Source organism: Dipteris shenzhenensis, chromosome 15 (genome assembly GCF_047967505.1).
Source record: "Dipteris shenzhenensis isolate YYH24624 ecotype China chromosome 15, Dip_SZ_1.0, whole genome shotgun sequence".
Lineage (NCBI taxonomy): Eukaryota > Viridiplantae > Streptophyta > Polypodiopsida > Gleicheniales > Dipteridaceae > Dipteris > Dipteris shenzhenensis.
The window spans coordinates 1,868,822-2,013,000 of NC_141610.1; the positions used below are offsets into that span (position 1 = coordinate 1,868,822).

The 144,179-nt window shown below is 42.8% G+C and overlaps 1 protein-coding gene and 1 pseudogene across 1 annotated transcript; one reads left to right on the forward strand and one right to left on the reverse strand.

Annotated features, from left to right (window-relative positions):
* The first annotated feature begins 19,473 nt into the window (after nt 1-19,473).
* On the forward strand, nt 19,474-103,739 carry LOC147893199 (Transducin family protein / WD-40 repeat family protein). The gene is made up of 20 exons (XM_087385535.1): nt 19,474-21,022; nt 46,318-46,849; nt 47,148-47,235; nt 47,323-47,504; nt 54,645-54,781; nt 55,183-55,249; nt 57,639-57,828; nt 58,101-58,218; nt 61,341-61,416; nt 61,596-61,778; nt 62,537-62,697; nt 74,241-74,370; nt 74,791-74,986; nt 75,143-75,501; nt 75,647-75,768; nt 88,919-89,063; nt 89,151-89,243; nt 89,532-89,605; nt 102,627-102,680; nt 102,775-103,739. The coding sequence occupies exons 1-20, from the start codon at nt 20,001-20,003 to the stop codon at nt 103,091-103,093; spliced, it is 4,248 nt and encodes a 1,415-aa protein (XP_087241661.1). The 5' UTR covers nt 19,474-20,000; the 3' UTR covers nt 103,094-103,739.
* LOC147893200 (caffeoyl-CoA O-methyltransferase pseudogene) lies at nt 71,375-72,032 on the reverse strand (annotated as a pseudogene).
* Nucleotides 103,740-144,179: the final 40,440 nt, after the last annotated feature.

The following is a 144,179-nucleotide window of genomic DNA, read 5'->3' on the forward strand; positions in this document are numbered from 1 at the left end:
GTGAGTACTTTGTATCTCATCTTGTCCTTGAAACGAGTAATTTTCTACAAAGTCTATGATAGTGACAATAGTGTCATGGGTAAAATTGGCAAGGCAATTTTTCAACTACTTATCTTGCTAGTTGGTCATGAAATCATGAAGCACATATTTTGGGATGGATTGAACCAAGTGCTCTACAAGCTCCCTTAGATGAGTGCCCTTGTACAATAGTAGCCATCTCTTTTTCTCAATCCTTCGACATTAACATGTTCTAATCTCCTCCATTTGCAATAGGTTTGTCTTCTCTCTTTCATTTGGACAGACATCAAATTGCTACGTCTCTCATAAGGAGAGAACATGCATGTCTTAGGATCAATGGAGCACTCTAAGGTGGATGGAACCTATGTGGAGACATGATGAAGAGAGTGCTCATGACACGTACCTCAAGTCAATTAGGTTCCAAGATAGATTAGCTTGGACTCATAAATAGAATCTTGAGTGAATGTGCATTTCTCTATTCTCAACAATACATGTTAGGCCTCTTATATAGAGAGTGCCCTTTGAATAGTCAACACTTGTGGGATCCTGTAATCCACATCTCTCCTTGTGGATGTCCTCAATCCACATCTCCACATCATGTAGTCCACATCCTACGGTGGCTACTTTAATTCTTTCCTATACCATACCTTAGCCTTTAATCTATGTGCTCATGGCACCATATCTCAACACCTCCCCTTGGTGCCATGATCCTTTGGCTACCGCAAGGTGGTCAGATGTGAGTTTACATTCCATCACCTCCGCTTAGTGCATACATTGCTACATAAGGTGGTCAAGTGTGGCTTTTACATGTCAATACCTCCCCTGGGTGCTTTCATAGCTACTCTCAGGTGGTCAAGCTTGATTTACAAATGTGTGGGCTAAAAGTGGCAAGGTTGTTGCTTCTCAGTGCTTGATGTCGATGGCATTCTCTTCTTTGCTTGATGTAGCTTGATGCATGATGCTTTGTTATTCCATGTGCCTTAATGCTTTACGTGTGGATGCCATGTTATGTGCTAGGATCATCTCATACACTTGTGTTTTTGGTATGTTTTTTGCATTCATGCATTGCTTTAGCATTTGTTGCAAAGGTCTTACCATGAGCTTTGTTTTACTTTAATGACAGTGCTTGATTGCTAATAATGATTTTGATCTAATAGACGCATAGAGCTTGAAAATATGATCACTTTTCCTTTTTGGAGCATGTGCAAATTCCTCCTGGATTGCAAGTTACACCTTGTCGAAGTTTTTGTGAAGGAGAGGAGCCTTTGATGATGTGGCTTGGCTGTTCACATGCTGCACTCACACTGTGCTTAGCAAGAGGTTACTGTGCTTGGGTGGCACTGCTGACTGTGCATGCTTATGTGGCAATTTAACCAATCCTAACTTAAACGTAACCATGGTTTAGTGTGGGTTCACTTAACCATTGACCAAGGTAAGGCTAAACTTAGCCATAGTTTAATCTTATCCTACCACGTGTCCTTGACATCTATTACCATGTGATCAAATGGAGAGGCAGGCTCGTCGTCTAGAGCTCGGTTGGCACTCACATTAGAGGAAGCTACCCGTCAGTGGAGGGCATCGTTGGTGAGGCTAAACTTAGCCATAGTTTAATCTTATCCTACCACGTGTCTTTGACATCTATTACCATGTGATCAAACGGAGAGGTAGGCTCGTCGTCTAGAGCTCGGTTGGCACTCACATTGGAGGAAGCTACCCGTCAGTGGAGGGCATCGTTGGTGAGGCATCGTGAGGCTAAGGCTTTGGTCTGTGCGGGTTATGGAGTCACGCAACCTTGTGTCCTCTTGGAAGAGGAGAGGTGCTACAGAGGCTATTCTTGGATGGCTCTAGGAGACAAAAATCAGATAGCTACCTCCTTTGACTAGGCCCTCTCAAAAAACAAGCATCTAATGATGGAAATTTACTGTCGTGCAGATTTTCCATCCATCTTGATGTCTTCTATCCTCTGTCTTTCATTGCTTTCATCCCCCCTTATGAGAAAGCCTCTCTGCCATGATTCTTCGTCGCTTCTAGCATCACTCCAAGCTTCAAGACTTTTGCTATCATGACCCTCTCTAGTTCCATAAGGCTAGTCCAAGCTGCTTGTTCATGATTGTCAACAACTGCTGGTCCCCCCATGCTTGCTTCAGTGGCCTGCAGTGCCCCTCTACCATCTGCAACCTTATCGAGTCCCAGAAGAGTGAAGTCAAACTCAGAGAAGTCACCAAACTTTGCTGCCATGAACATAAACTTCTCCATGGGACCTCCAATCTCTACATAGCGCATACATCTTGCCCATGAGGGCGGCTCTTGTTTAGGCTACCCAACTCTGACAACTAGCGATTGTAACTTTTAAAACCCCTTCACCATGGAGTAGATCTTTTGCAGCTTTTCATCATAAGATGAGAAACTGCTAGGACAAACAATCGAGAGTGAAGAAACTCGAACTGACCGGATGGAAGGTGGTTATTGTGTGGGTACAGTTGTTCATGTGCGATGGTGGAGTCTCTTATGGTAGCTAAGTGCACAATCGAATATCAAATGGCAAGAAGACTAAGATAGGACTCTTTGTTTGCCTTTTTTTTTTTCATTCTCTTGTGGCTTGGAAGATGAAGAGCAGTCTGTTGTAGGAGGAGAGCACTTGTTGGAGCAATCCATGGAGTCACCATGCGATGGTCAAGGTCCTTGAAGCTTTGGAGATCGGTTGGATCATTGTTGCCCTTCACAAGTGCTTTGTGTTGCTCAGTCGGCTTTGTTTCCCATCTCTCCTCTCGGAATAGGAGGAGAGCAGATCTCTGTCTCACAAGGGATCTCTCTGTAGAAATGAAAGAATGGATGAATAGAAATCTTCATAATTTCTTGTCTTAATGGAAACACCTCTCTCTCATGGACGGAATGAATGGATGGAAATTCCTCTCACAAAGAACACTAAAAAACAACACTCTCTATCTAAAACTAAAAAACTAAAACTAACCTAGAAGAACCCATGAACTCCTAAGGTAAGCCTATAACTAATCTAGGAGGCTAGACCCAAGATCTGATACCATGAGAAAACATGCATCTCAGGATCGATGGAGCGCCCTAAGGTGGATGGAACCTATGTGGAGACATGATGAAGAGAGTGCTCATGACATGTACCTCAAGTCAATTAGGTTCCAAGATAGATTAGCTTGGACTAATAAACAAAATCTTGAGTGAATGTGCATTTCTTTATTCTCAACAATACATGACAGGCCTCTTATATAGAGAGTGCCCTTTGAATAGTCAACACTTGTGGGATCCTCTGATCCACATCTCTTCTTATGGATATCCTCAATCCACATCTCCACATCATGTAGTCCACATCCTATGGTGGCTACTTTAATTCTTTCCTATACCATACCTTAGCCTTTAATCTATGTGCTCATGGCACCATAGCCTCCCTACTTGAGTCACAGCACCTCTCTATGTTCTTTTGTCTCCCTCCCTCCCCCTCTGAGTTGCCTTAGCTCTCATCTATCCAGTAGTCCCCTATGGCTACATCGCCATGCATTCATGCCCTTGGCATCCCTTAACTTCCTGCTCCTCTGCCTACCTTCGATGGTTAGTATTATGTAAAGAGGCAAGGTGGAGGGAAATAGTGAGGGTTCAACAGAGCAAGGGAGAGAAGTGAGCGGGGGTGAAGTACTAAAAGGATAGAAAAGGGAGAGAGTGGTGAATGAAAGGGGAGAGGGGAGGAAGAGGGAGGAAAGGGGTAGGGAGGCAAGGGAGTGGAGAGGGGGCGGAGTCAGGGAGGGCTAAAAGGAGGATGGGGGAGTGGAGGAGGGGTTGAAAGGAGGGAGAGCTGAGCAAAGGAGCATGAGAGGAGAGAGAGAGAGAGAGAGAGAGAGAGAGAGAGAGAGAGAGAGAGAGAGAGAGAGGAGAGCAAGGGACAGAGGCGAGGAGAGGGGGGCAATGATTGAGGGGAGGTGAGGGTGGCTAAGGGCAGAGGGGAGGGAGAGCAAAGGCTTAAGTTAATTTTTGCTTTAGCTTAGGGTTAATAAGGAAGGGGGGCATTGAGAGGTAATTAATTTGGATGTTATTTTTTGAGAGCGAGTATGTCCCCCCATACACTTTTAGCATGATATCCAAATGATATCTTATTTATATGATACTTTGCACAAGCTTTAAAATAAGAAAGTTCTAAAAGGATTTTGCAAAGTACCATACTCATAAGAAATAAGCACATAGGTTAAAATCATATTGATGCATTATTTTGAACACCAAGCTTACAAATCCATAGTTTATGATTTTACACATAAATTTCCTCAGTTTATGATTCTCTAATATTCTTCATTGTTTACAAAAGATTTATTGATCCCTAATTTTTTTAAACAATTTTTAAATTGTATTTGTAAATAATATATTTATATTTTTTACTAAATTAATTAAGTATATTTATATTACTTATTTTTATTCATATTTTTTTCCTTTATATTATTCAAATATGCTCAATATATCATATAAAGGTCCATGGACTATGGTTCTTACTTTATATAAATAATTATAATTATATAATTTCAATGAATATAATAATTATTTTATTTACTTTATATGAATAATTATATAATTTGTAACATAATTATATCTTTATATTTGTATTATATTTGTTCATTATATAAATTGATAATTTGTTAAGAAACATATAATTTAAGTTTATAAGTTATACTATAAATACCGAATGGCCTACAAGGTTACTATGAACTACACACCCTTTAGCCTAGTGTTTGGGGTAGAGGCAATTATGCCAATGGAATTTATTGTGCCCAGCCTTAGAGTCACAGTTAGGGATCAGATATCCAATGAGGCAATCCCTGTAAACAAGTTTGATAGTGGCCTATGGCATAAAAGTGGAGAAGCTACGCCACAAGAAATGATTTGACCGCAACCTATGAAGTAAGGACCTAAAGGAAGATGATCTCAAGCTTTTATATAGCATTAACACCAAGCTTAACTTGAAATATCACGGTATGGATCCATATCGAGTTGTAGAGAACACACCTCATGGGTCATGCAGAATTGCGACCCTTGACAGTACCGAGATGGACGGTTACATTAATGGTAGTAAGCTTAAGCACTACTACGGCCCATTAACATTGTAGACATTACAAGCCATCTGTCGAGAAAAGGAACTTAAAAAGGAAGTTGCTTGAATGAAGCAGCAAGCTGTAGAAGAAGCTGGAACACATCAAGCCAAAGCAAAAAATGTAGGGCTTATAACAAATTATAAAGCACCAGTGGAAGGGCTAAACCCCATGGAAGACCTTACCATTTCCCCCGCAAGGGTATAACAAGCCAATTTTCAGTTGTGCAGGGAAACAATATGCTCAGTCAACGTTCATCAATCCTAGTACTAGCCACAACTTGATCTCTCCTTGATCTCATATGAGATGTGTACCCGACTCCTAACATTCAAGGTAACTCTTGAACCCATGCCTATTATGGTACATGGAGTAAATGGCAAAATCTCACCTGCTATAGGTTGAACCAAAATTTCTCTATGAGTCAATAATCATTGTGTGGCAAGTAGGTTTTATGTTATGCCAATAGGTGCTATGGATGTACAAGTCATTCTTGTGAGGACATGGTGCTAGGCAATTAACTACCAAATTGATTGGCGAGAATGTACAGCAACTCTAACTAATGATGGTGGCACCTCGGTTGTCACAATCGATGAGGTGGGTTCCATTCCAACATCCCCTGTAACAATGAAGGCCAACAAATAGTCCATGATCCCAATGGCCCCAACAATGGCTTCCTTATCTACTGCAGTCACCACTTCAAACCTAACTGCAGCAACTATACTGACCAAAACGAATGGGCCTACCACAATTGCATCGAGCACAAAGAATGGCAAGAATTTCTACTAGCTTCCAAAGGATATAGTCTCAGCTTCTACCTCTCAAACCATGCTGAGATAGAGTCAGAGTGTAGTTTCACCTCTCCACTCCCATTCTGCGTCCACAAAGGTTAAAGCTGTACGACAGTGAAAACCAGCTCATGCAAATGCCAACCGATAAAAGATCAGGAAAAGCACCACTACAAGTGGGTACCAAAGAAGTGGTTATTGGAGGCTCAAGGATTTTACTAGGGCCACAACCTCATATGTGTGCCTTGATCATGCAAGTCCCCTATTGATAGCACTCAACACCCTACATCATCTACAGAAAAGACCAAAGTAGTACCACAAGAACCTGCCTCTAAAAATGAGGTAGATACACAAGAACCTACTATTGGGACCTCGCAGGCAAATACAGCCAAAATATGACCATGAGGCTCTCCCTTGTACCTTCGCGTGATCATGCTATAGGAATCAGCAACACAAGTAGTTATGGCAGTTACACAAGAACCTATCACTAGAAAGGGGACATCAACACAAGAAGCTGTTGCGCTCAAAGGGAAGAGTGAGGCAACTGGGTTCCAAAGTGCGAGCGAAGTGCACCACCTCAAACTCATACTTGACTTCTACTTCGACAACAACAATGAGCATGACAAATTGATAAGAACCTGACCCTAAAAAACGTTTAGACCCACAAGCACTTGCCGTCAACTCTACACCATAACCACTGGCAAAAAACTCCAATTACTTCGTAAGAACCTCAAGGACTCGATGGATTTTGCAAGTTTATACTGAGCTTCACGAAGTTCTATAGTTGGCTAAAGAGGGTGCATGATTAAAGCAATTCGATTCCAACAAACTCATGACACCATTTGTGCATGTTTCAAGGACACTCTTCACAGGTGCGCTAAGCAAGTATGCTGCCTGGAGGGATGCCAGGTACTCTGATTCTTAAGGTTTTTAGTCTATCAGCCATGCATTGGGTCTAGCTGAGAATAGAAATTTGACATCATAGTGATAATAGGGCATGGTCCAAGCCACATCATCTTTCGGTAAAAATGAGTCCTTGCCATTCATTGACAAGTTTTTCACTCCGTTAGGATTTAGTCCATCTCCACTAGGTGACTAGGCTCGATGTGTTCAACTTGCACTCCATTCACCAAGACGCAGCCACAGTCACATCGTAATACTTTTAATTTTCACTACTGCATCATCTGCACCACTTACATGCACTTGCACATACTTAGGTGAAGTCCCAAGCATTTAGTCATAGTCAACCAGATTTCTCAATCGGGCCCACAAGATTGAGTCACTACTATAAGGATAATGCAGGACTAATAACGCGATGATGACTGACTAAGTCGCCGTTGCCATGGCTATCGCAAATGACTCCACCCACTATGCTAAAAATAATGCCAGTCATTACTATATTAATGTCGTGCATCGCTACTTTGATGCTAGTGCCCCCATCTCTAAAGTAGCAATAAGCTATCCAACTAACGGTAACCACAGCCTTAACAATGCAAACCGTTGCTATAATGATGCTTACCCACCGCTTTATTAACACCAAGTCGGTACTTTATTCCACTACTAATGCCAGTCTCACTGCTTTATTAATGCTAGCCGCTATGCAAATGCTAAAGCTATCCCACTGCTTTAATAGGTCCCCTATATAAATAGCCAGCCTCATTCTACAAGACCTCCACACTTTGTTGAAATTTCTACCAAATTTCAATAGCCCACAAGCGTTCTCAGATCACTCCAGTTCCCAATCACTCTACATGTCCCACCACCTCCTCGCACTCCCTCAGCACCCACAATCTCTTTTCCATTGAAGAAATCAAAACTGACACATCACCCTTCTTTCCCCTCTCTACCATGCCATCTTCCTCATGCACCATCTCCATTCCACTCCTTGACTAAATGGAGCCGGAACAACCTGCTCAACAGGCCACCCACAAACCAGAATCTTCAGCTCAGCAAAATTGAACACTCGCAATCTACGCAAACAACACAATTCCATTTTGGATACTGCAGATGTTCAGAACTTCTCGATGCATGCAATCTAGTAACCAGGCCAATATTAGCTCAAGCAACTCTTGGGTGTGGTCGTCCATTCCCAATTCTGGTGTAATGCACCGATTGTACCACTACCACAATGCCATGTCCTACCATGCACTCCAGGACCCAAACACAATATCCAAATTCTGGTGTAATGCACCGATTGTACCACTACCACAATGCCATGTCCTACCATGCGCTCCAGGACCCAAACACAATATCGTACCTCCAAGATATTGGTTTGCAATCGGTTGCTCTTATAGATTTTTCTACCACCTTAATCTCCACTAGATAATGGAGTTCATTGACCAATAGAATCAGGCTACGAGCACAACCAGCTAGATCCATGCAGACAGGAATTATCATTACCACCACTTCATGGTAGATATGATTCGGAGAGCATTCAATCTCCTCACCATCTCCCAACCCTTTGCTAAGCTACAAACCATGGAGAAGAGGTTGGCCATAGTGGTTGACTACAACATGAATGTGCATAGGGATGGATTCCCTATAAACCTCATCAAGAACGCGACATTGGCCAGAGCAACTCACGCAAATACAGCTCACGAAGCATCATAGTGTGGTGCTACCCAGCTTCCTGGCCTGCCTCCACAAGCCTAAAGACACAAACTGGATAGATGTATTCTATCAGGAGATCATCAACATCTACACACATGGTGAAAAAACTTAGCAACCGGATGTTATTAATGCCCATCATCCATCACCTATCCGATGACCCCATTCCAAAAGGTTATGGTGATGTGGAAAGGAAAGTCAATTTACTCGCATCCTCTTCCACCAAATCCATGCCGATGGAGCCCTCGCATAAAAGGAGGAGAAAAGAGCAGAGCCAACAAGCCCAAGAAGAAGCAACTGCTAAAAGGCAGCAAGACAAAGAAGCCGCACAAAGACTCTAGGAAGAAGAGGAAGCCCAAAGACAAAGGGGAAAGGAAGCAGCAAAGAAACAACACCAGGACCTCCTCTTACAGTAGCAAGAACTAGAACGGCTCACGGTAGAGGAAGCACAAAAGAAAGTGGCCAATAATGCTGAGTGCCTCCACCATAAGCACCGGTTGAAGCGGCCCTTTGGCCAAAGGGAAGAAGTCATTGACATGACACAGGAGCCAGAAGATCCCAACAGCCCACAGCCAGCTTAGGCTAGCAGCCTCTCCAACCCCCCGTTTTGCCCCAATCTCTACTTATTAAGTCATTAGCCTTAGAATACCAATTGTGCACTCTAGATATCCTCCGCAAAAGTCTAGAATGGATGCAAGTGTATGGTTGGAGTGATGCCGAATATATTTTCCACCACCTGTTCCAGGCTAGTAGTGAAAGGTATCCTTCTATGGGCATTATAGTACTGTATAATAATATCCTCCAAGCCCTTCAGAATATGATTCAAATTGGCATTAGTCAATTTGATGATTCCCGTGTGACATACACAATAGATGTACAACCCTATGACATGGACGCAGCTTGGAACCATTTTAACTGTACCCCATAACTAGTAGCACCCTCATAGTACAACATAGCTCCTGGCACAGGCTCTAGATCAACCATCACATGCACACACACACAAGCATAGGCCCCATGTCATAGCCCTCCACATCATAGCGCAATGACACAGGAGCCACAAGATCCCAACAGCCCACAACCAGCTTAGGCTAGTAGCCTCTCCGACCCCCCATTTTGCCTCAGTCTCTACTTATTAAGCCATTAGCCTTAGAATACCAATTGTGCACTCTAGATATCCTCCGCAAAAGTCTAGAATGGATGTAAGTGTATGGTTGGAGTGATGCCGAATATATTTTCCACCGCTTGTTCCAGGCTAGTAGTGAAAGGTATCCTTCCATGGGCATTATAGTACTGTATAATAATATCCTCCAAGCCCTTCAGAATATGATTCAAATTGGCATTAGTCGATTTGGTGATTCCTGTGTGACATACACAATAGATGTACAACCCTATGACATGGACGCAGCTTGGAACCTTTTTAACTCTACCCCATAATCACTAGCGCCCTCATAGTACAACATAGCTCCTGGCATAGGCTCCAGATCAACCATCACAAGCTCTAGATCAACCATCACAGGCACACACACAAAAGCATAGGCCCCATCTCATAGCCCTCCACATCATAGCGCATGACACATTAGACATGTTCTAGTAGCTTCTCAAATAGGAGGGACCAAAAGACATGGGTAAGGCAGTATTCAACTTTAGAATTTTTGTTTTATGCAATGGGGCACACGAATTCTTGCTTTGAGTATAAGATAAAATAGTGGTGGTTGATTTACTTCTTTGCACCAAAATAGCTATAAAAGAAGCTCTTGAGACCATCACGTTGGTATATCATAAGATAAAATAGTGGTGGTTGATTTACTTCTTTGCACCAAAATAGCTATAAAAGAAGCTCTTGAGACCATCGCGTTGGTTTTGAATAGGCTTAAATGCTAAAGTAGTGCTCTTGTTGAGAACAAGCACAATGGTTGTAGAATTGTAAGCCAATGCGATGGTGGTGCACAAGAACCAATGTGGCGGTCCCATGATTTTACGGACTGCCACGTGTCATAGACTGTATTACTGTCCAATAAAGGCATGCATTCATGTGTTCCTATCCACCAAATAAAGGCATGGAGTGGTGCATGCCAAGCTCTACACCATGTTCATAATGTTTATATGCCCATAGAATAAAGGCTGGAGTGGCACGTGTCGAGCTTTTCACCGTGTTTAGCCCTGCACCATGTTTAAAATGGTTTTATGCCCATGCAGTAAAGGCCTAGAGTGCCACGTGCTGAGCTCTACATGGTGTTTAGAATAATTACACCAACAAGTTTTGATAGGTTGTGTTGAGCGTTGCATGGTATTCAAAATGATTATGCCAACAAGTTTTGATAGGTTGTGTTTGATGATTTCACCACTATGGCAATCAATATGCCCGATGAGAGTACCAGCTTGCCTCGAATTTGAAATCCCATCCACCAGTGCATCACAGCATGGCCCAAAAAATGCCCATCCACAACTACACTTGATAGTGCATCGGCCCTTTCTCTCTTTCATCCCTTTTCCTCCATCTTCTTCTTTCATTATTTCATGAAAAGAAGAGGAGAGAAGCAAGACTAGAGAAAGGAGAGGAGTTGTTTGTTTGCATGAAAGAGAAAATGATAAGAGATAAGAGAGGTAGGGGGCATGAAAAAATTGGTAATTTACCTCCTCTACAAGAATTACATTCACTTTTGCGAATAAAATAATAGAAATCCTTCACTAAACTTATAAAGACACAACCAAATCCAAAAACCTCTTGAATAGAAAGTAGAAACTAATTAGGAAAAAAGATAGGATGATGATTTAATATAAATGGAATGAAAAGGAGAAGGGGACTTTGAGTTTGAAACTCATTGCTATACAAGCTTATTTCTCCTTCAAAGGAACATGGAAAAGGTGGGAATGAGTGATGGGTGTGAGAGGGGGCCGGGGGGGGGATTAAAGGGTACAAACAGATAGAGAAAGCAAGGGAGCAAGGAGAGCTGTCCAACGATAGAAATTCATATTTTTTTATATATTTACATTGGAAATTCATAGTAATCTATTGGAATTTGTGTCAATAGAACAATTATAAAAACTAGTATATTGATAGTTATATCAACAAGATAGAGTATTCGCTCCATTTTTGTATTTTGCGGTGCAACTTCAAATGTTGACATATTTTTGGAATTGTGGTGGATTGTGTGTAGGTGGATAGACAAGGTTCATCATCATTAGAGGAGCAACTACTACCCATGACATCAAATTGGATTCATGAGAGCATTGTATGCTTATGCACACAATGTCCATCATAGATTTAACTTAGCATTGTTTTGTCAAGGAGAAAATCCAAGATCATAGAAAGGTTTTGAGGGATGATTGTGAAATTTCCAATGATACTTTGGTGGTGAATAAATTCTATCTACAAGTGTATCTATTTCCATCCTATCTTTGATATGATATATCATGTATGTTCCTCATGATGTGGGTTAAGAGAGCTTGAGAGAACTTGATATTGCAATTTGATATAGTTGTATAATTATTACTTAGATTTATGTGAGCTACAAGGGATGGAGGACAGAGGGGGATCATGCTTGGAGCTAAAGGAGGGAGATGACATCATTGATGACACACATGAGGATAGTATTTTTTATGTCAGACATGAGGGGGATGGGGGACATGCTAGATGCAATCTTTAGAGGCACATGTGAGAAGCTGATGCATAGAATACACTATACAGAAAGCGTACAAAATGGAAGAGAAGGAGAAACACCAATATACATGGTTCACCCAGTCTGGGCTACGTCCACGGAGAAACAACCAGTCCTTCGGTTTTCTTATCCAACAAGTGAGAAGATACAAGATACAAGTAGTATACCCACTGCTCTCCTACTATGTGAGCCACACCCTTATCATACAATTTTGACCAAACAACTCATGTAGTAGTTTTTATGTATGTTGGGCTTCAATGGTGCTGCCCCCAAACCCCCGCCAAGGGGGGTTTGATGCATGCCCTCGTCCTCCCATGGAAATCCTCGGCGATAGTCCTAATGGGGGGCATTAGCACCCCCTTCATAGAATGGGTATAAACACGCTTGGGCTCAAAGCATGTCCAAAAACCACCTCTAAAAGAAAAGATTAGGCTCCACATACAACAATCTCCCACTTGAAGATTGATTATAGTAACTCCATCGCTACTACACTCGCTAGAAATCTTTGGACCTGGCTATCTCTCATATTATTCCTCATTCTTGAAGGCCAATTGAAGTTGAGCAAGAACTCAATTTCTCCACTTTTACCACCTTAGTCAACATGTCTGTAGGATTGTGGCTATTGTGTACCTTTTCTAGCTTCAACTGACCATCTTCCAAAACACATCAGATGAAATGATATCTAAGTGGTATATGTTTGGTTCCTGAATGGAACGATGATATCTTTGCGAGATGAATAACACTCTAGCTATCATTATACAAGCTATGATTTTTTTCCTTCTTTTCCAATTTCCTCCATGAACTTTTGCAACCAAATCATCTCTTTACTAGCCTCTATAACTACAGCATATTCTGCTTCTATATTGTAGAAACTGCAACAACCTTTTGCAACTTTGAAACCTAGCTTGCTGGTATCCCACATATAGTGAAAACATACCCGGTGGTGGTCCTTCTTCGACCTTTACCATCTACCATATCTGAATCAACAAATCCATGTAGAGATTTTTTGAACCTTTAAAACATAATGCATTAGAAGTCGTACCTCTCAAATATCTAAGAATCCACTTTACAACCATCCAATGTTCTTTACCTAGATTATTCATAAATTTGCTCACAACTCCCACTACATGTGCAATATCTAGCCTTGTGTATACCATTGCATACATCAAGCTACCAATTGTTGATGCATATGGAACCCTCGACATATAGTCAATCTCATCTTGTATCTTGGGACACAAATTCTTGCATAATCTGAATTCATTAGCCAAAGATGTACAAACAAGTTGTGCATTTTGCATTTGAAACCTTTCCAATACCTTTTCAATGTACTCACTCTGAGACAATGTCAATTTGCAATTTTTCCTATCTTTTTTTATTCTCATGCCAAGGATTTGCTTTGTGTTGGAACTTGGGGAGAGAGGAGAGCTTCATGATCGAGGGGAGTGAGAACACATGAGATATTCAAATGGGTGTTCTATTCATTGTGAGAGGGAAGTCCCTCTTTTATAGACATGGAGAGAGGGTGGCCTAAATCAATGGCACCTCTCCTACATCAATGGAGGTAACTCCTAAATCATAGGAACTCCACAATCATAGGCACCATCCCATGTGGGAGTCTTTGCATTACATCATCACCTGTGTCATGGTCTGTGGCACTAAGTGTGCCTCTACTACACACACACACAACCATATGACTGCTAGTGGATGCACACATGCACCTAGCAAGCCCTTGATCACAAATATCCCAACATACCCCCCCTCAAGGGTTTGTCTCTTCCTATGTCAAGGATACACATAGTTTCTCATGCCATCTCATGGTGGTCAAGGATAAATCTATGGCTAGGATCTCATGCTAGCAAAGGTGCCCAAGGGTCAAGGTTTACAAAAATGGGATAGACCCCCCAAATGGTTATCTCCCTTGCATATACAAGGATGAATCTTAGGCCTTTGTGTGGATGGGGGTTTCCATTTTTCGAGTAAAAACCCCCGAGCGACGAGCGGACAAAAGGTAGGAGGGGTCAAAATATATAGGCTCAAGTCATTTTTGGGGAGCAAAAAAATCCAAATTATTTCAAGGAATATGTAAGTAAATATGAAATACTGATAAATAGATATAGATATAAATATACCTTTATATAATATACATATATAATGTCCAAGTAGTGACTTATTTTATCACTTTCAAAAATCCTTTCTTTTCCTTTCACCATTGGTTGGATCATGAAATTTTGAGCAAATATCCTCTTTACAGTTCCTCAGGACGACCTAAGAAAATAATATAATACTTTTTTAATAGACCCTCTAAGTGTATTTTTCCAGAGGAATATGGTTTGAAGAGCTTGCCCCAACCCTATTCCGCCGGTGGAATACCCTTGGAGAGCCTACGCAGAAGGGGTCATAACTTTTGCTCCTTATCTCAGATTGAGGAGCTATAAAAAGGAAAAATGTTCAAAATTTCATGATCTATGCAAAGGTAGGCTTAAAATTATACTTTTTACAGTTATAAAAGAGAAAAAGTGAAATTTTCAAGATGTATATGAGAGTTACAACTTCTCCCTAATTCATATTATGGTAGGAAGGAGTTCAGTAGAGACCACATTTCCTTAAAGTACTTAGGTTTGGAGAATTGGGAATATTTTGAAAATCCATTCCTTGCCTTCCCATATTTGATAACGTATTAGAGATTAATTTATGATCGATTATAATGGCCTCAAGTATGAGGTTTCCAATATCTTTTTCCTACTCATCCAAGGAATATGGTATACATTGTTATATGAGAGCTTCAAATATGGGATTGCTAAAGATTAGGGAGGTATTTATAGGAGTTTCTAAAGTGTTCACTATTTGTTCATATATAGATGATGTTCTCTAAAAGAAGGGTTATAATGAAAAATAAGTAAGTACATGCTTCCATAAATGAGAAATTAAGAAAGAATTGTATATTCCTTTGAGAAATATACAAGCACGGTTGGTGTCAAAAATTATTGCTCGGACTTTTTTGCTCATAGGTTTTTGCTCGGAAAGTGTGCACATCCGTGGTGGACCTAGTTTCTCGTCTACAAGAGGTACCATGGGAGCAAACACATATCACATGGCCTACATCATATGGTGACCAAAGGTGATTTACAAAGACTATATGGACTAAAGCAAAACCATAACATTCTTTTTGGAGTACTAATCCAGGCAAAGAACCTCAAAATTGATTACATGATGATAAATAAAGTTTCAAAAGACAAAGTGCTCAAAAGGCATAGTCTTTATCTTCTACCACAAAGTTTGATTCTTCATTTGTTGATGGAGTTCTCTCTTCAACCAAATTTTCTTTGATGTTGATGTAGCTCTTTTTCACAAGATATGCTTCATTCTCTTTGGAGTTGTTGTTCATCATGGAATAACACACTCCCTTTTTCAATTGTAGCCAAAGGAACTTAATAAGCAAGGTATATTTGAAGCATTTCCCTTGTGCACCAAATACTATGTGAAGATGATCCCACGCTTCATGTGAAGTTTCAAAGCCATCAATATGGTGACTGTATGAGTCACTTAATCCTAAAGCAATGATAGCAAGAGCCTTCTTGTCTTTGATCAACCAATCAACTTCTTCTTTTGTAGGCTTCTTTTCCTTTCCATTAACAACATTCCATATCCCCTTTTTCATAAGCACAAACTTAGCTTTTGTTTGCCAAGTATGGAAACTAGTTCCATCAAACTTCTCTACTTGCTCGGGCTTAGTCATGTTTACAATTCAAGTACTCATTAATCATGGTCAAAGAGATTCACATAGTCATCATCCTAAATGCAAAGTATAATGACACTCATGAGCTCCATGACTGAGTTCTACTACTCATACAAGTGATCTTTATACATAACAGTCTCATTAAATACAACATCTCTACTCCTAATGATTTTGTTACTTTCATAATCCCATTGAAGATGACCAAACTCACTACCTCCACATCCAATAAAGATGCAATTCTTGGATTTTGCCTCAAGATTTGTGCTCAATTCCTTCTTAACATGGACAAATGCTTCACAACCAAAAACCTTCAGAAAAGAATAGTTAACCTTTTTACAAGTTCATGCCTCTTATGAAATGCCAAAAACCTTCATAAAAGAATAGTTAACCTTTTTACAAGTCCATGCCTCTTATGAAATGCCACCATACAAGGAACTTGAAGGCAATCTATTTATCAAATAAAGAATTGTATTCACTACTTTAGCCCAAAGTTGTAAGGGCAACCCTGCGTGTAGTGTCATGCTGCTTGCATGCTCCATGTTTGTTCTATTAATACACAAGATTTTATTGTGGTGTTCTTGGAGTAGTCTTCTCTCTACAAATTCCGTTGTATGGACAATAACTATCAAATTTTTTGTTGTAGTATTTGCATCCATTATCTGACCTATAGCCATTCAACTTCTTTCCTACCTCATTCTCACCCAAAGCTTTCCATTTCTTAAAAAAATCAAACAAATCAGATTTTCTTGGAATGCAATAAACCCAAGTTTCTCTAGTTGCATCAACATAATAGTGAGAACCACCAAGAGATGATACATCAGAAGGACCCCATATATATGTATGCACAAGCTCTAACTTTCCTCTCTTCTTTTGTTTTCCAGCTCTAAGAATTTGACTTTCTTTTGTTTTCCATAAACACAGTTCTCACAAAACTCAAAATCAACCTGCTTCAAACCTGGCAATAGCTTTCTTGAGTGAAAAATCTGCATCCCCTTCTCACACATGTATCCAAGCCTATGACTTCCACACTCTCTAGCCTTTTCTTTGTAACAAAGCCTTCTCTCATGCAAACCCTACCACCACCGCTAGCATCTCACATGCGAACCTCATTTCGTTTGGCAAGTAAGGGTTTTGTCTCACGTGAACCTTCCTTTTAGTAGATAAGTATTTTCTCTCACATGAACCTTCCTTTTAGTAGGTAAGTATTTTCTCTCACATGGACCTTCCCTTTTTTAATACACAAGTCCTCTCTAAACTTTGCCTTGTTTGTCTCCACAGTTCTTCACCATTATTGTGCTTTTTCTAGGTAAGTTGTCTCTACACTTCTATGTCCACCCCTTTTGTGTCATACATTTATCTTGCTAGTAAGCATGCTAATGTAGAATCTTCTTTATTTATTTGTGCATGTGTAGCTATTTCATCGTGTAGATCTAGTGCAATGGAGTCTATGCAATGTCTTGTCGGCCACAAATGCAAAACTCCAATAATAGCCATGAGTATGTAACCAATAAAAAAATTTCCATAAGATCCTTAACGTGGTAGAACTAACACTACACATGTTAGGAGAAGGCCATGATTCCTCAACCTTTGAGAATATTATTGGTGTAGAGAGCATTAGGATATATTGTGAGATCATGTCTCATTGCTCAAAAGATGATCAAGTGGACTATCACAATGGTCGGCTATGAGCCTAAGGTGGGAGTAAGTGTATGTGAGGGAAAGCGAGGTCCATAAGATTATGGAGAGCATTTGCGAATCCACCATAGATGGGGGCTATGACTTGTATTTCAAGACTATCTTACAAACAAGCACTCACCCCATTCAAGGCACCATCATTGTGGCACCTTGGCATCAGGGTACCTTACGTTGCCCATTGGTACATTGGACAGAGAGGAGCAGAGGATGTTAGTAATAGATCTTAGACATGTTTCAGAGTTGCCGTGACTCTAGATGGGATCCTGGTCAAGCCCACACACAACTCAGGTCACTCATGCTCGGGACATGATATTAGGACACATGACAAGATATGCTAGAAACTCCGCGACACTAGAGTTTGTTTCGTGCAATTAATTTATAGTTTTATGGTAGTTCTTCTTAGATGTGTGATAAACACCTCTAATTTTCCCTTGTAGGAGGTGTACTCTCATGATTCCATGGTCTCATAGGCTATTTTGGCTTTCTCAAGACATCACTACCCCCCCCCCCGCTCTCTCTCTCTCTCTCTCTCATAAGTGCCACTGTCACTCTCATTCGCCATGCCCTTGATTTGGTAAGCATGGAGGGAAGGTCCCCTAATTTGATTTGTGCCTCAACCCACTGTAGAAGCTACTTGAATGAAAATTTGGAACATTGCAACAAAGTGTATTGGGTCTAGAACACAAGCTAGCCCAACAAGTACTCCATACATGATAAGTTTGTAAATTGGATGTAAGGGATCACCATTAGTTGATAGTGATCGCTAGTCCCATACTCCTGAAGGCTGCAAACGAAAACTTCCAACTGGCTGCCTATAAATGGAATCTTCCTGTGCTACCATCGAGTCTCTAGCTTTGGTCCTTGGATTTGGTGTCTCCCTGAGCCCTCCTACTCAGTGCTATCTGTCTAGAAAAACTTAGTGATCATGTTATGAGTGGAGTTTGGCTATACACCCTATTCTCGCCTATGTGTTTGGATTAGGGGCATGACCAACGGGAGTGATAGTGGCACTTGTTTGTTGTAGGGCCATAGCTAGGAGACCACGCAGGGCCCCACAGAATGATAGCTACCTGCAATGCTCTATCATAGGTTTAAGCCACTACAACCTCTTACATCGTCGACCCCGTCGTAGGCTCGACGTCTCCATTGTCAGCTTCCAAACGACCATCAAAGTGTCGCTAGCCCCCATCTCTAAGGGATCCCTTTTATGTATTGATACTGTCTCTTTTTGTATTCGTAACGAGTGTTGATGCGTACGTAGAGGCTCCACCCGTTGTATCAGGTTCTTTGACTCTCATAGGCCCTTGAGTCTGTGGAAGACTTTTAATAAACTTTATTTCTTCTTTCTTTCTCATTTTGATCCATGATGAGGTGTGGTAAGCTAAGAGCCAGTTCATGCGGGAGGAGTGGTTGCGAGCCATGATGTCTCTGAGATGAAGTTGACTAGGAACCAGGTGTTTTTTGTTAGAAAACGGCGACGCATGAACCCAATTCGAAAGGTCTCGTTTGGAGACTATCCTTGAAGTCAAGTTAAAAAAAAAATTAAAAATTTTTAGGTGAACACACCCACACGACACTCACACAACCGTGGTCCTATCGAGAGGCACCCCGTCGTGGACCGATGGGCAATGGGTCCAGAGCTGTGGCACTCACACACACCACACACACACACACACACACACACACACACAAAACCGCAGAAGCCACGACTCCATGCGAGACCCTCCAAGGCTTGAACCCATGACCTGAAACCACGAGGCCAAAGCCTTGGAGAGTGTACCTAAAGTCAAGTTAAAAGTGTTGCAAGTCCATAAAGATGAAGACGTGAGAGTTGTATGTAAATGTGAATTATGGAAGCTGTGCTTGTGAAATGGTGCCGTGGTATTCATTTCGTTTGACAAGCAGGGCGGCCTCCGTTGAAACCACAATCCCTGCATCTTGCATTCAGATTACGTTTCCTCTCCATTTCGATCTTCATCCTCACCTGCATTGCTCACAATCCCAACAATTTCTCCCCCAACTCCTCGCACATTGAATCAGGTAGCAATTTGCTTATGTATTTTTGCTTTTCCTCCTCCCAACATCCCGCAAGTTTTGTCACGATCATCCCCGCTCGTCATTCACGCTGTACGCGAGACGAAGAGCGCGATCGAGCTTCAGAAAGTGTGGACTTTCGTCTCCTTCAAAGCTTGGAGGCCCCGAATTCTACGGGGTAAACTTCTGCACGAAAGGAGCTATGATCTTCGCGTTGTCAGGGAGACTTGGCGGAGTTATGACAGTGGTCGTAGAGCAATGGAGACCATTGATTGACAGAGGCTGCAATTTTCTTAAGGAATGCGCACTGGAACATTGCTAAGGACTATGGTGACGTAAACTCTCGAAGTCAGCCTTCGGAAGAGCGATGGCAGTGCTTGGGCTCCCCGGATGTGCGGGGATGCTGGTCGGTCCGGCGGGTAAGGAAAACGGTGGATCGGCTCATTGTAGTTCGCAGGGGCTTCTTGCTTATGGAGCCGGCAGTAGCATTGTTATTGTGGATGTGCGTTCCATGCAGCTTGTAACTGTTATTCCTATGCCGACTCCTGGGAGTACCCCCTTTCTCCCTGCTCCTTTTGTTACAGCTCTCCAGTGGACACCTGAAGGGATGCAGCGTGACCTCACGCAAGAGTTTTCTACAGCCCATTTGCGTCTTGCCGTGGGTGACAGACAAGGGCGGATCGCCATCTGGAACTTTGGTGCTGGTGAAGTAACAACGTGGTTGACTTTAGAGGCAGACAGAGGGAGACTCGGAATTCAAGACGTTTGCTGGGTTTATGGGCAACCGTGGCTGCTGATTGCAATTCACGGTGCTTCCTTAGTCGTACTTTGGGATACCAATTCAGGACGGTCCATTTGGAGGCTCGACGCAACCCCAGAACTTCTTGGCTGCATCAGTTGTGATCCATTTGATGCTCGGCAAGTGTGTATTATAGGATTGAAAGGTCTCGTACTCTCAATTTACGTCGGAGGTTTATCAGAGGTGGACATTACGGTGAAACGGAACCAGCTTAGTGTTGTAGAGGAGCGTGGCAACAGCACAATGGCAGGCAGTGGAAAAGGAGTTGGAACGTCGGCAGACAGGGATTCAGGAGGAAAGGACCTCCCCGGCGGATCCCATTCAGGGTCTTCAGCAGCTCAAAATCCAGCTCTAGCCCTTTTCCCGGGCAACAATAGTAGATGCTTGTTCTCCTCCACAAGCAGAGGGATCGTGTATATCATGTTTCCAAGAGATATATTTGTGTTTGACCTGCAGTTTGAAACTTCTCTCTCAAGCATTAGCGTACCCAGAGGCTATGGCAAGCTTTTGGACCTCGTGGCTGTTGTGGATGGAGATATTCTATACTGTGCACATGTTGATGGAAAACTTACGGCCTGGAAAAAACAAGAGTGCGCCTTTACCTTAAAATCACAAGATCTGTCTACTTAGTTTTCTTGCTTTCTTAAAACTTGTTCCTTTGCCTTCTTTCATGTGAAACTTTTTATTATCGTATCTAGGAACTCAATGAATGAGTAGAGACCTAACAGAGCTTCTATCACAACTTTCAAGAAGCTGGCCATTGGGAAGGAACGCTGCTAGTTACTCTGCTTAGCAGAGACCACACTTTCAGTGTTGGAGACAAGGACCTTGTAGGGGTTGCCAACCTGTTTCGAAATGAAATAGTCTGGAAGAACAAGCAGTAAAAACAGGCCAACCAGACAGGAGTGTCTAGAAAGAGGCTGACTAGGAAATTCTCTCTAGTAATAGAAATGCAAAAGAAACACAACTAATCTTTCACTCTACTCTAAATGTGAAAGAACCATTGAGAGTATCTGATGTACTTGAAAACTTCTCCCTAGTGCTTCTCTAAATGTGTATAGAAACCTGTGTTTTCTATACATTTTCACTACAAACGATGCATTGAAATGTGTTGATTCTTAATGTACATAGTTACTTATACGCAATGATCTGCATGGTGGATGGGCATTTAGGGATTTGAGATGACACATGTGCTCCATGCAGTGGTCAGAAGGGTATATGTTCAACCAATTCATAAAATTCATTTTTCATATGTCCCAAAGTGTCTTCATGAATATTAAATTGACTCTCAACTTTGAAAATCATCATATCAGTGCTAAGGAGACCTGTTGATTTTGTGTATAATCTTAAAGGGAATGTTGCTCAAGCCAATTGGACAGGATAATGATGAATTAATTGATATAAAGACAATTTTTGTCTTTTCATTCAAACCTTTTCCTGCTTGGAAAAGGTCTATGTCTGTGTCTCTGCCAGCCCTAATCTGAGCCTTGGCCTCTGGCTTGACATCTTCCAAATTTTCATGGACCCAGGGGCGATAGATACATCTGTGAGTAACTAGCCAAGCGCGCTGCAACCTGTGTTAATGATAGGTTACCTCCACGCTCACATTTCTTTTGTTCATTTTCAAAGACTTCCGTTACCATGCTCTCCTCTGGAGCCCCTGCAGTGATCCACTCCTATTCACTTTACTTGGATCTAGTTGTGCGCAAGAAAGGCCCCCTTCTTACTGAAGATCAGTGTTACAAGGATGAACAATAACTTGAAGATAAAAGCAATCAGACGTTTTCTGAATTGAGTACAGTTGATTGTGATCTCAAAATTAATTGAAATTTAGCAAACATGAGAAAGGATGTTGTTTGTTCATTGTGCTCATTATGCAGAAAAGGATTTCGGATCTTAACGGAATGTTTCTGGAATATTTGCAAACTATTGACAATACCTTCCTCAGGAACCTACACATTTTAGATTTCCGATAAGTCTATCTTCCTTAATCCAAAATCTTCTTGGTTAATGGTCACAATATGCACATGGGAAGGACAGATGTATCTATTCTTAATGGCCCTGCAGATGTGCATTGTCTATATATCCGTGCATTGTCACACCCTGGTCTATATATCCAATGCTAGGGCTACTGGGGAGGGGCAGCCTGACAGGTGGAGGGAGTCGACAGTAAGCAAAGAGGGCAGTACAGAGTACTGCAGCCTCCTCGAAGTTTGTGACACCAAGCTTCACAACCATCCTGCAATTAGTGCTGAATGCCTCGGCATTGAAGCCTCCCCTCTGACTGCTTGGCTGGTCTTAATTTCTAAACCTGCCTGGCTGCGAACTCCAGGACAACTAAAGAACCACAAGCATTCGACTACTGAAATCATCAATAATTCATAATGATAATACGTGTCCTGGGATACCTACTCTCGTTGTTGCTTGCCATTGTAGCAAGCCAGGTGCCTCCTTGAAACATCCACTAGATCAACATCCATCTGTAGTTCTGTGCGAATGCTGCAGTTGTTGTCTCCAATCTCTTCATTCTCCACCTCTGAGTGGCCTACCTCATCCTCTTCCCTCCTAGTGCAGACAGCCTTGTACTCACCCTCACAATCTGTGCAACCCATGCTGTCCTTCACCTCTACAAGCAAGTAGCAGATCCATGTATAATTGCTTAATGTCTGTAATGAGCATTGTCACACCTTGGTCTACACATCCAGTCTCAGGTTTATTGAGTGTAACCACTAAGAGTAACTTCTCTTTTATCAAGCTTTAGAACAACAAAATATTCTAAATTTGTATGATTGGATATATTCTAGTCTTACAAAGGTATATCTCTTTTATCAAGCTAGCTGTTTGTGGTTGTGACTCTTCTTTCTGGGACTAATCATCCTCCTCCTTTTCATCAGCCTTCCTTAGTCTGCAATCATGTGCAAGATGTCCAGGTTTATCAGAATAGAAGCACTTTTTCTTCGTCTCCTGGTTTCCCCCATTAGAAGAGTATCCATCCTGTAACGAATCCTTTTTTTGGGATTACCATGATAGTGCTGGCCCATATGATTCGCCTTTCCTTGGCCCATAGCAAGATATGCTTTCTCATCACTAGCTTCCCCTCTGCTATACACCTTCTCCCTGGCTTCCTCTCAGCCCTAGCTTCTCAAGCAAGAGTGGCTTGGATCATTGTCACGAAGTGACGAACCCTAAGAAGCTCTTGGGAAGCATGTTAAGCACTAACAGGGCTAGCTGATTTGAGTCCACCTTCTGGGCAACTGCTGCCAATTGATCCCTAATTACCATCACTTTTGTGAGGTAATTGTGCACAGACTCCCCTTTCTTCATCTTGATGGTGAACGTCTAATTTTGAGCAATAGGATCTTCACCGAATGGTTTGTCTCGCACAGCTTTTTCAAGATAGTCCATGCTTCCAACACAGTGGCTGCTAACTGAATGAGAGGGATCATTGCATCTGAAATCATCCCTATTATCATTGACAATGCCTTGGAATTCTTATCCTGTGTTACTGGCTTCCCTGTTGCATCCAAGGTGTCTTGAGGCTTCTGCTCCACTCTTGTGGCCACCTTCCATAACTTTCTTGCCAGTTTGTGGCTCTTGCTCTTATCCTTTTACAATGGGTAATTGCTGCTGCTGAAGTTGCCCTCTTCCTCAAACTTGGGTGTGGGCATGAGTGGAGCCATTAGGAAATTTTTAAGGCTTTTGTACCTTTAAGCTTTCCATTGGTCATTCAAAAATTGGTAAGCTAGTTTAGGGAGGAGAAAGAGCTTGTACGGCTGATAGGGAAAAAGGAAAAGGAGATTGCATCCGGCATTAAGAGGAGTTTCTCATTATATAAGCTATTTGGCACATGCATGATTGCCAGCCAGCGGGCTATAACAAATGATTTTTCAATGTTGCAAAGGCCCAATTATGTCTCGACCTGACCTACTTTCTTGGGCCAGCCCAGATGAATTGGCCAATCCCACCTGCTGTCCGCCTAGGTCCACCACTTGGCTGACCTGATCAGGTCAACCGGGCCTGGTTTGGGTGTCTGTAAAACGCCACTCCACCCAGTCATTGCTGGGTTTCTCCAGCCAGCCCAATATTCCTAGCTTCAAGCCCAGGGACAACCCCAAAGGTGGCATACATTATGACCGTCTGGTTGGTCCTCATTGGGGTCACTAAGATGTATATGCTGTTTGCTGACCATGTGGCAGTCTACAGCCCAGGCTCCCACGTGCTTTTGTAGGTGTCACCCTCTCATGTCCTCATCATATGGGGCTCACAGGCGGAGAGTTGACCCATGTATCCAAAGATGCTTATCCTTTGAGATGACAATGTATGTGTGTGGAAGCAAGATGTATTCTTAGAAAGTCCAAGATCTCTGTGTGTATCTCCCTCATCCTGGCATTAATGTCCTTTAGTAGGACGGTTCATTGCCGAGCATATCTTTGGATGTCCTCATAGAGTTCCACTTTCGGCATTAGGAGGAGTATCTCATCATACAAGCTCGTTGGCACATGCATGACTGCCAGCCAGGCGCTAAAGCGGGCTATAGCAAAGGATTCTTCAATGTTGCAAGAGCCAAAAAAAAGAAGGGTTGAAAAGGCCAATTCTGTCTCGAGTTCCAACTCTCCCATACATACAAGTCACCCTGTTCACTTCTACACCACCTATGCCAATCTCTAACATTAAATCAAACTTTGGTTTAGTGTTAGAGATTTGGCATTATTGGCACATGTATGCACATAGGTGGTCGACCTAGGTAATATCTAGTTCCCTCTTATCTCTCATTAAGAATCTCAACAGACAAAGCCTTTGACCACTTTGCTCACTTGCAAATCTCTAACTCTAAACGAACTCTGGTTCACGTGTGCTATATTCATTTATGTATATTAAAACATTTCTCGGTCTCTCTAAAGACTTTTAATTCATCCAAGGTCATGTCACATTCCAGAGCACTACCATCACCATTATTTCTACTTCTTTCTCATTGGCATTGGCTATAACATTTTCCCAATTGATTGTTTACAGGGCAGCATGACCCTATGGGCTGTAACAAGCACCAGAACCGCCTCTGAAGGCTGGAATGGAAGGCTGAGTCTGGCGTGATGCTGCCCTATGTCTTCCTTATACAGGCACTTCTCAAGGCTGCACTGCAGCCTGCAAAGGACTTCCTAGGATGATTGGCTGGTCTGTTGCCCAACCAACACAGATGTGGACTGGCTGACTGGGTCTGCTGGCTGGCCAACCCAGTCTGTGGACTGGCCCACCAGACCAGCAATTTGGGGCCTATAAAACGCTTACTGGCTGGGTCTTTGCTCACTCTTGCAACTGGCACATCGGGCTGTTTGCTGAGCCTTGTCTCAGCCTGTGTGCTCTCCCTCCAGGCCCAGAGCAGCCTCAATGTAGGGCAGCTCTATGGCAGTCCCACGTGCACTTCCTAGAATGTGTGTGCCCCCCCAATGGGGGGCCTATATAGGGGATGGTAGCCCCCTGATCTTGCCAACTGATCTGTTGCCTGGCCTGCCCAGTCTGTGGTCTGGCCGACCCGACCAGCCCTTGGGGGCCTATAGAACCCAGGACTCCCCCATACTCTCCTCATTTGGGGGCTCACAAATGGGGACTTGACCCTAAGTCTCTTACACCCCCTCATAATGAGCCGTTGTGAGCTGCAGCCCACTCCTTGAAGTATGCACTCCATCTGCTCTCCAGGAAGAGCATCGAGGAACACATTGAAGGTGCCTTCTATGTCTAGTCCAAACACCTGTAGATCAAAGATCATCATCTGTTATCTGATGGCATGGTCCATATCATCTGAAGCCACTCTGCATCCTCTGAGTTGTACTTGGTAGCCTGTCCATAATGTCAGCCTTAGAGTGGTAGCGACCATCTGACAAATTTCTTCATGGAAATCTACGTCCAGAAACTCTTCCCATGTCCAGATCAATGTTCCCTTTGAGCAATCCTCAGATTCGGGCCTTAAGTCTTCCATCCATACTCTCCTTGTGTTTCCCATGTTGACAAGAAGTCTTTGACCGAGTCTGCTTTGTAAATCTGGAGTATTGTGCAACTCAAAGTCTCTGGGAAGGCATCTTTGACAACTGTCCTTGTCAGCTCCGTGTTCTCCAAGAAGTCAAGGTCACCCAATCTCTCAGTCATGATGCAGAAGGCATTCCATGCCTCTACTTTGAAGCTGCCCCCTCCTCTGACTGTCTGGGGGTCTCTTCCTTTTGAGGACTCCAGGCTAACATCTTGCTGAATTCATAAAAGAATAATGAGAACGCATACCCTTGGTGAATATCATGATGTTGTTGCCTTCGTAATCACATCAGTTTTTCGCCTATGGCGACCTTCCAAGCCCTTCTAGCCACCATGTGGCTCCTTATTTTCACTTCCAGATCTGGTTTGATTATGCACGCACACTTTATGACATCCCAAATCAGCCAGTCCCTAGCCTCTCACACATGCCTCGTCCCACATCCTGCACCCTCTTCACTAGAGGAGGGGTAAAGGATGCTGTAATGAAACTTCATAATGGTTGAGCGAAGGATCATGAGGGACTATGCACTGAGTTCATTGCATATGGGATTAACGTCCTAGCTCCGATCTTAGCAAAGCTTTTTAATGAAGCGGTTTGTTTGGGATTTCCACACACTTGGACCATTAACACTATCTCACCCATAAACAAGGCAGGGGATCCCATGAGCCTGGAGAACTACAGGACCATTATGATTGGACATGTCATGTCCAAGATTTATGCATCAGTACTTGACTCCGAGGTTAGCAGACTCGTAGAGTGTCGAGGACTCAGAGCAGCAGGACAGGCCGGATTCCGGCGTGATCATGGAACCATGGACCACATTCTGACGCTCAGATGTATCATCGAGGAGGTGAGGTCATGGAAGCAGAGGGTTTATTGTTGCTTTGTGGATTTTCGCAAGGCATTTGACACGGTCCCGAGAGCCCGCCTCATACGGCGCCTATAGGACTTGGGTTATGACCAGGAGATCATTTGGGCTGTCATGGCACTTTACGAGAGAGTTTCTGGCAGGTTCGGGTAGGATCCGGGTGGACAGACGAGATCATGAGTATCATCGGGATCAAACAAGGGTGTCCTTTGTCGCCTACCTTGTTTGGCCTCTACATTGACGAGCTTGAGACAGTGATGCAGACATAGGGGGGTGTAGGTTGCTCTCTTGCGAGCACGCTGATCCAGATTTTGCTCTATGCAGATGACGTGGCTCTCTTGTCTTCCTCAGCAGAGGGGCTTTAGAGACACCTAGACGCACTACAGTCCTTTTGTGAGTCTCATGATTTGAAGGTCAACCTGGGTAAAACCAAGGTCATGATCTTCAATACATCTCGAGCCATCATGCGTCTAGAGCAGTTCACATTTGCGGGGTCATCTGTTGAGATAGTTTCATCATACACTTATCTTGGGGTTTATCTTCTCCGGACTGAGCTTCACTATGAGACCTGCAATGCAGGCACACTTGAGTAGAGGGTATGCCTCATTGGCTAGGCTAGAGAGGCAGTGCTTCCGCTCACACTTTCAGGATCCACGCACCAAGGGGTTGCTTTTTGACTCCTTGGCTTGCCCAGCGGGGATGTACGACAGTCCTTGTTGGGAGCCAGACTTGTCGGATACAGAGTGGGTCCGTGTGGAGCGGCTACAGGTTCTCATGCTATCACAGATGATTCGTGGTAAGTCATCTGTTCCTCACCAGATCATTCAGGCTGAGTTTGGGTCACCCCCTTTACAGCTAGATGCTGCATTTTAGGTGATCTCTGTACCGAGTTAGGGAATATGGGGATTATACCTCGAGGTGTAGCAGGCTACCATGGATAGCTCTATCCTCTTCTATGGCACTTGTAGCAGGAGGAGATCAGAGGTGCTGGTATGCACGTACAGAGAGATGGTTTGAGCGATTGGGGCTCCACATGGATAGACTACCTCCCTTTCAGTATAGCATGGATGCTCCGTTCTCTCCCCTCTTATCACACGAGGTCAACCAGGTTATCCGTGAGGATCTACTACAGCTACACACTTTTCGGACCTGGTTGGAACCGAGTGAACTCCCAGTGAAGCTTAGCTTCTACAGAGATCACTTCTTACATATCATAGCGGAGGGTTTCATTGACCCACCAGGATACACACAGATTCACCTACCCCACTCGATGAGGATCTCTCTTGGGCGGTGCGGGTCTCTTCACATAGACTTCGCATCGAGAGCGGCAGAGCAGAGCGACTACCTAGGGAGCGGCGCATATGCACACTATGTGACATACAGGAGGTTGAGACAGAGGAGCATTTCATCTTCAGGTGTCTTGTGTACTATGAGATCCGAGGACGTTTCCACTGCCTCTTCAGAGATAGTTATGGGATTTTAGCCCATTTCCTCTCCTATCCAGACTAGCGGTGTTTGGCAGGTTTCATTCATGAGGCACTAAGACGCTAGAGGATACTCCGAGCACGGAGATAGGAGCAGACTTCTTCCTCGGTTGATCCCTCTCAGAGCTCTATCACGGAGTTCTTTCAGCTAGATCACATGGACCCCAATGAGACGAGGCCTCGACATGACCGTGACCCGGAGCCCGTGACCTGACAGCTCAGACAGAGGGTCGACACACAGATCACACTTGGAGACATCCCCTCCTTGTTTAGAGTTGGAGCCCGACCGACGGGGGTCACAGTAGCCCTGGTTAGACGCAGAGCTACGACCAGGAGACGTGCCAGGACCGCACCTCTGAGTGGCCGACAACACTCTATTGCCGACTTCATGCCTCCACTGCCTCATCCATCCTGATATCTTGCTGTTGCTGGGGATGATGATGATATTGATGATGATGCTGAGATTGATATATAGTCGACCATCGACATGACTATGTTGTACTTAGGACTTAGTACTGCCATTCTGCATTTTTTGCATTTTTTACATTTTGCATTTTGCATTGGTATGGACGCTCGTTTAGTAGCTCCACTACCACAGCTCGTTGTATGAGGATTTTCACAGTCTCATAGACCCATCGGTCTTCCGAAGACTTTAATAAACTTTCTTTCTTTTCTTTCTTTCTCATCCAGCTTGCAATTATCCCCAAAGTTGGGTAACGACATCTTTGAAGCTATTGATCAACAAAGAAACTGGAACATAAACTGATAGATAGCAAACTTTGCTCACCTTTCCCATTTCTTGAAAGACAACCTCTGAGTTGACCTTCTGATCCACTCCTGTGTCGATCTAAGAGTCCTTAGAGCTCATTTGCCTTTTTTGGCTGGATCTGAGGCCACAGTGTTGTCCTAATCTGCTGTTCTCTCCTTCTGCTGCGTGCCTCTGTTGTGGCTGTGGGAGGAGCTCAAAATTCTGACTGACAGTTCCCTTTCTACGTCTGTATGTTCCGCTTACTGAATGAGGCCTGCGCACATGCTAAGGTCTACTGCTGCTGGTGGTGCCTCTGCCACACCCTGCAAGTACCTTTATCCACCTTCTCTAGTGTCTGGGAACCATTTCTGAAGGCTGGGGTGGAAGGCTGATTCTCTGCCTTGCTGCTGCCCTATGTCTCCCTCCTCTATTGCATATATGGGCACTTCTCAAGGCTTGACTGCAGCCTGCAAAGGACTTCCTAGAATGATTGTGTGCCCCCCCCAATGGGGGCCTTATATAGGGGCTGTAGCCCCCTGTTCTTACCGACTGGTCTGTTGCCCAACCGACCGAGTCTGTGAAGTGGCCGACTCGGTCTGCTGGCTGGCTGATCCAGTCTGTGGACTGACAGACCAGACCAGCCCTTGGTGTACTCTCCGTCCAGTTTCCGTGGGTAGGAGTCCCAATGAAGGGCAGCTCCTTGGCAGTTCCACATGGACTGTTCAGCCTGTTGTGGAGGGTACAATCAAACCTAAGAAGGATGTCTTCATGCTGTCCATGTGGAAGCCTGGTGTGCTGCCCACATGGCAACCTCTTTCCCACCATGTTCCCCCTTCCTATCATGCTACAGGTGTCACTCCCCAATGCTCTCCTCATTTGGGGGCTTACAAACAGGGAGTTGACCCTAATTCCTTGACAACCCATAGTATATGGGTACACGTGGATGTCTAAACACATGACAAAGCCCCTCACAGACAGGGTGTGCAAGGATCAGGGGATTGGCAGTGTTATTCCGTCCAAATCTACAGCTATATGTCACTGTGATAGGCAAGGATAAGCATGCACAGCACATTTGGGTCTGGCTTCAGGAGAGCCTGGACTATGGATGTATACATCACAGCATGGGAATTTCTCCTGCAAACATTGGATTCTGCTAGGATTTCCTTGGGGAGAGTGTATATAGCATCGTGAGACGTAGATAGTAGTGGAGAGAGAACTTAAAAAGGGAAGCAATAGTTTTCGTCAGTAACATATTTTTCTGATGATCTTACTGAGATCAGGAAAGGGAGCAAAAAAACTAGTTCTTAGAAGGCATTGATTATCTTATCCCACAGGGTTTGCCACCTCTATTTAGTGTGAGAATTGGACCTTTGGATCTAATTGTTGACTCTCCCAGCCATTTGCCCTTAGCTATGGCTTCCATGTCCTTCTTGAGACCTCCTTCAAGACCCGCTTGAGATCTTCCTTTTGCTGCCCTATCTGCATATGCATACGATCGCAATTGACAAAGATAGGACTCCCTTTCAAGGAAGAGGTCTTTGCAGAGACAGCCAATCTTGTCTTTGCTTCTTTGAATTTGAATATCAAGGGCTGCTCCCGTGAATCATCTTTCCCCACTATGCAAGCATTTTCAATCTAGGCCTGCGGCCCAAACTTCTCATACATAAACTTCTTGTCTATGTTCAGGGGGACTAGTAAAATACTCCTTAATCTCAAGCACTTTGAGGTTGAGAGCCTTGTTCTGTCTTCGATCTCTTCCCTAAATGTCTCTTGAATGACCTTGTTAGGCTTATTCCTGGCTTAACTACCTGGGGCAAGGACTCTGTCTCCTTAGAATGTGCCTCCATCTTTGCCTCCAACTTCTTTGACTGTTCCGTTAATTTTGGAAGACACTAGCGCTCATAGAGTCTAGAACACTTTAGTTGAACACTTTAGTTGGGAGCCCCTGTAACTCTTTGCTCGACTTCCTAAACTTCTAGCTGAGTGCTTTAATACTAGAAGCTTGCTCTTCCATTTTTCCTGAGTGCATCATTCTCCCTTTTCATGGCATCCTAGCTTCAATGTGCTGTCTAGTCTCTCCATGCATATTATGAGGCGTTCCTAATTGCGAGGAGGAGTCATTTGGTGTGGGTAATTCTTGAAGGCCTCTTCCATGGTCTTTGTCATTCCAACTAGCTTGGCGCTTCTGGTCATTTTGCAAGCTGAAGGTTCCCTCAAGCGTACGAGACAAAATGACGCTAAAACACAGAGAGAGAGAGAGAGAGAGAGAGAGAGAGAGAGAGAGAGAGAGAGAGAGAGATTAACGTCCACGGGAGGCCTCACGGGCCTATGGGACAAAGTACACAGAAAAATGAACTCATACAAGCCTCAGTGGGCTGAAGCAAAGGGCACGCTAGGACCCTTGTTGAGTACTAATCTATACTAACAAAGTCATAATCATGAATAGAAATAGTCAACTGCAACTGCATAGTGGGCCAGATCCATTTATCCACCAGTATCAGGAACAAACTGAAAAACAAGTCAGTCTTGGCCCTGGGACTCTGAACAGAATCAGAAACCGAAGCCTGGTACAGTGATGACTCTCTGGTGGGCTGCGAAGATGTATCATATCTGTGTCTGTTGAGCTGTCTCGCACTCCCGTGGGGGACGCAGTCTCCTCACTCTTTGGACTCTCTGAGCTGTGTCCAGAGTGACCCATCGTCTCTGTCGGTCCCCTATGAGGAAAGCTATGATAGGTCAGACCTCAATAGAGTCTACTTTGGGGACTCTCTGTTGCGCATGTGGTCTCTGCACCCCTCTCGGTATTGTGCCGGCTGCTCATCCAGAGTGCTCTCATGTCAGCTAGCTCTTCCTCCTCCACGCCATTGTGTCCTAGGGCTCACTCAAACGTATAGAAGTCTGTGACGCGTCGCTGTGCCCGGTGATCCTCTATGTCCTGTGGTGGTCTGGCCATTCCCTGCTACTCTCTAATCTGTCGCATAAGTGTCCCCTATGCCGACACATCTTCATCAAATAAGCTCGATATAGACCTGGTCATGGAAATGGATCAATCGTGACAAAGGGCTGAAGCCACTTCCTTCTAGGTAGAGATAGTCGTATCGCCCCTGGATTGGTAGCGCCCCCGGATCTCGTAGTAGGTTGGGCAAACACAAAGAAAATGCTCCTCTGTCTCAACCGCCCCCAGCGTACATAGCGTGCAGACCCGCTGCTGTCTGGGTATACCTGCTGCTCTCCCTACCTCGATCCTACGTTGATGGGACGAAACCTGCATTTGACCAATGGCAATCCTGAGTGCATGGAAATGGATCAATCGTGACAAAGGGCCGAAGCCACTTCCCTCTAGGTAGAGACAGCCATATCGCCCTCGGATCCGTAGCGGCCCCGGATCTCGTAGTAGGCTGGGCAAACACAAAGAAAATGCTCCTCTGTCTCAACTGCCCCCAGCGTACATAGCGTGCAGACCTGTTGCTGTCTGGGTATACATGCTGCCATCCCTGCCTCGATCCTAAGTTGATGGGACGAAACCCGCATTTGACCAATGGCAATCCTCAGTGCATGGGAGACTCCTCTGTCCCAACATAGAGACAGACATATGTATGTATGCATGCATGCATGTATATATATATATATATATATATATGTAAAGTTTTCTATCTTTACATATGTATATTTTTTCATTATTGTATCTTTATACATGTATATAGACACGCAAAAACTGAGACTCAGCATAGAGAGAGAGAGATGGGGATGAAGGTAGTAGAGAGACCCAACATAGAGGGGCGTTCGTTGATGCTTTGGCAAAGGCCCAATAGGTGTGTAGGATGGTGACTGAGAATGGGGAGGGGTAGGATATCTTGATTGGCTGGGTTGATGCCTTGGACTGGGCCGTGGGACATCATGCTTTCAATATACAAGGGTTTCCACAATTACGCAGTCCAGAGAGGAGAGACAATGATGTGGCTATGGCTACTGGGCGAAATTGGCACAGGAGGCAAGGGTTGACCTAGGGGGGTGACAATCAAACATTCATGAAGGTGGAGCAAGCCAAGGGACTTGTCCATAGCCTAGGCTAGACAATATCACAAGTAGAGATGAGGATCCAATTTGTAATGAGCTTGCTCTTTCACTATTGTATACATCTATGCTTCAAAACTTGTCATAAAAACACCTAGCCAATCGACTTCTTGTTTCTATTCTACTACTACAGATAAAGCGACATAATTTTGTGGGACATTTCCTTGGTGGGGAGCTCTTGGTCCTCCTCCCAAGATTGGGATGTATGAAGCTGGAGGAGGTCTAACTGTATGATACGGTTGATCTCATCTTGCGGGATTGACTCAGGAGGTGCATCCATGCTGTACTGAAAGGGGGGAAGCCTGTCCATCTGGATACCGTGCCTGGCAAACCAAGTGGATATGCGTGCATACCATGTGTCTGCCCCCCTCTCTGCTAGTCGTCTGGATGACTCTAGGGCAACCTCGGAAGTCTCCAGTGGGGTAAGTCCCAAACTCTGTGGATGAAAGTCACTGTCTGAAACATGGCATCAACTTGGAGAGGTGTCATGGCGAACTTTGCCTGTACTATCTCATGTGGGACTGAGGGCTTACATCGGATCATCCTGGACCCCATCATCACCTGTAGCCGCTCGAAGCTCCTTCGGTCTCGGAAGATCGCATCCCCAAAACAGTGCTTCATACATGGCAATCGGTCGCACCAGTGTGTCAAAAAGCCAGCCCTTCGTCGGTGGATCCTAGAAGTGCGCTTGGAAGCACTGTCCCTCCAGTCTAGCCCAAGCACTACGCCCTCGTGTGAGCCGTGCCTGGGTTGCATGGGTCATCGTGAAGATGGGTCCTGTGAAGACTGCTCCCAAATATGTGTACGACTGCACTATCTCCACTGGCTCGCCACAATAGGTGAAACTAAGTCGGCGAATCATTGCTCGTGAGGTTTTGAAGATCATAACCTTAGTTTTCCCAAGGTTGACTGTTAGGTCTCTCTCTCTGCAAAACACCTCTAATGCCTCCAGATCTCTCTGTAGCCCCTCTGTCGAAGAAGACATAAGGACTATATCATCAGCGTATAACAATATCTATATGAGGAGATCACCTAGTAATGAACCCTTGCCCCCTAGGCGATGTATGAGAGATGTGATCTCATTGATGTAGAGTCCAAAGAGAGTCGGTGAGAGAGGGCAGCATTGCTTCACCCCAATGGTGCTCTCGACCCAATGCGATAGACCGCCTGGAGCACAGACCCTATCTCTGACTGACTCATATAGACTCATCACACCCCAGATCAACGTCTCTGGAATTGCATCTCCTATAGTCTCCCGATCATGCGGGATCGTGGGACAGTGTCGAAAGCCTTTTGAAAGTCTACAACACATGTGTAGACTTTCTGATGTCTGAACCTCGCCTCCTCTATGACAGCCCTTAGAGTGAAAATGTAGTCTAGAGTACAGTGCTGCCTCTTGAATCCTGCTTGCCCTAGTGCTCGTTGCCCCCGTGCCTCTGTATGATTGCTGATCTCCCTCTCTAGTATCGATCCATAGATCTTGGCCAATGTGTGACCAATCATGAGGGTGCGATAGTTCCCGGTGTCCATGAGGTCTCCGGCTTTGTGTATCGGTATGATAGCGGTGGTGCTTCATGCTGGTGGGAAGCCGTGACAAACTTCAAGGTTAAACATATGTGCAAGAATCGGGGGGTTTCCATTTTCCGAGCAAAAACCCTCGAGGAACGAGCGGACAAAAGGTGAGTACGTTCAAGTCATTTTTGGGAGCAAAAAATTCCAAATTAATTCAAAGGAATATGTAAGTAAATATGAAATATTGATAAATAGATATAGATATAAATATACCTTTATATAGTATACATATAAAATGTCCAAGTGATGACTTATTTCACGACTTTCAAAAATCCTTTCTTTTCCTTTCACCATTGGTTGGATCATGAAATTTTGAGCAAATATCCTCTTTACAGTTCCTTAGAATGATCTAAGAAAAATATGTAATACCTTTTTAATAGACCCTCTAAGTGTATTTTGCCAGAGGAATATGGTTTGAAGAGCTTGCCCCAACCCTATTCCGCCGGTGGAATACCCTTGGAGAGCCTACGTAGAAGGGGTCATAACTTTTGCTCCTTAGCTTAGATTGAGGAGCTGTAAAAATGAAAAATGTTCAAGATTTCATGATCTATGCAATGGTAGGCTTAAAATTATACTTTTTATAGTTATAAAAGAGAAAAATTAAAAATTTCAAGATGTATATGAGAGTTACAACTTCTCCCTAATTCATATTATGGTAGGAAGGAGTTTAGTAGAGACCACATTTCCTTAAAAGTACTTACGTTTGGAGAATTGGGAATATTTTGAAAATCCCTCCCTTCCCTTCCCATATTTGATAATGTATTAGAGATTAATCTATGATCGATTATAATGGCTTCAAGTATGAGGTTTCCAATATCTTTTTCCTACTCATCCAAGGAATATGGTATATATTGTTATATGAGAGCTTCAAATATGGGATTGCTAAAGATTAGGGAAACTACTTTAAATTGATTGAATTACCATAATCCTCAAAAGAGACTATGGTAGGGAGGTATTTATAGGAGTTTCTAACGTGTTCACTATTTGTTCATATATAGATGATGTTCTCTAAAATGAGGGTTATAATGAAAAATAAGTAAGTATATGGTTCCATAAATGAGAAATTAAGAAAGAATTGTATATTCCTTTGAGAAATATACAAGCATGGTTGGTGTCAAAAATTATCGCTTGGACTTTTTTGCTCGTAGGTTTTTGCTCGGAAACTGTGCACATCCCAAGAATCGGTGCTAAAACCTCCTACCCATGTGCGAAGTGCTCTGTCTGAAGGCACTCATGTTCCTCAGAGAGAGAAAGAAAGAAAGAAAGAAAGTTTATTAAAGTCTTCGGAAGACCGATGGGTCTATGAGACTGTGAAAAACCTGGTACAAACGAGCTGTGGTTGTGGAGCTACTAAACGAGCATCCACACCAATGCAAATGCAAAATATGCAGAATGTCAGTTTTAAATCCTAAATACAACATAGTCATGTCATGTCGGCAGTCGACTATCTCATTATCATCATCATCATCATCACCATCAAGACATCAAGGTGGAGAGAGAGAGAGAGAGAGAGAGAGAGAGAGAGAGATGTATTACTGTCTTTGGGAGGCCTCGCGGGCCTATGAGACAAAGTACAATCACAAAGATAACTCATACAAGCCATTGTGGGCTGAAGCAAAGTGCTTGCTAAGGCCCGTAGCTGAGTACTAAGCTAAATCAAACTCAAAATACAAGAAAACAAAACTAGGACTCAAACTAAGAGTCAAAATACATAGCCCGGTGCTAGGGTGGCTCTTTTATGAGCTACGAAAATGTATCGTATCTGTCTGCCAAGTCATCTCTCTTGGCTGCGAGGATCTGATGGGGGACTGAGGGCTTGCTTCAAATCATCCTGGATTCCATAGTCACTGCAACCTCTCGAAGTACCACCAGTCAATCGCTAATAGATCGCCTCCCCAGAAGGGTGCTGCGTACATGGACGTCGGTCTCACTAATGTGTCGAATAGCCATCCCTTCGTTGGGGGTTTCTGGAAATGTGCCTAAAAGCATAGTCTCTCTAGTCGAGCCAGAGCTCCCTGCCCTCGTGTAAGTCGCACCCTGGCTACATGAGTCATCGTGAAGACTGGACTTGCAAAGATTGCCCCTAGGTAAGTGTACGATTGTACAATCTCCATTGGTCCCCCTCGGTACATGAAGCTGTGTCTCAAGATTTCCCATTGGCTAGCTTTTTCAGGCCGTTTTCCATGGCTTCCTCTATCATGTTTCCATTTGTTGCTCTGATAGTACAATTGTGGTTGATCTTTTCTTCCCCATCTCTTTCATAGAGGCTTTTAACAAATCGTATCATGTCTTCCCATTGTGCCCTCCTCTCTTGGGGTTTGTTGCCGTGTAGTTTCTGGAAAAACTTTCTGGGGTTCTCAAGCTGCTTGCTTTTGAGATATATCCATTTTTTTGCCTTACTACCTGTCTATATGTTTGAGCTTTGTCCTCCTTTGTTGGATTTACTGTTTTCCAGGATCTATTTTCATCCTTGCAATCTTGGTTGTACCAATGATTACATGGCATCCCCAAACTTCTTCCCTTGCTTTTAGTGAAACATTTTTGAGCTGTTGACAGTAGGGTATTTGGTATGTATTTGCTCATTTCTTGCCATGTTGAAGGCATTTTCCCTTGTGCCATTGCCGCCTCTATCTCATTTTCATAAATATGCGCTTTTTTGTAATCCATTCTTAGCCTGGGATGTGCAGTCTTTTTTTATTATTTTGCCTTCCCGCCAAACCCTCGTCTCTCTTCATGTGTTTTTGCATTCCAGATTGATGTTTTAATGAATCGTTGAATTTTTTGGGATGTGTTCCCCCATGCTCCCATGTCTCCAAAATTACAAATATGTCTGTCTCAGCTATTTCCTCTTCTAGTGCGATGAATTTGTCCGCGTTCCAACCTCCTAAGCTCTATACTTTGATCCTGAGGGTCAAGTCCCTATGCTTGTTTCCCTCCCCCCTTGGCTTTTTTTGTAATGACAGCCTTTCCATCTTTCATGTATGCATGCTTACCTTCCTGTTTTGCTTTTCCGATTTTTTCCAACTCCTTGAGCTTTTGGGCATATTGACTTTGTGTAAGGTCCTCATTAATCCAGGTGGAGTGTCCCTTCAAGTGATGCTTGTGGGTAAGCACTTTGAGGCAGGATTGTGTGTCTTAAAACCTGATGAGTATTTGCCTTGGCTTTGCTCATTTCTTGCCCACCTTGCCATTTAGTGGATGATATGTGCATTGTTTTTTGGAAAACATGGGTGAGAACTGTCTCTATGTCCTCATCCTCATTCTCCTCTATCCCCGCAATCCAAATATTGAGAGCTTTTTCCTTTTGTTCTTGTTGCTTTTTCATTGTAAAGGCTATTTCATCCAATTTGTTCTTGACCAGATCATCAATAGTATCAGTGATGTCCTAATTGTTGACTTTGGTGGAGTTTGCATTTGACCTTTCCTCTTCCGCACAATTTGTCCAGGCATATGATGTTCCATGCTATTGAGTTTGGCATATCTTGTCTCTATTTTATTTTCCATTTCCATTGTTTTCTAATGCATCTCATGTGCACAGCCTATCTCCATATTTTTTTCCATATCCATCATTTTCTGATGCATCTCATTCATTTTGTCGTGCATGTGTTTGGCTTCTTGCATTAGTGCTGTGTTTTCATTCTATAAGAGAGAGAGAGAGAGATCTATTAACGTCTTTGGGAGGCCTCACAGGCCTATGAGACAAAGTACACAGCAAGAGAGAAAAACAACTGCATCTCTGAATCTTAGAAAGAAAGAAGGAAAGAAAGAAAGAAAGAAAGATATATAAACGTCCGTAGGAGGCCTCGTGGGCTATGGGACAAAGTACGAAATCAAGTAACTCATACAAACCACTGTGGGCCGGGGCAAAGGGCTCACTACGGCCCTTGCTGAGTACTAAAATGCTATACTAGTGCAAAATAGCAAAAAAAGTAGCAAAATAGCATGAGAGTGGCATGAAGATATCAAGTGCTCAGAGCTAGAATCCCAAGTGCATGAACCGGCTCTACGTATCCAGGCTCCATGATGGCTCTCTGATGAGATGCAAAGAGCTCACATATCTTCAGGATGTCTCTCGTGGTGGTGGACGTGGTCTCCTTGATCTCTGGATCCGATGGGCTATGTCAAGGGTGATGCCTCGCCTCGGTCGATCTCTCCTTAGGAGAGCTGAAATAGGTCGGACCTCGATCGTGTGTGCTGTGGTCGCCTGTCGCGCCGTGTACGGTCTCTGTGCCCCTCGTCTGGCAGTGTTGTGTCGGTTCCCTCCACTGATCCATATATCTCTCATGTTGGCTAGCTCCTCCTCCTCTATCCCAGAGTGCCCTGGGGCTGAGTCAAATGCATAGAAATCCGTGACTTGTCTCTGCGCTCGGTCTACCTTGGTAGCCTGTGGTACGGTGGTCCCATCCTAACTCTTATGCATTCCAGCTCCTCATGTTTAACAAGAATGCAAACAATAATGAAATCACATTATCTTTAGTTTCAAAGTAAGCAAAGCACCAAAAATAAATGCAGCTCTCTGATATGTCGTAGTAGTTTCTCTCTGTGTCATCGCATCTCCATTAGGTAAAGCCCAATATAGAGCTGGTCTTGGAAGTGGATCAGTCGTGAGAGTGGGCCAAAGCCGTACCCCTCTTGGAAAAGGCAGTGGTAGTGCCCTCGGATCTCATAGTAGGCTAGGCAAACACATAGAAAGTGCTCCTCTTTCTCGATCGCCCCCATCGTGCACAACTTGCAAGTCCGCTGCTCTCTGGGTATGCATGTAGCTCTCCCTGTCTCAATCCTCAGCTGATGGGACGAGACTCGTATCTCTTCGATGGCAATCCTTAGTGCATGTGAGACTCCTCTGTCTTCGAGATACTGAGGTTTGATGATGAGCCCATCTTCCGATACTCTCAAAAAGTGGTCATAATAGAGCTGGGTCTTGGTGGGGAACTCCTTGTCCCCCCCCCCCCCCAAGTGCGAGATGTGTGGAGCTGGAGGAGATCTAACCGTATGATGCGGTTAATCTCATCTCGTGGGATCGACTCGGGTGGTGCATCCATGCTATATTGAAACGGGGGAAGCTGATCCATCTGAATGCCGTGACTGACAAACCATGCGGTGACGCGTCCAAACCATGCTGTACCTGCCCCTCTCTCAGATAGTCGTACGTATGGAGGACTCTAGTGCCAGTCTCGGAAGTCTCTCGCGAGGTAGGTCCCAAACTCTGTGGAGGAAGGTCATTGTCTGAAAAATGGCATCAACCTGGAGAGGGGTCATGGCAAACTCTGCCTGTACTATTTGATGGGGGACCGAGGGCTTACTCCGAATCATCTTGGAGCCCATAATCACCTGTAGCCGCTCGAATCTCTTCCATTCTGCTGCTGAAATATCACACCCCCAAAAAGGTACCGCATACATGGCGATCAACCTCACTAGAGTGTCGAAAAGCCAACACTTCGTTGGTGGATCTTGGAATTGTGCCTGGAAGCACGATCGCTCTAGTCGGGCCAAGGCACCATGCCCTCATGTGAGTTGTGCTCTGGCTGCGTGGGTCATCGTGAAAATTGGCCCTGTGAAAACTACACCCAAGTATGTGTAGGACTGCACAATCTCCACTGGCTGACTCTGGTATGTAAAGCTATGTCGGTGAAGCACTGCGTAAGAGGTGTTGAAGATCATGACCTTGGTCTTCCCAAGGTTAACCATCAGGTCTCTCTCTCTCTGTAGAACACCTCTAGGGCATCTAGATGTCTCTGTAGTCCCTCTGCCGAAGATGATAGGAGGACTTTGTCATCTGCGTATAGTAGAATTTGTATCATCAAGTCTGCTAGTGGTGCTCCCTCGCCTCCTAGGTGGTCTATAAAAGATGTAATCCCTGCTTTACTCCGATCGTAGAGCCTGAAGAGAGTAGGTGAGAGAGGGCATCCCTGCTTTACTCCGATCGTGCTCTCAACCCAGTCTGATAGGCCTCCTGGGACACGAACTCTCCCTCTAATGGACTCGTATAGGCTCACCACTCCCCAGATTAGAACTTTGGAATCTACATATCTTGTCTCCTGATCATGTGGGATTGCGGAACAGTGTCGAAGGCCTTCCGAAAGTCTATAAAACAAGTGTAGACTTTCTGGCGTCTCGACCTCGCCTCCTCAATGATAGCCCTCAAGGTGAAGATGTGGTCTAGAGTGGAGTGCTGTCTCTGGAAACCTGCCTGCCCTAGAGCACGCTGCCCATGTGCCTCTGTATGGTTGCTGATCTCCCTCTCCAGTATCGATCCATAGATCTTGGCTAACGTGTGGCCAATCATGAGAGTGCAATAGTTCCTAGTATCCATGGGGTCGCCTACCTTGTGTATCGAAACTATGGTGGTGGTACTCCATGAGGGTGGGAAGCCGTGACATATGGCGTGGTTGAACATCTGTGCTAGTACCGGGGCCAAAACCTCCTGTCCATGATCAAAATGCTTAGTCCGTAGTCCCTCATGGTCGTGTACTCTTCGGTTATGAAGCCGGCTTAGTGCAGCCCGCACATTTTGTGCAGTGAACAAGTGGCAAGTGGTGGGTCGGGGCATGGTGGACATATCAAGTAGTGCCTGCATCGGGATATCATAAAGAGAGAAGGCATAAGTGTTCCAAACACCTGTCTATGATAGGTATAGGTGGCTTCCCCTCCGATAGAAACCCCCAGCCAATGGTGGGATCCCCCACTCAAAATGAACTGATCACCTCATCCATTCTATGGATGAGGAAGGCCCATCGCTTACGACGTGTCAATCGCCGTGAAATCCGCTGTGCCTCGGATGATGTCAAGTGGCCAAGGGCTCGCTCGTGTGTGAGGTGAGGTCTCATCTCTCTGCACTCATCATCATACCAAGGATTCTGTGGCATCTTCCCTAGTGAGGCATGTGCAGATTGAGTCGTGGGGAAAGACCTGGTGGTTGCGTCCATGACTACTGTGGAAAGGGTGTCTGAGGCGTGGGCAAGGTCTACAACATCTCCAAGTAGTAGGGCTGGAAGTCCCTTCGCCAAGTTGCTCACATAGATGGGGTCTAGCACGAGTGGGCGTGGGGGGACCCTCTCTGTGGCTGGCATAGTGGTAGAGATACAAAAGTCTAGGTACGAGTGATCGGCACTGAGTGGGGGAGGGGGCACAATAAAGTCGTATATCCGTGAGGTAAAGGCTAAGGGACCCAATAGGTAGTCCACTGTGCTTGTCCCTCCGCCATGTGGGAAACAAGTGAGACCACTGGATGATGGCCATCTCTGTAGACCATTGTAAATGATCAAATCATGAACAGCCCCTTGCTCAAGTAGATGTCGTCCATATTCTTTCACATGTGGTGCATCTGCAGAGTGTCACTATCCTGAGTTCAGCTGCATCTAGTTTTGGTACTATGAGGGAATCCAATGCAAAGTCCAGTAGGCCCATCGTCTATTCCGTGTGCGTGCATTGAAATCACCAAGAAGAAGGATGTCCCCTTGCCTGGAGAATTCAATGATATCATCTTGAATCGACTCATATGGAGTGTGCCCTTCTATGGTGACCTCATGTGCGTAGGATGAAGTATTTGCAGGGAAATAACACACTGCTATGAGAATCGGTTGTGCGTCTGGTAGCTAGACTCGTATTCACATGTGTCACGCATGCTTCTCTCTCCGTGCCACTGATATGAGAGGTCTCATGTGTGATCTAAAGAGGATAGCCACTCCCCCCGAACCCCGCACACCAGTGTCTCTCCTCATTTCCTTCCTATGAGATGACTCCCATGTATATCATGTCACGGTGGGCAGTCCTCTCTCAGGGCTCTCATGTGTCTCAGTGTAGAAGACCATGTCTCTGTCAGTGTATGTCTCCAAGAAACCACTTGGATCAGACCAGAGTGTGCCATTGCAATTCCACAGTGCAATTCTCAGTCCACTTTGTGTCCCTCTGGCCCCCCTTTGGCCCGACACTATCATAATTACCCTCTTCTTTCTCTTCCTTTTCTTCCTTCTCCCCCCGGTTCTGATCTCTCCTCTCTCGGATGATCACCCTACCATCTCTGTATGCAGCCCATTTCCCTGCTTCTCTCGCTGCCATGACATGTACCATACCATCCCTCTGGTGTTCCTGCTGTAGGAGGGTGAGGTCATCGTCTAGGTAGATCCGGGTTCCTTTCAAGGTCACCCTTGTGCTCATGAGGGTCTTTCTAGCCATGGCTGTTCGGAGTTTCATCACAAGTGGCCTTGTGGGTGCATCGGGCTTACCAACTCTCAAAGTTGTCTCACATGTCAGGTTCACATCCTTTTTGGTGAACAAAGCATTTGCATCTGCCATAGGAGTATCTCCTACTGTGAGGCCTCGGACTAAGACATTTAGGGCTTTACTGTTTCTCCTTTTATCCTGCTCTAGAGCATCTGAAATGAACTCTTTCTTGGGGACAGTAGTGCCTTTCTTGACCACATCGCTCCATTCCAAGATTGCAGCCTCTCCTTTCTTGATTTTCTTGGTGAATTCAGCATGTTTACCCTTCATAGTGTCTTGCAAGAATGCCAAGTCTTTTCTGAGTTTTTCATTCTCAGATTTCAGTTCATTTATGATCTTGCATCCTTCTTCTGATGCCCCCTTTGCCCCTTTGAACTGCTTCATCTGTTCCCTAATGATGTTCAGCTCCTCGTGTATGGATGGCTGGAGCTCCCCTTCATCCCTGTGTGTGTTTGCTTTCAATTTTGCATTCTCGTCTTGAAGATTAATCACCCGAGCTTCCAAGCTCTCTATCTTGGATGTAAGAAAACTGTTTTTCATGTCCATATCCTGCATCATATCCATCTGCACTTTCCCAATTTGTTTTACCCATTTTGCATGCATTTCTTCTTGCCATCCCTTCATGTCGTCATTCATTTGAGCACGTATGTTTGAAAGCTCATGCTTCTTGTATTCTTCCAGTTTCTTTTGTAGGCATTCAATTTCAGTATCTTGTAGCTTACATACCTCTTTGATAGTAGATAGGCATGCTTTGACATTCCCATCCTCTACTTTCGGCCCTTTGGTCCAAATTACGCTGTATTTTCTGTCCTTGTCCCCTCTGGTTTTTTGATGGGTGAGCTTTCCATGGCCTCTTCTTTTTCTCTGAGTTTTTCCTGCTCTTTGGACTGCCCACACACCAAAGGGCTGCCCATAGCAAGTCTTTCTTGATTTGATTCTTGGTTTTTGCAGGTCAGGAGCTGGTTGGAGCAGAGGTATAGGGCTGGAGAGAGAGTCGAGGAGTGCACATGGCAGCTCATCTAGAGATTATCTAGCACACATCTATTTTCTAGTCCTATATCAAAATGGTCTTCATTACATCAGTTTAAGACTGAGAGTCTTTAGGTTTGGATTTGAAATCTTTAATTTAGCTATTCTAGCTCGTAGACCGCCCATTCCCATCTTTGCGTGCATCCTTCACTTTAATAAGTTTAGTGCTCCTTTGTTTGAGCTGAGCTGGAGTGAGCTCTTTAGATATCCATATCCTTGTACCCTTCAACTTATTTGTCTATTGGAGAATGTTGACTCTTCCTGCCCTTTCCTTGAAGTAAACCTGCACTTGTTTTCCATGTTGTGTGATATAGCTAATGTGGTCTCCATCTCATTGAATTTGTGGTGTATTTTTCTTGAGGCATGCGATCTTCTCATCTTCAATGCAGCCCATTTCTTCATTAAAACAGCCAATACAATCCTTGGGCAGCCCCCCCAATACGCAATACCTTTTTATTTTGTACTATAGCTTCCTGCTCTTTGACTTCTGCATATATATCTGCTTTATTAAGTTTGTTGCTGGCCACAATGGCCATCTCTTCCTTGACTGAACTGACCTGAGTGTCGATCATCTCCTTGATCGTGGAAACAAGTGTTGGTACTGGTGGAGATGTGCTGCATTTATCCATGACTTTTGAAATGATTTCCTGCTTGCCCTTAATTCTATCTCCTTCCCCTTTCTTCCAAGAGCTGCGACTGGAAGTCTAAGAGAGATAAATTTATTGAAGTCCCTAAAAACCTATGGACCAAGTAAAGAAAACTGAATATAACATGAGATTACAACCCCTTCATGGGGGAGATGGGGGTGTCTAGCACACCTCCCAAAAATTACCCATGATGAGAGAGAGAAAGAAATATATATTAACATCTTTGATCTTTAGAACAACAAAAAATCTAAATTTGTATGATTGGACTTATTCTAGTCTTACAAAGGTATATAAAATATATATGAACATCTTCTAAAGGTCTCACAAGCCTATGAGGCAAGGTACATGAAAAACTAGTACCTCATACAAGACACCATGGGACGACACAAGGGCTTGCTAGACCCTTGTTGAGTGCTATACAAAAAAACCATAAATCCAAAACCCAAAAGTCCTGAGAGAACCAACAGATGTATCCGAGGGCTCGACAGTCTTTCAGGATGGGAGATAAGGATATGTCATATCTACCTCTGTCTCTTGCTATGGTGGGGGGCGTGGCCTCTGCGATCTCTATATGCAGTGGGCCAAATCAAGAGTGATACTTCGCATCTGACGGGTGAGGAAAGCCAGGATAGAGTGGACCTCCATTCTGCATGCTTTGGTCTGTGTTTGCATTATGTATGGTCTCTATGGCACCGACTCCATTGCTTCTTGTCTCCTCTTCCCGCTAATCCACGCTATCCACATCTCAGCTAGCTTGTCCCCCCCCCCCCCACTCCACCGTGATTCGGTGTTGACCGCACGTTAGAAGTCTGTGTGCCACTGCGTTCAGTCGAGCTCTGTCTCTTGTGTCATCGTCTTCGGTTGTTTGATTTATCCCAATAGAGTCTCTCTATGTCGTTGCATCTTGTTCAAGTAGAGGCCAATGCATTGAATCTTTGAGAGTTAGTAAGGCATAGTTGACTTTGTGTATTTATGCAGTTTGGTGCTATTAAAAACTAAATGCATGAGAATATATCTTTTGAGAATTATTTCAACTAGATCATAGTAGTACGCAACCACTGGTACCTGACTTGGTTGTCTGGCAATATGTACAACATTGTCATTGAAGTGGTTATTGTTTTCAGGGCCTAGCCCGTACGAGACAATTGTTTTTAAAAGGTTCTAGGAATCCATTTATATCATCCACTGACATTCTGGGTAAATGGTGGGTCTGTGCAGAAATCAGCAGCATTATTCCCTCTGTCACGTGGATTTCCTTATGCCTTCATTAGGAACATCTGTGCCAGTCCCAGCAGTTCTCTCTGTCATAAGTTATTCACTCCAGATTCTGGTAAAGAAAAAAGAAAGCAATATAAAGAAAGAATCCTCTGTGCCTCTGTTGCACCTCAAGCCTTTCTCAAAGGCTGGATCTGTCCTCACTGTAGTGATTCCCAATGCAGTAGCGGGCAATGACAGCTCGGTTTGTTCTGGCTTGAATGAACAGACGAAGGCTTCTGTGGAGACCACATTTATATCAATTTCTGACGATGGAAGGTTATGGCATTGGTCAGTAACTTCGACTGTCAAGGCCATGAACAAGCTATCGGTTTCAAGCTCTACTGGTTGCCCTTCGGATAACAGAGACTCAAGTGTCAGTGCAGAAGCAGGTGCTTCAAAAGAAGGTGAAGAAATAAGGGATGTTGGCGAGTCAAGAAGGCAACAAATTCACTTGGAAGAGCTTGATTCAAATGCTATCATGCCAACGTTCAAGGTGTGACATTATTACAGAGCTATATGCAGTTAGTTCTTCCCCCAACTTATTATTATTATTTTTTAAAACCTAATTCTCAATACAATTTCATAAGAAAGGTTAGTTTTGTGCCCTTTGCAAAGAGGCCTATCAACTTTTACTTAGCATGCCTTTTGCCACCATCGAGCAATATATATTAACTTTGGAACTGAGAGGTTGTTGTTGTTGCTCTCTCTCTCTCTCTATCCTTCCCTTTGTCTTTCTTTCATGGATTTGTCAAAAATTTTGTTGGTCTATTGAGTTGTTGTTTTGTGATCAGCTAAAGCTGACAGGCCAGCTGAACCTGTTGCCATCTGCAATAACCACTTTGGCTGTGCCAGTTCCTTCTTTATTGGCTACTTCACCTGGTAAGTCTTCGATGTTGCTGAAATGTCACTTTGTATTTGAAATGAAGCATGATATCCTTTATGACTAACTGCTTCTATTCCCTACAGGTGGTGGCAATGGGCCAGCAATTTCTGTCCCCTTGGTTGCATTGGCCACACAAGGTGGTACTATAGAGCTTGTTGATGCAGCCGCTAGTACTGTCACAGCTTCTCTCTTCATTCATACCAGCTCTGTCCGTGGTTTACGTTGGCTTGGGAACTCACGGCTTGTCTCATTCTCCTATATAGAGGTTTGTATGTAGATTATATAGGCAGCCCAAATACAGTCTTCCTTGGTGCTTTATATTTTGCTGTTTCTACTGAAATCTTTCATCTCTCTCTCTCTCTCTCTCTCTCTCTCTCTCTCTACATGTCATCTGTTCACTGCGCAGAATGTACGAGCTGCCCTTCTCCGACTTCATAACCGAAGATCACCAGATCATGAGGGACTACACACTGAGCATAATGCACATGGGCAGGAGATCTTGACCCTGATCCTAGCACAATTGTTCAACCATGCCGTATGCCATGGCTTCCCACCTACGTGGAGCACCACCACCATAGTACCGATGCACAAGGCAGGGGATCCCATGGACACTGGGAACTACTGCACTCTTATGATTGGCCACACTTTGGTTAAGATATACGGGTGGGTACTAGAGAGGAAGATCAGCAACAGCCACAGAGGGTCATGGGCAGCGTGCACTTGGGCAGGCAGGTGTTCGGAGACAACACTCCACCTTGGACCACATTTTCACCCTGAGGGCCATTATTGAGGAGGCGAAGTCGAGGCATTTGAAAGTATAATCGTGTTTCGTAGACTTTCGTAAGGCATTTGATACTGTCCCACACTCTCGCCTGATCAAGAGGTTACAGGAGTTGCAGCTCCCAGAGGTCATGATCTGGGGAGTCATGAGTATGAGTCCATTAGAGGGAGGGTACGTGTCCCAAGAGGCATGCCAGACTGGGTTTGGAGTACTATCGGAGTAAAACAAGGCTGTCCCCTATCACCTACCCTTTTCAGGCTCTATATTGATGAGATCACTTCTTTTGTCAATCGCCTAGGTGGAGAGGACTCGCTTCTGGCTGACCTAATGGTACAGATATTGATGTACGCCGATGACATAGTCCTCATAGCTTCCTCAGCAGAGGGACTGCAGAAACATCTAGAGGCTCTGGAGATGTTCTGTAGAGAGAGAGATTTGACTGTTAACCTTGGGAAGACTAAGGTTATGATCTTCAACATCTCGCGAGCAATGTCCCGTCAACATAGCTTCACATACCATGATGAGTAGGTGGAGATAGTGCAATCCTACACATATTTGGGGGTAGTGTTCATTGGGCCAAGTTTCACGATGATCCATGCAGGTATGGCACGACTCATAGGAGGACGGGACGCTCTAGTCCGACTAGAGAGGCGATGCTTCCAGGCACACTTCTAGGACTCTCCGATGAAGGGTTGGCTTTTTGATACACTGGTGAGACCGACTGCCATGTATGCAACACCCTTCTGGGAGAGTGATATTCCAGCGACAGAGTGGAGGAGATTTGAGAGGCTCAAGTGACTATGGGATCCAGGATGATTCAGAGTAAACCCTCAGTCCCCCATCAGAATATACAGGCAGAGTTCGCCATGACCCCTCTCTAGGTTGATGCCATCTTTTAGACAGTGACGTTCCTCCACAGAGTCTAGGCCTTACCCCAGTGGAGATTACCGAGGCTAGCAGAGAGCGGTGTTGATACGGCATGGTATGCATGGATAGCCACGTGGTTTGGTAGCCACAACATTCAGATGGACAGACTGCCTCCTTTTCAGTACAGTTTGGATGCACCACCTGAGATGATCCCACGAGATGAGATCAACTGTATCATACGGTCGGACCTCGCCCAGCTCCATACATCTAGGGCTTGGGGGGGAGAGGAGTTCCCCACCAAGATCCAGTTCTACCATGACCACTTCCTAAGGGTCGAGCATGGTCTTGTGATTAGACCTCAGTATCTCGAGGACAAGAGAGTCTCACATGCACTGAGGGTCACCATCGGTCAGTTGCGAGTCTCATAACATCAGCTGTGGATTGAGGTAGGGAGAGCTGCAGGCATACCCAGAGAGCAGAGGACTTGCACACTATTCCAGATGGAGGAGATCGAGACGGAGAAGCACTTTCTATGTGTCTGCCCAGTCTATTATGAGATACGAGGACGATACCATTGCCTCTTTCAGGAGGGGCATGGCTTTGGTCCACTTACACGGCTGATCCATTTTCACGATCAGGTCTGTGTTGGGCTCTACTTGATTGAGATGCGTCGACAGAGAGACACATTGATGCGATAGATCAAAGAGCAGCAGAGACTGATGCCACAGATCACCGATATCGACAGGTCACAGACTTGTGTTACAGACTTTTATGCATCTGAGTCAGCTGCCCGTGAGGCTGAGGGAGAGGAGCTTGAGGAGATGAGAGCATCATGGATTAGCAGTAGGAGAGTCCACCATGATGCTGCCAGACAAGGGACACACACTCCACGTGCGACAGGGATAGGGACCAGAGCACGCACGATCGAGGTTCGGTGTATCTCAGCCCTTCTTAGAGGCAACCGCCAGAGGCGAGGCATCACCCTTGACGTAGCCCATCGGACCCAGAGATTGAGGAGACCGCGCCCTCCCCCACGCCACGAGACAGCTAGACAGACACAGATACGAGAGCTCCTCACATCTCATTAGAGAGCCACTAGGTTACCTGGATATACGGAACCTGAGCATGTACTAGGAGTGCTAGCTCTGGGTACTTGACAACCTCCTCCTCTGTTATTTGGCCTTCGCTACTCTAGCATTTCGACACTTAATTCATTAGTTTTGGCACTTTAGCTTTTTAGCTTTCAGCAAGGGTCTTAGTGAACCCTTTGCTTCAGCCCTCAGTGGCTTGTATGAGCTACCTTTTGGCGTGTACTTTGTCTTATAGGCTTGCGAGACGTTAATCTCTCTCTCTCTCTCTCTCTCTCTCTCTCTCTCTCTCTCTCACTGCTTGCTGCTTCTACACCTTCCCCTAGCGAGCTCTCCTCTTGCCCACATTGCTCACGGGATTCCTCGCCTCTATCACCAATGTCTTCCTTAAAGGTGAATTATAGCAAATGAGCTGACCGTTCGGCATGGGGGCAAAAAAGCAAGCGACCCTAGCGTTTCAACAAAAGCCCTTTGGGAGAAGGTGTCAAGTCAGTACATGCGTACAAATGAGTGGAAGTGGGGCTCTTATAGTCCTTCCACCAAATTCACTTATTTAGCCCTCTCTTCACGTGGATAGATTGCCACTTTTTTAGTATAGTTTCTCATTTATCATGAAGCAAACCAGTCATTTCAGAAGATCTCGTACAACTCCACACGTATAGGACCTGTTTGGCACCTAGTGAGCTTCCGGTGAAGCTCAGCTTATATAGAGATCACTGTCTACAGATCTTAGAGGAGGGTTTCATCGACCTGCCTGGCTACACTTGGATTCACCTCCCACACGCTTTTGAGAAACCTTGATTGGGTAGTTTCCCATTTCTTCTCACAGACTACACATTAAGACTGGATGGGCTGAGGGCATCAATTCTCTGGGAGGACCGCGTTTGCACTCTATATGACATGCAAGAGGTTGGGTCAGAGGAGCAGTTCGCTTTCAGATGTCCTGTGTACTATGAGAACTGAGGCCATCACCATTGTCTATTCAGATGTGGATTCGGACCCCTCCATCTGGACAAGAGACGGGTAGCAATTTTGATTCATGAGGTCTTATGACATAGAGACCAGTTGATCAAGATATAGAGGCGAGATCACGAGATTCAGTCGGGGTCCAGAGAAAGGGTGAATACTAAAGTTTTCCAGTCAAGTCTCATGGACCAGTAGTCCCCATGGAGATGGTGTAGCTGAGACCCATAGAGAGTGACGTGACAGACTGGCCAATGCGTTGACCCACACATGAGGCTTGGAGGTCTTCTATTTTGCTATCTTGCAGAGACAACTGACTGGGAAATAGTGGCACTTGTCCGATGGTAAGCTATTACAAGCCAACTATAGAGGACTAATCAGGTTGATCGCTAGCAGCGCTCTAGCAGGGTTTAATCTCTCAGCAATGCCAGCCTCTGTGACCTCTCTCTCAAGCCAGGAAACCAAATTGTGATCCAATGTCATGGTTGGGTGGTTACTGGTTGAGTTATTTGGTTTGAAAGGCCCATGGGCCATGGGCATGGCATAAAAAGTTGTTCACTTGTAGACTTCCCAACTATTCCATTGATGGAGAAGTGAAAGGAAAGCATGAAGCTGAATACGAAACAAGAGAATGCATATAGAATGAAGAAGGGTGAGGTCCATATGTAGGCACCTCTACATGAGCCACCAAGCTCCACAATCATCTCCTCAATCAGCTTCTAGAATCTCTCAATCAGTCTATGTGGCATCTACCACCACCTAACAGTGCTTATGGGCACCTAACTGTGCCTCTAGCACACACACATAGAACCCAAGGTGTGCCTGGGGCATACACCTTGAGATATCCCAACAAACCCCCCCTCAAGGGAATGCCTCAGGCTATGTCAAGGATACATCTAGTCACATAGTGTCTCAAGCCATCTCATGGTGGTCAAGGATAAATCTATGGCTAGGATCTCATGCTAGCAAGGGTTCCTAAGGGTGTGAGGCAAACAAAGGGATACATAAGACCCCCCAATGGTTATCTCCCTTGTATGTACATGCACACAATGTCTGCAGGAGGTACCATGGAGCTAAACACATACACATGGCCTACATCATATGGTGACGAGAGGTGTTTACAAAGAACACAATAGTTTATTCCATTCATTTTGGAGGACTATCCAGGCAGAGTACCTTGACTCAACATAAAAGAGAGATATGGAGCATATGTGGAGCTGGTTCAAAAAGCATAATCATCATAGGAGGCCTCATCTTGTGGAGGCACATCAACCGAAAGTAAATTGGCAGTTTCTGGTTTTGTAGTTGCTTCCTTCTTGGCCTTACAAAACTTTTCATGGTGATTGTTTTTGCCACAATATTTGCAAGGATTGATCTTGAAGCAATCTTTTGAGAGGTGATTGGTCTTCCCACAATGTTTGCAAGGTGAAAACTTGCCCATTTGAGTTTTTATGGCACAGGCTGTGTCATTGCCTCTCCGGAGTTCCTTGTGCCTTTCTTGTTCTTGAAGGGCAGTAATAAGACCTTCAAGAGTAGGATTAGGAAGATTTTTCAATGTGGTGACAACATGATCATAATCTTCAGGCATACTTTTGATCAATACTGCCATTGCATCATCCGTAGTGATTGGAGAGTTGATAGAAGCAAGTTGAGTCATGAGACTCCGCATGTGATTGACATGGGCAGCCAAGGGAGTGCCTCTAGCCATCTTCAATTCAAAGAAAGCAATCTTAAGTGACAATTTTGAGATGTGAGAGCTAGCACCAAAAAGAATATCAAGCTTTTGCCAAGCTTCAGAAGGAGACTCCATATCAGAAATGTGATGAATATAGTCATCTCCTAAGCCAAGAGCAATAATGCCATAGGCTTTCTCCTCTCTAGCAGGATCTCGTGCCGGGCGTGTAGGAGCTGAGGATTCTCCAGCATTAGAGGTTGTTGAAGAAGAAGTTGAAGCAAGTTTGACAAGCCCCCAGAGGTTTTCCCTCATCAATGCAAACTTAATTTTCATCTGCGATGTGTGAAAGCCTTTACCATTGAACTTATCAATATGCAAGAAGGTAGCCATGAGAGGGTCTAACCCAAAATGGGCAGTGTCTACTCTCTTACAAGGCTAGAAAAAGCTGAAAAGCTTCAAAGTATAAGCATTTGGTGTAGCAAAGATTTGTAACCAAATTCTATAAAAAATCATAGTGGAAATGATACTTCAACTTGCATGCTTCATAGAGGTGGCTAAATGAAAGTATTCCAAGCAAATCCAGGTATAGCAACCTAAAGGAAAGTTGTAGCCACAATTGTACTGATGCTATTCAATACTTTAAAATATCAGAAATGCCAAAGTAGCATCTAATGTAGCACCAAATTCACAACACTGTCAAAACTGTCCAAAATAGAGGCCTGATCTTGGAGGGCTTGTATCTCACTCTTCAAGGCAAAGAAAAGAGGGCTTTTTAGGTAGAAATAAAGCTGGTATACCAGAGAAGAGCCACTGAAGAGAAAAGTCGAAATGCCGCGTCATGTCACCATAGCCAAGAGCTTGATTGTTGACTGGTTTTTTCACGTTTGCTCCCTCCTTGGTGGACCATTTCACTTCAAATTTGGACAGGGGCTAGCTCATGTTGTTGTGCAAGCGTGGCTCAGAGGAATTTCGAAATGGTTGCTGCAACAAGTCGTATTGCACGAAATGGCGTCAGAAAGAAAGCGGTTGTTGCGCGGGTTTGAGGGCACCATTCCCTAATTGCTATGATGTGGGAGGTCGCCTATATGAAGGGTCTCTCCAGCCAGAAGGACTCTAGAAGAGGTCGCCTGTAGGAGGAGAATTCAGCCCTCCAAGTGGTTGGGCAGAAAGGGGCAAAATGGAGAGGAAGGTGGGGAAGAAGAAAAAGAAGAAGATGCCATGGCATAAATGGGCTCAAGGAGGATCATAGTGCTCTGATACCATGATGGAGAAGTGAAAGGAAAGCATGAAGCTGAACACGAAACAAGAGAATGCATATAGAATGAAGAAGGGTGAGGTCCATATGTAGGCACCTCTACATGAGCCACCAAGCTCCACAATCATCTCCTCAATCAGCTCCTAGAATCTCTCAATCAGTCTATGTGGCATCTACCACCACCTAACAGTGCTTATGGGCACCTAACTGTGCCTCTAGCACACACACATAGAACCCAAGGTGTGCCTGGGGCATACACCTTGAGATATCCCAACATCCATGTCTCTGCATGAGACGGCCATGAAACCCTTATGCTGAATCTCATTGTAACTTTCGGCACAAATATGGGGATGTGATAGTCTTCTGATTACCTATTTCAAAAAGCTACTGGAAAACTCCAAGGCTCCAGCACAAAGCCTTCTGCATATGTCTACCCAGGGGAGCACTGACCACAACTTTCATTTGAAGACATTGATTATACCCTTGTTGACAATCATTGGAGCTCTCTTGCAATTTACGTGAAACATTTTCTGCTTAAAGCCTTGAGTGGATTATCTATGTCCTACTAATCCAGGGAAATGAACTTATAAACCTGAATTGTAAATTTGGAACTGTTCTGTATTCATGAAGATGTCTTCAGTTGTCCTTTATTCTTCCTAGTTTCAAATTTGGTGCAACTCACTAGATAAGAACATTTTTCCAGTCTTTTATAAGACTAATTTTATATCAGTAATACTCATGATTGAATATTTGAGAGCTCTTCATGCATTTTGCAGGTAAAAGGAAAAGGTGGTGGGTTCATCAACAATCTCAGTGTTACATGTGTTCGGAGTGGGCAAAGTAAGCCCTTTCGTATTTTGCAAAAGCCTGAAAGGACTCCTATGCGAGCACTTCGAACATCTCCTTCTGGAAGGTTCCATTGGGTTTTTTAAATTTGCAGCAAATTTGATCTGCTAGAGCATAGTCCATTCTGCGACTTTATATGATCTGTCAAGTTCTTAATGAATGTATCCATGAGGAACATATGAGTACCATGGCCATGACTTATGTCCTGTCATGTGAAGCCAATTCACATAAACTTCATGTACACGCGTTCATGCAGGCTCTCCACATTTTAGTGTAGGGTGGTCATGAAGCTATAACGCATTGTAGAGCCAGTGTTTCATTTCACTATCATGTAGACGTGCATGGTACAGATTTGACTTTGATGAAATGATGGAAAGAACTAAAGACATATACTTTTTCCTCCAGCTGTAAGTGCTTTCTTGCTTTCACATTGCCTTTTTCAACTCTGAACATACGTTTTTCTTGTAGGTATTTGTTAATTCTGTTTCGTGAGGCTCCTGCTGAGGTCTGGGCCATGACGAAAAATCCTCAAATGGTACTTTTCTAGAGCCTAGGCTTTTATTCAAAAATAATGAGGTGAGCTGATGGTAGTAACTTTAGTTGTCTGATCAAAGTTGATTGATTTCATAGACATCAAATGTGTAGACTTTCACCCACCCTCCTACCCTCATATACACGCACGCACACACGCACATGTAGATGTATTTGTGCATGTGTGCCCATGTGTAATACAACTGAACCCCCCTCACCAAACACATGCGTGCACCTGCACAAATGTGCACACCTATTTGTGAATGCATGCTTGTGTATAGGTATGTAAAAATATAGATACGTAAACACCACTGCACCCCCCTTGTCAAACACACATGTGCACCTGACTTGCACATCCATGTATTTGTTTGTTTGTGTGTGTGTGCGCTGCCATGTTCCAAGTAAAGTCTGGCTGCATGCTCTGCGTCCTAGCCACAATCCGGAGGGCCCCCTCCCAAATCCTTTCTGCTACCGGGCAGCTTCACAACACGCATCTGCTTCAACCATGAAGCGAGGGGCAATCCCCATGGGCCATATGTGAAAGGTGCAGCGGATTTGTGAACTGCAAACTGAGAGTAAAAACAGCAAACTCACAAAGTAGGAAATGTGATGGAGAGAGAGACACTTCAATATTTGAAATCCGGCGCAAGAATTTGCATTGAAGCTAAGAAAAAACCAATGGTACAAGATGAAGAAAGAAGGCAGGGGAGGGGCCTATAAATAGGGCCCCAATCTTGCAGTCGGCCTGCTTTAAAAGGCTTTATTTATAAGGCTTACAACTTATCAAATTGTACAAGGGTCAATCCTTGCAGGCCAACTTGAGTCGACCCGAGGTTGTCCCTAACCCGATCCAACAACGTCGGGCCTGGTTGAGTTAACCCGACTAGGTTGCCCCCAAGCCAGATTCATCCTCTAAGTGGCATGATTGAGGGTCAGACGGACCCCTCAGGCACCCCAAAACAGCTCTGTACCTGGTTGTCTATTGGCCGAGCTCATGTGGTCCCCTAGCGAAGCAATTGCCCTGGTGTACGGGTCCATCGTCCTCCTATCCTACATTGATCTATCTGGCGGGCACACCCTGAAAGAAGCCCTCACTCATACTGCAGATTTTTGAATAGCAAACTGAGAGCAATGACAAACTCACCAAGCAGAAAATGGGATGAGGGAGAGACACTTTGACACCCGAGATCAGAAGAAATAATGTGCACTGAAGCTAAGAAAAAACCAGTACTACAAGATGAAGAAAGAGGATAGGGGAGGGGCCTATAAATAGGACCTTAACCCTACAGTCGGCCTGCTTTTGCAGGCCGACCTAGGTTGGCCCACAGGTCGGCCTAACCCAGCAGATTGGCTGATTTCGGAGGGGCCAGATTTAATAGGGTCCTATTATCAAATACAGAGAGAAGGCAGGAAGTTGAGAATGAACTTTGAAAAGATGGCTTGAAGCAATAAGAGCAAGAAAGCATTGGAACAATAGAAAGCCATTGGCAATTCGGGTGGAGTGTTGTTGGGCCCATAAGAAAACAAGGGCAAGTAGGGGATTTTCAAGTGGAAGAGAGAGGACTGAAAGAGCATTGAAAGGGAAAGAGGACAACAATTTTTTTGAGAATACATAGTTTGTTGTTGCATAAGACCAAAGTGGTTTACAGAATCCCCAAGGGAGATACTACCATTGAGGATTACAACTGAAAACATATAGTACTGGTTTTCCATCCCTCATGTGTACAACCCCATGAAATCAGTGACATTGGGATGGATGACTATCAGTATTTGGATAAACTCCGATTGAGGCTCAGCCAGTCCTAGTTGGGGGGGAACTGGCATGAAAAAGGAACTGATCTCATATCTGGCTGTGGTCACATAATGGGATGGAAGATTTTAAAAAAATGAAAAAAGGTAGAAGGTGGCACCAGGGGATTTCAAACTTACAAAGGATAAAAAGAGGAAAAGAAAGGGTTGTGAAAATTGAAGGACTGCAGAAAGGAGGAAATAAAAGATCAGCATAAGCAGCCAAATAGAAAATGAGCCAAAACAAAGCATGGAACAAACCAATGAAAGAGGAGGGGACCAACGGGGTGAATGAACAGACTGGATAAAAGAAGAGAATTAATGAAAGTGAAGCACAAGAAGGAATGATAAAAGTTGTAAATGGCTGAAGGTATGAACGGGTCCTTTTGGTGGATGTGAAAGGGAAGTAGTATAAATTATTAGAATACTTAATACCAGGCATGGCAAGGGTTTCGTGATGTATACTGCTGCTTGTAAGGACAATGAATAATCTTATTCCTTTGATACAGAAACAGGAAACTTGTTATTTGTTATTTTTTTGTTCTGTCGTTAATGAATTTTGATGTTAGCATTGCGATATGCTAATCTTCATGTTCTGAATACAGCTCCGTTCATTGGCCCTTCCTTTCACTGTGATGGAGTGGGCGTTGCCACCTGCGCCCAAGGCCAGCATTGCTTCACAACATTCATCATCAACTTGGCGAACTTCACTTTTTTACAAGGAACGGCCTACCATAGCTTCCACCGTAGCAGCTGCGAATGCTCCTGTCGTATCTTCACTAGCATCTGATTCAAGTACACCTTACACCATGTGCCTGAAGATGTTTTCAACATTTCCAAACTATGTCAATGGTTTTGGATCTTGGGTTTATATTTCTGTGTTTCTTGTATTGGTTTGTGCCATCTGTTTGGACCATTGATAGCAAAGTACTTGGTTGTGGTTTAATTTGATATGGCTACTCTTGTGTGAAGCAGGATAAGATCTTGTGATTTTACAGCATTTTCTTATCTCTTTGGCTCAAACTATATGGGCATTTGTCAAGCCTTCTGTTTGCTTCATACTGCAGGCTCTGGACAAAATGCAGAAATTTCTCAAGATGAGACTGCAGAAAGTTTTGCATTTGCGCTTGTAAACGGATCACTTGGAGTGTTTGAACTGCGTGGGAGGCGGGTCCGTGATTTCAGGTCTGTGCCAAAGTTAGGTTGATTTTGGTGTATGGGTGCCATTGCTTTGTTTGTACAAGTGAGGGTGGCCTGTGCTCTTAAGGGTTTCAACAGTTTACACTTTTGGGCAGATACTGACGTTAGATGGCTGCTTCATGACGTTATGTACGTGCTCTTGGCATGATCCCAACTACCATGTGCATTATGAAGTGTACTCAATGAATCCAATTTGTGGTCTCTGACATGAAGCATCATACATTTGCATCAATGTATTTACAAGTGAGGCATTAGCTGGATATATATAGTCCTCAACCCTGGTTGTTACCCTTTTTTTCTTTTTTCTTTCTACTGCAACCTCATTATGTGAGCATCATTTTGATGGGCTGCCAGAGGTTTATTCTTGTAGGGATTCGTAGAACATTTAGTTTGATATGCCACATTTTTCTCATCTTCATTGTATCATGGCACCTACACGAGATGAGATGACTGGCAGCATATTTTAGCTCAGTTTGTTCAAACAGTCGAGAGAAGCGCTTAGGCTCTTTTACAGGCGCTTCATATATTGTGTATATTGTTTGGTGTTGCAGACCCTTGGGCGTGGAAAAACTCAACAATACATCATTCTTTAATACAAAGTGGCAGAAGAAGCTCTAAATAAAGGGCTTCTGTATTTTGCTATGTGCGGATTTGAATAGGCTTTTGGTATAGTCGCTAAATTGAGTTATGGTGTAGACTGATCATTTTAAAGGTTGGAAAGGAACTAAGCAAGGCGACGTCAAGGCCATGTGAGAAGGTTAGCCAAGAGCAAAGTAGGGATGCTCAACGTTTTCTCATACACCACCCAATCCACGCGCCCCCCACCCCTTGGCTCAGTACCTTGCAATAGCTAGTATGATGACAAGTGTAAGGCTTTACGCCGACAACTCCGACTTGAAACCAAGCATCATGTTACAGGCAAAGACGATACATGAGTACTGTTGTCTGGTTCACCAGAAGAAGCAGACTTTTGTTTGCCGGAATGAGGAGACTGCTAGCGGAGGTTGCTTGAGCAACACCTAGCACTACTATGCACGCACACTATATGATGTACGTAACTAGCAACACCTCATCTCTCACATGTACCATGTCCAGCTTCATGCACACTTTTCACTGCAAGTGGTGTCAAACTCGAAGCCCTGAAGCCTTACAACAGCCGAGCGAAAGATCATGAGGGCATACACACTGAATTCATTGCATATGGGATAAATATCATGGCCCTGATCTTAGCAAAGCTCTTCAACGAAGAACTTTGTACATGCTTCCCACACACTTGGACATGACCCTTAACACCATCACTCCCATGTACAAGGCAAGAGATTCCATGAGCTCGGAAAACTACAGGACCATTATGATTGGACATGTTATGTCCAAGATCTATGCATCAGTACATGACATAGAAGTTAGCTTGGTTGCAGAGCTTTGGGGATTCAGAGCCATGGGATAGGCAGGCTTTTGGGTAGATTACTATTCTTACACTCAGCAGGGTTCATCAAGGAGGCCAAGGCACGGAGACAAAGGGTCTATTGCAGCGTTTTGGATTTGCACAAGGCTTTTGGCACAGTTGCGAGAGCCCGATTCATCAGACGTCTACAGGAGTTGGGATACGATCAGGAGATCACTTGGGCAATCATGGCACTTTATGAGAGAGTCTCAGGTAGGGTTCGGACAGGTGCAAGGTGGACAGAGGAGATCATGAGCACTGTTGGGGGGTCAAACAAGGTTGTCCATTATCACCAACCTTGTTCAGGATGTACATAGATGAGCTTGAGACCTTTATTGGAATCAAGGAGGGCTTGATTGCTCTCTTGCTAGATCTTTACTTCAAATTCTTCTATATGCAGATGAGTGGTCTTACTATCTTCTTGAGCTGAGGCTCTCCAACGACACTTAGATGCTCTTCATACCTTCTATGAGACACATGACTCGAAGGTCAACCTTGGTAAAACCAAGGCCGTGATTTTCAACACATCCTGAGCAGCCATGGATGGATTGCCAATAGAGGTGGTTGCATCCTACCCATACTAGGGATTCTCTCTTGCTCGATCTTCACGATGAGACCAGCCTCACACCGTCTTTGTATTGAGAGTGGTCAAGCGGAGGGCATACCTAGAGAGGGCCACATCTGCACCTTGTGCGAGTCTTAGGAGATTGAGTCAAAGGAGCATTTTGCTTTCTGATGCCCTATGCACTATGAGATTAGAGGTCGCTATCACTACTTTAGAGATGGTTTTGGATTCCTACGCAATTTCCTGTCCTACCCAGGTCAAAGATGCTTGGCGGCCTTCGTCCATGAGGCTTTCCGACATAGGGAGGGTTTGCTCAGGGCACGCAAGGGAGATCAAGACACACAATAGGACCCACGGAGGCGGTGGGCACTAGGGCCCAAGCCAGAGTTACAGACGCGTCAAACTCGTCAGCGCACTGAGGCATAGATCACATTAGGGGACCTTCCTTCCATGCTCATTAGATCGGAGGCACGACCCACAGGAGTGACAGTGGCACTTGTTCGTTGTAGGGCTATAGCTAGGAAAGCACAACGGACCACACGAGTTGACAGTCGCCAGCGCTCTGTCACAGGTGCTATGCCACCACAAAAACCTCGCACATAGACGCCCCCCTCCCACGGTTGACACCCCCACCGACTCCCACTTTATGAGCTCAAAGAGTTCTCTCTCTATGCATCGATGCCGTTATGATCAGGATTACGTTCATCGTGGGTGTTGATGCTTGCTTAGTGGCTCCACCCTTCAGCTCATTGTATCAGTTTCTTTTAGTATCATAGACCTTTGGTCTTTCAAATACTTTTAAAACAAATTTTCTCTCTTTATTTTCTTGTCCTCCCTCTTTTCTTGGGAAGGTTATAGATGATTCTATTCATAAGGAAATGTTAAGGTGCGTGGCCTATATCTCCTTAGTCTGGAGGTGGTTTGGCTTTGCTTTGCTTTTATTCTGTCCTTGCTATCTCCGTTTGTCTTGGCTAGTTCGGGACGTTTTTGATGTAAAATCATGAGATTTACTGTGAGGAAACATCTGTAATTTCATTGGTTCATGCTATAAATGTGGTTGATTCTGACATTAGTTTTTGCACTGATACTTTAATGCAGACCCAAATGGCCCTCAGCATCATTTGTTTCAGCAGATGTCTTGGTGACAGCTATGGCATATCGTATGCCCCATGTGGTAAACAATTACAATTTAGCATGAAATTATTACTTTTGTCGTGCGTAATTTAACCATGCACATGACTGAGTAAAATGTACATTGACTGACAAGAATTTTATGGTTCTAGTTGACTGTCAGCCACTTTCATTAAATGACAGGATTATTTATTTGGAATGAATAATGTTGTGCTAGCACAGGTGATGGGTGATCGCTCTGGCAATATTCGATGGTGGGATGTGACGTCAGGACTTTCTTCAACTTTCAATAGTCATCGTGGAGGGATTCGGAGGATAAAATTTGCTCCAGTTGTATTGGGAGATCAAACAAGAGGGCGTGTGGCTGTCCTTTTCAATGATCATACATTTGCGATATATGACCTTGTAAGTTTCCATCTTGTGTCAATGTTTGCAGCTCAAATGTGTGCAAACTCTTACTGAGATAATCACCCCATGTAGTTTGTCTGCCAACCTAGGTTTGCAAGAATAAATATTTTGTTTGCAGCTCAAATGTGTGTAAAATCGTACTGAGATAAGCACCCCATGTGGTGTGTCTGCCAAACTAGGTTTGTAAGAACAAACACGGCTTCTGGGTAAAATAAAAAACTCTGTGATCGTGGTTGAACGCGAAAGTATTGCATAGGAGTGACATTTCTTCATGGTTCTATTTCTTATCAAATTTGCCCTTGATTTTCATTGGAGTGGCAAACTTCACTTGTTAGCCTGTATGTAATGCTTACTTGACTGGACATGTCTTGCAAAAGAGTTTGTTTCTCTTCCTGAGTTCTGACAACTGGATGAGGCTGTTTTGGCCTGTGGTGGTATTGAGGAAAATCTTTTGTTCAATGACAAAAATAAAAATTTGAAAAAATAAACGCGAACATTCATTTTTTGTGGAACTGTGATCTATAATATTTTTAGGTAACGAAACTTAGTTGAAAAGGAATTGCGAGTTTGTTTAGGGACTGAAGACTTTAAATGTGTGCTTTATACACACCACGTACCATACACTTTTATCTTTAATATGCACGTATTGTGGTGGCAATAGTATACGGAAGAAACAGGAATACCAATAAAAAGACTGGTAATATTTTCTATGTTTGGATGGATGAGTGAGACTTGCTACTTGGTTTGCTTTGCAGAATACGCAAGATCCTCTGACAAATGCCATGGTTCAGCCACAGCTTGGAGGAATACTGGTTTTAGAGCTTGACTGGTTTCCTTTACGCTTTGAAGAAAAAGAATCTCTGCTGTTGTGTATTGCTGGAGCTGATGGAAGTTTTCGTCTTCTTGAGGTTAATACGTATGTGCTTTTGTTGAAAAACTTATTTGGCATACTATATTATGGCTGCTTTTCTTTTTGGAGGTGGATAGGAAAAAAAAGTGTGTCAAATATTGGAGAAAATCAGAGCGTGGGGTAAAAGCCAAGGCTTAACTAAGCATGTTACGATGCCATCTCATGCCTTTATCTTTAAAAGCAGAGAGTATGCCACAGTTCTAAAGTCTGTTGATCTTGGATAGTGATGCAGTAGCAACTCTAGAGGTTTTGGTCCTTTTTGACCATTGGTTTTACAGGTGAATAAGGTCTGGACCTTACATCATCCTTGAAGACCACCTTTCCAAGGGTGCCGGTTTTTTGCCAAAAGGAATCTGCTCTTTTACACATTAATGTACAAAATATTTATTATAAGAGGCAGACGGCTGCATTCAAGTGTTTCCTGTGATCATTCTCCTTCTGTCTGAAGATTTGATGAAAGAAAGTCTTAACCATCTTTCTATATCCCAAAGAAAAACGCCCCATGATCTGTTTAAAAGTGCTAGGGCATTAGTAAACTGAATCGTACCACAAGGTACTCATAAAGCCCACAGGATGTACCAAAACTGATCTTGTACATGTCTTCTGGAAAATCCTTGGTTTGATGACACTTGAGATCAAATTTGCTAGAGACATTCGTCCCTTGGGACAATCTAGTTATCATCAATTCTTGGAATCCAGAATTTGTTTTTGATTGCGATCTTGTTCAGGCCTGTATAGTCTGGAAGCACATGTTGACAATAGGGGGAACCAGTAAGTCCAGTACGCCCTCCATCAGGCAAATCATATACTGCTGCCTGCTTGAAGGTTCCATCTTGCTGTTCTTGGCTCACTCTACATTGTGGATGGCTAGGTGGGGAATTTTCTGGAATGATGGTGATGTATTGCTCTTTTGGATGTTCAGAGGGATGCTTTTTTTGGAAATTCTTTGAGAGTGATTGTCATCTTGGTTTAAAAAGTCGATTTGTTCAAGGTGAAGGCTGTGAAATTGTAGGTTCCTTTGTTGTTTAAAAGAAAATCTAGTAAGAGCAAACATAAGTTGAAGGTTTGTGGTTGCTGAAATTGTAGGTTCCTTCGTTGTTTAAAATAAAATCTAGTAAGAGCAAACATAAGTTCGAGGTTTTTTTGCCGCTGATGCCCTGCTCTGCGCAAGTCCAGGCTGCTTCCCAGGCCGTCCTGGATCGAAGCAAGACCTTGCCGTGTAGGACTTTCTGTCACCGTCTTCCCTTGCTCCTCTCTACCCTTTGCACCTCTTTTGCTTCTGCGCTTCCAGTGTAGCTAGCATCCTGCAGCTTTGCAACAAAAGAGTCCCGTTGTTGTGGTTCGCCAACCATGTAAGATCACTCCTAGGAACAGAGGAGTTGGGATCTGTGATTGTTGAGGTGTGGGAAGAGATTGGCTGATTGGAGCTGTGGGAAGAGAGGGGTTGATTGGAGCTTAACAAATCAAAGACCAGCGTGGGAAGAGAGAGGTTGATTGGAGCTGCACAGGTTTTGGGGTATTGAAAACCTCAACCTTTGAGCTTGTGCGTCTGTGGGAAGGATGGGTTGAATTTGTTGGAATATTGAATACACAAATCTGTGTGCAAGTGAGTGAGCAGCTTATTTGGAATTGTAGAGTGTGAGGTTGCTGCTCGTGAGGAAAAGAAAGGGAGTGCAAGGATTTTTCTAGGTGTGGAGGGAGCAGGATGGGATGCTTGTTTGGGCAGGGAGGACTGAGATGCTGGTGGCTTGGGGAGAAGAATTGACAGTCACTAGTGTAACAACAGACCTTGTTGGATCTTCCATCAGGGAGGAAGTTCACAAAGAGCCCCTCTGGCTAGACCAAGTCACAAAAAGATCACGATCCTTGATGTTAAAATAGGAAGCTGTTGACCCGATATCTCTGTACTGCTTGAGTGTGCAACGTCCCTATTGGGTGGTACGTCGATCTAGGCTCCTTCCCTTCTACTGGTTAAAATAGGAAGCTGCTCCTTCTTCAACAATTGCATCATGAGTGTGAAGCGCTATTGTCAAGAAAGCTATCCAATGGGAACAATCATCCGTCCGACAAAAGAACCATGAATGATGATCTTAAAAAGCTATGTTGCTTGCACCACTTAAGCTCAAGAACTTGCCACAAAGTAAGCCTCAACCATACATCAGTGTCAAGAGAATTGCCTCAGGCTAGCTAGTGATCTGCTGCTCTACTCCAGTGCAGGCTCCCCCCCCTCCTTGGAGCCTCGATCAAGACACCATTGGGAGAGGGGACTGCCCTGCTGCTCCAGTGCAAGCCCCCCTGCCCCCGCCCCCCCTCTCTTCCTCCCTTTGTAGCCTCGATGAGGATAGACCTCCCCCCACAAGCAAACAGTAGCAAGAGTCTCAGACCCTTGGTTGAGCCATCTAGGTGTTAGAATTATGGATAAATTCTAGGTAGTGACCAATGTAAAGTCGAATAAGTGGGTTAGGGGCACTTTTCCCTCATTTAGAGGTTTCCCCCCCTAACCACAGTTAGTTCACTAACTACGGTTAGTGAAGGGTAAGGTTTGTCACTTAGACAAGGCCTTATCCCCCCTTTGTATTGCTTTACTTCATTCTATTGCATATTCGACGTTCAGCTCTCACTCTCTTGCTTCCTGCTCTCTCTCCCATTTCTATCATTTGGTATCAGAGCAGCTAGAGCTCCCAAATCTTCTCTCACCCACAAGCTTCAGCTCAAGCGTGAGAAGCTACCTACCTGCGAATCATTCCGCATAGCCATAGTTGGCTGTTCTGTACAGTGCAATCCTCCGTATACCCAGCGCCAATCTGCTCGTGTCCGTACAAGTGCTGTTGTCCGTAATGCAGAGCAACGTTGCAGTGATCCATACACTGCAGTACAGCGCCGTACGCGCGCTATCTTGTGGCCGTACAATCGTACAGATGTACAGGTATCTGCACCGTACCACCTGCTTCTCTTGGCCGTACAATCATATAGACGTACGGTGGTCTTGCGTTGTACCACTTGCTTCTGTTGTCCGTACAACTCTACCGTACAATCGTATGAACACTTCTGTGAGTCGCTCGTATAGTTGAGCAGAGCCATCCGTACAACCTACGCAGGCATCCGTACAACCTACGCAAGCGTGCGTACAAATCACGAAGGCGTCCGTACACAGTGCATCAGCCATCCGTACAGCTCTTTGTGCAGCTGTCCGTACACTTCTGGTCCCGGCTTCAAGGTGCTCCTTTGGGGTTGCAGCTCCGTACCATTTGCACGTTACTCTTGTAGGTGACAGACACAGAGTGCATTTTGGGGCTCTTTTGTTTGCGTATGCACACAGGTGCATTTTGCAGGGAGCCATTGTTTGGCTGCGGATTCAAGCAGGTGCATTTGGGATTGTGGGTGTGCTCATTTGCACACATTGGCAGCAGAATTTGGTTCTTTTGCAGATAAATTGCAATTTGGGGCTTTCAGTCAATTTGCCCCTTTTAGAGTTGCAATTTCTTGCAAAAAATTGGGGCTTTTTGCTTTACACTGCAATTTATTGCATTTTTGGGGCTTTCAGTCAATTTGCCCTCTTTTGGATGCAATTTCCTTGAAGAAATTGGGGCTTTTGGCATTCTGATGCAATTTGGCAGTGTACAAGCATTTTGGGACTGTTGCAAGCAATTTTGGATTCATTTTGAGTGACATTGCAGACATTGGCAAATTTTGCAGAGTTTTTTGGCAGATTGAGAGCATTTGCATGATAATTGAAGTGCATTTTGAGCCTTTGATAGGCTGTGACAGTATTTGTCACTGTGGGCAGATCTTTCTTTGCAGATTTCACTTGTGCACTTTACATCCGAGGAAGGGATTTTACTTGGTTAGTTTGCTGTATTTTTTTGAGATTATTTGTTGAAAATGGCTCAGAACAACCCCAATGAGGTGTTCGGAGTTCTCACACAGGAGGATAAGTTGGATGGCACCAACTACTCCTTGTGGAGTTTCATGGTTCGCAATATCTTGGTTGGTAGACATCTTTGGAATTATGTCAGTGGAGATGAAGCAAGACCAGATACAACGACTACACCTGTCACTCCTACAGCTGGAGGTAGGGGTAGAGGTGCAAATGCAGCACAAGTAGTTGGAGCAGCCGCTCCAAGAGCTCCCACGGCTGAGCATAAAAGATGGGACTCTAGAGATGCTCTTTCAGTAATTTCTCTTTTTGTCAAGAGGTTCATTATACCTCATATTCGGTCATGCAAGACATCTATGGCAACTTGGGAGATACTAGAGAGTATGTTTGTTGAAAGAAATGATGCCAGGGTTTCCTTTTTAAAGCGAGAACTTTCCCATACACATATGGAGGAGGGAGATTCCATGAATTCTCACCTCACAAATCTTCAGGACTTGAGGGAACAATTGCTGAATATTGATGAAGTCATTCCGGATTCAAAGATGATCACCACCACTCTGAACTCTCTTCCAAAGTCTTATCTCGGTTTCCACACCTCGCTGAATTTGTCATTGAGGGGGGGCAGTAGTCCTCTCTCTTTTCACGAGTTGGTAGGACTTCTGTTGTAAGAGGAGCAAACTCACAGAAATATGGCAACCCGGGCTGGCGAGCATGCTATGCTGTCCAAGTTCAAGCCCAAGGGTAAAGGACAGCAAAAGCCACAAGCCAATCAGCCCACAAATCAGCATAAAGTTGATTCAGGACAGTCCTCTTAAAAGTCAAAGGGCGATACCAATAAGCAGAAAAAGAAGGGCATCTGTCATTATTGCAAGAAGCCATGTCATTATATTGGAGAATGCAAGAAGCGCATAGCCAAAGAGAAGAAAAGGGATTCCGGTATGGCTGTGTCAGATGCATCAGCTCCCTATTCTCATGATGGGGGAGATGTTGCAGCCAACTTTGTGCTTAATACTTAGTACTACTATTTTGCATTTTTTGCATTCTGCATTGGTGTGGATGCTCGTTTAGTAGCTCCACCCTCACAGCTCATTTGTACTAGGGTTTTCACAGTCTCATAGACCCATCAGTCTTTCGAAGACTTTAATAAACTTTCTCTCTCTCTCTCTCTCTCTCTCTCTCTCTCTCTCTCTCTCTCTGTGCCATCCTTACACTGAAGTCAAAAGATATGCGGATCAAGCTCCTTCAACAATCTTACAAGCTGAAGGGTACCAAAGAATGGATAGCTGAGGAGCTTATACAAGCTCAACTCAAGAATAAGGCAACCAAGTTAGCTAAAGTCAGGCTGCCAGAAAGGATGGAAAATGGGCAGTTTACTGTGAAGGTGTAGCTCTAATCAACGAGTTCATATCCAAACCAAAAGACTCTCAGTCTTAAATTGATGTATGGCTGATTACTCTTTCAGACTATTATATAGGTACTCTAAATAAATTGGGGGTTTCTTTTACACTCCTTGGGAGCTGCCATGTGCCCTCCCTAAAGTAGATGTACTAGAGGGTTTCTTGCTGTCCCATAGACGTGTTGGTCTCTAGTGGACTTTAATAGACTTTCGTTCTTTGTTTCTTTCCTTCCGGGCAGGCCACATGAATGAAATTCATCTTGTTATGACTGGGCTAAGTTGCACTTGCTATTTGCATCCCATCTTTTTCTCCCTCTCTCCCTCTCTCTCTCTCTCTCACTCTCTCGGACATGCAAGGGACACCGAAAGGGACGTGCAATGCAATGGAATTGCTGAAATTTGAGAATGAAAAGCTCAAGAAGGAGATGGCAGCCTTGCAAGCTATTATACAAGGGAAGCATGCTGAGTTCACACAGCAAATCACTAAAGGGAATGTAGATATGCTAGAATGGAAGAATGTGGTTAAGAAGGGTGCAGCAGCCCCCAAGAAAGAGATCATCTCTGAAGCTTTGGAGGAAGAGAAAAGAAGGAACAGCAAGGCTTTAAATGTCTTAGTCATAGGCTTAACAGTTGGAGACACCCCCATGTCAGATGCCAAGATTTTATTCACCAAAATGGGAGTCAACCTCACATGCGAGACAGCATGGAGGGTTGGTAAAGTTGAGGCCCCAACAAGACCCCTTATAATGAAACTCCAAACAACTATGGACAGGTCTTCTCTCATGAGTATGAGGGCAACCTTGAAGGGGACTAGATGATGACCTCACACTGCTGCAACAGGAACATTGGAGAGAGGGAATGGTTCGGGTTATGGCAGCAAGATACACAAGTAAATGGGCTGCCTATAGGGATGGAAAAGTGATTATCAGAGAGAGAGCAGACAAGGGAGAAAGGGAAGGAAGAGAAGAAGGAGAAACAGACAGCACATGACAGTGTCAGACCGAGGGGAAGAGGGCACAAGGGAGCTTGAAAATGGCGGTTTGGAACTGCAATGGCACCCTCTGGTCTGACCTTGGAGGTTTCCTTGGAGACATACAATGACAGGGACATAGTTTTCTATAGCGAGACACACGAGAGCCCAGAGAGAGGGCTGCCAACCGTGACAGGATACACATGGGAGTTTGCCCATGGGAGGGAATTGAGGAGGGATAGTGGAATACGAGGCTCTGGCGGTGTGGCTATCCTCTTCAAATCAGCTCTCAAGCCACTCCTTTCAATGGTTAGGAAAGAGGAACATGCATGACACATGTGGATTAGAGTTTAGATACCAGAGGCACGACCGATCTTCATTCCAGTGTGCTACTTTCCTCCGGATACATCATCCTATGCACGTGAGGTTGCCACAGAAGGGAACAGCCTATATGAGAGTATACATGATATCACAGAGTTCTCTAGACAGGGCGACACCCTCCTCCTTGGTGACTTCAATGCATGCACAGGGAACAACTAGGTGGGACTATTGGACTTTGCATCCGATTCCCTCATAGTACCAGAGTTAGATGCAGCTGAGCTCAGGATATTGAGACACTCAGCTCCACATGTGACAGGGTATGGGCGGCACCTACTTGCTATGGGAGTAGTATATGATCTGATCATATACAACGGCCTTCAAAGATGGCCATCATCCGGTGGACTCACTTGTTTCCCACATGCATGGAGGGGGGACAAGCACAGTGGACTACCTGATGGGCCCCCTTGCCTTCGCATCTCAGATTTGCGACGTTGTAGTACTCCCTCCCCCACTCGAGGCTGATCACTCATACTTGAAATAGAGAGTCCTCCATGCACCCACTCAGACTGATGTTCACTTTGACCGGACGCTCGATCCAGTTTACGTGAGTCACTTAGCTTGAGAGCTTTCGACCCTACACGGAGCGGAGGTAGACCTTGCTTAGGTTTCAGCCACTTTGGCTTTAGTGGTACACGAGGCTGCCATCGTATCTTTCCCTACGACTCGGCCCACACATGCCCAGCTGGGAAGATGCCTCATTTACCCTGGTACGATGATGAGTGTAAGGAGATGAGAGCTCACCTCACACACGAGTAGGCCGTGGGACACTTGACCTTATCTGAGGCACATCGCATCTTACGTCGGATGACATGACATAAGAAGCGGATTTTTCTCACCGGCAAGATTGATGAGGTGGTCAGATCTTTTCGAGGGGGAGACCCGACTATCAGTTGGGGACTCCTATCAGAGGGGAAACGGTCCATTCCCATCATGGACCTAGAGATTTGCACAGATATGCATGCTCCTTATACGACATCCGAGGCCAGATGCTACCAGATATGTTCTCTATGCCCAAACCCACTACTTGTCACGTGTTCACTGCGCAAAACGTGAGGAATGCCCTCCTTCGTCCACACAACCGGAGAGCACAAACCATGAGGAGCTACGTATAGAGCACTTCGCACATGGACAGGATATCTTGGCCCCGGTTCTAGTGTAGCTGTTCAACCATGCAATATGTCACGGATTTCCACCTACTTGGAGCACTACCACCATTGTACCGATACATAAGGCAAGGGATCCCATGGATACTGGGAACTACCGCACTCTCATGATTGGCCACACTCTGGCTAAGATTTATGGATCGATACTGGAGAGGGCAATTAGTAGTTATACAGAGGACCATGGACAACGGGCTCTTGGCCAGGCAAGCTTCCAAAGACAGCACTCCACACTGGACCATACTTTTACCCTGAGAGCCATCATTGAGGAGGCGAAGTCGAGATGCCAGAAGGTCTACACTTGCTTCGTGGACTTTCAAAAGGCTTTTGACACAGTCCTTCGCTCTCGTGCCTGATCAGGTGCCTGATCAGGCGACTACAGGAGCTACATCTTCCAAAGGTCATGATCTGGGGAGTGATGAGTCTATATGAGTCCGTAAGAGGGCGTCCGCGTACCTGGGGGGCTATCAGATTGGGTTGAGAGCACCATAGGGGTGAAGCAGGGTTGCCGCCTCTCACCGACTCTCTTCGGGCTATACATTGATGGATCACATCCTTTGTTGATCGCCTAGGAGGAGAGAGCTCCCTATTGGCTGATTTGATTGTACAGATACTACTATATGCAGATGACATAGTCCTCATTTCGTCCTCAGCCAAGGGTTTGCAGAAACACGTAGAGGCCTTGGAGAGGTTCTGCAGAGAGAGGGACCTGACAGTCAACCTTGGGAAAACCAAGGTTATGATCTTCAACACATCCCAAGCAATGCTTCATCAACATTGACGTAGACATAGTTTCACTTACTGTGGGGAGCTAGTGGAGATAGTGAAGTCCTACACGTACGTAGGGGCGATATTCATGGGACCAAGCTTCATGATGACCCATGCTGCCAGAGCGCGACTCATTTGAGGGAAGGGTGCCCTGGCCCGATTAGAGAGACAATGCTTCCAGGCGCATTTCCAAGATCCACCGACGAAGGGCTGGCTTTTTGACACTCTCGTGAGATTGAAAGCGTGTTGTCGTAGCCGATCAGCCCTTCCACCTTCACTAATTTGATCAGTCTCTCGTGGTAGTTTAGATAGTTATCCTTGTCTGCGTCCACGAACACGAAATCGAAGAAACCGATGTTTGCTTCCTGCAACCACCGGTAGTATGATGCCCGATTAAGGTAACTGGTAAACTTTGCCAAGCGGGTAACACAATTTAGTTTAACGGTGCAGAGGAGGAAGCATCATTCGTCTGCCCAATTTCAGGAAAACCGGTTTAGCCTGCTTACATCTTTCATGAGCTCCTCCAGCAGCGGGATACCCATTCCTTCCCTGAAGTCGATCTTGTGGTGTACTCCTGCTTTCTTCATGAAGGGGACGCCTAGCTCGTAGTTTTGTCTGTTGATATCCAAGGCAATGATCTACAGCGACGGTGTTCACAGGTTAGTTCGACGAACGATGGCCAATCTTGCGAGAATTCTGAAAATTTGGAAACCTACAACAACAAACGACCCTAATAACACTTTACGGTGGCAGGAGATCACGAACCTTTCCGTCTTCCGAAAGTGCCAAGATGATTCAGAGTAAGCCTTCAGTTCCCCATCAGATCATACAGGTAGAGTTCGCCATGATACCACTCCAGGTGGACACCCTCTTCTAGACTGTGACGTTTCTACACAGAGTTTGGGCCCTACCTCAGTGGAGATTACCGAGATTGGCACTAGAGTCATCCTAACACCTGACAGAGAGAGGCTCTAATATAGCATGGTATGCGTGAGTGTCCACATGGTTTGATAGCCATGGTATCTAGATGGATAGGCTCCCCCCCTTTCAGTACAGCATGGATGCACCATCGGAGCTCCTTCCATATGATGAGATTAACCGTATCATATGGTTAGACTTTCTCCAGCTTCACACATCTTAGGCGGGGGGGGGTGGATCAGGAGTTCCCCACCAAGACCCAGTTCTATCATGACCACTTTCTGAGGATATCGGAGCATGGTCTCATCATCAGGCCCTAGTACCTTGAGGATAGGAGAGTCTCGCATGCCTTCGGATTGCTATCGAACAGATACGAGTCTCGTCCCACCAGTTGCGGGTTGAGGTTGGGAGAGCGGCCGGCATACCTAGAGAGCAGCGGGTCTGTAGACTATGCACGATAGGGGAGGTCGAGACAGAGGAGCATTGTCTATGTGTTTGTCCGGCCTACTATGAGATCCGGGGGTGATACCACTGTCTCTTTCAGGAGGGGCTTAGCTTCGGACCACTCACACAGCTGATACATTTCCGTGACCAGGTTTGCATTGGGCTCTACCTGATTGGGATGCGGAGACACAGAGATTCCCTTGTGCGGTAGGCCAGAGATCAGCTACAATCGATGCCTTAAGACACCAAGCTAGACCGAGCGCAGACATGCACATCATTGATTCTTACGCATCCGAGCCAGCACCAGATGAGATCGAGGGGGAGGAGCTCGAGGAGACGAGAGCACTATGGATCAGCAGTGAGACCCGTCGCCATGATATGGCTGGACGAGAGACGCGGAGACCACACGCGACACGTGGGGTGACCAGAGCACGCACGATTGAGGTTCGACCAATCTCAGCTCTCCTCAGAGGGGACCGCCAGAGACGAGGAATTACTCTCGATGTAGCTCATCGGATACAAAGATTCAGGAGAGCGCACCCCCCGCCACCACGGGAGACAGTCCGATAGACACAAATATGTGAGCTTTTTGCATGACATCAAAGGGCCATCAAGGAGCCGGGCTATATAGAGCCTCCACATGTACTTGGAGCTTTGGTTCTGAGCAGTTGATTGTACTTTTTTCCTACTATATTTTGTACTGGTTGTACTAGTTTTTTGCATTCTTAGCACTTAGCACTCAGCAAGGGCCTTAGTGAGCCCTTTGCTTCAGCCCACAGTGGCTTGTATGGGCTACATATATCCTGTACCTTGTCTCACAAACCCGCGAGGTCTCCTGAAGACGTTAATACACCTTTCTTTCTTTTCTTTCTCTTCTTCTTCTTCTCCTTCTTCTCTCTCTCTCTCTTGCTACTTGCATCCCAGCTCTCTCTCTCTCTCTCTCTCCCCTTCTTCTCTCTCTCTGGGCAGGCCACATGAATGAAATTCATCTTGTTTTATAAGGTAGCAAACTTCAATTATGATGCTTATGATGATTGTTTGAGTGATTTTTGAGTGGGTAGCTTAGAGACAGCTACCTTCATTCGGCTGCATATGAGATGGCTCTTCATTAAATGGTTTGTTATGATAGGTTAGTGAACCTTTTTTGTAGCTTAAGAAACTTAGCCTCCATGTCCAGTTGGATAGAAAAGTTTATACTTTGGCAATGATAAGCTTTGTGAGGGGACGGGTTTTGGAAAACTTAAAACTTCTACTTTACGTTGGATGGAGTTCCATTGTGTCCAGGTGATCTTTTTGATTCATGTTTACTGGCACTGATAAGTTTTGTGAATGAGCTGTTGTCATTTCAAGGTGGTATATGCTCCCGTCCATGATGCGGAAACTAAGCGAGTGCTTACATTTATACATGCTTAGAGACAACTTGTCAATGTAGATCAATATCATCATCTGTATTGCATCATAAGTATCACTGTGAGATGTTGCTGACCCTTAGAAAAATGAAGAAAATTTATTGCACCACCTGTCCTCCCCTTGAGTAAACTTGTAGAAAATGTGGACATGATCTTAGACATCACTGGCTCTAGATGTTAGCAAGTGTGGATTTGATTATTAATTAGAAATATTTTTTGTTGGCAGCTCACCTGGAACCAAGCCCATACCTGGAACCAAGCCCATACGTGGACTACAGAGCAAGTCAGCTGCATTGGAGCGATTTCGGCCCATGCCATTATGTTCACCTGCTCTGCTCCCCTTGCCCCATGCTTTGGTAATTGCAAGCAATTGAGAACGGTCAAGTGGATGGTGGACTAGTTTGGAGCACTAAGATCTCTGCTTTAAAAAACATTATGAGAAAGCTTTCAGACATTTGTGGGTGAAAGGGACAATCCAAAGAATGAACAATCTTTTCATAAGTTTTGCAATTCCCTGATTGGTTTTGTTCTAATTGAATACTTGAAGAGTGTGGAGGTATGACAGGCATATCCTAGGATTGGGTTTCGCCCTCAAAGAGTGTGCATATCATAATTATGTAAAATAAATTGAAGTGTGTGGGTTAGAGACTGGTGCATTTGTGTTTATACTAGGTTTTGTGAGCATAAATGACTTCAGTTTTGATACTTTGATTCCCTTTGTATTTCTTGTTTACAAATATCATGAGACCCCCACTTCACATTTTGTCCTATTGCAGGCTTTACGCATGCTTCTGCAGCTGGGAGTGCAGCCTTCGTGGTTTACTGTCCACTTCGCGGAAAATCCAGGAGTCACTCTGAGTGGTCAAGGTGGAGATCTTCGTCATTATCTCTTGGAGACATCACTTCCAATTCTTGGAGAAACTGTTGTTGCTGAGCTCTTGCTTAAGGCACTGGAACCTTATCGAAAGGCTGGCAAGTGCTCCTATAATACAAGCATTTTCTATCTGCACAATGAATTTATATCAATTATCTGTGCATTTCAGAATTGAAACCATGAGGGATTGTTCTTATTAGGGCACCTTATTAAACCTTTTGCAAATGAAGCTGAAAGCTGCCAGTATTTTGCAGGACTGCTGCTAGATCTTGAGAGGGCCTGTTCATATGCTGCTTTGGCTTCTGAAAGTTGCACTTTGCGCTTTGCATTTGCCTCTGCCCACTTTGGAGATTATGCTGAAGCAGTGTTCTGGCTACAATTGCCTCGTGCCCTTGCTCTGTTGAGCAAAGGCTCAGGAGGGCCTGCATCTTTCTGGGAGGATACAGAAAGTGGCCTTCAGGAGGCAAGGAAACCATCGAAGTTCAGCATTGCGAATGATTCAGTGCCTATCAGGGAATTAAAGTCTGTACACTACGATAGCAAGTCTCCAAGTTCATCTAGTCATGGATGTACTGTGTTGCAGAATGAGCCATTCCTACCTCAATTGAGACTGGTAATTGTTGTAATGCAAAGAAAATGTATTTATCCTGTGTAACTTGAACATAGGCCTGTTGTTACTTTTTCTAGAGAGGAGAGGGGCCTGTGAGTTACGTGCATAGGGATGATGCTCACAACACTCATACAGGTTTTTGGTACAGCCATGCCAGGGTGTTGAAATAGTTCCCAATGATTTAGCAGCAGTCTCTGCTGCTGCTCTTGAACGCATCTCCTGGCATGAGAAGCTAGGAGGTCCTGAGGCTGTTCAAAAGCGTGTACATGAGTAAACACTTCACCTTTGAGTTGTTCCTTAATGTCTCTCAGTATCTTGTTTTGTGTTTAATTTGATGTGCACTAGCATTGCAGTGCACTGTCAAACTGCGTCACTTTTCCCTTCTTCTGTTCTACTGTCTTGCTTTGCTTTTAAAAAGGTAGGATGAAAAACTTTTGGGAATTTTTATCAATTCAATGCCTTTTCTTTTGAGGATGTTAAGCAGTTAAGCCTTGATCGCTTGGTAGTTTTGTATCTGTTAAGTAAATCCACATAGAATTATAGTTCTTGGCATGAGAGCTGATCCCCATCCACGCCCCGCCCCCCTTCTTGTCATGAGAGCTGATGCTTCACCCCTCAAGAATCTTTTCCTTTTTTTTACGACAATGGGATTATCCTTATTCATGTGGGTGGAGGACACTTATCCATACAACTTCCTAGAAGTGAAACCAAACAAGGTAAGTATATAAATCTGTATATTTCATATCGTCTTGTATAGATGCCAGTAGGATAAAAAATATGATTGAATCTTTACTACTCTTGTTATTTCTTAATAGAGCTTATAGAGGAGAGTTACACATCAGTTTATGTGGATGGTTATAGATCAATTGCCATAGAAAAACTCCTTTGTTATGCCCATAGAGCACCCAAAAAGGGATCCAAAGGTAGTGTTTCTGGAGTGAAGAAGCTTGTTGTCATAATTGAGACCACAAGTGCTCTAAATAAGCAAAAAACCATTCCATTTGAGGAGAATCCCAATGTCAAGGAGCAGCTTTTTCTACTAGGACCAACATCCACGAACACATGATGATCAACCAATACATGAGGATCAACGCTTGGAGGTGAGACAATTGTGTCTGAGGGTTTACAGCGTCTACCTCATGAGCACCCAGCCTCTACCTCATGAGCACGTTTAAGAGCTAAGGCTTCACCCCAAATTCTTTGCCTTTTTCTACATTTGTTTCGAGAATGTCATCCATTAGTTTTGTAGATCTGTCAGTTGTCTCATCAGTCCATGTGTTTGTGCATTTTTGTTTGTTTTGTATATTTTGGAGGTGATCTTCTCTGAGGTACTTGTTTAGTTTTGGTTTTCCCCTACCCTCTTATTTGATTATTTATTATTAGTTTTGAAGTTAAAATAAATAAATAAATAATTTGAATTAATGATGATAATTGTTTCCTTGTGTTTGCGTTGGTGTTTCATTTGTTTTCTTATAGCACATTGGTTTATCTTTGTTTTAGAGATTCCGCTGGCCTTTAGAAACCCAATATAGCTGCTTATGTTTGGGTACTGATGACGACATAAGTGTTGCTTTGCTTACATAAGTGTTGCTTTGCTTACCAAGTATGTCTTCCTTTTGTTTTTCAAAAAAAATTGCTACCTCTTTTTTCTGTTCTTTCGTTTTCTCTTTTATTTTCTGTGTAGATTTTGGACTTTAAAACAACAAAAATTTTTAAATTTGTATGATTGGATATATTCTAGTCGTACAAAGGTATATTGTTTTGGTGTATTAGCATTAGTGTTTCTTTTATTTTTGATATTTAACCTAATCTCTCTCTCTCTCCATGCACTTACACGTAAAAAAAGACGTGCACATATTGTGAACAAGGAATGGACTGATGCAATTGATTTTATCAAGCATCCTAGAAGAGCATGGAAAGGAATTAAACAAAGGTCAAATGACATTATGGGAGATTTTACAGAAACACAGATGCTGGAATATGCTCAACAGCTCTACACACATCCCAAGGCTCGGCCCATGGTGAGCATACCTCTCAGCAGTAATACTCAGGGTCTTTTCTCATTGAAAGATGTACAAGATGGCCTCAAGAAAATGGTAAATGGAAAGGCAGCAGACACTCTACACCTAGTGGCTGAACTCATTAAGTGGACCAATGAGCACACGCAAAGGCACATAGCAATGGCACTAAATCAGGCTTTGATGAATGGTTTCCCAACAGAATGGCAAGAGAATTGGATCAAACCAATCTACAAAGGGGGTGACCGCAATCAATTAACAAATTACAGAACAATTATGGTATGTTCCACTCTAGCCAAACTATATAGCACAATAGTAGAGGCAAAATTGAGTGCTTGGGCAGAGAAAGAAAATAAAAGAGCAATGGGACAAGCTGGTTTCAGACCAAAACACTGTACAGTGGATCACCTAGTCACTCTTCGAGTTTTGATGGAGGAAAGCCGCCTCAAGGGGAAGCCACTCTTCTGTTGTTTCATTGACTTTAAGAAGGCATTTGATACAGTGCCTAGGGATGTGCTATGGGAGAGAATGGAATGCATAGGGGTGCCCGAGGAAATAAGGTTTGCTGTCTTTAGACTTTATGAGAAAGTAAAATGTCAACTAAAATGTAAGGATGGGATGTCACAAGAGTTCTATAGTAATATGGGGGTAAAACAAGGATGTCCGCTCTCACCCACTTTGTTCGGCCTAAGCATTGATAGACTTGAGGAGTTGGTGAATGAAGAAGCATGTAAAGATGAGTTATACAGCCCTCATCTAGCAGGTCTCGTGATTTGGTTGCTTCTTTACGCAGATGATGTGGTTGTTTTCACTGATAGTGAAAGTAAGATGCAAAAAATGATGGATATCTTCAGCATATTTTGTGCAGAGAGTGGGATGGCTATTAATGTCAACAAAACTAAACTCATGATAGTCAAGACTATACAGCCAAGCAGCCCCCTCCAAATCTTATATAAAGGACAACCCATTGAGACAGTGCACTCATTCAAATACTTGGGTATTGAAATCCCCGCCAATAATAGATGGAACAGCTGTGTGCAACGGAGACTTGATGCAGGATGGGCAAAATACTTCCAATTTGAAAATGAGTGCAACAATAGCAATACGAGAAGGTGGCAAGTACGAAATATGATCTTTGGGGCATATGTGATACAGACAGTACTCTACGGAGTAGAGGTATGGGGTGGGAGTATATCTCCATCAACGTGGAATGAGATAGAGAAAATGCAAAAGTCTTTCATTAGGAGGCACCTGGGCATCAAGGCTACTACACCATACTCTTTGTTACTCCTAGAGACAGGATGTATACCCATAGAGCTACATGCTCTGAAGAGAGTACTCAGATACATCACAAAGGTCAAGTGCATGGATAATGAAAGGCTACCAAAGAGAGCATGGAATGAAAGTCAGAAGCTTCAAAAGACAAACAAGGGCAAGATTTTGACATCCGGATGGGCACAGGACCTAAAAAAATGGTTCAAGAAGTGGGAAGTAGAAGAGTATTTAAACTACTCTTCAGAGGAGATTGATGAAGAGGCTTTTCATTATGACCTGCTGAATGCACTACACAGGAAATGGCAAACAGCAGAAAACAAAGATAAATTTGAGTACTATCGCACATATATCAACCCCGAATATTGGTCAATTTATACAGGAAGGGAGACAACAACGCAGAAGTACATATGTACACCTATAGCAGTGCATAAACGGAGGGCTTTAGCCTCACTTCGCACCCGATCACACCAGCTGCAAATAGAAACAGGGGGATGGAAAAAGATGCCAAGGGAGAGTAGAATATGCCAACTATGTGATCAAGGTATGGTTGAAACAGAAGAACACATGGTAATGATATGCCCTCACTATGCACACATTAGGGAAGAGTTCAATCACCTCCTTGAGGGACATAACAAACTGGCTGATTTGCTGCATAAAGGGTCACCTTCAGCTTTAGGAACACTTGTGTATAAGCTCTTCAAGCATAGGGATCCACCTGAATCCTAGAAGGTGGTTTCTCTTTCCACCCTCCCATCTTCGGGAGGAGCTTTCATGTACTTGTGATATTGTATTGCTCAGGTCCCATAGGCCGGTTTTGGTCTTCAGAGGACGATAATATATTCTTCTTCTTCTTCTTCTTCTCTCTCTCTCTCCCCTCAAGGGAGGGGACTCCACTATTGCATGGGGTGATCTCTCAGAGGGAAAGCCACTCATCCCCATCATGGACCATGCTATTTGCCACACATATGCCACATTGCTCTATGATGTCCTAGCCCATGCACTACCTGATATGTCCTCTCTATCTAGGCCCACCACATCCTACTTATTTGCCACATGGAATGTGCAGGCTGCATTGCGTAAACTCTATAACAAGGAGCCAAGGACCACAAGGGGCTATGGACCGAGCACTCTGCACATGGACATCAGCCGTTCAACCATGCTGTATGCCACAACAGAGTACCACCACCACCGTAGTGCTGATACACAAAGCGTGGGATCCCATGGATACTGGGAACTATCACTCTCATGATTGGCCACGATTTATGGGCCGGTGCTATAGAGAGAGATCATTACCTACCCATAGGCATAGGAGCAGTGAGCTTTGGGATAGGCTGGCTTCAAGAGACTACACTCTACTCTATACCACATCTTCACTTTGTGGGACATTATGGAGGAGGTGAGATCAAGAACCCAGAAAATCTACGCTTGCTTTGTAGACTTTCGGAAGGCCTTTGACACAATCTCACGCTTTTGTATGATTAGGAGACTTTAGGAGTTGCGGATCCTAGGAGTCATGCTTTTGGAGTGTATGAGTCTTTATGAGACAATCAAAGGGAGAATATGTGCCCCAGGAGGCCTTTCAGAGTGGAGTGAAGCAAGGTTGCCCGTCTCACCAACACTTTTTGGGCTCTACATTGATGAGATCACGACATTCATTGACCGCCTAGGAGGTGAGGGGTCATTGCTTGTGGACTTGATTATACAATTATTGTTATATGTCGATGATATAGTCCACATATCCTGTCAGCAACAGGCTTGCAAAGAACATCGAGAGGTCTTAGAGGTGTTTTACAAGGAGAGAGACTTGATAGTCAACTCTGGTAAGACCAAGGTCATGATTTTCAACACCGCATGGGGAGGACTATATCAACATAGCTTCATTTATAGAGGGGAGCTGGTGGAGATCGTGCAATCCTACACTTACCTAGAGGCAGTGAACAAGTTTGCATGATAATTTATGCAGCCAGGGCATAGCTTATGAGAGGTTAGGGAGCTCTGGTCTGACTAGAGCGATAGTGCTTCCAGGCACATCACTCTTCTAGGGAGGTGATCTCTTGGCAATTGATTGGAGGAGACTTGAGAGGCTATAGGTGATCATGGGTTCGCGAATGATGCAAAGGAAGCCCTCAGTCCCTCATCAAGTAGCATAGGCAGAGTTTGCCACGCCACCACTCTAGATCAATGCCATTTTTTAGATAGTGGCATACCTTCATGGCGTTTGGGATTTGTCTAGCTGAGGGCTACCAAGATTGGCACTAGAGTCATCCAGACAACTAGTAGATAGAATGGCCTGGTATGCACATATATACAAATGTATCAACTCCTCTCTTTTTAGTAGAGTTAGGAGGCCTCATCCCCCTTGGTCCCACGTGATGAGATTAATCATATCATATGGTTGGATCTACTCCAACTCTATAGGTTGGGGAGGGGGGCACTAGGAGTTCCCCACCAAGATCTAGTTCTATCACAATCAATTCTTGAGAGTATCAAAGGATGGAGTGACTATCAAACCCTAGTATCTGGAGGACAGACAAGTCTCACATGCATTGAGAATTGCCGTTGGGCACCAAGGATCAAGATAGGGAGAGCCACAAGCACACCTAAAGAGCAATGGATATGCAGGCTATGCACACTTGAGGAGGTGGAGATGTACATGCCCAATATATAGATTCGTGGAAAATACCATTGCCTTTTTAAGTAGGGGCATGGTCTTGGGCCAATCTTTCAGCTGATCTACTCTCATGAACAGGTTTCCCACTAGTTCCGATTGCTTTCTTGCCAGCAAGCAAGTCCACCAACTCCCAAGTGTGGTTTTTTAATGTGGAGTCTAACTCCGCTTGCATAGCCTGCATCCAATGCATAGTGTCACGTCCATCCTCAAAACAATCTGGTTTATCCATCTCAAGTATCTTGCTGACCAAAGCTGATTCACAATAGTGAGCATCATCATCATCTCTAGTGTCACTCCGTATGTGGTGTAAAAGAGGGATAGAAAGCTTGCTTTTCTCAAGAGTATGGACTAGCCAACGAGGAACAGTCCTGGCTTCCTACACCGCTGTACTTTCTTATGCTACTGCATGTTAAATGTCTTGTTGAGTGATCCAAACAGATGCAGGCTGAATTGAGGCATTGACCAGTAAAAGACCCTGCCGCAAATGCTTATTTTCCATAGGTGTTTCAGGTGCAGCATCAAATGAAATTGATAGCAACCCGTCAGAGGCAAAAATAACATCCCGACTGGAAAAAACCTTCTTGGTCATGGAATTGTAAAGCCTGTAACCCTTGCTTTCACTGCTGTAGCCCACAGAAGTGTACTTTTTCGGCTTATCATCAAGCTTGCCTCTCAATTCTTGAGGTACACGTGCATAGGCTACACAACCGAATGTATGGAAATAACCCACATCGGGCTTTCTGTCATACCAAGCCTGATATGTTGTCACCACCTTAAGTATTTTGGTGGACACCTATTCAAAATGTGATTTGAGCACATAACTGCTTCTATCCAGAACTTAAATGGCAGTCTTTTGGCATTAAGCATGCATCTCCCCATCTCCATAAGTGACCTATTTTTCCGTTCAGCCACTCCATTATGCTGAGGAGTGTATCATATTGTGCACTGACGTTTGATGTGTTTCTCAACCAAAAAAATTGTTAATGCCTCGGACATACACTCCCCTTCTTGAGAGAGACTGTGTCCTACATTCAAATTGATACTCTACCAAGGCAATAAAGTGCTTGAACATAGTGATGACTTCATATGTTCTCTTGAGAGGAGAAACCCAAGCAAATCTCATGAAGTCATCTATGAAAGTAACAAAATAAAGAGCGACGCGACCTTCACCCCGCCCGCTGCTGCCCCCGCCCCTCGCGCTGCCTAGGCTCCGCCCTGCCACTCCCACCCTTCTCTCCCCGCGCCCTCCCCTCGCACCTTGGTCGCCGCCCTGCTCGCCTTGCTGCAAGCCCCCTCCGCTGGCTGAGTAATCCCGCCTGTTGACTGGCTGCCCCCCCTGCTCCGGTTCAGCCGTGAGCCTCTCCTGGATGGCACATCCCCAGCCTTGGCCTGCTTGTTGGTGGCTTCCTTCCCGTGGCAGTGTGGTCTTCCAGGCTGGTCTTTTGCACCCTTCTCCCTCTCCGTGGAGTAGAAAGCGTCTGGGTTGGGGGTGTTCGGGCATTTGGAGGTGTCGAGCCACTTGTGGCATGGGGCCTTGCACTTCTTCGGAGGGGAGTATCTTCGGCTTCAGCCGTCTCCCTTGCCCTGGCGGTCCTCCACATTTGCACCTTCACAGTAGCAGTAGGTTCATCTTTCAGGAAGCGTCTCTCCCTTCCCGGTGGCATTTCTTTGGTGGGAGGAGGTTTGCCCTGCACTCTCCTGCTCTTCCGGAGTTGGAGTTCTCCTCGCAGCTTTGCCCTGGCGACATCGGCCATGGCCATCCCCCAGCCGTCCAGTTCGTGCCTCCCCGTGGTGGTGGTTGTGCTGCCCTCGTCCCATCAGCATCTCCTGGCCGCGAGTGGTGCACTGGAGCTGGAAAGACCTGACCCTTGGACAACAACCCAAAGGGGTCGTGTCGGCTGGTGGCCTCCTTGCTTGGGTCTCCAAGCTTCTCAAGACTCAGAGTTTTTCTCGAAGATTCTTTTCCCACAGGGCAGCGGCCCTCGACTCTTTCCTCAGGGATCCCTTCTCCTTTGGCTCTACTTCTTCTTGTCGTACCAGGAGGCTCCCCATGTGGGTTGAGGCCTGCAGGTGCGTGGAGCGGGAGCGGGCTACTGGAGTGCGGACTCGCCCCCCCTCAGGTGGTGGTTGCTCATGCTGGCAGGTCTCTTCCTATTGGCACCCTCGGGTGGGCACGATGGACGGGAGCTCAGCGGAGGAGGGATCCATACATGCTTGGATTACGAGTATCTCCAGGATTCACTTCATCAGGGATTATTGGTCGGCCTCGATTGCTGGATGTTGACTCAGAGGAGTCATATCAGTTGATGGTTCACTGTCTCGAAGACTTTCTAGTACTTCCAGGATTCACTTCATCAGGGATTCGTAGCTTTTTTGGTTTCGCGGTTTACTGGTTTTCATAAGACCCAGACTAGGGCTTTTTGTTTTGACAGCATTTTGTAACAGTTTTATGCTTAGCCCTCTGTGGCTTGTAGTTTCGCAGGTGGGAGTTATCCCTGTGCTCCAGCATTGCTATTGAGTCTTTTGTATTCCTTGTCTCGAAGTAATATAATTAGCCCTTCTTTTTGAGGGGAAAAAAAAAAAGTAACAAAATAAAGATAACCCCCAAGAGATTTCATCTGCATGAGACCACAAACGTCACTGTGTACAAGCTGCAATTTTCTCACAGCCATGACTGCACCATCTTATGGAAAAGAGAATCTATGCATTTTTCCCAAAAGACAGCCCTCACATATGTGCTTATGAGGGGCCTCCATACGAGGCAAGGCGTTAACCATTTTGAGTTTCTGCAATAACAAGAGGCTGTCAAAAATCATGTGCCTGCTGCACTGAGCATGCCATAACTATGCATGTTGCATGGTGGGCATAGATGTAAAAGTGCCATAAGCTGAATGCGCTCGCTTCTCATAGGCATCAAGTTGAAACAACCCATGACAAAGCCTGCCTGTCAATACTAATGCATAAACTCGCTCTATGTCATGCAACATACATTTGTCTATCTTCAAAGATGACTTGAAAGCACTCTTTTAGTGAAAGAAAACACTAAAAGCAATTTCTTCTTAATGCCAAGGACAAAGAAGAGCATCCTGGATGCGGAGATCAGAGCCATCCATGGCTGTTAGCAAAATCTCTCCAATCCCTTTAACCAGATAAGAAATTTTGTTTGCACATGAGACAGACTTACCAATGAGTGCACACGACAACGTGTCAAACAATTCTTTTCTGGACATGATATGGCAAGATGGACCACTATCAAAATACCAAGTCACAGCTGTCTTATTCACATTGAAAGTGCCTGATGCCCAAGAGGCATAATAGCTTTAAGTAAAAAATGCTCAACAAAGTTGGCTGAAGTATCATCTCTTCCTACATCAGGGGCTGAACCCAAAACAGCCATACCAGATTCCTTCTTCTTTTCCTTTACAATCCTCTTTGTGCACTCACTGAATGTGATGACTTGGCTTCTTACAATAATGTCATTTACTTTATTGGAAGGCTTCCCAGCATCCTTTTTAGCTTGAGAAGTATCATGCTTAGAAGTAGAAGTATACCTAGAATTATGACCAACGTCATATTTGGGCTGGTATTTCTTCTTGCCCTTATCCTTTGTTGAAAACGCCTACTCGCTAGTATGAGAACGTGATGACATATTCTTTCAAGTCTGCTCCTCTTGCAATAAGAACCCCACCAAGTCTTGAAAGGTGAGAGGATTGTGATTCCCCCTCATTGATAAATTGAGCGACATATGGAAAGAAAGATAGGATTTAGATAAGGAATTCAAAGTAGTGGATACAAGCTGCACATCTAGAATAACTTCATCTATATGCTCACGCAAATCCTGAATTTTAGCACATGGTCCTGCATAGAATCCCTTCGTCCATGCGCAAGAATGAGACTCTAGCTTCATTGCGAGCTTGATAAATCACTTCCAAAATATCCAAGCAGCTTGCGAAGTCCGGCAAGACCGAATACGAAGTATGATAAACCTCTTTACTAAAAGTGAAATCAATGAGAAGACTTGTGCATCTTGAGTATCCCACCTCCTTTGCTAAGGAGTAACACCTGCAAGTGCTTGTGCTTGTGCTTGCCCAACTAATGCAGCTTGTTCTTGCCCCCATGCGCCACCACTGCGACCCCTGTGGAGGAGTGTTTGGTGCTGTTTGACCGGGACGGGCTTCATCGCTTATGACATAGTCCCATTGACCCTTGGCAACGAAAAGATTGCGACCCATAAAGATCCAGAGAGGATAGTCGGTGCCATGCACCTATCTTCCTGGACAAGCATACCAACTAGATCATTTGGATTATTCTATGCCAACTTGAGAAGAAAAAAAAGGAGGCCAAAAAGACTCAAATAAGTTCACGTGCTTTGAACACCCTTCTCAAACAAAACTTTCCAATTTCCAAGCCAATACTTGGCTTGAGGATGCACCTCAAAAAACACCAGAAGACTTCCTCGCAGGGATGTGTAATGCCCACTGGCTGTTTAACCACTGGAGGGTGCAAAAAACAGGCTGTCTCTTCACAAAACTGCTTGATGCCTGTCCAAAATAGCAAAATAAGAGCTCCAAAAGCCCCACCATCATGGTTGACCAACAGGCTGAGGTCAATACTGATCTGAAAATGACCTCAAATCTGTTTGAGAAGGTCAAAACTGACATGACTTGACTTGAACAGCTGCTGCATCTTCAAACTGCACAAAAACTTCTGGAAATCGGTTCAACTACTTAGAAAACAGGTCCGTCTCCTCCAAAACTGAGGTTAGGGGGGAAAACCTTAAAGGGCCCCTAACCCTTAATACGTTGGCCATTGCCCTAGGAAATATCAATATTTCTAATGATTGCAAACTGTAACAAGCAATGCGACATCCATTAAGTGTCATTGCATGTGACAAGACGCTGCTTTGGTGTGGGCAGACAAAGTCTCAGCCTGTTTGTTGTCCTTTAATTTATCTAACAGCCATTTAAGGACTATTTGTTATTGCCTTATGACAGCCCTCTTTTCTAGTTGCTGCTTGTTCTGTGGTCGCATGATCAATTTTGGTGTATTAAGGCTGAAAATCAGAATCTTTTTGTGGCTGTAAGTCACCTGCTAGTGGCTGATTTGGAGCATCCATAGACTCATCAAAGTCTGAAGAAGGGCAGCAATCTATCAAAAACATCGGAAGCAACAATGGTTTACTGTTTTTGACAGTCCAACAATGGATAACATATTTTCAACGAAGAAAACTTGTCACCTGATAATATTCTTCCCAGTACTTGGCTGGTATAAATGATAGCCTTTACTTTTTAAACTGTAACCAATGAAGATGCATTTAAGTGCCTTGTCTTCAAGCTTGTTTCGCATTTGTTTTTCTTTTCCAAAGAAAAGACTTCTATTAAGTATGAATGAAACTCCAAGGGCAAAGCTCAAGGGAGGAGTACATCATGCAAGGCATGATTGAAAACATAACACCCTAATAGGGTAGAATCAAGATCGCTTAAGAGAGCTGGAAAAAATCCAAGGTTGAGGCGAAAAGTGCCACCTCAACCCTGTGGAGGACTCTGAGAAAAATGGAACATGTGCCGCATTTGAGATGGAACATGCATAAACAAGCATCCAAACACCCTCATGTGAAATGACTAGCTGACGATCTGTCCAAGCCTCATAGGGAATAATATTCTTCAATACACTGGTTGGGAATAATAGTCTTCAATACACTGGTTGCACCCAACCTGAATTTGTTGGACATGGACTTACCCTTCATCATGCATGGTGCCATCTCCATCAAAGTTTTATTTTTTTGTTTGCAACTCCATTCTGTTGTGTGTATGGCACAGTACATTGATGAATTATTTGACGAGATGCCAAGAAATGAGTAGATCAGCTGTAGTGGACTGAACAGTCAAACAAAAGTCAAACTTTTGATTGCAGCAGAAGCCAATCACTATGTATGAGTCGGCCAAATGCAGAGGAGTAATGGTGACAATAACCAGCAGGAGGTCTGAATAGAATCAGCCCAAATACAGCAGATTCAAGGTATAAACAGAAACTGGCAGCGCACAGCAGATTCTGACTGAGGCAAAAAACCCCTTCCAAAAAATGGTGATGGCTTGTCCTTATGGCGGTGTCTGAGGCTGCTAATGGCAGCGGCCAAGAATGGTGATGACTTTGCCGCACGCTTCCCTTGAAGATGGCGAGTAGTTCTAGATGTGGCAGCAGCTCAGGGAAGTAAAAGACAACAGTTGATACGAGCTGTATGTCTATTGCAAAATAGTCAAAATGAATGTATAAGCCACATAATAGGTAAGCCTAGTCTAAGATTAGTGTAGGACTTAAAAGTTCTAAGAGTCATACGTTGACTAACTGATCTAACTTAGTGGGCTGGAGCAGAAGCTAAGTGGAGGTTGAGTGAAAGCGCACAGAGAGAGAGAGAGAGAGAGAGAGAGAGAGAGCGACAGAGAGAGAGGTTTATTAATGCTTCAACTCCAAGGAGATCCCATGTGCTCCTCATAGTAGGTTGAGGTATGGCCTCATTTACTGATAACGATTGATATAGAGTTATTCAGACATTAAATCCACGGATGCATTTGCCTATGCATCGACATGATCCCTCTAGTTGGCCGATGTTTGAGGAGAAGAGATCTTGGCATGTAGGTTGCTCATCTATGGGACTTGCTTGTGGGTTGGGTCCTGTGCCCCTTCTCGTTCTCCTTTAGATGAGTTTTTGTGTGGTATTTTTGCACATGATATGCAGGCGCCCAATGGTTGGTCTATGTATCTCCTCTTCTACAAAATGAAAAGGATCAAGCATCTAATGGATGTGAAACTTCTGAATTTCATCTATAGCAATTAAGGAATTCTATATTACAGAGTATGCAGGTGTATCATGTGATTACGTTACTATCCATGCAGAGATAGCAACTAAGGATTCTATATTGCAAAGTATGCACGTGTCTATGTGATTCCTCCACCTGGGCGTCCATGGGATCTGCACGTGGGTCAGGTCATGTGCTACCTCCATCATCACCTTCCGTCCCTCCTTTAGATAGAAAGAACTGACAAGTGTTTGTGTGGTATTCGTGCGTGTGATATTGTGGGCGCTCATCAAGTGGTCTATGTGTCTGCTCATCTCCATAATGGAAACAGCCAAGAATCTCATTAATGTTGGATGAAAAGTGCTAATGGAATATAGAGATAGCGACTCCTGAATGCTTTATTGCAAAGTAGACAGGCTTATTAGGTCATTATATTATTATCTATGAAAAGACTATATGATGAGGTAACCACAAGTATCCCGGTGATTACCATACTTACACATGTTTTAATAGGAGAGTTATCAAAGATACCCGACACAATAAATCCCCTCGCCCCTCCAAATGAACTCTTACAAGATGTCCTTTTATCTGCAGCTCCATTTAGTGCTTTAGCCTGGTGATTTTCACAGGCCTGTGACTAACTTTATTTTTGTATGCAGGCTTATTTCTGTAGGAGATTTTGAGGCTGCTGTGACACTATTGCTCTCAACACCGCCTGATAGTGCTCATTTCTATGTGGATGCTCTTCGTGCTGTCTCCCTTGCCTCTGCAGTTTCCCCTGCTTTGCATGAACTTTCTGTCAAGGTGTTATTGCTTGTCCTACGCTTATGGTGAAGGCTAGCCAAGCATTGATTAGTAGATGCAAGTTTTGAGCATCGAAATTGATTACAGGTTGTAGCAGCCAATCTTGTGGCTACGGAGCATTCTTTATCAGGAACACATCTCCTTTGTGCAGTTGGGAGTTATCAAGAAGCCTGCACCCAGGTATTTCAAAGGATACAAGCGGGGATGCGTTGGATATAACATTTCCCTATCATCCCCTTAGCAGGATTTGAATTCTATGTATGATGATAGAACAGGTCTATGTAAGTCTCGAGCACTAATGTAATTGTAGGGAGTTACCGTGACCATAATGATCCAGGATTGCACATGGTATAAACAAAGTACTGATCTATTGGTTGTTATTCCCAATTTTTGGATGCAACTAGCTTTCTGCAGAGGTTGTTTTTAAATAAATTCATGCAATTCATTGATCTTGTCACATTTTGGCAGCTTCAAGATACAGGTCGCTGGGTGGATGCTGCAACTCTAGCTGCTGCTCATTTGCATGGGACTGATTATTCAAGGTGTGCCTTATATTATAGAGTTAGCACGCTGCATTTTAATTCATTAAAAGTCCAGACAGTTTATTGCTACAAAAAGGTTAGAATGAGTTATTGCTAGAGAACCCAGTTCCCTGCTTCATCCAGGCTTCATCTCAGCAGGCCTCCATCAATCGTTTATCTGTCTTCAAGGCCATTTTCTTTGGTTTTCTTCCATCCGCAAGTGGTTACCTGATCCTTTGCTCATATTGTGAAGCGTTTAAGATAGTGTAGCCTGAAGATAGGAATTCAACAATGAGAGGTTCTGGCATCTACAACTCTGCAATATTTAGTTACATTTATTGTTGAGAACCTCCAACAAGGAGATGTTCCAGCTGATATCAATTGCAACCTCAGTGTCTAATCGCTGGCAACGGCTGGCTCAGCCTTGTCTGCAATGTTGGCAAAGAAAATGGCAGTTTCTGATGGTGGAGAAAATCTGGAGTCAAGACAGGATTTTGCTACACGTGTGGTGCTGTCCTTGTCTAAAAGAATAGTGGTTCCACCGTGTGCGGGACTGACGAATCCTCATGATAGATTATGACTCTCCACCTACTTTTCATGTTTTTCCACAGTAAAGTTGGCGCCTCATTCCATATATCCATTGTGGATTGACAATGACTTTTTTTGCCAGTTTCCTATTTGTTGTCCTATATAAGGATTCAATGCATTGTTGAGAATTTGATTATCTATATTGCCTCCGGGGAGGGATTGACAATGTACAAGGAGAGATCCTTTCTTGACGTCTTGAGAACTTGAGCGCTTGAACATTAGAAATCTTTTTTGATGATATCAAGGTTGTCATGCTAAACCTCCCATTGAATTGTTGACATTTGTGGTCAGCAGTAAGATAAATCAAAAGTGGATTTCTCAGCATTCTCTTTTCAAATTTTCTCTTTCATATATCAAATTCCCATCTCTTTAAGCCTATTACTGTAGTGACGAGAAACTTAGATGTATAATCTTGCCAAATCTCTTTCTGTAGAAAGAAAAATTTTCTGTTTGTAAAAAATACCACAACTATCAGACCTTTAAGGTGCTTACTGTATCTTCTTTAGATAATCATTAAACATGTGCAATGAAGCATATTTTACAAACCTTTACAAGTCATGGTGGAAATTTAGTCAGTAGCTGAATGAGATGGAAAAAATGACCTGATCACATGCAGTCCATCTATTTGAGCACGGCACCATTGTGTGCATGTTCAACAATAAGAAATATGTTTCCTGCGACCCAAGGGAAGGTTCTGGCAAGTTTATAAGGAAATCTCTGGCCAATGCATACATGGAGAGCATGAGATCTTGAATCTTGGCATATCAAAAGTTTCATGGTTGCCCTAAGTAAATCAGAAGAAGATTATGCTATGTGATTATATGTGATACTTGACACCTAGGTGAGGGAAGGCGATCAACGATACTGATCACACGTTGAAGCTGAAGGTACAGGGTCAGAGGAAAAGTAGGACCACAACATTAGAAATGATCTAATGAAATTAGGCAAACAATCATGATCAGTCATCTTTAAGTGGTTTGAAAGTTTGCGAACAAGGGTAACTATGTGGTACATAAAACATAGAACCAGCATGGAGGTAGCAGGTAACAGCTTAACTACTATTACTGTTATGTGAAAATTTTGTTAATGGCCTTATAGAGTGTTTTGTGGGTTTTAGAGGTATTGGAGCAAAAGGCCATGCCGGGGTTTTTGTAAACACACCTCCGCTATGGAGTCCAAAGGGAGGTGGGGTTCACGGGGGCTTCTAGTTGTGACTCTTTCCATGCCTATCGGATCATAGGAGGCTATGTGTACAGTTTTTTGTGGATAATGGAATACAACAGTCTCTTCCTACTTTCACCCTCGCCTAAAACCAAAAGTCTCAAAAAATAAAAATGCAAATTACATTTTTGGTGGCTTCGCTCGTTGGCACTTGCGATTACAGAGGGAGAGGAGAAAAAGGGTGTAGCTTGTGAGAGAAGTTTTGCTGCTAGAGGAATCAGATTTGGTGGAAATGACTCCGGACTCAAAGCTGATTGGGGTGGTGAGAGAGGCATCAACTGTCTAGATTGGTCTAGGCCCTAGGGGTGTCGATGATAAGGACTGATGGCTACATGGTTATGCTTATAGGATAAAGAGATAGGGAGAATAAATGTGCTTTGGTTGAAGAATGCATCCAACTGGACGATATTGAGCTGATGTGGTGGGTAGATGGAGACATGTTGTGGGTGATTGTCAAGCATTGTTTGCAAATCAAAAGTTGTGGAAAGATTCAAAAAGGGGTATTGTGAATGCCAGTCATATAATGCTCGTGGGGCAGATTGCAGATGATTGTGGACGCCGGTAAAGTGCTGGCAATTGAAGTTCTTTATAACATAGGTTGTGGTGTGTAGTCTAAGGTGGTCTCTTGCATGAACTGTAGTTGCCAGAGTGGGTACATGTGAGCATGTAATGCAAAACGGGTGTTAAGGAACCCTTTCGATAACGTATTTCAAAATCAAAGTCTTGCATTAACTTTGCCCATCTAGGCTTCCTTCCCCTCAATTCCGCTTTATTGACTGATGATCCATCAATACAAGAAACTTTGAGCCATACAAGTAGTGTCTCCATACCTTAGAGCACACAGTTGTGGGCCAATGATATTGAGTGTCATCTAGCTTTTTACTTTCAAAAGCTACAGGTCTTCCCTCTTGGAATAAAGCTGCCCCAATCGCAAAGTCACTCGCATCGTCCTCTAGAACGTAAGGCCGGGAAGGATTAGGTAGTGCAAGAACAGGTGCTTCCTTGATACTTTGCTTCAAGGTCTCAAAAGCCTTGTTCATTGTTTCATTCCAAGATATAGGCTGGTTAGACCTGCGTCCACGGCCTTTTAACATGCTGGTCAAGAGTTTAGTGATGTGAGAGTAATCACGTACAGACTTTCGTAGAAAGACCATAAATTCTAGGAAAGAACGAAGTTGTTTCACGGTCCGAGGGATGGGCCATTCCAAAACCTTCTGGATACGATCTAGATCAATGTTGATACCTTCGGAAAAAATCTTGTGCCCTTAGTAAATGATCTCCTTCATAAAGAAGTCACATTTACTCATCTTGGCATATAGCTTATGCTGTCTTAAAAGAACTAAGACAATCCAGAGTTGTCCAATGTGATCCTCTAGCGATTGGCGCTATATCAAGGTGTCATCTAAGAACACAACAACGAAATTGCTCAAATAATCTCGTAACAAATCGTTCGTCATTTGCTGGAAGGTAGCGGGAGCATTGGTCAAACCAAAAGGCAATACGAGAAACTCATAGTGGGCATACCTAGTACGAAAAACGGTTCTATCTATGTATTTGGCACAGATACGGATTTGAGGTAACCGGTTTGCAAATCAATCTTAGTGAAATACTTCGCTCCGGCCAACTGGTCGACTGGAAGAAGGATCTGGTGAAGTATTCGGACCCAAACATTGAAGCTAAAGCGTCAACATGTATAAGTGCTTGGACAGTGTTGGTCAAGAGTGTGATAGAAGTCTGAATCCCTTGGAGTTGCTGTGCCAACCCTGTATGATTCGAATGAACTTTAGCATTGAGAGCGGTGGAGAATTGGCTGAAAGCATTCTTTGTAACCAGGTCATCAAAGAGACTCTGGTCCTGATCGTCCCCCTCGTGGAAATCCTTGTCATGATCCCCCTCATGGTGGCTGGAATTGTTCGGTTCAACCATGAGTGAGCATAGGCAGAGAAAAAGAGAGTGGGAGCTGATTGCGCAGAAGAGAGAGGAAGCTGTAGGAGATGCGAATTGCAGATGGGGAAGAGCTGTCAGCTAGGCGGAGAGAAAGACTGCGTCAGGGAAGAGAATGGCAGCAAAGAGACTAGTGCAAGCAGGAGAGCAAGGGCATCAGGAATCGGCCAAGAAGCTGCAGAGAGGGTGGCTCTGTCAGGAAGAGCATGTAGCAATCGGCTGAGGGAATCCCTTGCTGCGAATTCTTGCTGCAAGTGAACCCTCTGGATATATAGGCTGAGGTGAAAAGCTGTGGAAAGCACCACTTTTCACCTAAATTTGGCTTTTCCCCTGACTTGGGGCCCAAGCCAGCCAAATCAATCGCTGCCCATTAATTCTCCACCCTTCAATGCCATCGTCCTAGGCTAGGCCTTGAAGAGCCAGCCATATGCAGTCCTCAACTTCTCGTCGCCACCCTTCCTAACCTCCTTGCCTGATCGCCTACTATTCTCTACACCAATCGCTCCAAACCTGCAACCCTATGATCACACTTCGACCTACCCTGGAAGTGATTCGCCCCATCTAACTTGGAATTTGCACCTATCTCTCTTATCCTCCTCAGTATCACCCTCACAGTCTACAACGAATCTACAGTCTCTCCTTGCAAAAGACTTCTCTACCCCAATCCAGGCAAATCTAGATTCGTAACTGAAGAAACTACTAACACTTGCTGGGTATGGAAAGAAAATTTTGAATTTGAAGCTTACCTGGAGGAGATCGCGTCCACTCCTTGCAACAAAGATTCATACCTCAGGGTTGGCTCTAATACTAACTGACACGACCCCAACACTCTTGAAACCTTTGACCTGCAAGCAAACACAAGAACACACGAAACATGAGGAATCTAAGCAGGCTGCTCGCCATCCAACCATGACATCTACGAGATAAGATCCCAAATCGTGAGATGTCCCCTCCGAGCCATGAGTTGAGCTATTGGCACGAACTCCCAACCAGATCCTGACCAGGCTGTTGTCCCATACCACCAAGTGGCACCTAGAGGCCTTGGATCTTCGGCTGGGTCTTGGGCTACGCTAAGATGTAGGCGCACATCCATGACTTGATCCAGGATGAGACCTAGCACTAGGGAACTAGACTTGCTCCCCTCGGCTCACTAAATATTGAACCTCTGGGCCCCTTTTATAGACTCGGGCTCAATGCGCCAAAAATAGCGGAGACCTCTATCTGGTCGTATCCTTGCCACGCAACCCGAGAATCAAACCTGCCTAACCCTAAGCCTCCCGAGGCTACTTGAGCTAGTATTGTGTACCCTAGTACACATCAGATACCAATCCATGCACATGAGAGATCTAGATGTGCCAGGGTTGAGCAGAGTCTATTTGCTAGCTTGCAGACACATGAATGGCTGTGAATTACACACATGGTTATGCCATAGTGAAACACTTCTGCATGTAATTTCTAGGCTATCTATCAGTCTTCCGCTGCGGGATACCCTCTGGTGGGATTTCATTTTCTAACATGGTATCAGAGCCCTGATGAAAGTTATCGAGAATTGGAGCTTGAAGGCAAGGACCTTGCTGAAGGAGGACCTTGATTCATTGCTTGGAGGAATTAGCTTTGGTGTCTGAAGGATTCTACCAAGGTGGGAGGCTCAGGTTCAGGCAGACGCCTGAAGGATTGTACCTAGGTGGGAGCTCAGGTTCAGACAGGTGTACATTATCTCTTTCAGCTCATTATCATGGCCAATAGATACTAGATCCAAATTTTGGTGAGACAGGCAAGCTCGAGGTACCAACTACCCATTGTGGAGAATGAAGGTTTGGAGTGACCTAGTGTTGAGGGAGTCCAACCACATCATCCTTGGTAGAAGTGATAATGCCAGCGGACACTATATTAGTGAGAGCATAGCAGATCCAGGATGCGGAAGCCTTGGCTATCATTGTGGAAACAACAATGGATATGGCGCTGCCTCAGATTCAGATAGCGAACACTTCTTTCGAGGCCTGGACAACATTGAGGGATATGTATGAGCTTGACAATGAGGCGAGAATCTTGGATCTCGAGACAGAGCTGTACAACATGAGGATGGATGAAGGGGAATCGGTATAGGAACACATCACCAAGTTGAAGGTGATGCAGGATCAGCTAGTGATAGTTGGTCAAAGGACAAGATCGAAAAGGATGGCAAGGTTGTTGCTGGGAATGCTCCCGCAGAGCTATAGCAGTTTTGTGACTACGATGACTGTAGTGACTTTTGAGGAGCTTGTTCCATTACTGATGCAGCAAGAAGCTGGAGAAAAGAAGTACAACGGTACGGATAAGGATGACAAGGCCCTGATAGCACAGGACAGGAGCAAAGGCAAGGGCAAGGGTAAGCCTGGAAAAGGTAAGCCCAAATCTGACGATAGAGCGGACTCTTCAGATGAAGACAACAAGAAAAAAGGAAAGAAAGAGAGGAAGTGCTTCTATTGCGATGAGCCAAGACATTTTGTGAAAGATTGCAAAAAGAAGAAGGTTGATAAGAAGAAGGGTAGCTCAGAGTGAGAGGAGTTAGCTCAACTAATGACATCGGATCTTTTCTTGGTGGCAACTCTAGGTGCTGCTGAGATTAGGTACATGGACCTCAGTGTTACTCTCATAATGTCAGACATTGAGGATTGCTCAGAAGAGGAGTCAGGATCCTTTGTGAAGGTGATGGACAGTGATCAACGCCTCGAGACATGTGGGTGCTTGGCTGGTGTTATTGAAGCAGACAAAGATGGCTAGATTCTTACCTACTAGATCGACCATATTAACTATCTAGTTGGCTCACAAGTTTGTGGACTTATTGTTTAAGCTATATGATTTGCCTTCCGACATAGTGAGTGATCGGGACTCTAAGTTTACAAGTAACTTTTGGACACTTGTTCTTGAGAAGTTGGAAACTACTCTAAGTATGAATTCCTCAGATCATGCACAATCCGATGTGTAGCACAGAGAAGGTTAACCAGTTGGTTGAAGATATGCTTTGTGCATATGTTTCTAAGAGACGGGAAGACTATCTCCCCATGATAGAATTTGCTTACAACAGTGCAAAGCATTCAAGTACAGGTTACAGTCCTTTTATGTGTATGTACAGGTTTCAACCTAAGTCACTAGTTATGGTTGGGTTCAAGGGAATAAACAATGATGTTGCAAGGACATTCTTGCAAGACATGGAGGAAATGTTGCAGTTTGCCAAGGAGTCAATTAGAAGGAGTCTATAAGAAGTGTTGAGGATCGGGATAGATTTTATGCTAATAGACATCGTTCACTCAGAGAGTGTTCTGACAGAACAATTGTTGAAGGCACATGGTGGAGAGGGAGAGAGAGAGAGGGTAGGCTAGGGAGAGAGGAAGTGATACTCAAAGAGAGACATAATGAAATGACTAGAGCAATGAACCAAAATGAAAGTACTCACATGTAGACCAAGGAGCTTGTAGCTTGATACCTGATTGATTTGACACTAGACAAGTACAACTCTTATATAGAGCACACACACACATATAAACACCTATGTATATGGGATAACTCCCAATGTGACACGTGGCATCCATAGGACATACTAGACTAGAACTCACACTAGAACACACTAGAACACACTAGAACACACCAAACTGACTCAACTTGGCTTCATATTTTAACATCCCCCCATGAAGGCAAGGTGAGAGACTACTGGAATGGAACCAAGGACAGAACATGACAGTGACAGGACTACTAAACTGTGCAATGTATGAACTAGACATGGCTCCCATGCCAACTCAGAGGTTGAAGTTTGAGCATGGTTCAGAGGTCGGACTGAGCACTCACATGGCTTTACATCCCAAACGTGACTCAGAGGCTAATGTCTCAATGTAGATGCATGAACAACTCAGAGGACTAGAAGAGCAATGCACCAACATCCTAGAACTCATATGCCAAGCCTGATAACTAGACCCTATCACTACCAATATATGGCTCCCACAGTACATTCCCCTCTTGACTCTAGGGACTAACTAGGAACATTGAGTCACACACCAAACATATAAGAGAAAATACATCATTTTAGGAGGACTATCCAAGGCAAAGGACCTTTATTAACTCTTCGAATATTCTTTTTAGAGGGACTACTCAAGGCAGAGAACCTTTAACATATAAAAAAACACAAAAGATTTCATTCATTTTATGCATAGCAAGGGCAGAGAACCCATGAGCCCGAAGTAGCTACCGCACAAAAGTGTGCGCATCCTGATGCAAAGAGGTATGTCGGTAAAGAACTAGGCGAGGATGCCCTCGAATGATGTGTCAATGAAGGCCATAGGAGCAGCTACCAAGGGAGATCACGTCATGACTCTCAATGTGCTGATCGGAGAGTCACCAAATGCTCAAGGGAGTTTCCTAGTTGAAGACGCAAATCGTGGGCCGCTCAAATCAGATCCATGAGCACCAACGGGAAGCTCGAATGAAGGTGGTAAGATAGGCAATCTATGGCGGAATCACAAGCAAGTTTTGGCGTGGATTTCGAGGGCAGGAGCAGCAACAGTAGACAGCATCAGATGGTGCAGCAATCGAGGTAGTCACCAAAGTGTACCGAGATCAGAGAAATGATATTTGATTCCCTGATTGAAAAAAAAAAGACCTTTTTTTGACAGAGCGACTACTATGCATAAGCTCAACTACAGCTTTGAGCTTAACTAGATGAAGAGAAGGCAAGCGACTCCTACAGCTGGGCTCCATTGTCTATTGCAATTCAATGCCCACAACAATAGTGAGCCTATCTAAAGCCCTACCTAAGTAGCAAAGATCTCTGCTCGACATCTCCTACACGAGGGTGTATTGCAAATGACTCTGCAACAACTACAACAACGTCAATGCAGCTTCATCAACAAGAACAGGCTCAGCGACATTACAACAGTGCCCCAACTACACCGGATGGCAACACAAGCTACAACCAAAGATTGTGTTGAGGAGGATGCAACATGGGAGACATTACCTAACCTTCAGAGAACATTTCCGGGTTTTCTTACGAACTCAGGAGTGAGTTCTTAGAGGAGGGGAGGCTAGGCAGGCTTGATTCTCGGGTTGAGTGGCATAGGGTACGAAGCAGATTTGGATCTCCGCTATTTTTGGCACATTGGGTCCGAGTCTATAAAAGGGGCCTAGAGGTTCAGTCTTCAGTGAGCCGAGGGGAGCAAGTCTAGTTCCCTATGATCTTGGATCGAGTTGTGGACGCGCGCCTGCATCTTATCATAGCCCAAGACCTAGCAGCAGATCCAAGCCCTTGAGGTGCCACCTAGTGGTATGGGACACCGGTCTGGTTAGGATCTAGTTGGGAGTTTGTACCAGTACCTCAGCTCGTGGCTTGGAGGGGACATTTCACGATTTGGGATCTTATCTCGTAGATGTCATGGTTGGGTGGTGAGCAGCGTGCTCAGATTCCTCATGTTTTGTGTGTTCTTGTGTTTGCTTGCAGGTCAAAGGTTTCAGGAGTGCTGGGTCGTGTCAAGATCTCTGAGCCCTTGTGCTCACTGAGCTTATGTTGACTCTCTATCCAAAGCATCTCTTCCATCTTGCTGTCCAGAAAGCCAGCCTAGGTGGGCACCTTCTTTGAGCTTAGTCTGCAGCTCTCCAGCCTACTTTTCTCCTCCTAGATGTAGGCCCAAAATATGGCTGGTCTGCTGCTCCTTGCTGCTTTCTGAAGGCTGCTCCAAGTGATGATTGAATGAGGCCCAAAGGCCTCCCTTTAATAGGGCACAAGGCCCTCCAAATCATCTGACGAGCTTGGGGCCCTGTAGCCGACCCAAACAGGCCTACTTCTTGCTGCAGCCTATAAAACCCCCCATTGGGGCACTATTGCAGACTTTGGCTGGTCCTGCCTGGCCACATGGCAGGCTACCACAAGCCCTGGCCATATTCCAGCCTGCTCTACATCCCCTTTGGGTCTTCCAAAGCTTGCTGACCTGTGCATTTCTGTTCAGCCCTGTTCGTGGTCCTAGGAAAAGCTTTCAGCCAGTCCATTCGGAGATTTTCCTGTACATGTTTGTCCTCTCCATCCATGGACAGCCCTGTGGCTCCTGCACCACTTCTGCCCACCATGTTTGACCTGATTTTCCAGGTATCTCCCTTCTGTCTCTACTGCCCACATGGCAGCCCCCACCATGGTGGACCTGATCTGCCAGGTATCTCCTTTAACTCTCTACTGCCCATATGGCAGCCCATGTGCTGCCCAAGTGGCAGCCCCATGCCTAATCTTATCAGCATATGATCCCCCCCCCCAACCCCCCCGATGCACTTTTCATATGGGGGCTCACACGTGGGGAGGTTCTTTTCCAACACCCCGCATCCAACATGTGCAGCATGCCAAATGAGCAAGTTTGAGCAGTAATTGACTGGTCCAGAAGTGTCATTTGGTACAAATGAGTGCCGAGAGTGTGAACCTCATTCTAAACTATTATTACATGTATGTGATTGATGTGAGATTAGGCCAGGTTTTTGAGAAATGTGTGATCTGCTATGGCCATATGAGCATTTTCTCTATGCTTTGAAGAGGAGACGAGGATGGGGATGCATAAGATGACAGCTGAATTGTGCAAGCAGTCAGTTACAGGTAGAAAAGTGCTGTATTTCCCACGTGGATTTTGTAGGAGAAACATATTGTTGGATTGCCAACATCTCCTGGTCATAAACTTGGCAAGCAAGCTTTTTGTCTTCAAACTTTCTGCTTTAAAAAGCTATTATACCATGCTCTTGCCTTAGAGCAACGTTGACGCAAGAATGCATCTTTCTTCATGAGATCCGTGAGAGGGGCTACCCTTTCGGCAAAGTAAGGTAAAGGAGGCAAGGCCCAAAAATTCTCTCAACTGTGTGGTATTGCATGGCTGCAGCCTCTCCCTTAAACATTCTACCTTTGAAGGGTCCACTTGAATCCCATTCTTATCCACAATATGCCCAAGGTTTGAACCTCTTTTGCCATAAAAGTGCACTTTCTTGTCTCAACATAGAGCTGATACAGCCTCAAGATTTCCAGCACCTGTTTGACATGCTCAATGTGCCCTCTGTTTGCTTTTGCTGTAAATTAGGATGTCATTAAAAATACCCAACACATAACATATTAGAAGTGGCTGCAAAATCTTGTTCATGAGTGTGCCTGAAAGGTGGCCAATGCATTAGTCAATCCGAATGGCATCACTTTGAAACACATAGGCCAGGCAATCTTGTGCTCATCTGTGTGGAAGGCTATCTGGTGCTCATCACCCTCTTTCACTCTAATCTGGTGGTATCATGACCTCAAATCTATCTTAGTGAAGAACTGAGCACCCTTGAGTTCATCCAATAAGTCATCAATCCTAGGGATTGGAAACCTGTTGTTGATAATGGCCTTGTTGAGCTCATTATCATCAATGCACATGCCGTATGACCTGTCTTTCGTTTTAAGTAGAAGTATTGGCAAGGCAAAAGGAGAAGTACTTTGAGAAATGGAACCTGCTTTGCTACTTCCTCCCAATAGGGCCTTGTTGTGGGCTTGATGCCAGGTTACAAGACTATAGTCTGGTCAACATCTCTCTTTAGAGGTGGCATATCATCAAATTCTGAAAGCAATTCCTACATATCAACATCCTCCACCAAGGGATCCTCCCTGTTTTAGGTTTGGTCACATGCAATTTGTATACAGCAATCTCTTTCTTGAGTTCCTGGCCTGACTCCATGCTGAAATCAGCTGCATTTTTGGGGCTGTCAAACCCTGCAACACCACTGCTTTGCCTTTGTGTGCAAAACAGAGAGTCATGACATTCAGATTGACACTAAACTCCCAAAGAATGATTCTAGAGCGTCATAATGTTTAGGTACCAGACTTTGCTAGAGAGCATTGCCACATCATCTAGGTTTATGAAAGTCCTAATTTTGTACTATATATGGTCTAGACTAATTGTGTCGTCTTATTCTTATACACACATGTATATGCTTGTCCTCTTCCTTTGTGAGTTTGATCGACGAAAGCGACAATTCTTCTCTTGCGTACATATGGCTCAAAACGCCATCCAACACAAACTTGGTGGGTGAGGCATGACATGTACTCTCTTTGGCCCATATTGCAATTTGTTGCCAGCGAACAATGGTCTGCTAGGGACCTATTCCGAGATCATCAACATGTAGCTGTCACTAACCTCTTGGGTGGTTGATGTAGACTTCTATAGTCGCATGAGATAGGAGATCTCTATGACTTGTATGATGGATGTGGTGGTACATGCACCGGCTTGACTGGACTAGACGATAAGGTTTGGCCATGTCTAGGCCCTGCGCTGTCCTGATTCTGTTCCTTCTCTTAAAATGGGAGTGATGAGTCTGTGTGTGGTATCTAAACGCATCTTGTGTGATGTGTCCCATGATCCCTCTTATCTCCAATCCCCTATCCACAAGGAGCCTGGTAAAATATTGAGTTGAGGGTTCCTTTTGCATTTAATAAAGACATTGAAAAGTATTCTAGAGAAGGCGCAGTCATTATATGATGAAGGTTCAAGGCTAGGACAAGAGCCAAGCGAGACAAAATGGCCTATGAGATACACTGTACAATGTATTAAATGCTCCTTTGGATTTGATCATAATGAAATCTCCCCCTAAAATATTAATGCTGTCAGAAGACCAAAATGGTCTTTGAGACAAAGTATGGCACAATGCATTGGGAGAGCCAAAATACTTCTCCCATTCATGGAAATGGCTGTAGCTCAAGAGAATTGATGTGATTGCAGCTTGCTTTTTATCTTGGAGTGGGACAGCCAGCAAAGGGAGTCCAAATACATAATCTATCATCTTTTTTTAAGTGTTGCAGCGCCCCTTATGCAAAAGTTGAGATGTTTTTTGAACATGTCAGCCCTTTCTGCAAATTGTACACATAAGTATACTTTCACTATTTTGTGAAGTTGGTCCAGTTTTGAGGTTGCAGGAGGTGAAAGGTTTCACAGAGGATGAGTGAATTTCTTATGCATGGGCTTGGAAAGTTCAGATTATGGCCCCTGTTTCTATTTATTTAGTTATTTTTTATTTCAATTCTCAGTGAACCTCATTTCCTTTTTACTTGATACATGCCCTTTGTTTTACCCAAGAAAAGACATTGTATTTTTCATTTCTTCTTTCTAAGGAAAGAGAGATGTTGGAGAATGTTTTTGCCTTTGCTTGTAAGTTCTCTTTCAAAACATTATTGGAGCTATGACAAGAAGCAGAACTTAAAAAAGTGGACTCAGAATTCATAATTTCTACATTGACATTGTTCTTTGTGTTTTGAGCCATGCTTGCATAGGGTTTTGCAGCGATGGGCAGACCATGTTCTCCATAACGAACAAAACCTGTGGAGGTAAAATTCTGAATTTATCATGTAGGATTGTTCTATTTACAATGTTCTATTGGGTTTAGAGCCCATTTGTCTAAAATAACAATTTCTTCTGTAGAGCAATGATATTATATGTGGCAGCTGGTGCTCTAGTAGATGCCCTTGCAGCACTCAGAGATGCCAAGCAGCCTGACACTGCTGCCATGTTTCTGCTGGCATGCCATGAATCAAAAGCATTGGCCTTATCACAGACAGTATCAAAGACTGGACAGGATGACCCACCAACTGTTGGTGGGCAAACTGGTGTGGAATTGCTGAATCTGCCAGGGGGTTTGAATAGTCAGAAAGAAGATGTGCGTGCTGTGTGTGATTATTATGGCCAATATCAGATCGCATTGGCCCATCTTTGTACTGGGGTGGCTCCTGTGTTCTACTGATTGGGGACTGCCAAAGTTTCCAGTACAGTTCTGGAGAGCTCATACATATTCATGTACGAGTGATATATTCGAACTGGGTCCTAGTCCTGGCCCAAAAAATATGCAATCTTGTCGCTGACAATGGAGGCCTTGCCTTGACATCGGGTTGAATAGCGATAGGGGTCTATTCTATGTACATTTATGGGCATACTTCAAAGTATGCATTCCGGGCTTTTGGACGTGCCGCTGCTTTCACCTTTGAGCAGGGATATTCGTACGAGTCATTAGAGTGATTTGATTGTAAAGCTCAAGCGCCTCGAGTGCCCCATGCAGTCACAAGTTTTGTATCTTAAGGCAATGGAAACAGAGAACACTAGAACTGACCAAGGTCATGGAGAGGGTAACCCATTGATTTATTCAATAGTTCAAGGCCATTGGAAAGAAAAGCCATTTGGCCAAAAAAGTCTCATTTTTTTAAAGGAATGCACATCCAACATTTATATGCAAATGGCAATTGCTATGTACATTTACAAATGACCCTTTATGCCACTGTGAATTTGCTGGCACTGATTCGCAGCTTGTTTTGTGAACAAAGGGTAATCAAACAGACCATTTTTGGTGTGGAAATTTTATTTTCATCTTGGGTTTTGTTGACCACCAGTGTTTATTCCCACAGCAGTGAGTATAGGAGTGCAGTTACAAACCAGAAGTTCATATCATGACTACAATCAGAGAGCAGTTAATAACTTAATGCTAACTTATCCATCTCTATCTTCAAACACTTGTAATGTTGTTTCAGATTCGTAAAGAGCGTTAAAAGAGAATTTGCAGATAAAGTTATCATGTCAAGCAAGCTCCAAGATCTGAGTGGGCAATCTTTGTGTGCTAAAACTATTGCAAGTTTTTTTTTAAAATGACGATCAAGCTTCTGTTGTCAACCAATTTAGTTCTTGTGCTTATGTATTTATGGTATGTTTGAAACCATGTATGTGCAAGAAAATATGGATGTATGCAATTTTAGATCACCTCTATTCACCTCTCCGACTTGAAAAATTCACTGCATCCAATCTATTCATGATTTTCTCTCCGAATCACTTCCATCTCATTCCTAATTTTGCAAACAAAATTCCCGTCATGGTTCTGAGGAGTTGCTGCAAGGGAGGGACGTAGGAAGAATACTTTTCTTTGTTTTCGTGATGCTTTATTAAGCTTAGGGATGAAAATGAAAGGCGGCAGATGAATCGTCGAGAGGCTGAAGAGAGAGAGAGAAGTAGAAGTATAATTTATTAGCGTCCTCGGGGGGCCAAAAATGACCCATGGGACCCGTCTCAATACAATGTAAAAAGAGTCTCCTCAAGGAGAGGGGTCAGGAGTCTGAGTTCCTGATGACAAGTAAAAAGACGAGTGACAAAAGATCTCAAAGTTGCCGGAGAGGCAGTAGAGAGAATTGATGTCAAATGAGCGGAGTCCTCCAGTATCTGCTGGTGGTCCTCCCTAATATGTGAATGACGGGGGCACTGTAGAGCTACATGTGCCTCCGTCTCAACTGTCTGCATGTCACAAAGGGTACAGACTCTAGCATGTTTGGGTTGGTGTATCCAAGCTCCTTGCTCAATGGCAAATGTATGAGATCTGGTACGGAACCTAGCTATGTTTCTGCGATATAGAAGGGGGAGAGAGAGAGAGAGAGAGAGAGAGTACAAGAGTCGCTAGAAGTGATATAGATAAGCCAGAGGCAGTGAGAGAGCCTTCTGGAGGTTTGAAGAATTCTTGAAACCTCCTTAATTTTTTGCCCTTTCTACTCATTCGTGCCTTGCCTCGCACTAATTAATTAAAAGAGACATTTCGTGTCATAGGGGACCTATTATGTGCAAGAAAATATGGATGTAAGAAAGGAAAGGGAACCCAACACAATGGACATGTATGGAGTATGAGGGTCTGAACATAAACTACAAACACCTTCAAAACATGTTCAGTCTTTGATATGGAACTCGTCTACAAATTGGTTAGTATCGTAAAGATTTTTGACTAATTCTATGAATGGAGTGTAGTCACAACCAAATGAAACAAGTTCAACTACTTGTAGTAGATATGGAATGGTGTTATCAGTTTTGATTTTCTTTGGAGTTTTTCTCCATTGATTCAGGAAGTTTCGTTCTCCTTCTATAAGGATACACAAACCTACAACTTTTTAAAGATTGAAGACCCGTTTGTAGATACACCCAATATGCAAATGCTTATGGATACTTCTTTTAAGTGCATTTAGATAATAGCTTAAAAAGAAAATGACTATTTGTTTGTCAATTGTGATATGATGATGCTTATTACCTCATAAAATGTAGGACATTTAAGTTGATGATAGGATTGTGTATCTTTAAGCTACATATCTTACTTGTACAAATATTTGAAGCAAGGGCAAGAGTTAACATCTGGATCAAGGAGGGGTTAAAAATCATAGTTACAAGCTATGGATATATAGCAATGAAGGGAGCAATGGGTATTTGTAAAAGTAATAAGCTTTAGGATGCCATCCTTAGGTACTTAGTATTTATAGTCGTGATCTAGATCCATAGTTTAAGCATCAAACACAATAGAGTTTTCTTCCTCTCTTGCTCAGTTTGTCAGGGTTATCCCCTTGCCCCTTTCTCTTTCTTTTTGTAGTGGAGGCACTAGCATTTTTTTTTTTACTGGAGCTCAACCAAACTTACCTTGGCAAGCAAGGCCTTGGTGGCCAACCAGGTCCTTGCCACAGCTTGGGACATAGCCTCATGTTGGTGTTTTCACAGGGGATGCATGGGTCAGCTTAGGCGCTTGGTGCACAACTTCCTATGGGCAAGTTCGGATGGCACATGGAACACTAGAGCTAGGGTGGCATGTCACACATTGATTTTGCCATAGGTCCAAGAAGGCCTTGGCATCATTGACCCAGAGATGCAGCGTAGAGCCCTCCTAGGCAAGTACTCGGTCTTACCCTAGGCTCTGAGTCCTAAAAGCTCTTACTTCAATGAGGGCTATCCCCCATACTGTTGGACAGTGGTAGTAGTCTCATAGATGGATTTTCTCGGAGATCCCCCTCGCAAGGAAGGGCTCTCCCATGATGAGGAGCCCTTTCAGGGTCTAGAAGCACTGGGGGACTTTCATAGGTTGGGCCCACATGGTGTGAGGGGATCAAGCGGCGGACGCTCATTTGGCACCCTAAGGTTTGGGATTCGGAGGGACGTATTCTAGGACAAGAGTCACGTATAGGCTAGGCATAGTGGGACAGTAGCCGATTGAGATCCTTTGGGATTTGGAGAAAACTCCCTTTGGATGCAAAGGACACGATGCAAGCACTTTGGCATCTGAGGGGAAGGCATACAAATGACACAGATTAACATAGCGATTCCCAACTTTGGTGGGAGGGACTCAGCACCACTTGGACCCACCATCATTGGTTATGCCTCTTAGGATTCAATTCCTTTAGCAGTCGTAGGGTTTCTACCATTGCATAGGTACTACTAGGTGGGGAATGGGGGTCAACCTTTCATGCCAAGTGTGTGTTTGAAATTACAGATCGAATAGCATAGACAAGTGCATTAGCTTCAATAGCTGGCTTTTTTTTCATATGCATCTAGATGATACAACCCACTAGAAAGTGTTCCTGCAAATACAATGTGATTATCATGTTGATTGCCATAAACGGCACAACCATAACCATCAAAGACAACCCTGAAGCCATTGGTAGAAATGATTGAGATGGAAATCAAATTTTTATTCATGCGTGGAACAAACAACACTTGTAGATAGTGATAGTATCTCTTGACACATTAGTAACCTCAACCTATCCAATTCCTTTGATAGGATAAGAGGCAATGTTTGAAAGAAATTTCAACGGGATGTGATGTGTGCAAGCTGAGAAAGAGAGGGACTGTTGGGATGAGGAGGACTTGGATGGGATGGTGTCATAGATAATCATGATAGTGGGCCACTTGGGCAAACTGTGGACCTATTAGATCAGAAGAGAGCACAATAGCGCCTTTGGTTATGGGAGGGTCGACCTCTCTAAAAAATCTAGTGGGACTCGTGTGAGTGTTTTGGAATGCTCGAGTAGGGCACATAGAGTGGAGAAGGTGCTCTGTTTCTCGTATATGACCTGTATTGGCTGCTACTTATAGCTTGAGACAATAGCTTGGATCCCCTGGAGAGAGTGTCATTGGGTTGACAAGGAGGTTCCTTGTGAGGTCCTCTCTCACTTTTGGTCATGTCTATGGACCAGTCTGAGATCATGAAAGATCTCATACTTCTTATGGCTTATGAATTGTGGCTCATGGGGACTTGCTCACTGGCCCATGGCTGGAACAGATGCGGATGGATGGCAGTTGCCAATGGTGCATAGATAGAGTGATGGAGATGATAGTTCACTGCCTCTGGGGATGCCCAGGGGCCCAGAGGATATGGTCTGTAGCTTTGAGGTCAGCAAAGCGAATACAGTGAGACTTCACATGTGGGGATGGTTATGTTGCTCACAGAGGGGGGTCATGCTTTCTTGATCAATCTAGCCTCTCCAACTTATCAAATTTAGGGCTAGCATGTGGCTAGGATTGAGGCATATGATGCGGTGCCTCCCAGCTGTGTATGCCTTGGGCCTTCGTTGGAGGATGGTGTTTGGGAGACAGTGCCTAGCATCATTACTGGGAACATCTGGGTTTTTGATTCAGCTTGGTGATGGGAGGACATTAGGTTCCCCGGCATTCAATCTTGTCACCATCTGGCAGGACATTATTTACACCCTACACACCATCCGGGAGTGCCAGACTCCGGATTCTAGAAAGATCGTCGAAAGGTAGGACCGCTTTTGCAAGGCATAGCTTGCATGCATTTTATATATCTTCACTGTGAGAGGTATTCGTTGGATGTATAGTCCGCCACCTTAGTTAGTCGCCCTTGTTTCGAAGATTCCCTAGGCAGTGTTCTAGGTTCTTCAAAAATATGATGGTTTCTCTTTGTGACAACCAAGTTCTATCTTATTGTCCGATGGTCAGCACCTTTTGGTTCTGTTGGATTTGTATGGTTGGTTATTTCAAAGCATTAATAGAATTTCCTTTACTCTATTGAAAAAAAAAAAGTATGAAAGGCTTCATTTGGGATGCCTGACTGAGTACATGGGCAAGTTACTTACCTCATATTATCAATGATTTTGTAGGGCTAGAATGCTTCGTATTATTATTCAGCTAAGTCCTTTGTTTTGAAATTGGTTTTTCAGTATCTCAAGTGACTTTGATTATTATTAATAGTGCTAGATATTTGGTGATCTTGGGTTTTATTCCTATATTGCAAGCATTTAATATCGAGTCTAATGGAAATGCTCACATGTTCCAATCATGGCTAATGTAATTGGCACCTTGAGTAAAGATGGTGAGTAAGATGATGAAGTTGTTATCGTTAAAAGTATCAATCAGATGGTATAATGGACTTGGGCTAGCTTTGCAAAATGATGTTATATTCAATTATGCGCTGCTTGTATTATATGGTAAGTTTGTAAAACGATGTGCTTATTGTATTTATAATATTTTCTAAAAAGGCCTAAGAAAAACCTTATATGATTTTGGGCTAATGAATCTATCTTCTGAATCCTTGTGATCATGGACAAGGGATAGTTTTTTATGTAATTTTTTGACATTAGGTGTTTTTAGGAGAGATTTGTAAATTCTCTAGGTGGGAAGCATGAGACACCATGTAGAGGGGATGGATTCAATGCGATGTTGCATTCTTTTGTCACCATCTCTTTCTCTACAGTTTTCTCAATGAAAGATGTTCATGTCTATGAAATCTATGTTTTTCCTTGATGTCTCCAGGGGCATCAAAGTGTAGGCTATCTTGGAAGGGTGTAGAACCGTGACGATTTTACCATCAAAGAACAAAAATGGAGGAAATATCTAGAGGCAAAAATCTATCTAAGGAATGAATTGCAAAGATCCATCACTTTGACTGGGAGAAGTGTTCAATTAGCTAATGTCATTGATCATCTAAACTTGCTTTGCAAAAGTTTAAAGTAGCACTCTATACAAAACGGTTCAACTTCACAACTTGGACTCAAGGACACAATCTATTGTGGACACATCGAAAGAAAATATTGCAAGAAACAGAAGTCTCTTTTGGAGTGCACTTCATGGTTGAGGTGGCATTTTCAGCCTCAACCTTGGTGCTTTTTTTACTCTCTATGATGAGAATGGCTCTGCCCACATAGGGTGTTTTATTTCTCATGCTTTGCGTGATGTATTCTTGTTATGAGCTTTTCTTTTAGGGTATTTTTCATACTCAATAGAAGTCTTTTCATTGAAACAAATCAAACAAAACTATCAATTTGGAATCAAAGTTTATACCACCAAACGAAAGAAACACTTCCAAACCAAAATTATAAAGTACCGCTCCACTATCCCCATGCTTCACTAATGAAATGACAATCATAGTCACAATCACAATCGTTATCACAATTACAATCTCAATCTTAATCTTAGTTGGAGGTGTAATCATAATTTCAAATCTACTGTAGATATCTATTTCAAAATCAAAATTTGGATCAACCTATCTCTAGAATCTCAATCTCAACTTGTTTGTGTAGAAGGCACCTTGAATTCGTACGTTAGAGTTCTCAATCACAATTAGTATTGTAATTGTGACTATAGCATGTAGATTGACCTAAAATAATCAACCAAAAGTTGTCAACATTGCTAGAAGATGAATTTCCTAAAATTGACCCTTGTCTTGTTACAAATCTCTCCTCTAAATAGGTTGCTTTTTCCAACATCACGTCCTGTTCTCCAAAAATAAGTGTCCTTGACTTGATAATGTTAAATAAAATTAAAATAAGGCACGAAGATTTCTACCCCTCTTAAAAGCTTGTCTCTCCCAAACTATGAGAAATTTACAAAAAACTCACAAGCCACCTCTTGTTTGTCTTTTGATGCCCTACAAAACTTGCCCTCATGCCATACAACTAAAATCCATCATCTTAGGCCCCAAAACTGCATTACAAAGCTTGACATGGATACCCATGCCAAACAATCAATCTAAGATGCTATTTTCTTTCTTCTTTTTCACTTTTTTACCCTCAAGATAGTAGGATCATGAAAAATACCTAGCACAAAAAATGTAGCTTGTGGGAGTGGATCAACAAATCTCTCAAACTCTTAAAAAAGGAAGATGTGTTCCATATATATAATCATGGCGAAACGTATAAATACAATTCTAAAATAAGAAATTATAATAAAGGACAATAATGAGAGCTAGGAAAGTTTGAAGCCTCACATCTGTGGCCCCTCCTTCAAAATGCTTTGTCCCTAGAGTAGAAATCAGAGAACTTTGTGCACAAAATGTCCTAGTGCCCCCAAATCACATCATCCATAGGGTAAAGATCCCATTTCGCCCTAGTCCCTTCAAAATCGTATCATTAACAAGGTAAAGATCCCATGTTGCAAGCCTTCAAAATTGTCTTGTTACTAAGTTGATTTACTTGCTTGCCAAGAATGGCCTATAGAACCACTCTTAGACTCCCATATTCACATCATGTAAAATGTGTTTAGGGCTAGCCTCTATATTAGGAGCAACAAGAAAGTGGAGCAATAATCCAAAGAGCAAATTCTAATAAATGCATACTATAGAAGAAATGTAAGATGAGAGAGAGGGAGAGAGACATACAGACAGACAGACAAAGAGAGACATAGTTACATTGAGAAAATAAACACTTAGTTTGTTCTATCTAGCAAGAATAATGCGATTATTTATTATTTGTTCAAAAAGAAAAATACAATTAGTAGCACATCTCTGCATCATATTGAGTAGAGAAACCATTGTATCACTACTAAGAAAATACCCACACAAGCTTATTTATACCATCTTTACAAAATGATCCATTCTCAATCTAGAAGCTAGAATGGTCATCACATATGGCCATTTACAAGTCAAACTAGTTAGCAAGACTGGTCCTTCATGAGACTAGTCCTTGGCTGATCAATTTTACAAGTCAATAGAGAAAATTATACATACATTCTTGGCTTCAGGGGTGCTTCCCTCGAAAACCCCTACCAAGGGGGAGCTACAAGCCATGTTGCTGACCCCCCTTGGATCCCTCGACAACATTTGTAGCAAGCAAGCCCCCACTTCATGGTTCAACACGCCAAAGTCCAAATGCAACTGGAAAAAATCTCTCTAAAATCAAGCTCCACATGCAACATCCACATAGTTCATTAACAAGATTACATGAAATGCAAGGTGTATTTTAATATCCTTGGGACGTTATATCTTTGTAAGAGAAGTTCTTGTATTTCTTTGACTTTGAAAGGTCACCCAAACCTTTGTGAAAGCCTCTTTCCTCAATCTCAAACTACTTTTCTTTGGCGTAGCCCACAAGAAGATGAGGTCACCCTCCTTTGAACATTCTTTGGTGTTGTCTTTTTGTTATAATTCTTTTTCTATCTATCTTGAGCTTTCATCGTGCAGCCTTTTATCATTTTTAGATATGTCTCCATATTTTGTCATTCTCTTCTGATAAGTTCCCGCCTAAGGTTTTTAATCTTTGATACTACAACTTCATTTACACTAGTTTTGGCTAGCCTCTCTAATCCATTGGTGCCAGTGATACTTGTTGAGTCTTTATAACATTCAACCTTTTGAAAATTTCAAAACAATTACTTTTCTAGACTATAAGGTTAGGATCATGAGAACACTACCAAGGGACTTCTTCTTTGTGAACAACAAAGGTAAATCACCTTTGCAAGTAGTTCAGATGGACATAACTCAACTTTCCAAGAATTTCCTCATCTTATTCATGCTATGGGAAACACCAAGCAAGGGAGAAATTGATGTCGTTCACATCTCCAACTAACCATTTGAGTACCTATAATAATCCATTTGATTAACATTGCATAGCATTAGCATACATAGTCATTTAGTATGCATTGTATTCCTGCATGCTTACCTTAGGGTACTACACCTATTGGAGCCAAAATTCTGCAACTAAGGAGTAAATTATAGAGTAATGAATCATGTAAATTTTAATTATATGAATTAGGCTAGATTTAGAACTACTTGGGTGTTGTATCTAACAATCCAATTATTACATAATAATTCACCCTAACATCTAGGTCCAAAAACCACACGTACATAGGGACAATAGGATAAGTCCCACTTGGAATCTTACCATTTGGATACCAAGCTACCGTCACTTACCTAATCTTACCTTGGGCCATGCAATATATACCCAGCAAAGGACATGGCTATGGGCAAGAATTGTCTTACATTAAGGCCTTCCCCACTTCTATGGGCAATGACCAAACTAAGAAGGTGATGAGACCTTGGTCTAATGGAGGCAACATACCAAGAGATATAGCCATTAACTATGCCAAGCTATCTTCACATTGAAAATAAATTCACATAGAAATTGACATCCTCATTAAACACTTTGTCATCCCTACTTCCCATAGTAATTAGGGACAACTACTCAAGGTCTAGGTCCATCCTTGGCCTACTAGATGTTATCCCACCTCCTCTAGGGCATCATTCAAGTTTAGGCCATTGTGTTCCAACTTCTCATTAACTAGTGACATTTTGTAATTGAACCAAGGCATCTAAAATTATTGGAAAAGGGTATTGGTTCTTCAAATAATCTTGTTGAGTTCCCTATTGTCAATATAAAGTCTATAAGAGTTGTCATTCTTGGTCATACTGAGGATATCTCTACCATGCATCAATCCAATCTCTCATAGCTTGGCCAATTCTCTCATAGCTTTGGTCAGTGCTCTCATACAGAGGATATCTCTACCATGCATCAATCCAATCTCTCATAGCTTTGGGTAGGTCCAGTTCTTATTTTCAAAATGTGTGGTGCACTTGTAAACCACATTGTGGAGTTTCACCATCCAATTCTTGTAAGAAGGCCAGCACATATGGTTACCATATATGACTTATATAGTAGAGGCCTCGGTAAAGGTAGTGCTAAGTAATTATTCAACTAGGCATAGCAGCTGTGCAAAATAGGAAGGGAGTAGTTCCATGGTTGAGGGTGGCATGTTCACAAGGTAGTGAGCTATCCCTCTACACTCGGCTTCAAAATCCTCCCTTTATTTAGCTTCCTTCTCTAAAATTTCCACATTTGATGCGGTGGTTGCCCCCTCAAATGCTGAAATTGTTTGGTTGGGTTGCCACCTTTATCCAAGAATGCTTATTCAAACCAGAAAGATTGTGTAGGGCATCTAAACCATTCTTGTCCAAGTGGTGGCTTGTATAGAGGCATGGGGGGAGTGATTTCCAAAAGTTCCCACAACTATTCTAGAGAGGATCGTGCATGTACCAAGTCATCTCACTCATCTACAATATATTGCACCCATTCTTTTATATTTTAAGACCAAAATTTGTGTCTTCTAGGTGCAGGTAGTCTTTAATAATAAAGCAGTGTGGGGGTGAGGTTTGTGAACCTTTGTCAAATTAACTTACCCCCCGACAAATTATTAACCCTTAGGTGATTGGCACTGGCATATAAAAGGAGCAAGGTATGAGCCATGATGTGATCTCCAAGGTCAATCTCCCACTCTAACTAAGTGCTCTGCTCTACCAACGGATGTATCCACACGTGTTTATAGAACAATCATAGCTAAGCTTAACTAATCCATTTGCTCTACCAATTGAGCTGGGCCACCCTATCCAACTACATCATCATCATCCTCAAGATGTATTTATTTTAGAGGAATGCTTAGTGCTTTAAAGGCTAGTCAACCTCTTGGATTAGTGCTTGAAGTTGCTTCAGAGTCACCACTTGCTATATCAAAGTGTAGCATTTTCTTGTCTACTTTGCAAAGCAACTTGGCATTGACATTGCTAAGAGGCTTAAGTATCTCTTACTAATGCACCATCAATTGTCATTGAGAAAAAATGGTCTTATGGGCAGTATGAAGTGACCCCATAGCCTGATTGTATTGCCTGATTGTATTGATGGAGCAAAGCTGCGTGCTTAGCTTAGAGCTCCTCATGGGTGAGCTTGAGATTGGTGAGGTTCTCATTTGTTTGTTGTTCTTGTTCCTCTAAGGCCCAACGAGTTCATCGTAGAAGTTCTTGAGAACTAGAGAGTATTGTTGACTGTGCTCCTATCGTTTATACAAAATAATCTAAAGGGGCACCCAATGTGTAGCAACGTGTTGCACTATCTATGCTACCTCTAGCTCTATTTCCATCAATTACTGCCAATTGGAAGAGACTGTGTTTGGAGATGCAATATCATCAAATCAAAATAGAAGGTGAATACCCTCACCTGGAAGCACATATTGTGGAGGAGGTGATTGGGGGATTTCCATTGCATCATCTAGAGATTGGCATCCAAAATTTTGTGGCTCTAGTGTAACCTCATATGCCGTTTTGTGGTTGCAACTACTCTATCCAAGTTTGCCCCATGTGTGCCTTGTACAATAGTAATTAAACCTCCAAGGGGTGGTGAGAAATAATAATCATAGGTTAATTCAACCAATCCTTTACAAATTAAATTCAAAGTAGACCATTTGCAAACTTATATAAGAAATTAAGCCCAAATTAGAAATTGGTGGGAATATAGGTGCAAAGTAGAAATTACAGTCATGCCAGTTGATGAATATAGGCTATTCAAAATTCATGGTATTGTCATTGTTACATCCTAATCATGAAACATGCAATGCATTAGCTCCATGAAGCAATGTGTAGAGATTTGTATTATCTTTGTATGATATTTCTATTTTGTGTCGAATGGTTTTGCTATAATTCCTCATATTTCAAATTCTAGGACTTTGTTTGATGCATGTATGAGTATTAATTATAGTATTACAAAGATGAGAAAGCTCTAGAAACCACCCTACTAGATCCTTGATCTCCAAAATGTGGATAAACAGAGCCTCCAAATGAATGCAATTATTTTCCCTGAAAAAAGTCAAGGAAAAGATAGGAGACATAGATGGTAATATTGATAGTAATACATGCGCATCATTTTTTTCAAAATAAGTATAAAAAGTTTATAGCATAAGAAATGACATTTTTTGTTGTAGTTTCCATTTTTCTAGCTTCATTTAAATTAGGTTGTTTCTACTAGCAATGTCAAATGTGAAAATATACTTATGGTTTAATAGTCACACACAATGAATTTAGGTGAAATACTTACCTCTTAATCAATTTCAACAAAATGACACAATTTCCTTGAATAAATCACACAAATTTTTATTTCGAAAAAATAGTTATACATATGAATATCATATAAATTGTCATTGTGAAAGAACCTCTATGTGTGAAATGAATGAAAAAGAAGCTCTCTCTGTGGGGGTTAAATGTCACTATGCCTTTACCCCAGTTATGTACAATACTCAAACACATATATAAATGAATGAAAAAGAAGATTAGGGTGTTCTGCACCCACTAAAAACTTGTGTGGCTCTCTGTTTCTCCCACTCCCTCTTTCGTTCCGCTTCCGTTGAGAGCACTCTCAACTGGTATCAGAGCCTGGGTGATCTAGCTGAGCATGCATGAATGCCTGGAAGCTTAGCAACTCCGTAGGAGGAAGGAGAAGCTCTATGGGAAGCTTTGTGGGTAATTTTACTTGCATCCGAGTGCGCAAAGATCTTGAAGGAACCTTTGGAAAAGTCACTTTGGTTTTGCGAAGTGGTTTTGAGAGCCTGTTAAGTGTTTTCAAAGAAAAGGTCGTTTTTTAAGCTTTTCCTTGTTCCGTTCGACGATAGAGACTCCGTATCGACTTGTAGAGGCAACTATTGCTTGCTTTTGTGTCCACTTAACTTCAGGAGCTTGGAAATACCTTCACTCTTGAATCTAGGATCATTTCATTGGATTTCTGACTCACTGTGTCAGTTCCTACGTTTTTTTGCCCGGGTGTTGGAACTCAAGTTTGGAGCAACCATTTGCAGATCTGTTAGTTCCAATGGACTTATGAGGTCCTAAAACTTCTATGTTGCTCATCATTCGCACTCCGGTGGAGTTTACAAATAGTTCTGTTTCCAAAAACTTTTTTTTTTCCATGAGTTAGACCCAATGATTGAGACCACAGTATCCAAAACCGTTTGTCCCATTGCATTTCGGATGCCCAAAGACCCCTACCTGTTAGTTCTTACATGATTCAGTGGAGTATTTTCAGAGTTATAGATCTCTGTGCATTGGATTTCATCTCTCTGTTATGCATTTTTCATTCTAAGGTTTTGAAACCTTAGATTTATGCCACATGGTAGTGGATAAGTGTTAACTCCCATTTCTCACTCATCGCTTGGGATTTTGGAGTTCCAACAAAAGAGAGATATCTGCAGATTTTCTTGCTGAGTTCAATTATGCAATGGCACCCATGTTTTGAGGCATCTCAGGTTCTATTTTCAGTAGTGGTCATTGCCGTGGGACCATGATTTCTTGAGCATACCTTATGTAGATCACTCTGGTTGCAGTTTGAGTCATGTGCGCTCATTCATGGTGTGCATTGGGTTACAGTGGATGATTTATAGGCCATTTGGATGCATTGCGATCCTTATTGGATGCGCTGATAGGCCCAAATTGCCTTGTGGGATGCTATTTTTTATGGACGCTTTGCACATGGATGCTATTTTATGCTAAGGGACAGTTTTGACACATTGCAGGTGATGCATTGTAGTGTTGTGCTCTCTTGGATGAGATATTATTGATGCATATGCCCATGGGCGGTGTTTATGCTTGAGCCATTTGGCACTTATTGGCATTTTGGATTGCCATTGCAATTGGCATTTTCTTTTGGGCCAGATTTGTTCATATGGATGCATAGTACATGCACATGAGTCAGCTGTATCTTTTGATGTTTTGAGCTTTGAGTTTTGGTGACATTTCACTCTATTGTGGCATACACATTTGGGTACACCTGGTATTTGATGTGATTCTCTTGCAGGTACTAGCATTTGGGATTTTGTTTCATTTGCATCATGGCATCCTCTTCCATGTCTAAAAAGGAGTTTTTCAGCATTAAAAAGTTTGATGGGACAAACTTTTCTTTCTGGAAAGAATAGATAAGGGATGTGCTTATTCAAAAGAAGCAGATTAAACCCTTGGCAGGTATTGAAGGTAAGCTTGCAGATATGTCTGAGGATGATTGGAATGAGTTGGATGCATTAGCAAAGTCTACTATTAGAATTCATCTTGCAGAGTCAGTTTATTTCACAGTAGTAAATGAGTAGACTACGGAAGATTTGTGGAAGAAACTGTGTGCCACTTATGAGAAGGAAACTGCCTCTAATAAAGTTTACCTCATGAAGAGGTTGTTTGAGCTACAGATCAAGGAAGGGGTCTCCATTGCTTCTCACTTGAATGAATTCAATATTATTTTCAGCCAGCTTCAGGCTCAAAAGATGAATTTTGATGCGGAGACTAAGGCAATATTTCTCTTATGTTCATTGCCATCCTCATGGGATACCTTCCGTACAACTATCAGTAACTCTGCACCTGGTGGAGTACTGAAATTTGATGATGTTATGGCAGCTTGTTAGCCGAGGAGATTAGACAGAAGTCTATGCATAGTAACAAGCAGGATGCAGCCTTAAATGTGCAAAGGGGCAGATCACAGTTCAGGGGGAAGTCCCAAGAAAGAGGGAAGTCTTGTAGCAAATCCAGGTCACAGAACATTGATTGTTACTAGTGTGGCAAGAAGGGCCATATGAAAAAGGATTGCTACAAGCTGAAAAGAGAGCAAAAGGATAAGAAAAAGAATGCAAATTGGGGTGCAAATCAGAAGAAAGAGAGTCCAAGGGAGGACAAAGGAAAAGTGAAGATCGAGAAGATCAATGCTGTTACACATGATAGTGACAATGACATTCTCTTCATGTCTAGTTTATTTGTAGAGTTGCTTATCACTTCAGAAGATGCATATTCTCAGGATTGGATTTTGGATTCTGGTGCTTCATTCCATGTTACTCCCCATAAGGAATGGTTCTCCACTTATGACAGTGGAAAGACAAGTTGTGTGCATCTTGGAAATGACTATGCATGTGACATAGTGGGAGTAGGTGACATAAAGTTTTCTTTCGCAAATGGGTCTGCATTTGTTTTGAAACATGTGAGACATGTGCCTAAGTTGACCAAGAGCCTTATTTCAGTGGGTCAGCTAGATGATGCTGGTTTTCACACCACTTTTGGCTTTCAGAGTTGGAAAATTCATAAGGGCTCTATGCTTTTGGCCAGGGGTGCCAAGTGTGGGACTTTGTATCCCTTACATGTATCAGGGGTGTTTGATCATGTTGTTGCAATAACCGAGCAGCCAAGTACTTCTTTGTGGCATTGCAAGTTGGGGCACATGAGCCAGAATGGAATGAAACTCTTATGCCATTTGGGTTATGTACCGCATTTGAGTTTCTCTGATTTTGAATTTTGTGAGCACTGTCTCTATGGGAAGTAGACTAAATCAGCCCATAAAAGAAGGGGAAAGAAAGAGTTTGAAAAGCATGATTTGGTGCATTCAGACGTATGTGGTCCCATGCCTACACGGTCATTAGGCGGGGCTGAATACTATGTGACATTCATTGATGATGCAACTAGGAAAGTGTGGGCTTATGCTATAGCTCGGAAGAGTGATGTGTTCCAGGTATTTTAGAAATGGCTTGCCTTGGTTGAGAATTAGTCAGGTAGAATGCTTAAATGCCTATGGACTGACAATGGTGGAGAGTATCTCTCTCATGACTTTCAACATTTCTGTGATACACGTGGGATTAAGAGGGAACTCACATCCCCTCGTACTCCAGAGCAAAATCTAGTTGTAGAAAAGATGAACTGTACCATTCAAGAAAGGTTGCAATGCATGTTTTTCAATGCAAGTATTTCTGGTGGTTTTTGGGCTGAGGCAATGAAGACTGCAGTGCATGAGATCAATAGATCACCTAGTAAGAGTTTGGATGGTGGGATTCCCGAAGAGGCATGGAGTGGCAAGAAGCCCTCTTACTCTCATTTGCGTATATTTGGGTGTGAGGCATATGTGCCAAAAGAGCTTCAAAAGAAGCTAGTTCCTAAGTCTAGGAAATGCATCTTTCTGGGTTATGGTGAAAGTGGAGAGATGGGCTATCGTCTCTGGGATCTAGAAGCAAAGAAGATCATACGCAGCCATGATGTAGTCTTCAATGAGAAGAAGATGCATAAGGCACCCATGAGGCCAAAAGAGCATCAAAAAAAGCTAGTTCCTAAGTCTAGGAAATGCATCTTTCTGGGTTATGGTGAAAGTGGAGAGATGGGCTATCGTCTCTGGGATCTAGAAGCAAAGAAGATCATACGCAGCCATGATGTAGTCTTCAATGAGAAGAAGATGCATAAGGCACCCATGAGGGATGTGGAAATGAGAAGAATCACTTTCCAGGATGTGAATCCACCTGCATATGTTGATAGACACCAAGCTGTCCATGCACCAAATGTGCAAGAAATGGTACCACCAAGTACTCCCATAGGTATAAATCAAGGGTAGATGATGGATCATCTATTGGTGGAAATGATGAGCCAAAAGTGGCTGATATGTAGGTGGGACAGCGACCTTGAGAAGATCATCTAGAGTGTCTAGACCGCCTGATAGGTTTGTTCCAGGGGTAGACTATGTGATGCTTACTGATTGCAGGGAGCCTTCTTGCTACAGAGAGGCTATGATGCGCGAGGATCAACGCAAGTGGGAGTATGCTATGCAATTAGAGATGAGTTCACTTATGAAGAATAAGACTTGGGACTTGGTTTCTTTGCCACATGGAAAGAAAGCATTGCCATGTAAATGGGTCTACAAGATGAAAGTCACAGGTGATGATGTGCCTAGGTACAAGGCCTGTTTGGTCGCTAAAGGGTTCAAGCAAGAGAAGGGTGTGGACTTTGATGAGATATTCTCTTCGGTTGTGAAGATGACCACACTTAGATGCATGCTTGGACTAGTGGTAGTAGAGGATTTGGAGCTTATGCAGATGGATGTCAAGATAACTTTCTTGCATGGGGATCTGCATGAGGAAATTTACATGGTGTAGTCGGAAGAGCCTGATAATCCTGGCACTATATGTGGATGATATGCTATTAGCTAGCAAGAATACTTATGAGCTAGATGCATTAAAGGCCAAGTTGCATGAGGCCTTTGATATGAAGGATTTGGGACTTGCAGGTCATATTCTTGGTATGCGCATCACGTGTGATCGGAGTAGGAAACTCCTTTGGCTTTCACAGAAGGAGTATGTTACAAAAGTATTGCAACGTTTCAATATGGAGGGGGGGAAGGCAGTGAGTACTCCATTGTCTCCATATGTGAAACTGAGTCATATAGATAGTCCCAAATCAGATGAGGAGAGGGCCATGATGGCAAAGGTTCCTTATGCATCAGTGGTTGGGAGTCTTATGTATGCTATGATAGCTACTAGACCAAACATTGCATTTGCAGTGGGAGTTGTTAGCCGGTATATGGCTAATCTAGGAAAGAGGCATTGGGAGGCAGTTAAGTGCATCATGAGGTACATGAAGGGTACCAAGGAGATGTGCATCTACTTTGGTAGAGGAGACATGCGTGTACTTGGGTACACAGATTCAGACTATGCAGGGCATGTGGATAGTAGGAGATCCACTTCTGGTTATGTGTTCACCTTTGCAGGTGGTGCAGTGTCGTGGATGTCTTGCGCACAAAAGCGCGTTGCTTTGTCTACCACAGAGACTGAGTATGTTGCAGCCACAGAGGGTTGCAAGGAGGCTATATGGCTTGATCAGCTAGTGGGAGATTTGGGGATTCGTACAAGTGTACCGACATTGCATAGTGATTCCATGAGTGCTATTCAGTTAGCACGGAATCTGGTCTTTCATGCAAAGACCAAACACATTGAGGTTAGGTACCATTTCATCAGGGAGGTACTTGAGGACAAGCGCATAAAGCTTGTCAAGGTTCATACAGATGATTTGGTTTTTGTTTCCCTCGTGATGGCCCTAGTAGAGGGGGGGAATCACATCGACTCGTTTTTTGGTAACCCTGCATATATGCTGATGAAGAATACCTAGTCAGCGGTTTGAGTATTGTCGTGTATTGATGGGCATTGGATAGTATGCTCACTGGTTGTTCTCCCTTAAAGGCACATTGTCCTTTAAGTGGGAGGTTGTGGGGGTTAAAGGTCACTGTGCCTTTACCCCGCTTATGTACAATACTCAAACACATATATAAATGAATGAAAAAGAAGATTAGGGTGTTCTGCACCCACCAAAAACTTGTGTGGCTCACTGTTTCTCCCTCTCCCTCTTCCGTTCCGCTTCCGTTGAGAGCACTCTCACTCTCTCTCTCTCTCTCTCTCTCATCCTGTGCACCACATAGACAACTTATCTTTCTCAATCAAAAAATATATTGCAAAATATTATAAAAGGAATTTATTTCATTAGGAGATCTAGTGGACGTGATTGCTAGCATGAAATTATTAGAGAAATGATTTGTGAACAATTTATGCAATGAGAAATGCCACCAAAGAGTCCATGGAGATTGATGAATGTAGTGAATTGCATGCACATATCTTAGTCATTCAAGGTGTCTTTATTGGTGCATTGCAAAACTTGGAGATAAAGCTCAACATTTTGGACTTATATGGTGAGTATATGCCCTATGATCACACATACTAAAGGAAATAATATAACAATAACATCATAAAAGCTAATCATTAAAAGCATTTGTGTATGATTGATTGGGAAAATAGTATAGAGGTGATGATTTCAAGAGTAGGTACTAGGCAAGAAAACATTAGCATCAAGTATAGTGATGATGAGGGTGAGGAATGCATGGCTAACAAAAAGATCATCTTGGTTTTGATTGGGATACATCTTGAAGAACTTTAGAGCAAGATGTTCTTTCCCCCATATCATCTGCCACTCATCACTTGTAAATATGGCAGAATAGAAGGAGTTTTTATATAGTAAAAAATTACACACATTGAAAAAGAAATATACTTACTGAAGGAGTTTTTTGAAAAAAACAAAAAAGGAAGAAGAAAAAGAGAAGAAGTTTGTAAAGAAAGAGGAGTCATTTTAAAGCCTTATGCCTTATAAATAAGGAGAGAGTTTTAATAATACCACTTGAATGCAAGTCATATATAGGGTTTTCAAGTTCCATATTTAGGTTGAGGAGGATCAATTCTTTTATCTTACATAGGGGATCAACAAACTAGTCAAATAAGACTCAGATAGATTACATGTGGAGGAGGATTATCCAAAGAAGAAAATGGATTGAGTGCCATTATGAGAATGCATGCACATGCACTCTAGCCTCAAACATGATGATCCATGAAGGCATGTGCCAAGAAAACGTTACCTTTGTATTTAATCCGATACCTGTTACTACAAAACTCTCAATAGAATGATAAAAAATGATCTTGAATGATAACTTCAGTTAGTACAATGCTTATCATTTCTATATCATTACATTATTATGTGAGAGTATGTCAAGGATTTGAGCCATGAAGTCTTACACCATCCATGCCCTCATCTTTGTATTCAAATCAATATTTAATTAACTAAAATACCCTCTATAGAAACATTGAGCAATGATAAGTTCAATCAGTATAATGCTTATCATTACAGTTTTATGTGAGAATTTGTCAAAGTTATGCATGCACATATGATGTAGTTAAAGCCCAATTTTGTGAGAATTGCTCAAAGTTATGCATGCACATATAATGTAGTTAAAGCCCAATTTTGTGCTAAGAAAATCCAATAAAATGTGTCCAAGTATTAAAATGGCTTGCACACATATGTACACATTTTAAAGACAATCAATGTTTTGATCGACATTTGAACAAAACCAAGTATTGGGTGTAGTTTGATCATTATCATACCCCCATCATACTCGCCTTGACTGTTGATAGAGAAATCATGCAACTTCTGCTTTAAAAACTTGGGTGCAATAGCTAAAATATTAATTTAAATCGATCCCAATTAAGTCACAATTGACATCCCTTTATGAAACAATGTTTATAGTAAATCCTAAACATAATACAAATTAAATTCAAAGTAGACCATTTGCATCCCATCCCAATTATACTAAAAACCTAAACCCATGCATCAATGTGAATTTAAAACACTATGCAATACCCTAAATCTCACATTAAATCCTAAACATTCGGGTTCCCTAAACCCAAAACATTAAAAATTGAAACTAAATGCTAATTCCTAAACGTCAAAATGAAAAGTGTTGGCATTATGAAGGACCTACTTCCTCGTCTCCATTGCATATGGCTCACATGAATCCATAAAGGTCCCATGAAGCATCATCATCTTCCATTTGCTATCACCACTATCATCAAAAGCTAAACCCTAGTGCACGATGAGAAAACACCATGCTACTACCCATCGGTACCATGGTGCTGTTTGCTCTTCGTGCATGTATGTTGTGCTTGACATGGTACCGAGAGCAAGAAGAAGACAATGGTTCTCCAAAATTTGCTCATCACAATGCCAAATTCTCATCCCACCCTAAACCTATAATCCTAAATCAAAAAACAACAAGACAATCAGAATGCAATGAGATGTTCAAAACCCACTATCAGCATCATTGCCATCATTAATATCATCATGAAGTTATGATATCTTAAAGCGAGATTTCATCCTCATCATGTTCATTATCAATGTCCTCATTGGATGCTTGAAATTAGAGAAAGTTTGAGCACTTGAAAAGAGGGTTAATTCTTAGATTTGGACGCCATTTACCTCACTTGACATGATCTCAGAAAATACAAAAAAGTGCTAAAATATTTGGTTTATTGACATGCATTTAGAAGCAAGTGTATGCATAAGGCTTCTGAATCAAGCATGGTTGAGACCTCATAAGTAACCCAAATAGTGGGTGGAAATTTGACCAAGGATAATTATTGCACATGGTCCTATCAAATGGAGGATATTCTCATGGGAAAAGGTGTTTGGGGACTAATGCCCAGAGTTGCCAACCAATTGATGAGCAAAAGTTGGAGTACAAAACATGGGTGGAAAAATCCATAAAAGTATTGCATTGGATATCTCTTTGCATTTTGATACACCCATCCCTCACATTAAGAAGGCTAGTATGGTTAGATAATCTTGGGACATCATTCACAAATTATATGGTACAAGCACGGAGGCAATAAAAATTTAGCTCAAGCAATGGCTCCATGGAATGTGGAGAGGAACTAGAAGTATCATGGACTATGTTGCTGAGATAAGGCAAATTACGGAAGATTTAGCCTCTATAAATTGCAATGTTGAAGATGACGATTTTGTGTCTATTAGCTTGAATGGTTTGGGCCCTCAATACAAATCATTGGACACTTGTATTCATGTGTCAGGCACTATGCTTGATTTTGAGGAGCTGATGGCATTATGCATGATGGAAGATGTAAAGCTTGGGCGCAAAGCTGCATAAGTAGTGGAAGAGATAATTTGTTTTTATCATCGAGGTGGTAGAGGTGATTTAGAGGGTGGAGTGGATCCCTGAGAGGCCATGGGAGAGCCTCATATTCCCATCAAAAACACTATGGATAGAAATGAGTTTGCCCAAAGAGGATGTGGTTATATGCCAAGAGGAAGGGGAAGAACCTCAACCCATGGAAGAGGAAGGGCCACTCATACTTCACAAGGCTTAGCTGGAAAACACTTTTGTGGTAAGTTTGGGCACTATGAGCGAGATTGTTATGAAAAGCATATGCCACACATATAGGGCATGGTGGAAGACCACAATACAATCATTATGTTGGTGGAAGAGAGTATACACATAAGCATGGATATGGCACTTTAGTTTGGAGAATGTTATAGCAGCATGTAAGAGCCCTCATTTAGTGATGATTGTTGGTTCATAGATTCGAGAGCCACAAATCAATGATGCATCATGGTGAGTGGTTCATTCACAAGGATGAGATGCTTGGTGAGGAGTTTGTTGCCTATGGGGGATGATACCATGTACAAGATTACTCATGTTGGTGATGTGGAGAATACATTGGGAGATGTTTTATATGTGCCCATAATCACAAAAAATCCTTGATTTCATTGGTCAAATGTGTGATCAAAACTATCGAGTGCATTTCAAAAAGTTTGGATGCTTTGTGGAAGAGTTTCATAATGGCAAAGTGGGCAAGATCATTGCCAAAGGTCAAAACAGAGGAAGGTTATTCACATTTGATGCAGAAAACCCTATTTACAGTAAGGCATGTATGCCAATAGGGATCCTAAACAAGATCAAGAGGGTGAACTTTGGCACAAAAGGCTTGGGAACATTAACTATAGATGCTAGAAGGAGATGCAAACCATAGAATTGGTGAGAGGGCTTCCTATATTTGGCCATTTAGATTTTAGCCATGTATGCCCTACACATCAATGTGCAAAACAATAAAGGTTGCGATTGCACCAATGATTCTATTGCTTGGTGACCCTGCATGGGAGACATCATCTCCACAAAACTAGAAGAATTACACCTTATGACTTTGATTGTGTTCCATTATTGCTTTAAAGCATGGTGATAAATTTTATAGATTTTGATTCTTGCTAACTAGTTTTCCACACATACAACCAATCTGTGAAAGCTATGCATGAAAACACACCTTGCTTTCCCTCCCAACCCTATGGATGGACCAGAAGATGTTACCTATATCTTGTTAAGCACCATATTGTCTATAATAGTTGCATTCCACTCACCTCAAATGCTACGAAGAGGTGGTTGACTGCCAAAGGATTCTACTCTGGGAGCCAATGCTATGAGTCCTCTTCTAGGACAAACCACATACTCATAGTAATGTCAATGTCATTATCATGAATCGCCAATTTTCTTTTCTTTTCGCTTGAGCTTAAAGCTTATGGATTAGCTAGAATATAAGACGGCTCCTTAATACTTTTGGATAGTGTCCTCATGTGCACATTGCACCATTTGATTGCCCTCGACCGTCTCCATTGAGATTGGCCTTTTACGATGCTTTTCTTTGAGCAGCCATGTGCGATGGTTCACATCATGCATTTCCTTATCTCTTGGGTCACCATTGTTTTCCACATGTAGGGGGCCAGGATCCACCTTGCCCGACTCTAAAGAAGTAAAATTTGACTACTACATAAATGAACACTAATGAAAACCTATACTCATGGCTAGTGGACCAAATGCAAATGCCGATCCAACCCAAGATGAAGGGAGAGCACAGATACAACTATGTATAGCATTTGCCAACATGTGCTCTCACATAATGCACTTTCTATTTGAATTGCTAGCCATGCATGAGCCAGTGGGCAAGGGAGGAGAAGGACATACTTTTTGGATACAAGTTGTGGGTGTCCCAAGTCTTAGATCAACATCGTGGTATGCAGGCAAGAGAAGTAATAAAGACGATGCCCATCCTCATGCAACAATAAAGAACCAACTAGCAATGACAGTTGTCCATAGAGCTACCTGTCAGGTATTAGGGTACTCACACACCAAAGAGATTTGGGTTGTCGCTCCATTTTTCAATGGAGGAAGTGTGCCTGATATGCTGATGTGTCTGCTGTAGCACTATGGAACATATGTGAGATGGGTTAACTCCATACATCTAAGAGAAGAACCTCGCTTTGACTGAAACTTCCTGCTCACCAAGTTGCGAGCAAGGTTTTTTTGTCAGCACGCTTTGTCTACTGTTGCTATTGCCATTTCTTTGAGAGTAGACCACAAACATATATATGCTCACATTGATCTATAGGCAACCAACTACATGTTGGATTTCATAGGGAAAGACGAGTCTGTGTGAGTAGGAATTATTGATTAGGGAAGAATCCTCCATTGGATTGAAAGCAAGTATCTGCAAGACTCGACTCCTACTCCTCCAAAGGCATTTCCATGGTTTGTGCTAGAGTGGTATGCCCGAATGCACATCCAAATCCCAAAGAGTGCATGGGCACCGGAGTCAAATTGCTATACTATGGGTTGGCTATTTAGAGAAATTGCCAACTTTCTCATAGATGTTGTAGGATCTCTTGGTGACAACTCGATGAAGGGAGACATTGCAAGCAAACTCTTGGTTGATTATAGAATTCTCTATGTAGGATTGATCCAAAGGAGGAGCTACCATGGGAGAAATTTTAACAAAACTGCATAGCTACAATATAAATAAGAATGTGGCAATGCAACCCAATGAGGAAATGAAGACGTTCTTATGAAGATAGGCTACATCTTTTTTGAGCTTAAACCATACGACCACAATTTTGATTGCTAAATTCTTACTGTCTTTGAGTTGTACATATGGATTTTTCAAGTTGCTATAAAATGTATCTTCAACTCTAAACAAATATAGAGAGAGGAGAGGAGAAGAGTGGAGATGAGGAGAGAGGCCACAGCTAGAGAGCACACCACAAATGACTAATTGTACACTAGATTTAGTTGAAAATGTAGAATATATAGAAACCCCTTTAGGGTTAGGGTTAGGGCATCTAACCCTTTCCTTTATAGCACTCTATGTGTTAGTGCTATGCACAATATTGAACACATGAGAGATGGTTTCTCAACACCTTCCCTCAAGATCAACATCATGAAGTAGGCCTTTCTTCAAGATGATGATTCCAAGGAATTGAAGAAGGAATGAACATTACATTCCATCACACCCCAATTTTTTGGAGCTTTTGGAGTAGCGCCTAGCAGGTTATGAAGCTATGAGGTAGGAGCTATAGATGGATGTAGTTGCCTCTGCAATGCTATAGTTGAGCCTTTTGTTGCCTTGTAGTCCTTGAGTTGACAATCAAGATCGAGGCTTGTAGATGTGGCTTGTTCGCTTAGACGCCGAGTCTTACTGTCATGCTCTCAATGTAGAGAGCCCTCTCTCTCATATCTCTCACAATAGATATCTTTCCCTAAGGTTTACAAATCTCAGAATAGCTCTCACGTCCCTCATAATCACTCTCAACATAATAATATTATACATAAATAATTACTTATTAAACACATTTATATCATATGGCAATATCTTTCAAGTGTTTTTATAGTATTAATAACAATATATTTATGGACATGTTTTTATAGAAGTTTAAATTACTGTAAATAAGTATTAACTTGGGCTTATATATCACTCTCATAAAATACATGTAATATTTAATACTATATATGCAAGGTTTTCCAAAATATAACCCCATAGATGTGCTCAAATGGGGTTTTCCGATCAATTTGAGTGGCTGAATGACTATATTTGGACATTGGATGTGAAAGTTATGTCACTTTTAAAAGTGCTGTCCAAGGTAGTTTCGCCAGCGAAACTACCTTGAAAGACCTTGTTCAAAGGGGTTTTGCTGGCGAAACTACCTTGATGGCTTGCTTCAATAAGTTTTCTTTGGAGAAACCCTTTCATGAAGATAGGGTGAGAGAGGTTTTTCAATGTCACCCCCTATTAAGTAAAAAGTTGTAAGAAGGATCATAAGGGAATTTTCATTGAGAAGTCTACTCTACATATGGGTTTCTTCAAAAGCCATCCCATTATGTTCTCACCATTCCCAAAGATTCACATAAATATTCGTGTATAAAATAGGCATTCCTATAATACTTTTCATATTTCTAAGTGAAACTATGTTTTCTTCTGATCCATTTTTGTCATATTTTTGCATAGTTGGAAGCTTTTTTTTTCCTTCTCTCGAATGCTCGGAAGATTTTGCTCGGAAAATGCTCGTCCCCCACAAGCATAATCTCTCTCTCTCTCAAAAATCTCTTTGAACTCTCTATGGAACTCTCTCAAAGGAGAGATTCAGAAAGAAATCTCTGAAGAGAACACTGGATTTTCACAAGAAATCTCTCAGAGAATATATCTCACAAACACTCAAGAAAGTGATGAATGGAAATCCTCACAAAGAACGAAAATGGATGACAAAATTAATGGACAAAAATTCTCTCACAGTAGAAGAGAATGGAATGCACTCAATCTCTCGACCACTCTCTCTCGCACTAGGATTACAATGCCTCAGTGTAGAAGGCAAGGATGCTCTAATATAAATATGGAGAGAGGAGAGGAGAAGAGTGGAGATGAAGAGAGAGGGATCAGCTAGAGAGCACATGACAAATGACTAACTATACACTAGATTTAGTTGAAAATGTAGAATATATTCAAGCCCCTTAAGGGTTAGGGCATTTAACACTTTCCTTTATAGCACTCTATGTGTTAGTGCTATGCACAATATTGAACACATGATGTTGAAATGGTTTCTCAACAAACTCTTGGTAGTATTGTCAAATTGAGATTGATTCATGCTCTATTGTAAGAGTTTCACTCTTTTTTTTGCCTCTCAGCTTGCACAAGCATCTCAATTTACAATTGAAAATTTAGCATGCGCACTCTGTAGTGGCTGAAAATCCAAGTTGTCCATCTTGTTCAATTTGCTGAAACATGCTCACTCCACAATTGGAAATTCAAGCTATCCTTTCTCTATGAAATATTTAGATAAATTTTCACATTCTGCAATTTGAATATGTACCTTACAATTAAATGTTTTAACACCATGTCACTCATTCGTTATCGGCATGGTTATTATATCTTCACTCGCTCTCTCTCACCATGGCATATTCCTCACAACATTCAATGGAAGCATCATATGAGTCACAAGATCAAAATGGAAGTGGCAAGTTAGCCATAATATGATCCACAAGCTTGGAAGTATGACCCGATCAATACCGTGGTCAACAACCATGACATAGTAGCAATTTGGGAGAGCGGTGATCCCTCACATGGACGTTATCCCATCAAACTCTGCAAAAACAAAGCTATGAGGGAGAATACATATTATGTTTATTGCATGGAAGCCTCATAGCGAATGCATGCCACCATACTTTGCAAAGATGCTATATGCAAAGTTCATGCTCAATGCCTGATTGACTTCGGCTCTTGCCCTTAAACACTCTAGCATTGGCAATCATAGCCAAGGATAGCCACCATAACCATTGTCCCCATGGTAGCATCACCACCCACAAATGTGTGAATCCCATCTTTGACTGAGAAAATAGATATCTCTTGAAGTGCATGCCAATTTGTTCCATTTGTGCAAATAATTGTTATATCGATGATCATGTACTCATTAGAATTTCCAATGAACTCTTCATGAACATGCATGAAATAGAAGAGAGGGATGATGGTGAACGACCCAGATTGCTCAAGGAAAGATCTAACTTTTTCCATTATCATAGTTCGAGATGCCATGTTTGAATACCGGCGGGTAATGAGTGAGAATGAATGGCTTCTTGAAGAAGCAAATCGCTTGAATGCATTGCTCCAACAATTTGGACAAAGGTTTGACATCAAAAATTCCTATGAGGAGCAATGCCAAATTTTTGTGGGCCTGGCTATCAGAAGTATCTCTACCATTCTGGCGCCCATTACTTTTGTGGATGATGGACCTATATGTTCTATATGCCAAGATCATTTTGATATGGCAACCAGTTATTATTCACTCCCATGTCACCATTGGTTTTACCTGGCTTGCATTGTACATACTATAAATATTAGGAGTTCAACCTGTAATGCTCCTTCGGCCCAACAATTGTATGATATTCTTGGCATTAGAGCAATACTTTCATTTGGTCCTCGATTGCACAGACTTTAACATGTTAGAACTCCTATCCAAGTTAAATATGTTGTTGCATTTTGGACATATATTGTAATGACATACATCAATTTTGTTAATGAATTTATGAGATGTTGTGAGAAATTATAATAAGTTCCCATGTTGTATTGTGTATTTGCAAATTTCTAACTTGTATTGTGTTATTTCTAGAATTGAGTTTTGAGTATTGTATTTTCAATGTTACATGCTTTAGGAACATATTGCATGCTATTTTTATCATTAAGTTTTGCAAATTGGTATTATTTAGGCACTCTTCGACTATCAAGATGTTGGTCCTAGCTACCTTGTAGCGATCATCCTATTGTATGACATTTTCATAGTTTTGCTAAACATTTGCCAATGGTGCAATTGTACATGTGGACCGGCAAATTGACACTCAAGCGGGGCACTACAAAATGATAAATTTTTTGGTTCTTAATTTACATATGGGATTACTTTTTGTTTCTTGTCCACAATGAATGTAATAATAATTTTAGCTAAATGGGCACTTCTTGTATTTCTTGGCCACATCCAATGTACTTATAGTTTTTGCAAAATGAGCACCCCCTATACTTTGTTGATATCCAACATGGTTCACCATGTATACTTTGCCCAAATTCAATGTGGCTCACCATAAATACTTTGCCCATATATAATATGTGATATAGTTACTTAAATTACACTTTAAAATTACACTTTGCTGATGGTGTACATGTGCTACATTTACGAACTCTTTGAGTAGTCGCAAAATTTCCATGCGTACATAGTGGTATTAATCTTCTATGTAATTCTCATTTCTTTGTTGTCTTATGCCATCGATTACCAACGAAAGTGTGCTGGGAAAGATTATAACCTCATTAATGGCTAGCAAACAATAAAATGAATAGTGCATTGTGCTCCGCCACATGTTATTTGCAAAGTCATGAGGGAATTGCATGGGCATACATGTATGATGGCTTGCATTTTCAATGAATTGCATCATTAAATGATGATAAAAAAGAACGATGAATTGTAATATCTCATTTGCATTTTAAATGAGTTGTTCCATTAAACGATGATGTAAAAGAACGATGAATATCAACATCTCATTTGCATTTTAAATGAATTGCATCATTAAATGATGATATAAACGAAAGATGAATTGCAACGACTCAGGGTCAATGTTTTCTTGGGTGTAGCCAATCACAAAACTATTTTCGAGGCCATTTTGGGGACATGACATGATGCGCTCCTGGGTGAGATTTTGAATTTTGCACAGGCCTGTGCTCTCGCTAAAATTTTTTCTTGATGTCATGATGCCACACTGGCATAATAATCTATTTATTTTGAACACTATAGAGCTCAACACATGGTAGCTCTGCACTACATCATGCATCTTTGCACTGCTTCATGCAGCGTAGTCTTTGGCCTAACCACCTATCATCACATAGCCTTTTGCCACATCTTTGCCACATGTCACTAGATAGCACACCCATGGTTTAGGGCACAACACAAAATTCTAAAGACTAGTGACACCCATGTTAGCATGTTGAATAGCTTTGCAGCCACACTCCCCTTTGCTATTTCCACATACCTTACAATCAGAGTCACAGTTGCAGCATGCTCCGTGAATCCCAAAACTCTGGGTCCTTAGCTATTTGACTACATCCTTCAAAAAACACATTTGCACATGATAAATGCAGCAGCATGTATACCTATCCTTCATCTCTCGAACAAAATAGGGCTTCAAGCACTCAAACGAGTGTTGTTGAATCATCATCTTTGGAAATTTTTCCTTGAATCACTGGAAGAACTCAACCTATGCCAATGCAGAAAACAAAGGGAGCACAATTGGATAGAAATCATGGACAAAAATCACTCTATGGATAGAAATCATAGCACATATGTAAAGCACTCCAGTGACATACAAAGAACTTGTAAAGCAGTCACAAACACATATGGAGAACTTGTAAATTTCATGCAAAGCACATTAGAAGTAGAAAGCAGTGGAAAAGCACTCATCAAGCAGTCAAGAAAAGGATAAGCAGTCAAAGCATTGCCAAAGTAGTAACAAGCACATACAAAGCACATGTAAACTCTTCCAAAGCACATGTAAAGCACTCTTCAAATAGAAAGCAATAATGGACAAGCAGTCACAAATCAATGTTAAAGCACTTTCAAAGCAGTCACAAAGCACATACAGAGAACTTGTAAAGCAGTCACTAAGCAATTCTTAGCAAAATCTAAGAAGTCAAAAGCACATGCAAATAACATGCCAGACCACATATAGACCTTTGCTAAAACACTACCAAACCAATCACAAAAGCAAGCAGTGTGATAAAGCACCACTAAAGCATTGTCATAGCATTGAAAATCACATGTAAAGCACTCCTCAAATAGAAAGCAGTGGGCAAGTAGCCACAAATCAATGTTAAAGCACTTTCAAAGCAGTCACAAAGCACATACAGAGAACTTGTAAATTTAATGCAAAGCACATTACAAGTAGAAAGTAGGGAAAAGCACTCATAAAGTAGTTAAGAAAAGGACAAGCAGTCATAAAGCACTACCAAAGTAGTATCTAGTACAGGCAAAGCACTACCAAAGCACATGTAAAGGACTTGGGCAAAAAGCTTTTGATATGACGATTGTTTTGAAGGAATTCAAAAGCAAGTCTCTAGCATCATACTTCAAGTCCTAACTAGCATTAACTAGCATATGATAGTCCACATTTTTAGCACACAAAAAGAAAACCACTATGTAGCCTTCCATGAAAGTATAAATATCTCCCATACCATCTTAGGAGATAATAATATTCTTTGTAATCTTCTCTTCCTCTTCATATCCATTGGTTGTCGAAGTATACTTGGAAATATCTATAATCTCATCAAAGGCTAGCACATAACACAGGCTTTCATGAAATTATAGATCTCATGTACACTTAGGAAATAGTAATATTCTTTGTAATCCTCTCATCTTATTCCCCTGGCTACTCGACTGTACTTGGAAAGATCTATAATTTCATAAAAGGCTAGCACACAACATAAGCAATTTGCCATTGTGGATAGATTGGGGGTTTCCTTTCATGTGCCATGAGGATTGGAACTCTAAACAACACGGCAAGTGAGGAGACAAAGATGAAGATGCCCAACATAGTGAAAAGGAGACAAAGACTTCAGGACAGTGAGTAATGGAATATTCTATGTGGGTGGTAGCATGTTTGGTCTCGATATGCATTTTGTGCTTAAAAGCTAAGAATATAAGAAGTCAAAAGCACATGCAAATAACATGCCAAACCCCCACATACAGAGCTTTGCTAAAACAATACCAAACCAATCACAAAAACAAGCAGTGATAAAGCACCACTAAAGCATTGCCATAGCACTGAAAAGCACATGTAAAACATCCTCAAATAGAAAGCAGTGGGCAAGTAGCCACAAATCAATGCTAAAGCACTCATAAAGCAGTCAAGAAAAGAACAAGCAACACTGCCAAAGTAGTAACAAGCACATGCAAAGCACTATCAAAACACATGGAAAGCACTGCCAAGGCACATGTAAAGCTCTGCCAAAGCACATGTAAAGCACTCTTCAAATAGAAAGCAATGGACAAGTTGCCATAAATCAATTTTTAGGCAATTTCAAAGAAGTCACAAAGCACATACAGAGAACTTGTAAAATTCATGCAAAGCACATTATTACAAGTAGAAAGCAGTGGAAAAGCACTCATAAAGCAATCAAGAAAAGGACAAGAAGTCATAAAGCACTGCCAAAGTAGTAACAAGCACATGCAAAGCACTACCAAAGCACATGTAAAGCTCTACCAAATCACATGCAAAGCACATGTAAAGCACTATTCAAATAGAAAGCATGGGACAAGCAGCCACAAATCAATGTCAAGGCACTTTCAAAGCAGTCACAAAGCAGCCACATCAATGTTAAGGCACTTTTAAAGCAGTCACACAAAGCACACATAAAGAACTTGTAAATTTCATGCAAAGCACATTACAAGTAGAAAGCAATGGAAAAGCACTCATAAAGCGGTCAAGAAAAGGCCAAGTAGTCATAAAGCACTGCCAAAGCAGTAATAAGCACATGCAAAGCACTACCAAAGCACTGACAAATAGTCAAAAAATCAAGCAGTCAAAAAGCAAATTTTAAAAAGAAATCAGTGGTAATGCAGTCACCATGCAATTCTTAGCAGAATCTAAGAAGTCAAAAGCACATGCCAAACCACATATTGAGCTTTGCTAAAACACCCCCAAACCAATCACAAAAGCAATCAGTGAAAGCACCACTAAATCATTGTCATAGCACTGAAAAGCACATGTAAAGCACTCCTCAAATAGAAAGCAGTGGACAAGCAACCACAAATCAATGTTAAAGCACTTTCAGAGCAGTCACAAAGCACAATGTACAGAGAACTTGTACATTTCATGCAAAGCACATTACAAGTAGAAAGCAGTGGAAAAGAACTAATAAAGCAATCAAGAAAAGGACAAGCAATCATAAAGCACCAAAGCAATAACAAGCACATGCAAAGCACTGCCAAAGTAGTCACAAAGCACTGACAACCAGTCAAAAGGTAAAGCTGTCAAAAAATAGTTTTTTGAAAGAAAGCAATGGTAAAGTAGTCAAACTGAGCATGAATCCAATACCATAGAAGCCTCTAAAGTGAAAAGGCAGCCACTTGAAAAAGCACTTCTAAAGTGATAGACATTGATGGGCACATGTGAAAACACTTCTAACATTGCTAAAGCACATTGTAAAGAACAAGAAGAAACTAGTCACAAACCATTCTCAAAGCAGTTACAAGAGAAGCCATGAGTGACATGGCCACGCAAGAGGACCAAGCAGCATTGACAAAGCAGTCCAACAGAAGATCCACTTGAATGTGTGATTCCCTTATTTGGAGTCTACATGGCTCCAAGAAGTCACATAGCAACGAGAATGCAACCTCAAATCACTTCATCATGGCAAAAACAAGTCTAGAAGCAAATCATTATGGAAAAAACCAGTCTAGAAGCAGTTTATTATGCTAGAAACTAGTCAAGAAGTAGTTCATCATGGCAAAAACTAGTATAGAAGCAATTCATCATGGCAAAAACCAATCTAGAAGCAATTCATTGTGACTCAAATAAGGAATCATGGGGAGACAAATTTAGACTCTAGACCTGAGGTTCCTCAAGAAAATGGACAAGGTGCTTCACACAGGTTTTTCTGCTTATCCTCTTTCTACAAACATCTTTCTTATTGGGGGACACCCGTGTTTCCTGAGTCCAAAATGCAGACACAATATCTTGAACCTGTTGTGTAATGATGCTGCATCAAGTTTCTCATGTGGACATCCAAAAGCTTGGAAGCCTCTGCAATGCTGAAATCTTGGCATTCTTGCCCATTAGAATTCATCAACATCATCATAGTAGATCTTTTGAAGAAAACGTCATCATGGCTCCGTGGTTGTTTGACATGGGTTATTGGATACGATTGCTCCCTGCAACAACTGAACTTTTCATCGGCACTGTGCAAATGCTTGATATTGGGATGAAATGAGATTTGTGTGAAGATATCAGTTTCTAAGTCCATTCCCCTTCTTTGTTCTTCAAAGAAGAAAATAACCTCCTTTGCTATCTTTTGTCTCTTGTCCATGTTAGATACGATACTTTCTTTTATTTATAGCCTCGTACTCTCTGACAGTGTCTACCTCTTTTTCTTGATGGGTCAATTGCATCAATGTCTCTGCATTGACATCCTCAAGTCTTGGACACAAATAAACTAGACACGCCTGTAAAAAGTAGCATAAAGCATCGCCACCTACCCTCATTTGCAATGTCATTTAAGAAATAGAAAAGCAAATGTGTTTCTTGCAGAGGCACATACCATTTTTTGATAGGAAATCTAAGTATGAACTTTGATGGTCTTGGGGATGTTAATTCAGTAGGAGTGTTTGCAAAGATTTTGTTGGTTTGAAGTGCTACTACTCTTCTCTAGACTCAAGTTGATTTGTTCCTTGCTAGTAGTGGAATTTTCAAACTCCACTTCACTCAAGATCTCACCTCTTTCGGCATCTATTTTAAGTGCTGCTACTTTGAGGCTATTTTTGAGATACAGAGAGATAGAATGCAAAGAAAGAACTAGGAGCACCGACACACACACACAAACACACACACACACACACACACACACACACACACACACACACACACACACACACACACACACACACACACACACACACACACACACACACACACACACACACACACACACACACACACACACACACACACACACACACACACACACATACACACACACACACAAACAGAGACACATAGAGAGAGAGAGAGAGACAGACACAACACACACACACAAACACACACACACACACACACAGAGTTCAGGTTGCATATTCAAAGTTAGAGCTTTGAGAGAGAGAGGTTTCAGAAACAGAAGCGGGACTGGCAGTTACAATGTCTTTGTTAGTTACGCATCATGGACATGGGACGTGGTTTTTATAAGGATGAAGATTCAGGTACTCCCTCGAAGAGAGCCAAATTTCAACTTGAGAGAGAATAAAGTTCCCAAAGTAGGATGGAGCAAGAGAGGTGGATAAAAAATTTTGAAACAAATGAAATTCGCACGCAGTACCAGAGACCCCGTGCCAGGATTGGAGAGGCTACCACAAACAATTATGAAACATGAGTAAGTAGCTTCGAAATCGGTTTCTTTTTTCTTGAGCAATTTGGACTCGAAATCTGAGCTCATATGATAGAGTTAGCAAGATGTCTCTCACACTTCATTTCGATTCTGAACATTACAGTCAAACAATCTAGTTTGGGGACCTGAACTATCGTATACTTTCGATAGATTACTACGCAATGAAGGCACTACTTGATCAAGTCTAAGATTGGACCGCGCTCCTCGAAAAAGATCAGGTATAGACGGTTTACCATGTGGCAAGAACTTATAACCAAGCATTCGAGTGTGTACAAGCAAGTTAAGCAACCAATAACGTCTTATTTGCATCTTACATCGCAGCTAAAGGTTGAGCTTGGAGCAGGTCATGTGTAGGGATCCATAGAGTTTCCTCCGACTTAAAAATACCGCTACAATTCTAATGAGTACCTGGCGATGGGAGGCGCTGCTGCTAGATGAGGCCAAAAGAGTCGTTCCCTCGCCTGGTACGTAGGACCGTAGCCTGTAGGGATGAACCCAATGCCCAATCCATTTAAGATAGAAAGAATTATCGCAATACCAGCAAGCCGCAACTTGGACGAAAACTTCACAAGGTGAAATTTGCATGTCCACTAATATGGCAGAAGCATATACCTAGATGAATCTAGGAACATTCCCAAACTCATCCTCTAAAAACACAACATAGTGCAGTTTCAATCTCACGATAGTCACTCATAAGATTGAAAATCATAAACTCCATCAGCGGATGTCAGAAAGAGGTCTTATTGATTAAGCAGTTCCGATTGTCCTCTCACTAACTGTGTATTGAGACAGGATCAGCATAAGGGATCCCACATGAGCACTTTAGGTGGCATGCAAGAGGTTGAGTCAGAGGAGTACAGATGCCCCGTGTAACATCATGCAGAATGACTCCTTCGACTACCAATGCGAGACTATGAAGTCCCATCGAAGTCAACTGAATCATGAGCAGCAGATTCGCTTCTAAATCCTATACTTATAATTGCATGAAGATAGACACGGTATTGTCTGAAGATGCTTCAAAGTAGTGTGACTACCTGACTGTGCTCTTGACCCGGCGTACGTGAGCCACCTGCTGGCTTCTGAGCTTCCAGTACTACTTGGAGGGGATGGACCTCACACATGCATCGGACACCCTTACCTCAGTGATATAGGATTTGGACACCCAATCCATTCCCACGACACGGTCTGCATGTGTCCAGATGGGAAGATGCCCCAAAACCCCTGGTTCGATGATGAGTGCAGAGAGATGATAGCCCACCTTACACGTGAGCGAGCACTCCGATAGTTGACTTCACCAGAGGCACAACGGATCTCACGCAGAGTGAGCTCTCGCAAGTATCTATCTTGGCAACATTGACTAGGCATCAAAAACTAGCTGATGTTTAGATCCCCATGTCGCAACTGTCTACCAAAAATGAGACTTGTACTGTAGCATCTACAAAATCACAACAATTCTGGGTGGCCATGCTCCTGTATTTTAGTCATCCCACTAGATCATGCAAAAGTAGTGATTAGGTCGTTACTTTCTCCACTATCTTACTAGGTACATTCACCTTCTATGGCCTTTGATGTCGAGGTACCTGTTTGAGTGTTGACTAAAGACAATTCACACACACTATCTTGGCCTGCTAGTCATCATTGTCTAGTGGCTGTCTCTTAGGCAACTTGTGAGGATGTTCATCAGGATCTTAAAGGAGTGTGATAAGGGATTGAAGTTGGGCATAAAGAGTATTCTGATCTTGAAATCTGCACTCTGTGTGTACACTTGCATCTTCCCCCTCAGTATTGATGCCTCTATACAGTTATCATAATTAGTGCACCAGCACTCAATGCTTGCATTCTGATTAGCTATCCCACTTTGTGCAAATATTGTCTCTGGGGTGCTTGGGGCAACCACCAAAACAATTCCCCTTTCATACTTTGGCTGTTGGTTCTGGTCCTCCTTCCTATTCTTTCTTTCAACCTTCTAGAATCTGCAATCTTTTGCTATATGTCCAGGGGTGACTCTTCAAAAGAAGCAAGGGACTCTTTGAAAAGTAGTGTCGTGACCGAACCTTTGAAGCTCTTGGGAAGCATATTAATAGTAACAAAGCAAGTTGATTTGTGTCGACCTTCTTACATGTATAACCTTACCTACAGCATTCACTAGATCCATGTATAACCTTACCTTACCTACACATGTATAACCTTACTGGTCGTGAAATTGTGAAGCGCATATTTTGGGATGGATTGAGCCATGTGACCTATAATCTCCCTCGACTGAGTGCTCTTATATGATAGTAGCCATCTCTTTTTATCGGATCCTTCAACGTTGATATTTTCAAATCTCCTCTATTTTAGAGCAACATGGTTGTCTTCCCTCATCTCATTTGGATAGACATAAAATGTCTTCTTCTTCAGCTTCAGGCTACAATGCTTGCATGTGCCATGAATGCATTCACCTAATCTCCCTTGCAACACATGGATCTAGGTGGCCTATAGATTGTGCATTCATCGGGGAGACATGGGCATCGATCCCCATGGAGCAATGCTCCAACACGACTAGATCTCAACTCATTCATAGCTTACCGAGCCAAGTCAAAGTCTATGTGTGTTTTGCAACAAACATTTCCTTCTTTGAGTTTCTTGACGTACTAGGTCTTACAATGCTCAAAGCTCCTCTGTCCACTTAAAATGTCAGGATTCTAATCCATAAACTTGAGATACAACTCTGTCTGCTAACCCAACATATGGGAACAACAGAACAGTGAGCCTTCTTTTAAATGGAACAATAGTGCAGTGAGCCCCCTTTTTGCACTACTAAAACAAGACAAAACACTATGCATGGAAAAACGCGGTCTAATCAAAGTATATAATGAATCTAAATTGAACTAATCATCTAATAATTAAACTAATCAAGCCACTAAAAGCAAAATAATTTCAACCACTATGCTAGTTTAGGACAGTCACAATTTCAACTGTTGGGCTGTGGTCTAGGACAGTCACAATTTCAATCACCGAGCTGGTTTAGGACACGTTTAGGATAGTCAACCACTGGGCTAGTTTAGGACACATTTAGGATAGTCACAATTTCAACTATCAGGCTAGTTTAGAATAGTCACAATTTCAACCACCGGGCTGGTTTAGCCTGATGGTCTCAACTTCACATATTAGACAATAACAAGTATACTGCTTTTCACTTCCAAATTTCACAATTAGAAAATAACAATATATTGCTTTTTATTTTTGAATTTCACAATTTTAATCAGTAGTTGTTGTTTGTCTTGAACCAACATCGGGCTGGTTTAATCACATTAATTCCAAGCCATCCCAGTCTATAAATTAAGTGGTATATGATCCAAATAGTAGGAAATTGAATTTAACTAATTTAATTACTAGGAAACATAGTAATCTCAACCACCAAGACCATCAACATCTAATGTCTATTCAACCACGCTCGTTCAGGACAATCACATAACTGGTGATTGAGCTGAAGTAGCCACAGTTGCATGATGTTCCAACCACCGGGCTGGCTTAGTAAAATAACAATATATTGCTATTAATTTTTACTCAACCACGCCACTGGGTTGGTCAACAAATAATGTCTATTCAGGTTCATGACAATCACATAATTGGTGATTGAGCTAAAGCAGCCATAGTTGCATGACGTTCCAACCACCGGGTTGGTTTAGTAAAACAACAATATATTTCTTTTCTGTTGCAAAATAAATTGCTATCAATTTTTGCTCAACCATGCCATCGGGTTGGTCAACAACTAATGTATGTTCAAACATGGTAGTTCAAGACAATCACATAATTGGTTATTGAGCTAAACCAGCCTACAGTTGCATGTTGTTCGAGGATGAGCATTTTCCGAGCAAAATCTTCTGAGCATTCGAGCGAATGAAAGAAAAGAGCTTCTAACTATGTAAAAATATGGCAAAAATAGATTGGAACAAAACATAGTTTCACTTAGAAATATGAAAAGTATTATAGCAATGCCTATTTTATATATAAATCTTTACATGAATCTTTGGGAATGGTGAGTAACATAATGGGATGGCTTTTGAAGAAACCCACATGTAAAGTAGACTTCTCTATGAAAATTCCTTTATGATCCTACTTACAACTTTTACTTAATAGGGGGTGACATTGAAAACCCTCTCTCAAGCTAGCCTCATGAAAGGGTTTCTTCAAAGCAACCTCATTGAAGCAAGCCATTAAGGTAGTTTCGCCAATGAAACCCCTTTGAAGTAGGTCTTCCAAGGTAGTTTCGCTGGTGAAACTACCATGGACAGCACTTTTAAAAGTGACATAACTTTCACATCCAATGTTCAAATATAGTCATTCAGCCAGTCAAATTGATCGGAAAACTCCATTTGAGCACATCTGTGGGGTTATATTTTGAAAAATCTTGCATATGTAGTATTAAATATTACATGTATTATATGAGAGTGATATATAAGCCCAAGTTAATAATTATTTATAGTAATTTAAACTTCTTTATAAACATATCCATAAATATCTTATTATCTATGCTATTAAAGCACTAGAAAGCTCTTATCATATTGAAATAAATGTGTTTAATAAGTAATTATATATGTATAATATTTTTACATTGAGAGTGATTATGAGGGATGTTTCTTAAAGGAATTATTTTCAACACTTTTCTTAGGTAATAACAAGGGTACAAAGGATGTCTATCAATAAGAAAATTTATGCTATGTAAAAATAAATGAGTGACAATTCTTTATATTTTTATGATAAAGGGATCTAGTTTTAGTGAAAATTGAAGTGTAAAAACCATGTTTCCTAAAGGAATACAATTTTTAAAATCTCTTGAAAAGCATGCTCGGATAAATCTGCTCATAGGTTTTTGCTCGTAAAATTGACACATCCCATGATGTTCCAACCACCAGGTTGGTTTAGGACAATCACATTTAGTCCAAGCCTGGTTTAAGAGAAATAAGTAAACTATCCCAAAGCTCAATTACAAACAACCACTAAGATGGTTTAGGCACCACTGACCTACGTATCAAGCATGTGTATGATGTGCTCCTCAAACACCTTGCATCTCATCCACTTTTTATAGACATCCTTTCTATTTGGAGAAACTCTCATATTTTTGTGCCAAAACTTCGTCACTCTAGCAATGACTTCTGCACTTACGCCGTCTCTCCTTTTTTTGCATTCTATTGAAGCCCACAAGCTTCTCGGATTGGGATGATCATGCATTGCTTTTGCTCTACATTCAACCGTTGGAGCCACATTGGTCCTTTTGATTGACAACATCTTTGATATTGTGTGTCCAAGCCATTTCTCTTTTATATCAAGGGACACCAACATAGCTAATGTTGCCCTCTTTGCAGCTAGTTGATCTAAGTTGTGCACCCGTTTCACTTTCTATAGGCCTTTTCTTAGGTTAGAGAGCATCGTCTCGTAGCCGTGCATCTCCCGAGGTGGAGGTATTGGTAGGGTTATTACTCTACAAACTTTAGGGTGCATGCTAAATCTTATGAAGAGTAGAGACTGGTATTCACTGGAATGGCCTGATGTTACTTCCTTGATCGCTCCCACCAATCATGACACCACAGCTCGTGTTCTTCGCTCCGATGGCAATGATTGAATGGGTGCATCTGCAACTACTTCTTGCTATTGCTCTATAAGGAGTCTTCTTTATTATCAGTGTTTCTCCCTTTGCAAATGTTATAAAATTATTTTTAGTTGCCATTTCGATACCGTGCCATTGCTTTCCTCAACCTGCAATCTATTCCTTGTGCCTTGACTAGCCTTTTTAGCTTTCCTGTCTCACAGCCTCTATCTGCTTCGCTTGCACGTCATGTTGAGTTGCATGTTGCCATTGATGCCATGGCCATGATCAGTCCAAAATAGACCTAGAGAAGCTAGCTTGTGAGGTGATCAAATAATAAATACAACTTACCCGAAAGAAGACAATGCCAAACCAAAGTCTAAACAAGGTCACGTTGAGGTGCTTGTGGGTTGCAAGCATTTGTAGGGTGTGGGAAAGTTGCAAGTACTTAATATTCCAAGATTCGATGGGTGGGAGGTGTGAAAATTCAAAATTCATGGGAGTAGCAAAATTTTTAGCCACTGGGTTTCCTCCCTCTGGTGATACACATTAGCAGAATTGCATATCGAGCAAACAAGTGCAATGTGGCCTAAAATGCTTCAAAACACAAATAGGCCAAAGGGCATGCTATCAGGTTTGGTGCCATGTATTATGAAATGGAATGACCTTTGGCATGCTTATGAGCCACATAGCAAGCAAGTGCATGGAAAAAGAAACAATTCAAAATTATAAATAGTGTTTAGATTTATTAAAAGATCTTTGCACATGCACAAATTGCACATTTTGAACTTCTTCCATTTTAGGGTGAATCTAGATACCAATATCAACAACTATCAATGTTTTAAAACCACCATTCAATATCCCCACTAGTTTGGATTCCAAATTTTCAATCCGTTTTGGTTTTCAACAAATTAAAAAAAAAGTTATGGAGCATGCCCTCAAATGGATGTGCAACACTTTAGCACAACATTGGAGGCCCATTGCCTAATGTTATCAGTTAGGTGTGTCCTTGGGTTGAGGAGAATCTCAATAGTGCACTTTTAAATGATTACTTGGTTGCATGTATGTACAAAACCAAATTTTGATGTTTTTGAATAAATAATTGCTATGTCTTATAGTCTTCAAGATACATTCTTCACCTCTTCTTCACATGCAACATAGTGCTTGTAATGCTTTAACGGTCTTATTCCATATCTTTATTCCATAATTTTTTGGTCTCATTTTCAAGTTTAGAATGTGTACAACTTCAAGACAAAGTTTGCCGAATTCCATTGAGCAATGCATAAGTTATGGGTCATTTAAGACA

Coding starts and splice junctions, on each gene's coding strand:
- LOC147893199 (XM_087385535.1), top strand. CDS start 20,001: ATGGCAGTGCTTGGGCTCCCCGGATGTGCGGGGATGCTGGTCGGTCCG. Junction 75,769..88,918: donor GTTCAAAAGCGTGTACATGA/GTAAACACTTCA, acceptor TTTTGTATGCAG/GCTTATTTCTGTAGGAGATT. Junction 89,606..102,626: donor CATGGGACTGATTATTCAAG/GTGTGCCTTATA, acceptor ATGCTTGCATAG/GGTTTTGCAGCGATGGGCAG.